We start from the raw sequence: 111,804 nt of genomic DNA, 5'->3' as shown, positions 1-111,804 counted from the left end.
GAAGCGACTTCCGGCGCCGCCATTTTCTGGTGCCCATAGAAGGGCAAAGTGCGTGACGCAACTTCCGGTCATGTGCACGCTGCCGATCCCGGATCTTTACGACCCAGACTTGGCAGCTATGGCCAGCCCCAACCCCCATACATGTAGATAACCCTGAAGCCTCCCAGAACCCCGGCTGGGGACTGGGAAGGATAACGCCCAATGCCTGAGCCAAGGTCTCCCTACATCTGTATCTTAATAAAGTTGTGGCCAATTTGAATCCCCATAGCACGTTGTTAAGACATACCCCGAAAATAAGGGAGGGAGGGAGACCATTCCACTGTCAAACAACCAATTCTTACTGTCAGAAAGTTCTTCTTATTTAGTTGGAATCTCCTTTCTTGTAACTTGAAGCCATTAGTTTGAGTCCTACCCTCCAGACCAGGAGAAAACAGGCATGTTTCATCTTCTATGTGACAGCCCTTGAGTTATCTGAAGATGGCTATCATACCTCCTTTCAGTCTTCTCTTTACCAATAAGTCTCTCTCTCTCTCTCTCTCTCTCTCTCTCTCTCTCTCTCTCTCTCTCTCTCTCTCTCTCTCTCTTTAGAGGAGGGATATAATAATATTTTTTTCAGCACTTCGTTTCCGTGGAAGAAGAAAAGTTCACAGAAAAACACGAAAGAAACCATTTTCTTGTTCTAACCTCACCAAGTTGAAGGTGCCATCCCAGACCATTATGATCTAACACTCCAAGGGAGAAAGAATGGCTTTGTGGCTTAATGTGCTAGAGCAGGTATCAAGAACAGCACATTGATTCTCTTAAAAAGCTCTCTCTCTCTCTCTCGCTTTAATCCAAGAGAGGCCAGAATAAACCCAGGAGGACCTCAGAACAAAAATGCAGTTTGTAGCTAACTAGCTGCAATTTGTGAAAAAGGTGTGCTTTCTCTCTCTGGAGACAGAGCATGTAGAGAGGGTAAAACAGTATTATGTAGTTTGAAGGGGGGATGGACAGTTATATAAAGTTACGAAATAGCTTTCACTTTTCCCCTCTTTGAAAACTGCTCTGCAGAAGAGCAGTCGTCAAAATCTGTCGCCTGAACTGGAGTCCAGACATGTTCCAATCACACTTCTCTTTTTTGAAGTTTTTATTTATGCTTTTCGAATTTACGGTATACATTTCGTTAATTTTACAATCATTTTAACATTTCAAAGTGTGATTTCCTCCCCGCTTTCTGCAGATCCTTAAATTTATTTTTAAATGTCTTCAGCATATCCAAATTCATTTAATTTGCTCATTTAATTATCTACTTTACATATACGGTATACTCTTATGAAACTGCAAGTTGTTACAACAATCCTGCCAATGTTTTTATCTGCTTGCAATTTATCTGTAAATATTCAATAAAGCATTTCCATTCTTGTATAAAAAGTTTGTTATCTCGATTTCTTATTCTTCCGGTAAGTTTTGCCATTTCTGCATGTTCCATGAGTTTTTGTACCCATTCTTCTTTCGCTGGGACTTCTTCTTTCCAATTTTGGGCAAGTAACATTCTTGCCGCTCTACCGTAGTTGCATACATGAAAAAAATTCTGTATAGTAGTTCTGTCCTTATAATTCCCAAAAGGAAATCTTCTGCCCCCCCCCAAAAAAAATTATTTTAAACATATTTTTCAATTCATTATATATTATTTCCCAGTAAGCTTTAACCTTACTACAAGACCACCACATAAGAAATCAAGATAACAATATTTTTTTTATAAAACAATGGAAATGGCTTATTGAATATTTACAAATAAACTGTAAACGTAAGAAAACTGGCAGGATTGTTGTAATAACCTGCAGTTTCATAAGAGTATATATTTAAAGTAGATGAATAAATGAGTAAATTAAGTTGATTTAGAATATGCAAAAAATATATATTTAAAAAATTAAGGAACTGCAGAAAGAGGGGGAAGGAAGTTGAGTTTCAAAATGTAAAAATGATTGTAAAATTCTTGAAATGTATGAAATTGAAAATCATAAGAAAGGTAGGTTGCTGTAGAACAGAGCTTTCCAAATTGTGTGTTGCAACACATTAGCGTGCTGGCTGCAATGGGTATCTGTGCCACCCAAATACTCCCCACGTTCCTTAACCTCCAGTTTGCTGGTAAACCTGAATTACTGTGTCGTGAAATGACGCGTGTCTACAATGTGTGTCACCCACACCAAAAGTCTGGAAAGCTCCATTGTAGAACCAGGCCCATATACTGGAAATGCGGAGATCTGATCGGAAATTCCTAACAGCCACACCGAAAATCAATCGATATTTCAAAATTAACAGTAATGGTATCACAAAGGAGTATAGTGAGATTTCTTTTAATGATATGTCCGAAATAAAGATTGGCAAGATTTTGCTGTTTTCTGGTAGCCGGGTTGTGTTTGTGGGGTGGGGTGTTCATTTCTGAAAATGTACCCGGTGCTGAAAAATGGAAGGGCTAAGTGTCGGAGCACCGTGACCCATTTGTACTGAAGCTGCACGAGAAAGTACATTCCAACTCTTCCAAAATAGCTTACATCATTGTTCTCATGTAGCGAAAGGCTGTAATACATTAGGAACGAATCTGGTCAGCGAGTTTTCCATTTACTTCGCTGGGGGGGGGGGAGGTGTGCATGTGTGAAGAGAGAACATGCTGTACAGACTGGGAAAAAGTTATGAAGGGATTGCTTATTTCTACACTGTAGTTTTTGGAGCATGGCATTTCAGAAATGGATTGGTACTTCGTTGAAAAACAGCATCTCGGTTAACTTTTGCCAGAACATGTGAACTGTCTTTAAAACCCGTGGTTACTGACCATGGGTTGTTTTCAGTCGTGCAGAGTGGCTGAGGCAACCCATTCAGGTGGGTGGGGTACAAATAATAAAGATATTATATAAATATAAATATAAAGAAGTTTATTTGGGTGTTCAGATTTACAAACAATCATAAAGAAAACAAATTAAACATCTCCTTTGACTTCCCTCCTTCCCTTTATTGGGTCCTCGTGTTAATGTGCGCCCCCCCCCCCGCAATTTCTCTGTTAAACCAATTCTATTAAATCTTCCGTGAAACCATTGTCCAACTTTTAACTACAGGCGTCATTCCAATCCTACTAACAATTTTAATCGAAACCAAAAAAAAAAAAATTCCTTCCAGTAGCACATTAGAGACCAACTAAGTTTGTCATTGGTATGAGCTTTTGTGCATGCACACGAAAGCTCATACCAATGACAAACTTAGTTGGTCTCTAAGGTGCTACTGGGGAGGGACGCGGGTGGCGCTGTGGTCTAAACCACAGAGCCTAGGGCTTGCTGATCAGAAGGTCAGCGGTTCAAATCCCCGCGATGGGGTGAGCTCCTGTTGCTCGGTCCCAGCTCCTGCCCACCTAGCAGTTCGAAAGCATGCCAAAGTGCAAATAAATAAATAGGTACCGCTCCAGCGGGAAGGTAAACGGCGTTTCCGTGCACTGCTTTGGTTCACCAGAAGCGGCTTAGTCATGCTGGTCACATGACCTGGAAGCTGTATGCCAGCTCCCTTGGCCTATATAGCAAGATGAGCGCCGCAACCACAGAGTCGTCCGCGACTGGACCTAACAGTCAGGGGTCCCTTTACCTTTACTTTTAAGGTGCTACTGGAAGGAATTTTTTTATTTTGTTTTGATTTTGTTATGACAGACCAACACAATACCTGTAACGAGAACAATTTTAATCGTTTGCAATGATGCTTAAAAATAAATTAACTGTAACTAGAACAATTTTAATCGTTTGCAATGGTGTTTAAAGGAGGGGTGTGATCCGATGCATGAGGCACTAAGAGGAAGCTCAACGCAACATGCAGCGGTCCCCCGGCTGCAAATTCTCTCAATCCCATTGGCCAGAATTACCCCAGCAACCAATGGACCCAATCGGGTTGTTGTGGCTATCCAAACGATCCCACCCACACAAACGGTGAGGTCAGTTTTAGTGATCTCACCGCAACATGTGCCCTCTGTGAAGAGGACATGATTTGACGCACTCAGAAAAGGGGAAAAAGCTTGAGCCATGTGCTCTTCAGCTGAGGAAAAAATGGCTTGCAAGGAAGAGCCAGAGGATGAGAGAAGAATTAAGTACCACCTCACTTCTCCCAGCAATCCCTAAGAGCTTTTTTTCAGTTGTGCTTTTTTAATCCCTGAATCTCAAGTCAAGTACCAACCAGCAGGACATCTCTCTCTCCCCCTTCCTCCTTCTCCCTGCCCCGAACTTTACATGCAGGATCTTGTGGTTTTGAATCTTCACATTTAAAACTAAGTCCGCATCAGCCCTCAAACATACACAGCTTTTCTCTCAGCCCATCTCAGGTCCTAGACAGGATGTCAGAGAATTTACGCGGTGGGTGCTAAGCACAGTTTGTACCACCAACTTTTGTTACGGGATTTTAACTGGGCAAAGTCAAGGACATTTTGGCAACCGAAGCATGAAATCCACACGGCGGGCGCTCCTCATTGTAAAAGAGTTATTAGTATAGTAAGTAATTGACAGCTTGCTGCCCTTTAATGTGCTGCCAAGCTTGCTGCTTTGAGGCAGATGCAAGTCGAATCCTGATTGTTAGGCCTACGTTTGTTGGAATGGAAAATGGAATCACCTTCTGCATGAAGAACATTTACTAATGATATAAAGAGCAGCTTTTAAGTGTCTCATACAAACGTATGAGTGCATATCATAGACAAAGGAAGACTACTCGGCCTGAAAGATTTTGTCAGAATTGCAAATGTATTCCCTCCATTTGCGCTCTAGTAGAATAATTACATATCAGAGATAAAAGTTCAGCTGATTGTTATAAAGCTGAAAAACAGCACCCAGCAGTTAAATTGCCCTTAACATCGTACTAAAAAACCCCACAAAATCACAAGAGGCTCCATCCAAAATGCCTTTCAAGAACTGGTAATTTCCAAGTGGCAATTTTACATACACAAACTGCTGCGGCTTGACATATAAAAAACCCAAAGTGCCATGCTGTAATCTCTTCTAATTTGCCTGCTGTTTGGCTGGCAAATGTATACCATTAAATTTGTATGCACTCCTCACTGCTAAATTTGACGGTGTTGGCTGGGACAGAGTTCTTCAACCTTGGGTCTCCAACCACCAGTGGACGATGACTGCAATTCTCTCTGACTGTTGGTTAAACTGGCTTTGGATGGTGGGAGGCGGTAATCCAACCATATTTGGGGACCCAAGGCCAACGGGTGAGGCATACTTTTAGGTGAAACGTTTTGACTGCGGTTCTTCCAGCAACACAGATTCAACGCCATGAGAATCAAGATTCGGCACAATTTCCTGTGATTCGGATCCGATTTAATATCCCTATCCCGTTTTAATGACAACAAACGTTGAGCTCAAAGCAACTCGCAATAATCGCAGTAGCGTGAGATAACAACAAGCATTGCAATCACTATGATATCAAACACAGCAGCATATAAATAAAACCAACAATGACAACAGATCCATTAAAAAAGAAGAAGATACAATTCCATAAAGTTATGAGTACTAGCTGCGTGCCAGATGACATCTTCTCCCTGGGAATGGGCTGCTTCTTGCTCAGTGCTGCAGGTAGAACCACCCCAGTCAGTGAGATGTTTTATAATATATATATATATATATATATATATATATATATATATATATATATATATATATATATCACCCTATATGGGTCCACAGGTGTGCCTTCAGGTGGCAGCCGGCATAGGTGAGTGTGTGGGTATAAAAACACAAGGATACAGACCATAATAACAGAATGAAAACAATAATACATTGGCTGACATGAGGCCTCTCAAACATTTTACCTCACTACACTCGTGGCCAAAATTGTGGAAACCTTTTGGAAAAAGTGTGTTTCTGAGGTTTGATGGCTCAAAACACCATTTTGGGGGGAGTAATACCATAAAATTATATATCAATGGAAAAATAATGTACTGAAGAATGTAATGCAACAATGTTTGTTCAATTATCTGTATTCTATCAAAAGTTATAGCCAGATAACCAGAAAAGGAGGCACAGCTTGCTTAGGTCGGTATGCAGTAGCTTTCCTTCATTTGAATGTAGCCAATGAGCATGAGTGTTTGGAGAGCCAATCAGGTGTTATGAGCCATTGAAGCTTGGAAATACTGTACACCTTTTCCAAAATATATCCACAATTTTGGCCACTAGTGTAGTTACTACAAAACACAAAAAGCAAAACTACCCTTCAGTTTGCTGTCACCCTATTGTCTCGTATATGACCTCCTTTTGTACAATGGAGTATGATTCATTAGCAGGACTCAGGTTGTCAGATGTTTGCAGCATATGTGAATTGTTTCAGGACTCTTCCTTCTACAAGATGAGGCAGAACATGCTCCGACAAGAACAAGTATTTTCTGCATGAAAATTCTTAAATATTCTCTACTGATCATCTTCTAGGAGGGTTGCCCCATTTCAAAAAGTAAATGCTAGTACATTTTACACAGATTAAACTGTTGCAGATGGGACGCGGGTGGCGCTGTGGTCTAAACCACTAAGCCTCTCGGGCTTGCTGATTGGAAGGTCGGTGGTTCGAATCCCTGCGACAGGGTGAGCTCCTGTTGCTCTGTCCCAGCTCCTGCCAACCTAGCAGTTTGAAAGCACGCAGAAAAGTGCAAGTAAATAAATAGGTACCGTTCCGGCGGGAAGGTAAAGGGTGTTTCCGTGCACTGCTCTGGTTTTGCAAGAAGTGGCTTAGTCATGCTGGCCACATGACCCAGAAAAACTGTCTGCGGACAAACACCAGCTGCCTCGGCCAGTAAAGCGAGATGAGCGCTGCAACCTCAGAGTCGTCTGCAACTGGCTTTAACTGTCAGGCGTCTTTTACCTTTACCTAAACTGTTGCAGACAGCAGCACAACACAACATACTTGCTGCTCTCATGGTTAAAACCCCAAAATTGTGGAGCCACCCCCCTGCCAATTTTTGATTGCCTTGCCTAAGATCCAGGATAAAGCACCAACTTTCGGTCGCCCCCCCCCCCCCGGATCCTGGTAACGTCTGGGGGAAATTTGGACGTGTGGCAGCCCTATGTGCCATAACTGAAATTACTGCCACAATTGCCTTATCGAAAGCTTGAAATCCCTCCTTTGAAATCCCAGGTATGGCAGCCCTAACTTCTAGTGTAGAGCTGTTATTTTCACTGCCTAAGTTTTATACCGTACTTATTTTTGGTTTCCTGCACATCATTCTGAGATACTATAATGCACATGCTTTATATATCCTTTTAAAAACAAAATGAAACAAGTCACTGCCGACCTATTTATCCAGGGGTTCCTTTAAAATGTAAACCTTCAACAAGAGGAACGTGATGTTTAGATTTATAACCAGTTTAAGTAATACTGTTTGCATTTAGGTTTTTTGGGGGGGAAATAAACACCCAGGTTTTCTAAAGTCTTAGGACTAATTTGCTTGTCACCCCTGCAGGTAGTGTGGGATCAAGCGATGTAGAGAAGGTCTGTTTGGATTATTTCATATTTTCTAAGGTGCTGAGCCTGTGCCGGACAGCAGAAGATATTGCATGGACATTATTGGATGTATCATTATCATTGGATGTATCATATATGGATGTGGCGCTAGGGAGGGGGTTGTCACCGCGGCACTCCTTGGTGTGTGGAGTCCCGCAAGGTGCAATCCTTTCCCCAATGCTTTTTAATATCTTCATGCACCCCCTTGCCCAGATTGTCCGGAGTTTTGGGCTGGGTTGTCATCAATATGCTGATGACACCCAGATTTATCTGTTGATGGATGACCGTCCTGCCTCGGCCCCGGACACATTGACCAAGTGCCTGGAAGCTGTTGCTGGATGGCTACGTGGGAGTCGGCTGAAGCTAAATCCTTCGAAGACAGAGGTCCTCTGGCTGGGTCGGGATGACATGGGGCGGGGGGGCCAACTTCCATCTTTCGCTGGGGCCCAATTAGTGTCAGCCCCTTCTGTCAAGAGCTTGGGGGTAACCTTGGATGCCTCCCTTTCCATGGAGGCACAGGTTGCAACCACAGCCAAGGTGGCATTTTTCCATCTCCGCCGCATTAAGCAGTTGGTCCCCTATCTCTCTCAACCTGATCTAGCCACAGTGATCCATGCGATGGTCACCTCTAGGCTTGATTATTGTAATTCGCTCTACGCGGGGCTGCCCTTGAAACTGACCCAGAAACTCCAGCGGGTGCAGAATGCCGCGGCGAGGCTCCTTACGGGGTCCCGGCTGCGGGATCATATTCATCCAGTGCTTTACCAACTGCACTGGCTCCCAGTGGAGTACAGGATCAGGTTCAAGGTGCTGGTTTTGACCTTTAAAGCCTTATGCGGCTTAGGACCCTCGTACCTACGGGACCGCCTCTCCCGGTATGACCCACAGAGGACATTACGGTCCACAAATAATAACATATTGGAGATCCCGAGTCACAAGGTGGCTAGGCTGGCCTCGACCAAGGTGGCTTAGGACCCTCGTACCTACGGGACCGCCTCTCCCGGTATGACCCACAGAGGACATTACGGTCCACAAATAATAACATATTGGAGATCCCGAGTCACAAGGTGGCTAGGCTGGCCTCGACCAGGACCAGGGCCTTCTCAGTACTGGCCCCGACCTGGTGGAACGCTCTGTCCCAGGAGACTAGGGCCCTGCGGGATTTGTCATCTTTTCGTAGGGCCTGCAAGACAGAGCTGTTTCGTTTGGCCTTCGGACTGACGCAGTCTGACCCCACGGTTACCCTCCCCTAAGGTTTTATTTATAATGGTTTTATCTTATTCATAGATTTTTAATTTTAAAATTGAATTTTAACATTGTATTATTCTGTTGTTTTAACTGAATTGTTTCTTTATATTTGTGTTGATATTATTTGTTGTTAGCCGCCCTGAGCCCGGTCTTGACTGGGAAGGGCGGGGTATAAATAAAAATTATTATTATTATTATTTTGTTTCTGAAGAGTTCTGCAAGTAAACTTTGAATAATATTTTTATGGGCCTGGACAATTATTTCTTCCAAAAGGAGTCAATTATTATGCTTCCAGACGCTTCAAACTGTGCAATATTAACATTTGCAACATGACTTTCATGTTAAGTAGCTTTTTGTATGCTTGGAGGTGGCTGGAGGGAAGCTCCATTCATTCGAGAGCTCAGTCCTGGTTGCACAGTGAGGAAAACTGACCTTTAGAAATATTGTGGGGGTTTCTGAGAACAAGCTAAGAAACCATTTGCTTGCGAGCAGACCGAAACATCTTCATTATTCCAAGTCTTGCCTCATTCATTTCTTCTAGAAAACATTTCCTCTTGCCATGCAATCAAACCGGGAGGCATTTAAGGTACTTCTTCAAAGTCGGCCAGTTTTTGGCTCATCTAAGAGAATGCCCAGGCAAAATCAACAACAGCAAAGCAGCAGGAAACATCACCAGAGGTTCACAAACAGGCAGAATGAAACTCACTTAAATTATTGAAGCACCAAGGTCTGACTCAAACCTGCGGTGTGCAATGGTTATTAATGCAAGATAGATGTTGGGATATCATGCACAGTGCTCCCCGGGGCAAAAAGCAGGACTCAGCCAAGTTAACGTGCAAACTGCTGCAGTGTTTTTGTAACACATGGAAATGGTGTGACTTGTATACTTCTGCTTGAACCCCTTTCTCAGTGCCATCGCCCCAGCTCAAACCCGATCAATATTGGCGTGGCCACCCTCTTCCTAGCCCCTCCCAATACCGGTTTTCTGCAGCCTGTGCTGTGCCTAGGGCCAACCGCTGTGCTGATTTGTAGCAATGGAAAGATGAAAGGGGTTAAATTCTGCACTGCTTTGGCTTGCAAGCCTGCAGCTAAAGACTCCGCCCTCGTATTCTTGGGCATCTGCTCCCCTGTTTGGTTCTGGGTTTGTGGCAGTGGGCTTACAACAGATTTATTGCCTTTCAAGCGAGAATCCAGACCCTGAGGCCTGGCAGTGCGCAAGTGAGTAAACTCAGTTTTCCTGCAAAGCAAGCAGCTCTCATCTTCCGGAGGGAGGGAAGCTGCAAGCTCATTACCGGGAGGGGAAAATTCCAGAAGATTAATGCAATATCAATAACAACAACATCAAAACAACAACAGCAACAATTATTATTATTATTATTATTATTATTATTATTATTATTATTATTATTATTATTATTTCCCCACCCAGCCACTCTGGGCGGCCTGCAGCAAAATATTAAAAATAATAAAATGTCAGACATTCAAAACTTGAACAGGGCTGCCTTTCTAAAAGTTGTGTAATTCTCTACCTCCCTGACATCTGATGGTCCCTGACATCTGATGGGAGGGCCTTCCGCAGGGAGGGCGCCATTGCCGAGATAATGCCTGTTATCTGCGGGGTGCTCAAATCACGTGATTCATTATTTGCTGCAAACTGATCCAGGATTCGAGTGTGCTGAACTTGCAGCGTTCAGGACACAACTGCTGCCGCTGCCGGCCCAAGACCTCTTTCAGTTTCATGTCTTGGTCCAAGAAGTGGGAATTACATACAGTAATTGCTCATTAAAGTGCAAACATAACGGAACACCCTCCCATCAGTTGCAACATGCGAGGGAAGACGGCTTTAGTATTGGCCAAGTCTATGTGATCTGGTGCCCAATGTGGTCTGTCCCCGTTGCCCCAGGGCTAACAATATACAGTGTGTGTGTGTGTGTGTGTGTGTGTGTGTGTGTATCCTGGACTGTCTCCTCTAAATCCTGGGTTAGTGGGGAAAATTTACACGTTAACAGGGTTACAGACAAGCAGACCCGCTGAACATACCTGCAACATAGGGGCAAAATGCATTTGTGGGTTGAGCATGCATATTTATATATATATGACGCTCCCATCCCAACTTTAAGAAATGATGCCTTAGCTTACTTCTCCCCATTGTGTGTCACCATGTCTTTTCGATTGTAAGCCTCGGGGCAAGGAGTGTCTTACAACTAAGACTGCTCCTTGAACAGAGTCCAGGCCTGAGAAAAAGGATTTTCAGCAGGTTTCCCTGCTGGGATTAGCCTCCAACGTCTCTTTTGAGAATCCCTTGCTGTTTGTGTGTGCGCTAGAACTGCCCAGTTTCCCTGCAGCAGTAAGTTCGGGGTGGGGGGGAAATAGGTCTCTGTGGCTCTGTGGGTTAAACCACTGAGCCTAGGGCTTTGCTGATCAGAAGGTCGGCGGTTCGAATCCCTGTGATGGGGTGAGCTCCCGTTGCTTGGTCCCAGCTTCTGCCAATCTAGCAGTTCGAAAGCACGTCAAAATGCAAGTAGATAAATAGGAACCGCTACAGCGGGAAGGTAAACGGTGTTTCCATGTGCTGCTCTGGTTTGCCAGAAGCGGCTTTGTCATGCTGGCCACATGACCTGGAAGCTATACGCCGGCTCCCTTGGCCAATAATGCGAGATGAGCGCGCAACCCCAGAGTCGGTCACAACTGGACCTAATGGTCAGGGGTCCCTTTACCTTTTTAGTGTGTGGATGGATTTATTAAGGGTAGAGCAATGAATGCAAATCTTACCCTGTGCACATTAAGCTGCGCAGCCCTGAAAAAGGCAGAGGTATCCCCTCTTCCCCATTTCTCCATGAAAAGCAAGTAAGATCCTGCTCTACCCTTAATATATCCATCCACATGGAACCACATCCACCCCTGTCCTGCAACAGCAGCAGCCACCACCAAGATCCCACTGGAAGGTTGCACACAAGGAAATGCAGTTTGGTGGTTCACTGGTTCAAATTCAAAATACTGTATACGTTTCACTCGGGGTGGGGGAGGGGTGAGCGCCAGGTAGGCCCAGCGAGAGATGTGGCCCTGAGAAGAGGGCAAGACTTGGGGAGAAAGATAGAAATCCCCCCCACCTCCTCCACCCTGAGGTTCCCCACCCTGTCCTGTGTTGTATCTTTCCACATCCCACTGGAGTATTATTGTATTTAATTTATTTTCTGAAGCCCAAAGGAACTTAGAATTGAGGTGGAACATTGATAAGTTGATAATTTTCAAATCATTGCAGATGAAATTATTGAACTGGAAATGAAAGCTGTTTTTAAACCTCCAGCTATTGCTTCCCTTCAGAGCTACCAACTGATATATTTTATTACCAAAATATTTTAAGACGCAGCACCCATCCTTGTTTTGCCAATCTTTGTTCTAACATGTAAATTCTACATTTTTTTTTTTTGCAACGGGAGTATTTTCTCTCTGCCCCCCACCCCCCAAAAAATGAAGTAAGGAATCGCTCTGGAAGCTTTCAACACCCTTGCTTAAGAGGAAACCCATTGCTTCTTCATGCTATTCTCTGACCCACCCCATCTCCTTCTTACTGGAGTATCACATTTTCAAGGCTTCATATTGGTTTGTTTTCTTTTTTGTCCCATAACTCAGGAGCACAGTGCCCTTTCACAGGTGAGGTGGAGCCACTGAACTTCGGGGGAAGAACGGAAGAACCGAGGTGGGTTCCAGTCTCTCCCTCCAGCCTTTGTGGCCGATGGTGTGCTCGGCTCGGATCCCTGTGGATAGGCAAGTAGAGCTGTTAGCTTAGCAGCCAAGCTGAGCCAAAAGCTACTCTGCCATCTTGGGTCGGTGGGCAGAAACAAGACTACGCAGGGCAGCAGAAGCACCTTGCCAAATTAACAACTCTGAGGGCCACAGGGGGAGCACCTTCTACTGGCGATCGCTGCGACAGAAGCAGCATTAATTTTCCGAGAGACGATGCTTTCTTGGAAGGCTCGTTGCATCTCTGCAGTTCTTTTTCTGAGCGGCTTGGGAGTTCTGCTTCTTCTGGATCGCCAGCTTCCCCTTCTCTCTAAACGACGGCGGCAGTCGGAGAAGTCTCGGGAAGGCGATTTCCTCCGGGATCATTGCCGGTCTTTGGCAGAGCAGGACAGAGCGTTTATCTGGGGGAAACATTTCAACACCTCTTTCGGGAAGTCGTCTTCCTGCAAAGATTACATCGCCAGCAGTCACTACCTCACGAAAACCCTGTCTGCGGAGGAAGCCGGCTTCCCCTTAGCGTACACCATCACCATCCACAAAGAATTTGGTACCTTTGAACGAGTCTTCCGAGCCATTTACGTGCCCCACAACGTTTACTGCATCCACGTGGATAAGAAGGCACCTGACAGGTACCAGCAAGATGTGAAGAAGCTGGTCGATTGCTTCCCCAACGCCTTCCTTGTGTCCAAAGCGGAGGTGGTCATTTACACGGGGATAAGCAGGCTCCAGGCTGACCTGAACTGCATGAAGGACCTCCTGAGGTCGACGGTTCGGTGGAAGTATCTCCTCAACCTCTGCGGCCAAGACTTCCCCTTGAAAACCAACAAGGAAATTGTCCAGCGGCTGAAAAGGTTCAACGGGAAAAACATCACACCTGGCATTCCCCTTGCAGATCCTCATACTGCGAGGACCAAATATTCTTTCCAAGTATGTCTTGGAAGTCAAGACACAGAATATCCGATTCGAATGCTGAGCAACATGGATTTGAAATCAGAAGTGCCCCACAATCTGACTCTTTACCGTGGCTCTTCGTACGTGGCCCTAACAAGGCCCTTTGTGGAGTTTCTTTTCTCCGATGAGCGGGCCCTCGATTTGCTAGAATGGTCCTGGGACACCTTTAGTCCAGACGAACAATACTGGGCGACACTCAGTAGAATACCAGGTACGTAGTCACAGACATCCAACCGGTTCTGATTTTGTTGGCTGGGGTTTGTTGTCGGATCTAAAGTTGCACAGGTTCTCAAGGAGCTGATCTGGTTAGAGCAGGCATCCCCAAACTGCGGCCCTCCAGATGTTTTGGCCTACAATTCCCATGATCCCTAGCTAACAGGACCAGTGGTCAGGGGAGATAGGAATTGTAGTGCAAAACATCTGGAGGGCCAAAGTTTGGGGATGCCTGGGTTAGAGCGTGGTGCTGGTCATGCCAAGGTTGCAGGTTCGATCCCCGTATGGGGCAGCTGCATATTCTTGCATCCTTTCAAGTGATGCCTTCACCACATCCTGACTCCAGTTGGTCAACGCTCCATGGCTGCCACAAACAGCCTTGTGCCTCCTGCTTTTCAGCCTGTTTTGACCAGTGCTTGCATGTTACACACTCCTGTTGTTCTCTCTTCCGGAGAGCTAAGTGAATAGGAGCCAAGGCCCATCCAATTGCTCAGGTATCAGTGCCCTCGCTTATTTCTCGTTCTGGCAACCTGGCTCACTCTTTGGGGATGTTGATGAGGACACTTAAGTGGCCAGCGAAGGCCACTATCTTAAAAAGAAACTGGTCTGACTAGTTCAGTAAACTCCTCTTATATAACATCAAAGGGGGCCAAGAATTGGAAGGGACTTGGGGCGCCATTCCTCAAACCTACGGTGATATCCTGGCAGTACATGCCCAATGGCCAGAGATGTTATTTCTTTCCGGTTCATTCTCTTACTGGGATGTTCCTGTTTGTTTAACAGCTGGATTCACAAGTCATTAGGACAAAACAGAAGCTGCTTGTACATACCCTCCAACATTTCTCTGATGCAAATAGGGACGTCCTAACCCATAGTAATAATTTCACTATTTATAGACACAGCCCAGAGTTTTCTCTGCCTACCATACCCTCCAGCATTTCTTTGATGAAAATAGGGACTTCCTAAGGAAAAGGGGGACATTCCGGGATCAAATCGTAAGTCGGGACAGCTTCTGTAAATCCGGGACCATCCCTGGAAAATAGGGGTGCTTAGAGAGTCTGCTTGTACACCTGGGAATTTAGGAAAATAATTTATATAATATTTTGTAAAACAGGTTTGTTCCTCCCCCCTCCCCCCCCCCGGGATGATGCAGACCAAATGGCAGGATTTCAAGTGAAGTCAATTACCTTGGGAGAAACTGAGATAAATAAGAACTCCCAAAGCATGACGAAATGTCCATGTTTTCAGTAGACCATCTGGCACTTTTAAGATTTATTGCTCTGCCCTCACAAGGCTCATCTTTTGGTTTTGCACTCTCTCCAAATAACAGATGTCCCTGGCTCCACGCCAAATGCTAGACGAGAGGGCAACCTGAGAGCTGTCAAATGGATCAACGGAACTGTTGGGAGATGTTACGGTAAACGCACAGTTTTGGCATTCTGCTGTCTAGCACTGAGAGCGGGCCCTTCTTGTATCCCATGACCTCTGCCTATGCTGGTCCTCTTTCCCCTTCGGTTAAATGAAGGCTTCAAAGAGGTTCGGAAACAAACTTGTGGCATTTCAGAACTTGCAGTGCCTAGGCTCAGAAACACCAGCACTGGGACAATCCTGTTTCTTTCCTGGGCAATGCACAGTTCCAGAAACTACTAGCTGGGTATTATTAATATCTATCCAGAGAATGACCACGCTTCCAGCCGAGGGCCTTCTGGCGGTTCCCTCATTGAGAGATGCGAAGTTACAGGGAACCAGGCAGAGGGCCTTCTTGGTAGTGGCGCCCGCCCTGTGAAACACCCTCCCATCAGATGTCAAAGAAATAAACAACTATCTGACCTTTAGAAGACATCTGAAGGCAGCCCTGTTTAGGGAAGTTTTTAATAACTGATGTTTCAATGTATTTTTAACCTTCTGTTGGAAGGGGGGGGGGTAGAATTATTATTATTATTATTATTATTATTATTATTATTATTATTATTATTATAAAATGCAGAGAGAAAGCTGAATGGCGCTCCTTTTGCATGGTTGTTCAAGGTTATGAATTTGCAGATTACACCAAATTTGCACCCAAATTTGTGCATTAAAGTGCATACAAACAATTCCTGCATGTAAGGGTGAAAGGTACAGCTGCGTTCATTTTTGGGCTGCCATACTTCTCTCATTGACTTTCATGGAATAGTGTTCCACAGTCGGGATCTTGAGAATTACCACCTTAGTGGCTTGGAGAACTCCCAGGTCAATGTAAATAAAGAGGGTAGTGAGATGCATCTTATATTATAAAGATAGTAATTAGCCAAGCCTTGTGGGAGAAGTGGTCCGATGACCTATTTTCATGAAGAAAAACGCTGCTCCTGAAAGGAGTGGTCAAGACCATATTTCAAAAAATAAAAACCAGGACACCACGAAAGCTGTTGATATGTTTTTAGGAAGACGCCAATTTTTTTAGGAAACCCCTTAAATCACCCCTACTTCACCTACCTGCATCATATATTTAGTCTGCAACTGCAAGTCCGCTGAATAAAAGTTATTTGTTTTTAAAAACTTTTAACAGGCAGTGTTTTGTGTGGACAATTCAGGTCATCTGCAAAACTCTGCTCGAGTTTAATTCCCACATAATACAGGGTTGCCACAACCAGGACTCCCAAAAAGTATTTTTTTGGGGAAGACCCCAAAATAGTTGAGCTTCTTTTAACCACCAGACATCAATTCTACCTTTAAAAACCCAATGATATACAAATAACGCAGGCCAAATAATTTTTATTATTTTCCATTTTTTAAAACAAATCAATACCAATTTACATAATATTTAATACAATTTCCCCATTAAGTTCACTTTGCACTCTTCATTCTTTTTATCTAATTACTTCTTTATATGACCTTCTTTATATCCGATGAAAGTACTTTTATCTCTTGACAGGTCACTATGTTAGAGAGATTTGTGTCTATGCAACTGGAGACCTCAAGTGGCTGCTGGCTGGTGCCCAGCTGTTTGCTAACAAAGTTGAACTTGAAACGTATCCACCTACTGTGGAATGCCTGGAACTGGCCGTTCGGGACAGAGCACTGAATGAGAGTGAAATACCTGTGGAACCAAGTTGGTACCTTTAGGGGAACGGATATGGTTTACTTTAAGACGATGAACAGAGCCGACATCCTGGGAGAGTCCGTTCAACTTGAAGCCATGCATGTTCCAATCTTGAACATCATCACACAGTCAAAATTCGGGGCAATCTATATATTGGTTGATATTTTTTGCTATTCGATATACTTGATTATTTTTAGGATTTTGCATCCTGTTTTGGAACAGAGTTACTATCGATTTCTCCCACCCACCAAAGAAATCGGGTGTTGTTTAATACTTTGGGAACTGGTTCTGACCAACAGGAAGAAAGACGGTGAATTCATATTTCAGGCTAGTTGAATTGGACTTTGATCATTGTTGCAAGTCAGGGTTCACTAAAACTGACTACATATCAATACAAGATTTACTACGGGGCCGCGTTATTTGCTGGAGGATTTGTGTCTGCGCACAAATATTGTACCTGTTTCTGAAGTGAGATCAAGGCCCGATATTCGGATATACGGGCTATCAGGGTTCTTGTTATCTCCCACGGAAAGAAAAAAGTATCCTCCCCCCCCTTTTTTTATAATGTACATGAGTATCCCTCTCCCTTTTTTATAATGGGAGCCTCATGCGCCCCCACAGGGTAATGTGGGAGCTCAAAATCGGCACAAAAGAGCAAAAAGTAAAATGCAAAAAAACCCAATTTCTCTTGAAAACGAAGAGAAGATCTTCGCACATAACATAAGGTGGTTTTTTTTTTTTAAGAGATGGTTTTTCAGGTGCAACCGAACCAGTTTCTTTAGAGCAGGCATCCCCAAACTGCGGCCCTCCAGATGTTTTGGCCTACAACTCCCATGATCCCTAGCTAACAGGACCAGTGGTCAGGGATGATGGGAATTATAGTCCAAAACATCTGGAGGGCCGAAATTTGGGGATACCTGCTTCAGAGGAACTGCTTAAGCTGATTAACGACAAATCACTTCCATATTTCTGTGCACCATCTAAATAATAATAATAATAATAATAATTATTATTATTATTTCTGTGCACCATCTAAATCTTCATTCATTCACCTCAGATGGTTTGAAAAGGTGATGGCAGTATGTCAGGGGTAGCCAACGAGGTGCCGTTCAGATGTTGTTGCACTAAAACCTCCACCATCCCTGAATGTTGGACATGCTTGCTGGGGCTGTTAGGAGCTGCAGTGCAGAATATCTGGTGGGCACCATGTTGACTATCCCTGTAATGTTTGCTAAAAGTCCAGAGGAGTAAAATTAAAAAGTGGCATTTTCTTCTTTCCCTGCTTTACAATTATTATTTTTTTAATAAGTGGAGACTGAAATTTTATACAGAAAGGTTTCATCCGTGCAGAAATGTCCGCCAGTTCTTTCTTGGCATCTACCGTAAGCATGAAAATGGGTCTGCTAAATACGAGCTTGAACTGGTATGTCAATGAATTATGGACATTTAACATAGCCCTCCATCTCATGACTCATTTCCATGTAGGCCCTTCCTGTTAAACATGTTGCCTATGTTTCAGTTTTGGTCTGTTGAGTGTTGTACTTTAAAGTGGAAGAGTATTTTTTCCTTACAAAAACAAACAGATTTGCAGATATTCATTGTAATTTTTTTTGTAACAATTCAATAGCAAATAAATAATTTGGTTTTTTTAAAACTAAAACTAACAGAAACTGAAGAATTTTCCTTTATTTCAGAATTGTATTGAGGGTATCTAATTTTTTATTAAGGATACCAGCTTTTCAATCGTATCTGCAGCTTTGCCCTTAACAGCAATCAAGTTTGCATTGGTCTGTCGGAGAAAGATAACTGCAAAGTTAGGTTAAATGCTGAACTCTTATAAAGGGATAAAACACCGGATGAGTTAGTATCCTATATGATAAAAACAATTATCATCTAGGATAATGCCAAAATATAAAAAAGGTTTGTATTATTTTTCTGTTTTTGTAATATGTCATCTTTGTTCATAGGTTTTGCAAGCTTTCTGTACTAAGAAATCTACTAATGTTGAGACACCTCTTTTTCCTTTAAAGAGGGGAAAAACCCCACAAAATGCAAAGGTCTACTGAACACAAAGCCCAAATTTCATTAAACTCTTGTGATTGTTGTTTAATAATCCATCACACTGAATAAGCAACAAAACAACCATTACATGCGAACTCAGCAGAAGGTGGAAAAGTTAACTGAATTGAATGAGGCATGTTCCCGCTAATGTTGACATGTGGTTTATTTTCAGCAAAGATATATGGCACTTCTCTTTAATGCTTTGGAATAAGAAGTGGATGCAAATCTAACACGTAAAACCTAAGCGAGCTGGTTTAATGTTAAGATTACCGACTTGTCAATCAGCCCATCACTTATCACCAGTCTGGGAGTTGTAGCCAAACAGCATCTGTAAAGTCAGAGGTTCCCCACCCTTACTTTAACCACAGCTTGGCGTGATGAATAAAAAGGTGGTTGTGCTTCTCTCCTGGCTGTAAATATGCTGATTTATGCACATCATGCTACGGTGCAACTCTAGGTGCCTCCAACAGCCCCAAAAACCTGAACCTTTGCACAACGGAATCCTCTTAGCAGAAATTGGCAACTGAACAGGGAATGTGTAGGGGAGAAGGGATGAATGTGTTTAGAAATGATGGTTGGAAAAGCTATTTTATTGGGAGCAGTAAAGGAGGGAGGGAAATAGAGGGGGCATCGGGGTGTGTGTGTGTCAGCTTTTCAATTTGTATTAATTTGATGACCATTGGTTAGAAATGATGGAAAATCAAAAAGAATTGGCAAAAAGGAACAAAGAAACCTCATGCAGGTAAAATTGTTTCCTGCAAATGGGACCTCCAAGTTTTGCCAGCTACAGGGGTTTTCCCCACAAGGGCATCTTTTACGGTTTGGGGGTTTACGGTCCTTGGTTAGCCTGGAGCAAGGCAAATGACAAGCCTAGGTAGAAGCAGCTTAGTCATGCTGGCCACATGACCTGGAAGCTGTACGCCGGCTCCCTCGGCCAATAAAGCGAGATGAGCGCCACAACCCCAGAGTCGGTCACGATTGGACCTAATGGTCAGGGGTGCCTTTAACTTTTAAGCCATGATCTCCTCTCCATTGTTTGGCTTAATCTTAAGTGCAAACCGCGTCATTGTCTTCGTTCTGTGATTGGAACAATTTCCCCCTTTTCAATTCTGGAAACCCCCAAATTCTACACATCCATCAGAAGGTGAGAAATAGCTTTTCCGTCTGAAGGTATGGCAGTGTGCCAGCAGTCACCAGCCTGCGTCTTCAAACAATTTTTGTTTTTTGTTTCATTATTTGTGCATACTGAATGCCTGATGGGCTATAGCAAATCCCTGGGCTTAACAGTCTAGCTATTTTAAAAATCGCAAAGAGATTTGCCATCACCGACAATCTGAGAGGCCCTTTATATAGGACTGAAAGATAGTCTATTAACATTTTAATCAATACATATGGGAAACGCTGCAGGTAACGTCCAACTCTTCTTTGCAAACTGTGGCTGCAAAAAAACCCCAACGTTGAGCAATCACTCTCCCAGAGATTCTGCAAGAAATATGTACTTGCTAGGGTTGCCCTATTTCAAAAACCCCCCACAAAAAACCATGATTTTCCGATTGACTTGCCTAAGATCCAGGACAAAAAAGCGCCACCTTTGGGAAATTCCCCCCGGATGTCAATTCCGCTGGTAAATAGATGTCAAATAATTTTTATTAGTTCCCCAAATTTTTAACAAACAAATAGCTTCAATGCAAAAGTGAACATGTCATTTGCCAGCCTTCCAACTCGCCAAAACTTGGATCTCCAAATAAAACATGCACTCTCTCACCCAAGTGTCGGCCAACACAACCAGTTTCCACCCCAGTTTCCCAGAAGAAGGCAAATATATTTAGCAAGCAATCACCAGTCTGCAATGTACATTTGTTGTTGTTTTAGGGTGTGGGAATTGTGCTTCTCTGATCTGCACTGACAGTAACCAGAGCGCTCCTTGTGCAGCGTGTGTGTTCTAAACGGAGGGAGATGATTGCTCCTTTCCTTAGTAGTGTAGTTCTTACAAATCTCTCTTAAATCAGAACATAAGGCAGTTATAAAGGTGCTTTCTCAAAGCACCTCATTGCTCCCCGAGAGATGGCGCAAATCGATAACCTGTGTAAAGCACCCCACCTGCTGAACCAATAAAGAATTGCAATTCCACCATTCTGAAATCATAATGCTCGAGGACCATCACAGTTAGTTTGTTTTTTAAAAGAAGAATTTCCCCTCCTGTTTCCAACTAAGCGGGGAGAGGGAGTAGCCTCAGCACTGTAGGTGAATAATACTTGTGCCTGATTTTCTTTTCTTTTTAACATAGTTGGAGGGGCAGACTGATCTCCTGAAACAGGTATTACGGCAACTAGTACAGTGGTACCTCGACTTACGAAGGCGATCCGTTCCGCGGTGCTCTTCGTAAGCCAAAACATTCGGATGTCGAAGCGTCCATTTTGCGCATGTGCAAAGCGCGATTTTGCACTTTGTGCAGGCTGCACGTGCGGCGAAAATACTTCCGGGTTTGCCGACTTCATAAGTCGAAACCTTCGGAAGTCGAGGTATTCGTAAGTCGAGGTACCACTGTATTTTGTGGGCAAGTCCCTGATGTCTTCCTCCAGACTTGCATGCAAAGGAAGGGTTCAGAGGTACAGTATGTGATTTCCACGAGAAATCCCCAAATTCAACCTCCAGCAAAGGCTGGGAAAGAGAGCCAATCTGGTTTAGGACCGCAAAACCTCAAGGATCACCTCTCCTCATTTGAACCAACCCAGACACTGCAACCATCATTGAAGGCCCTTCATGAGAAGTCTAAGACTACGTATCCATAACCACGCCTTGATTACAGAGATGACGCAGTGCTTTCAAGTTCTTCCAAGCTTCACGATAAACGCTGAACATCCATCTTAATGCGGCTGCTCTGTCTCTCTGTCTCCGACAATTGGAGAATCTTTGGACCCAAAGTTCCTAGAAGATGATGGATGGTGTATTTTTCAAATGTTAATGTATTTTTAATCTTTTGTTGGAAGCCGCCCAGAGTGGCTGGGGAAACCCAGCCAGATGGGCAGGGTATAAATAATAAATTATTATTATTATCGAATGCTCGGGAGATAATCATTCTCTCCAAGAAATATAATCTAGCAGTTGCAGAAGCGGGAAAAAAGCAGCAGGAGAAACTTCGCCTGGCGCTTAATCTGGAGTCGTTTTGACGTCAAGGAAAGATGCCAACTAGCCTTATCTGCCTGTTAAGACTGCGAGAGCAGCAGCTAGGCTTTTTATTTCCCCTTTTTTAAAAACATTAAAACCTCAGTGTTATTATTGGGTGTTTTTTTTGTAGTTGTAACATTTTGATGATAGTGAAAGCCACCCAGAGAATATTACTGGGCAGCCTATAAATGTGGTAAACAAATAAATTAATGACACAGGAGTAGCAACTTTTTTCTTTTAAAAATATTCTATAACATAAATAAGAGGCACTTACCCGTTGGCATCTTTTACACGTCTAAAATAAAACCGTACGTCTTCGCCACAAATAATAGCAGTTTACTGCCACACTTTGCAACCTGCCCTCAAAATATTTAGGTACGAAGCCTTGCCTCCTAGCATGAATGCTTAGGGTTCTAGAAAATAGAGGTGCCAAAAAACTTGAATGTGTCAGATGTGAACCAGTGCGGCAAAGATGATGGGATGTTACGCTTAAGACATTGGGTGACATTTGGATTTTAATCCTGTTCAACTGGGTGCCCTCTGACAATGTATTATTTCAGCCTAACCTACACCACAGGGCTGTTGTTCGCAGGGTAAAACAGGACCTCCTCATGAAAGCCAGGCCAAGATCCTTTGAAAAAGCGTGGGACAGAAATATGAAACTATGTTAAGTTATTCTAACGGGAACAGAGGCACACAGCCAGGATGGTCACCGCAGTATTTGAAGCAGTATTTTCGGTTACAGCTGACTGAGAAAATGAATTCAACTATGTTAAAGCAAAATCTCTTCCTCAAATGCTAGGCTGGCTCAGTCTGGAGACTCCTACAGCAATATAGGAAGGGCCATTTCCCAGTCATTTTTCTTCTTCTAGGCAAACCCAAAAGGCATCAACGCGAGGATCAATAGCAGCAGAAAATTGTGTTGAGAAAAAAAACAAAATAAAATGATCTGCGTGGAGATTATCACAAGCGCAACCCAACCTCATAAGAAATCCTCTGTCTGCTTCCAAACGGATCCCATGGCGCAGAGAGAGAAACTATTTCGGGTTTTTTTGCTTCAACTAATCATGCTGTTCCAGCGGGACAGGAATTTTCCAAGTACTCTAAATGAACTTCCAGGCTGCCATACGCCAGGCGGAGAATATCCAAGACCTTTTCTTGGATGAGCTGAACTTGTTCTGGGGGGCAGTAGTCATCCAAGCTAGATCTGTAAAAAAAGAGAGAGGAGGGATTGCATGGCACAATGTTGTAGTTTAATCATCCCATTCGCATCGGTCTCTTTTCCAAGCCAGAATTTCAACACTCATATCAACGTTCCTTGCTCCCCGACACACGCTTTTCTGGGTGCGCAGCCCAGTGAACTCTCTGGCCCGTACTTCTGGGTGGACATGCAGTAAGACTGCACTTTTGAGAACTGACGACCATTATTGTCAGGGGCTGGACTAAGGAGGAATGGTGGGGACTGCCAGTGTGGTGTAGTGGTTAAGAGCGGTAGACTCGTAATCTGGTGAACTGGGTTCGTGTCCCCGCTCCTCCACATGCAGCTGCTGGGTGACCTTGGGCTAGTCATACTTCTTTGAAGTCTCTCAGCCCCACTCACCTCACAGAGTGTTTGTTGTGGGTGAGGAAGGGAAAGGAGAATGTTAGCCGCTTTGAGACTCCTTCAGGTAGTGATATAGCGGGATATCAAATCCAAACTACTCCTCCTCCTCTTCTCCTGAACCCTCCCGAGAACAGGAGGACGGAATAGATTTAGAACAGTGCTTTGCTGAAGGACATAGTTCAGAGGCGGCAGAGGGGAGCTGGGAAATATTGGGAGAGGAACAGCAAGAAGCAGCAGCAGCAGCAGCAGCAGGGGAGAGACAACTGACAGACTCAGTGTCTTTGGAAAGCATTCCTGACCCCCTCCTCCCAGAACCAGGCAGACGTTGAGGGTGATAGAGCAGAAAGCTCAGCTTAGCTGATGCAGGGATGACGTAGAATAGAAGAGATGGAGGTGCTTTACTCAGAGCAACCAGCATTATTCAGGGAAGTCGACCTTCCTTCGTCTCTCTCTGTTAATAAATTATGTGGTAAGGACTTTTATTGTTTCCCTGCTTCTTGGTGGGATCAGATTCCCCGAAGCTTGACAATTACGGGACCTGACACAACTCATTCTAATAGCAAACTACTCCGGTGGGCGAGGGTCAACAGGATCCGGGCCAAAACAGCATCCCCACCATATCTTACCGGGCTATCGTCACAAGAGTGGGCTTCGGCAAGTTCCTCAAGAGACGTTCGACGGCCTGCATAAGACTCTCAATTTCTTGCTCTGTGCTGATGTGGTGAGGAAGTTCGGAGTAATCGCACGTGAGCCCAGCCTGGTGGACCTGAAAGGTGGATTACACAAAGTGGCTTGGTGCAGTTCTCTGAGCTGGTCTGTGGCACCAGTTCTGATACCAACGCAAATGGAAGACTTGGTTTGCTAATTCGGGCAAAGGGGCTGCATGCCCAGCCAGAGTGGTACAGTGGTTAGCGTGTCGGACTAGGACCTGGGAGACTAGGGTTCAAATCCTCACTTGGCCACGAAGCTCACTGGGCCAGTCACTGCCTCTTAGCTCAAGCTACCTCCCAGGGTTGGTGTGTGGGGTTAAATAAGGAGGAGGAGAACCATATATACTACCTTGAGCTCCTTGGCAAAAAGGGTGGGGTAAAAATGCAATAAATGAATGAATTAATCAAAAAGAGCCGAGAAAAGATTTTCAGGTTGTGGCCCCTATCTGGTTCCATGGGCCCAAAGTAAATTTGATAAAACAGACTTACCATTTCATAATCAGGCGTTTCCATTCGATTTTTCAAACTACGCACAAGCTGGACTAGAAGTTTCATCCTGTGGTAACAAAACACACATGCATCATATTCTGCAAATGTTATGAACGAGACTAGGAATGAGCCATTATGCAAATGAGGGTTGTTAGATTTCTGGGATATTTCCACCCCCAGAATCTGGATAACTATTGCTGAATTCATCCATATATCTGTGTCAAGAACCAGGCAACAGCACACACAAAAATCACTCAAGCACAATAATGTAATTTAAGTGGGCGCACAATTGTTGTTTAGAATTGCACATATGCTATGCCCACTAACGTCTTGCAGCTGAATATGTGAACTATTTCAACCAACAAAAGCATTGCATTTTCCAAGAATGTCAAGTCCAGGGCTTTCGAGGCTCATCTGGTCCAACCCCCTGCAAGGCAGGAATCTTTTGGCCAACGTGGGACTCGAACTCACAACCTCGAGATTACAAGTCTCCTGCTCTACCACCTTCTTTGTGTGCAATGAAACTTCCTCTTCCCCTCTAGCCCAACCTCCCAAGGTGCACCTGAAAGATCAGCTCTGGAGGTTTGGGGTTCCCTCTGGAGCAGCTTTTGTGGGGTGCGCCATGCTGAAGGCTTTACGATCTCCAGATCATAAATCACTGGATCCAGCAACACATTTGCCTGCGGTTGCTTTAAAACAGCTCAGAACACAGCTCCTTATCTTGGAAGCAAATTAGGGATCCGTGGCACACAAGAGGCAATAAGTACATTCCTGGAAGCAATAAATCTCAGCCAAGTAGTTGTTTAAGTCGGTCATAAAATGTGTAACAGTTACAATATATAGTATTTACCCCATTCCAAAAGAGTAAAAGCCCATGTAAGAGTCTCTGTGCCCTACATGTTGCCAGTAAGGACAGAAAAGCAAAACTGGTTTTAAACACCTCTCTGTGTCTCTTGTAGGAACTGTGCATGTCCAAAGATAAGTTCCCCCAGCAAGTTCCCACTATAATAGAATCAACGACCAGCCAAAACGGCTTCTTAACTCTTTGTTCTGTTCGTGCCGATTCTGGAAACGAATGCCTCTCAGTCATTCGCCCCCCCACCCGCCAGCAGAACGCCAACCCTGTCTGTACCTACTCAGAAGCAAGTCCCATTGAATTCAATGGGGTTTACTCACTGTTAAGTGTCATCGGGCCTTTGCTCACTGTGTGAGCTGACTTGCGGGACTGAAAGCTGAAAAGATGGGGTAGAAATGGGGGAATGAGCAGTACCTGCAAAGATCTGCTGCGGCACAAAGGGCATTTGATTCGTGGTGGCTGTTTGAAGCAAGCCGTCACGTTCTTTGTGCTAAACAACAGGAACTGAGCTCCCTCTGCACAGAGGAGAATGGCTGAGTGCTTGTGCAGGCCTGGTTTCATAATGGCTATTTAAGTCGTGTCCCAACGTCTTATCCCACTGGACGGCTATCCTGTTTTGTGGACAGACTGTCCTTTGAGCCTTTTCCAGACTGGCAACCCCATCTTTTACCTCTGTTCCGCGACGGGGGAGCCCTGGCGGCTTTTAAAAGTTCTTATTTAACCCTCTCCATTCATCTGCCAACCCGAAAGGAAGTGACTCTCTTAGCTGCCGCTCGAGATCCCTTACCCAGGACTCGAAGCCCATCTCTGCAGGTTCTCCTCCGTGTCATCGTCACACAGGTCAGCAAAAGCTGCTTCGAGGTCTTCCAGCTGGTGGACGCGATTCTCAACACAGTCTAGCAAGTCCTCCTTTAAATATAAAAACAGAGCATGCTTGGGGGACGGAGGCTCTTCCCTGGCGACTCAACTTCAGGGCCAGTTTGATGGTTCAGCAAAGTGTAATCTTGTTTGGAGCTGGTGTGAATTTATGCTGGCTTGCTTTCTGCCACCTTATGGGCAGGATTGCTCCCCTAATTACCAACCACTGGCCAGGGGTGAAGTGATAACTGGTTTCCCTGTTGAAACTAAATCAGAAATTAAATTATTGGGGGGGGGGGAGAGTGTCCAACAAATGCTCCTAAAATGGGAATGCCCTCAAACAAATGACTACCCGATTGAACATAAACCTTACATAAATAAATAAAAATGCCTCAAAATCCAAAGCAAGTCAGGAGAGAAATTGTCTTGCGTGTGCGGGAATTAAAAAGGCGTCTCTTTATCTCTGTTTCCCTTTGGCAAATGGACTTTGGCAGATTAAAGTCACAGCCATGGCAAAACTCTGTGAAAACTGAATAAACATTTTGCGAGGAAAACATTTCATAAGTCCCGCTTCACGGCTATCAGCTTGGCATAATCGCAGTCCAAGTTTGCCAAATATTTTCCCCTCCCGTCTCTTCCCCACTACGCAGCTTATAAACTGAGGTAGAACCACCCCTCCTCCTCCTTGAATGCATTGGATGGAACCATACATAGAATCACAGAATGATAAGAGCTGGAAGGGAACGCGAGGGCCATCTAGTCCACACCCCCAGCAAAGCAGGAATCTTGCTCGAACCCATGACCCTGGGATTCAGAGTCTCTACCCACTGAACTATTGCCGGCCCATACCTCTGACAAATTGCTGTTAGGCTTCTTAAAACTGTACAATTCTTGCAAGATCTTGTACTCCTCCTATTTAAAAAAGGAAAGAAAGCGGGGGGAAACAAGAGGGGGGGATTATTCATAGCACCATTGTGCTGTTATTGCTGTAATGTGAAGAGCGGTTCTGCCTTTAGCACCTTCCTTTCACATCTTAAACATTTCTACGTCCCGAAGAGAAACCACAACTGAGCAAGTGAAATTCTTTTTGCCGATGTCTGCTTCCCAGATACGAAGCAGATACAGTATTAAAATAGCGAGCCACTTAGGATTTCTTTACGCGGATGCCACTACAAGTCTCCACATACGGTACAAACGAAATGAGATCTTGTCTTTCAAACACCATTATCTATTTTCTGCTAGTTTTTCTTCCCGGCTGTATTTCGCCTGCCAGTTCACCCATGCTTTTCCAGCTGTGGTTTAAACCACCAAGCCTCTCGTGCTTGCCAATCAGAAGGTCAGCGGTTCGAATCCACAGGATGTTGTGGAGCTCCTGTTGCTCTGTCCCAGCTCCTGCCAACCTAGCAGTTCGAAAGCATGCTGGTGCAAGCAGATAAATAGGTATTCCTGTGGTGGGAAGGTAAACGGCGTTTCCGTGCGCCCTGGTTTCCGTCACAGTGTCCCATTGTACCAAAAGCGGTTTAGCCATGCTGGCTACTTGACCCAGAAAGCTGTCCGTGGACAAACGCTGGCTCACTCAGCCTAAAAAGCGAGATGAGTGCTGCACCCCTTAGTCAAATTCGACTGGACTTAACTGTCCAGGGGTCCTTTACCTTTTCCCAGGAGTCCTATCTGAGCATTCATGGAACCATGAGTTGGAAACGACCCTGAGGAGGATCTTGTCCAACTCCCTGCGGTGCAGGAATTGTTACAAGACTGTAAACTGTGAGGGAGGGAAGCACCTTTTGGTCTCATCCATACCATCCCACTGTCCTCGGCTTTTACCCCACCCACCCTGGGTTCTAAATTATATACAGTTGGTACTTTGGTTCTCGAACGCCTTGCGACTCGAACGTCTTGGCTCCCGAAGGCCACAAACCTGAAAGCAAGTGTTCCAGTTTGTGAACGTTTTTTGGAAGCCGAAAGTCTGACGCGGCTTCTGCTTAAGTGCAGGAAGCTCCTGCAGCCAATCGAAAGTTGTGCCTTGGTTTTTGAATGGTTTCGGGAGTCAAACGGACTCCCAGAACGGATTAAGTCTGAGAACGAAGGTACCACTGTACATGCAAAGATGGCTGAGGAGAGGAGCAAGCTGAACCACGCAATCTGGCGATACAGCACAATGTTGAAGCAAGCTGCCTTGGCCCCAGCCCTAGGGGTGTGGGGAGAAACTGCTGCAGCTCTCTCTCCCAAACCCCATCGGAGCGAGCCCTGTGTCTCCATTGAGGGGTAGGCACCTGCAGACCCCTGAACATGTAAGTTTAAAGGAGCCCCCCATCCCGCAAGCCAGAAGCGATTTGTGGGCTCCATTTCACTAGAGGCAGCCCTGCGAACGGAACCTGTGAGGCTTCATCCCAAGGGATCCCTCCATCTATCTTTTTTTTGGGGGGGGAGCGGGTGAGTGGGATGTCTCTCTCTCTCCAGGGAGAAAGAGGCAACTCGCCCACCCCACCCCCGTACTAGCGAAGGTGGAGGGGGCCCTGCAAACAGAGCCCCTCCAAAATACTCTACTGTTGCCCCCCTTCAGTAGGGTGTTTGGGGGGTTACCTTTCCCCCCTTCAGTTGGTGTTCAGGACTTCTGCAAACTCAGGCATCTCCCAGAGTTTTCCAACCCGCCCCTCGTGTGCTGCTTTGCCCCCAGAATGAGTTGCACCCGAGCAGCAAAAATAAGAGGGACCCTTAATTGAACACCGGATGCTTTTAAAGGTATTTCCTTCGTCGTTCTACAAGATTAATTGACCAAAGGCTGCAGCCTGGTAGTTTTACCTGTGTGTACATTTCTTTGAAAGGGTTCTTGACGGAAAAGAAATCCAAGTCAATATCGAGAACATAAGCAGAGCCCTTCTGTATCGCTTGGAGGATGTCTTCAAGGAGCTCTGGCACTGGGTGGCCATACTTTTGACCCCGGAGGCTGTCTGTTGTCTCCCGCACAGGGGTTCTGTTTTCGAATCCACCGGCCTCTTCGCACGCGCAGCTGTGGGCAAGGGGAGGAGCGTCCTTCGACGAAGAGGCCGCAGGGATATTTGCTGCATCGCCCTCGCTTAACTTGAGCTTCTTAGCAGGAGGCACAGCTCGGCTTTCCTCCCGGGTGCCAGCGGCTTCCGAAGGATCCACGAGGCAGACGCTGAGCTGCAAAGCCTTTTCGCCCTCTAGCTGGCCGGCAGGGACGTACAGACCGTCGGAAAGGAAGTAATCGTCTGGGCAAGTAACCCTGGAATAGTGACAACAGTGATTCTTAGCAAGGATGAGGACACAAGAAATACTTTGCTGGAACAGACCGAGGGCCCACATACAGAAGCATTCCCTTTCCCAAAGTAGCCAAAATACTGTGAAATTGCTTCAAGATGTTTCATAGGAAGCAATTCATAAATGGAACTCAATAAACAAGGGAAACAACAACAACAACAACAACAACAACAACAACAAAGTAGCCAACTGGCTCTGGAAAGCGCCCAAGCGGAGAATGACATTGTTATTGTACACAACCCTCCCAGTGGCGCAGCAATAAACTACTGGCACATTTGCAAAGCTAAGCAGGGTCCGGTATGGTTTCAAACTAGATTGGGGACCACGTCCTGAGATTCCTGCATTGCAAGGACCCTTAGGGTTCCTTCCAATTGTATAATTCTAGAATTCCATACCAGCAGTGGAGGCTGATCTGGTGGGGCAAATGGGGCACCGCCCCATCAAACTCAGTCGGCCCCCAGCCAGCTCCCAACTCCCTATCTTCTGACTTCCAAACTTCTTGCAACCAAAGCAGAGTGCGGATCTGCCTGTCACCATAGCTTCCAAGTTATCCCTTTTTTAAAGGGATTTTCCCTTATGCTGAATAGGCTTCCTCGTGAGAAAAGGGAAAACTTGGCAGCTATGGCCTGTCACTGGCTCTAACGCGAGACCATTAAGATGGAACCACACAACAACATCCCCTATATCTAACACAGCTTTAGAGAGGTGCCAGCAATAATTACCTTATGGTAGTGGTGGAGGTGTCTTTACCTACTAAGAAATGATGGGTGCCTTCTTCAATTTGCTGAGCCCAAGGCGGGTGCAGCCACATAACGTGTGAAATGTGCCCAGCATAGACGGCAGGCATAATCCAGTTTTCAATGCTTAGCTCACTGCAAGAGGGGGAGAAAGATGGATTGAGAAAGCTGTTGCTCTTTTGGAAGGTCAGGTACAAATGTCGTTGTAATAAAGGTGACACACAGCCTGTGTTAAGAAGTGAACATTACTTAGAATGCTTTCTTTTAAAAATATAATAAATTTTACTAAGCTTTCAATTTTTTGTTTCAAAATAAACATTTTACAAACTTTAAAATATCTAGTGACTTCCCTTCTTCCCCTCTCTCAGCTGCCATGCTCATGGGGTGAGCTTGTTCTCATGCTGTATTTCCTGCCCCACCAAGAGGAAAGCACCCCAAAGTTCAGGAAGCAGCTCGACAATACTCCGGCTCCCATGCAAAATGAAAACCGCATCTCCTCAAGGAGATGGATTGTGCGATCATACCTGAACAGAGATTCTTTATCGAACACTGTATCTGCAGGCATGTTCACCGGTATAAGGAGGTCTGGATGAGAATCCAAATGGACAAAGCAGATGTCACTGGCAGGAAGATGCTTCGAGCCGATGGCTCGGTAGATGAAAGGAAGAACCTGGAACAACAGCAATAGAAGCATCTGCGGGAAAGCAAGACTAGGGTGCAGAGTTATTGCAAAACACCCAGACGTTGTAGTTCAGCAAGCATGCAGAAAATGGGGGCTTCTATTTGGCTTTCATTTTTAAAAGAAAGGATAGCTAGAACTCGTGGCTAACTCATTTGCCTTTATCGCAACCACAGCGTTACTCAAAAGGCATTTTCCACAAGTTTAACAGCTCTTATTTCTAGGTAAGGTTGGCACTGCAGTAATAACAACCACAATAATTTTATTATTTACATGCCACCCATCTGACTGGCTCGCCCCAGCACCAGACCTGTCGACGAGTACCAATGGACCTAATGCTTAGGATTGCTATAGGGGCAGAAAGGGCTGCAATAGTCTCAGCATTAGAACCCTAACACATTTACAAAGCTAAGCAGGGTCAGGTATGTTTTCAAACTGTATGGGAACCCGTGCATCGAGATTTCCTGCCTTGGAGCGCACTGGACTCCGTGACCCTTGGGGTCCCTTCCAACTCTACCATCCTGTGATTTTATGGACTCCATAGTGAAGCATGTGCACTGCATGCAGGATTGTTCAACCCCAGACACGCAGGATTGTCTCCACGTAGAGCTTGCCTGTCAGTACAGATAGCTAGATGGACCAAAACCTTATACGCGGAACGCATAGGTGTAGCCAATGTTTTTGTTGGGGGGCAGGTCTTGGGGAGGGGCAGAACCTGTTATTTATTTTTCGGAGGCGCAGCTGGGGGGGGGAAGCTCCCTTGACTCCCCCCGATTAAGCACGCCTCTTCAGATCGCACCATCAGCAGTGAAAGCTACGCATCGGATTTCCCCTTTCGCTCGCCGACCGCTTACCTCGTGGTGATCCTCCACCACCCAGACAGGCAGCGCCGCGTACGCACGGACGAGTCCGGCGGTCCCGCCGTCGCTGCTCATTGCTTGAGCGGCACCGAACGTTCAGGCGCGGAGGATTCCGAAAGCGAACGCGGAGACTTTCGCAACGTTCGGGCCTCCGAACTCCGGCAGGCGCGACGTTCCAAAGGCCGAACTCCGGCGTCCGCGGCGTTCCAAAGCGAGAGGGAGAGCGCGCGCGCGGGGGGACACATCTCGACGTGACACGCGCGAGCATGGCGGGAAAGGGAGGAGGAGCAGAGTCCACCGGCGTCGTAAGCAACCCCGATAGCGAGAGCGTTAGCCGGCCGGGAAGAATCTCCGGGATGCTCTCGCCAGTCCGTGCACAGGACCACCCACCGCGTCGCCAACCAGCCGAGTTTCCTCCCCTGGTCGCCAGCAGGCAGCTCCGCGAAAGAGCCTTTCCGGCTTCGCTTTTGCTCCTCCTCTCAACTTTTCTCTTCCGGTGCGCGTGGTTTCCCACAATTCCCCCCCCCCTTGTCTAGATCTGGGCTGCTCAGCCGGTGCCTGAAGTCTCGGAGCGAGGAAGCGACTATTCCCAGGTAAGTTTCCCGCTTTTGTTTGCAAAGAAGGGACATGCATATCAGGGGCGGAGTCAAGCGGGGGGGCGGCGGCAGGTCGGGGCAGCTCCCCTAAATCAATAAAAACACACAAAAATACATAGCAAACGGGGGTTCTACCACCCCCCCGCATCAAAAGGCCGGTATCCCCCCCCCAAAACAAAAATCCTGGCTGCGCCCCTGATGGATATGCGTTGCTCTCGGATCTAGGCTGCGGTCTACCTGCTTTCTGCTTGGAAAGAAACGAGGCATGCATTTCAGAGAAGGGTTTCTTTTCTTGCTCCCTGCAATGCTTTAGGAATACAGTAGAACCGCTCAGTCAGCTCATAGCTAAGGATTTTGGTCCTGCTCATCCCCCTCCCCTGCTGCGGCTTGAGGCCAAAAGCACATTCAGACGTGCATGGGGGTTCCCTTGTGCATGGGGGTTCCCCCGTGGGCAAAGTTTATCTGAAATAACAGGCAATGAAAAGCCCTTCCCTATGAAGTTGACACGGAAAGAGGGCGCCGTGGCGACAATTCTTTGGGACATCTAGATCAAGGGAAGTAATAGTACCACTGTATTCTGCTCTGGTCAGACCTCACCTGGAGTACTGTGTCCAGTTCTGGGCACCACAGTTCAAGAAGGATACTGATAAGCTGGAACGTGTCCAGAAGAGGGCAACCAAAATGGTCAAAGGCCTGGAAACGATGCCTTATGAGGAACGGCTTAGGGAGCTGGGTATGTTTAGCCTGGAGAAGAGAAGGTTAAGGGGTGATATGATAACCATGTTCAAATATATAAAAGGATGTCATATAGAGGAGGGAGAAAAGTTGTTTTCTGCTGCTCCAGAGAAGCGGACACGGAGCAACGGATTCAAACTACAAGAAAGAAAATTCCACCTAAACATTAGGAAGAACTTCCTGACAGTAAGAGCTGTTCGGCAGTGGAATTTGCTGCCAAGGAGTGTGGTGGAGTCTCCTTCTTTGGAGGTCTTTAAGCAGAGGCTTGACAGCCATCTGTCAGGAATGCTTTGATGGAGTTTCCTGCTTGGCAGGGGGTTGGACTGGATGGCCCTTGTGGTCTCTTCCAACTCTGATTCTATGATTCTATGATTCTATCTGTGGTGCACAGCCTTTTATTTCCCTTTTCGGTTTCTTTTCAGAGATTGACAATGTCTTTCCATTCCGGGCGAGGGGGGTGCCCCCGAAGCCGAGGAGGAGCCACGGCGCGAACCCCGACTCCGACTTTCCGCCCCCAGAATTTGAGGCAGCTCCATCCTCAGCAGCCTTCATCTCAGTATCAGTATGACCAGCCGACGGTGACCACGGCGGCTTACGCAAGCCCTCCTGCCACGAGCTACATGCCTTCCAGGCCCGATTTTGTCCCGTACCCGCCGCCCATCCCCCCGTCGCCGCAGAGCGCCATCTCCCAGTGTCCCTTGAGGCCGCCTTTTGCGGGCCACCAGGTCAAGCAGACCTTCCCTCTCCCTCCTTGCTTCCCACCAACTCCGCCCCCCGCCCCGAATCCCGGAAACCCTTCCGTTTCGACCAGTGCGGCGGGACAAAACACGTTTCCTTACATGATGCCTCCTCCGTCAGTTCCACATCCTATGCCGCCTCCTGTCATGCCTCAGCCGATTAATTACCAGCCCATGTACTCCCCTTCCTACTCGCAGCAGTCGTTCCCCCCTCCTAATTTCAACAGCTACCCACACAATGCAAACTCTTACCAAGGTGGCGGCGGCAACAACGCCAACAGCGGCAGCAACAACAACAGTGGCAATTTCCGGAATGCTAGTCAGTATCCGATAGAGAAGTCCCAGGTTGAACGGAGGTCTCCGGAGAGGAGTAAACACTACGAGGAGCATCGCCACCGGGACCACGGGCACGGGGAGAGGCACCGCTCCGCCAATCACGGCGATCGACGGGATCGAGGGAGGAGCCCCGATAGGCGGCGGCAAGAAAGCAGTCGGCATCGATCGGACTACGTCAGAGGGCGGACGCCCCCCCGTCACAGAAGTTATGAATGGTACAGGTCAGCCAGTTTGAGGCCAGGTTTGGTAGGATGTGTTTGGCCATGGAGACAATTCTTTCGACGAGAAATGGTTGGCCCGCAGTTGCTTGCCAAGCTTTGTTGCTTAGCCGAAATTGCGCTCAAGGCTTCCCCGTCAAAGTCCCAACATTCACTTCTGGCACATCCCTCTTGTGTACATATAGAGAAGGTACATATAGAGAAGGGCCCAAAAAATTATTGTCATGAGTAAAAAGAGTTGTCTGTCTATAGCAGGGGTGCCCAAACTTTTTTTCAAAGAGGGCCAGATTTGATGAAGTGAATGTGTGTGAAGGCCAACCAAAGTTGTTGAGCTTTTTTGAGGATTGAAGTTGTTTGAGGTTTACTCATGGTTTGTATGTATTACACAACCCAACTGGTGTATTATTTGGTTGGAAATCAGAAGTCAAGAGATAGCCTCCTCTTTAGAAAAATAATAATAGTCATGCTTCCAGCCAGAGCTTTTTTCTAGAAAAAGAGGTGCGGGAACTCCCACTTTTTTGTGACAGACAACCCTAAGTTGTTGACCTTTTTTATGGGGGAACCAAAGTTGTTTTAGGGAGAAAACATCACTTTTTTTGGGGGGGGGAGAATGCTTCTCCGTCTGAATGGCATGTGGCTGCTATACGGCGGCTAGCCCACTACAAAGAGGTCCCGGAACGCATCAAAGAGATGATGGAACTCCATTTTGGTGAGTTCTGGCCTGCTTCCAGCTACCATGATTTTGGCTGTTGAATATAAAATGCTTAGCTGGAGTTTTGTGCTATATGTAGCATCACTTGACTATAATTGAGCTACATTGTTCTTTTGTTCTTAATATTTTTATTGAAAAGGTTTCAATTATAAAGAAAGAAAGCAGGCATCCCCAAACGTCGGCCCTCCAGATGTTTTGGACTACAATTCCCATCAACCCTGACCACTTGTCCTGTTAGCCAGGGATCATGGGAGTTGTAGGCCAAAACATCTGGAGGGCCGACGTTTGAGGATGCCTGAAATAAAGGGATGCAAAGATAAATATTTTTAAAAGAAAAATAAAAAGGCACAAAAATGTGTAGAAAGAAACAATATACGAGTATAGGCAATAGATTAAATATACTCTACCTCATACGTTCTTAGATAAATTTGATATTATTATCATAATACATATGTAAATACGAATAGTCTACTGCATTTTGTATAAACTCATTCAAAATATGGTTATATTTGTCCAAACAAAGTCTACGTCTGCAAGCAGTCCATAAGTTGCAAATGCTATCATATTGTTAATCTATTTATTAAAGGGGATCATATCTTTATTCTTCCCATTCATCAATAGAGCACATAGAATCCCATTTTTGTTGTCCTGTTGTTAACTTCCATACAATAGGTATATAGTTCAGAAGAATGTTCTCCGCTGAAAAATTTAGCTTTTTCAGGACGGTCATAACTGAGAATGAATAGTTCATTTCACGTGTTTGCCTTACGTCTCCTGCCTTCCTCTGTGGTCTCTTTCAAATGTGAGCACGTTTGAAGGAGCTCAGTTTACCTGTAGGAAATCCCTTGAGGATCCCTTGTGACTGCCTTGAGAAATAAAACCACTTTTCAGCTTGTTTCATTATAAACGTCACTTGTCCAGGGTCAAAAACTTTATTAAACAGACTGAGGAGGCCACCTCAACTTGCCCTTTGCCTCGGGCAACAAAATGCCTTGAACGGGCCTGCCCTTGTCTGAGTCAAATGCATTGATTGTTGCTTCTTGTAAAATTGTTTCATTGAATTTTTTAAAAACATGCTGAGTTGAGAGAAATAATTGAGAGCATTGTTTTCTGGAGAAAATGTACCAGGAGAGGAGGATGGGGTGCATGACATTTGCTGATGTACTTTCTATCTCCTGTTCTCCCTATCTCCTGGTATTGCTTGCCCCTATTATTATTACAGCGGGACCTCGACTTACGAGCTCCTCGACATCCGACGTTTTCGACTTACGAGCGGAAAAAGTGGCTGCGCGCTTACGATTTTTCCGACATCCGAACGGAAAACCCGTTCGCAGCTAGATGCGGTTTCCTTGACTTACGAATTGATTTACGAAAGCTGAGACTGAAAACCTAGGCCAGAGTCAGGTTTATAAGAGCAGATGGAACCCTATTGGCTAGGCAGGTCACCTGATTCCTTCGGGCTGGTAGGAGCAATATTGTCCTCTGATGGTAGAGAATATGGCGGCACTTCCTCTTCCATAATGACTCTCAGGGCTCTCGGCAGTTTATTAAGCTTTCTGGTTCTCTTATTGTTATGGAACTAGAATTTACTCTCATTGAGGACAGCGGCCTAAATCTTCTTTAATTCTTTAAAGGGAACGACAACGAGAAAGACACAGGCACCGCGACAGCCGGCGATCGCCATCCACTGAGAGATCTTACAGGAAGGATCACAAGAGGACAGGAAGGTAAGATGAGGGAGTTGATTATCGTTGGGTAGCTGCTGTTAGGCAGACTCTGGTTCCCAGCTGTTGTACTCCCATCATCCCTAGCTAGCAGGACCAGTGGTCAACGATGATGGGAGCTGTAGTTCAATGACAGCTGGAGACCCAAGTTTGAGAAACCCTCTTGTTAGACTGCGCCTTCCTACCTGGGGGATGGTATAGAGAGAAGGTAAGACAAGATTTGGCTGGATACAAAGCCAGTTTTCAGCAGACCTCATGCATGAATGCTGCAGCAAACTTTTGATGAGTATCTCTCCTCCTCGCGCACATGTACCGATTGAGCCCAGCCTCGCTGCCCAAGCTGAATGGTTTATTCCCTTGTCTTCTTGTGCAGTCAGTCTTCCAGTCAAGAGCGGAAGAGAACTCGCTGGGAAGATGACCGGGATAGGTGGTCGGAAAATGCCAGCAGGGAGAAGAGCTATACTTCCATCAAAGACAAAGAGCCGGATGAGGCCGTCATCGAAAAGAACGAGGAAGATGACGAGGACCTGCTGAAGCCTGTGTGGGTCCGCTGCACCCACTCGGAAAGCTACTACTCAAACGACCCCATGGATCAAGTGGTACGTTGAGGAACCGTTTAGAGTTGGAAGGGACCAGAAGGGCCATCTTTTGCCCAAGGTGGTGCTCAAACCCACAACGCTTGAGATTAAAAGTCTCATGCTCTACTGACTGAGCTACTCCAAGATCACTTAATAAAGTTCTCCTCCTCCCTCCTTTCGCCATGTAAGACCCTTCTAGGGGGAAGGGCTTGGCTTCCTGTATCATGTAGTGCTTGGAGAGAATTGCCCCAAATTGCGTAGGCATCTACCCAATTTAAGTTAACTTACCTTGGGACCCAATCTATTTTTTCCCCATCCTGAAACCTCCAGTCAACATTCTGTGTCCAATGTGTATGCTCATTTCTTAGTTAACTGGGTGGGGTGTGTGGTTTTTTTTGGGGGGGGGGGCATTATCTATGAATATTTTGGGTACTTCAAACCTTGTAGTTCCTCTAAACCTGTTGATGCCTCTCTGGTATATGGATGATACAGTGGAACCTCGGTTTATGAACACCTCTGTTTACGAATTTTCGGTTTACGAACGCCGCAGACCCATCTGGAACGGATTAATTCACTTTCCATTACTTTAAATGGGAAAGTTCGCTTCAGTTTATAAACGCTTCAGTTTATGAACAGACTTCCGGAACCAATTACACCCATGCTTCGGGTTAAGTACGCTTCAGGTTGAGTACTCCGTGGACCCGTCTGGAACGGATTAATCCACTTTCCATTACTTTCAATGGGAAAGTACACTTCAGTTTATGAACAGACTTCTGGAACCAATTGTGTTCATAAACCAAGGTACCACTGTACTGTTTTGGCTATGTAAGCACTGACACTTAAAGAATTAAGATCACTGTGTGATCTAGGTTTGTGTGTATCACACACTGTCTCATTTTCTGAATGTCCAGAAGAAACCACAGCTTGTTATAAAATCTCCGGTAAATCATCTCATGTGATTGACGTGTTGCATTTGTGAGTGTGTGTGTTGTGTGTGAAACACACTCCCGAGGGTCAGCATGACTGCAAATTGACCTTGCGAAATATTTTCAATTCAGAATATCCTTTTAACTTTCTTTTTTTTTTAAAAAAAAATTAAAACATTATTTGGTTTTTCAACTTAAAATTTTACAGAGATTTATCAAACATAGATAATAAAAACAAGATTCCAAGGAATCTCCTGGACTTTCACCCTCCTCTTTGTGGGTCCTAATTATTAATCATTTCCTCCCACATCTTTTATGATAATCCAAATCCTTTATCTCTTCCATTATGTCCGGAATTCAACCTTAAACTATAAGTGATATTCCAATCCTAACGATTTTAACTGTTTGCAATGGTCTTTAAGATAAGTTATAAATTCCTTGTTACAATGTTCATCTTCCTGATTTCTGGAATCCTTTTAACTTTCATTTGGTTGCAATTGCAAGGGCGATTCCACTGTCGTCGGAACGAGCCGGCTCCGAGATTTATATGAGAAGTTTGAGGAAGAGCTGGGCAAGCGGCAAGCCAAAGCCAAAGCTGCCAGGCCCCCCTGGGAGCCCCCCAAGACCAAACTGGACGAGGATGTCGGTAAGGACTGCTCACCCCAGAAATAAATGCTTGCCACTTTCTCGGAGGGATCGGTTACTGGAAGCCCAAAGGCCAAATCTGGTCCTCAAATGCCATTTGTCCCTTGAAAGATTGCCTGCCACTAACCCACTCTTCTAAGATGAGGCATAGGCAAAGTATCCTTTATCTGTTTCCCCTGTGGCCTAACCTTCCCTTTTTATGTGCCACCGTTGTTCTCTTTTCTGTGAAAGCCTCATCTGAGATGGAACTCGTGTGCCTGAAGAAAAAGCTTGATATCGGGGAAGCAGCGGGGTTAGTTAGAAAATTATATCTTGCATGCTAGTGACCAAGCACTCTGTACCCTTGAGGTGTTGCCAGGAATAAGTAGAGAAACTTTGCTCTTTGCCGTGCCCCTGGGGCATTCGCCGCTCCAGTCTCAGGTCAGGGGTGAAGCCTCCGGCCGATGCGCAGTTTTGTGGGAGAGGGAAAAGGGCAGGTTGGTGTCACTTTTTTTTCCGGGAACGCAGGGAGCTCCAGCGACTCTGAGTGCGACTCGGATGACGACAGCTGCTCCAGCAGTTCGGATTCGGAGGTTTTTGACGTCATCGCTGAAATTAAGCGGAAGAAGGCTCACCCAGACCGGCTGCACGAGGAGCTGTGGTACAACGACCCCGGACAGGTAGTACATGCCAAAAAAAGCTCAGTCTTAAACATTTGTGTCGCGGCTATGCAACTGGTCACTTAACGGCTCAGGACCGCTAAACCTCAAGGACTGCCTCTTCCCATATGAACCTACCCGGATCCCGAGATCATCTTCTGAGGCCCTCCTTTGTGTGCCTCCTCCTCGAGAGGTCCGGAGGGTGGCAACACAAGAACAGGGCCTTCTCTGCAGTGGCTCCCCATCTGTGGAATGCTCTCCCCAATGAAGTTTGCCCGGCACCTTCATTATACACCTTTAGGCGCCAGGCAAAAACGTTCCTTTTTAACCAGGCCTTTGTTTGATTTGATTGACACCCCATGCCCTTTTAGAATGTGGGATTTGGGGGGGGGGCGTTGTTATTTTGATTACATATTTTGTGGTTTTATATTTTGATTTTGTTCTGTGAACCACCTCGAGACCTCTGGTATAAGGTGGTATATAAATTCAATAAATAATAATAATTTGTTATTCCGTACTGGGGATCAAGTCACTTTGCCCAAACCAGTGACCACCACCCCTGTACTTTACACGGCTCAATCTTTTCTCAGTCCTGTTCTTGTCGCTGTGTATGCACACATCCGAAATTGCCAAGACACAACCACCAAAGTTCGGGAGAAAAAGTACATGCATATGTACTTTTTCACAAGCCCCGTTGAATTTGGTGGGGTTTACATATGAGTAGACACATAAAGGGCTGCACTGTACGTTTCAAAAAGTCTTGATGTATGGCTGGTGATAGGCTGGTGAAACCTAGGCAAAAATTATTTCTCTCGGCAGAATACTTTCCATGGGTAAATAATATTTGACTCGGGCAGCATTTCGAGACAGTCTTTTGAAGTACCGTGGTCTGTTAAGGTACTTCAGTCCATGTGCTTAATTTTTTTAAAAAAATTGACTCTTAACTTGTGCATGCTAATTTGCTTTTAAAGGCATTACGTTTTCAGGCACCGAACCAGACCGCCTCTTCCTGTTTTTAAGCATCTTGACTCAATATCCTCCTTTAACATTTTTGACAGATGAACGATGGACCTCTGTGCAAATGCAGTGCGAAAGCCAGACGGACGGGAATAAGACATGGAATTTATCCCGGGGAGGAGGTAATATTTCCTTAAAATGCGTTTAGGGTGGTTGAAGGGATATCAAAGCATCTCATCAGGTAAAATACTATACGGTGGGAAGGGGGGCACTTAATAATAAATAAGCATAGAAATAGACAATAAAACCATGTGCCCAAAAATATTAAAATACAACAACAAGCTATTATTTAAACCAGTGTTCAGAACTCCCATTTTGCAACAGTATTTCATTGGCGCAAGTGGTTTCTGAGTTCTGGCCGCAGTAGTGCGCCTAAATTTCAGATTAAAACTGCAGAGTGGAAGGAAAGGAGGACCTTTTTTCTGCCTCCCCACTTCCAGCTACTCTCCAAAGATGGGAATAGAGACCCTCTTAAGAATATTAGGAGGGTAAGCAGGGGAAGGACTAGACCATGTGAAAAATGTACATAAGATTTTAGCTGTGGTTCATTATCAGCTTTGTATAAAAAAGTGCACCTAGACATTCCGTTGTTGCGCCCATAACCTCGGTTTAAGGTGCCGTTTAGCTCCTAGCTTTCATATCTCGGTTTCTAATGCTGACTAAAACCTTAAGTCCAATAAAGCACACTTCAAGAAAACAGCAAGGAAAATAAGAGTTTTCTTAAGGTCTTCAATGAGGAGGGACACCGACCTTCCCTGGTGTCTGCAGGCAGTGTTTGGTCCAAAACATCAGGAAGACATTAGGTTGCTGAAGACAGCTTTATCTCCTTTTATTGGCACTCACTTTTCCTAATCACCTGCCCCTCCTCTCTCCCCTCTTGTTTCTTAAAGCCTATTAAACCCTGCCGACCCATGACCAACAATGCCGGGAAATTATTCCACTATCGCATTACAGTGTCACCGCCTACAAACTTTTTAGTAAGTATGATATGAAGCAGGGGAAGCAGCAGACCCGTCTGTTTTTATTTGAAGCTCTTGATTTTAAGCCCCTGCCCGGCAGGCATAGGTGGCAAGCAAGCTGGACATATTTATTTGTTGTGGCTGTTATTTATTGATTCCGTTTATATACTGCCCTTTACCCAAAGATCTCAGGGTAGTGTACTACATTAAAAATGTGATTTGTGTAGCATCATCATAATAAAAGCAATAAAGCGATCGCAGGAAATAGAATAACAGTCCCCACGCTTCTAAAAGGCTGTAAGGTTGTTCAATAGCTGAAGGCCTGGGTAGAGAGGAGTGTTTTTGCTTGACATGTAATGAAGGCGCCCGGCGAGCCTCTCTGGGGAGAGCATTGCACACATGGGGAGCCACCGCAGACAAGACCAGTTCTTCTGTTGCCATCCTCCAGACCTCTTGTGGAGGAGGAACTGAAGAAGAGTCTCAGATAATGATCGCAGGGTCCGGGTCAGTTCACATAGAGGGAGGTGGTCCTTGAGGTAATACCGTAGTTATTATTATTATTATTATTACAGTGGAACCTTGGTTTTCGAACCGTAATCCATTCCAGAGGACCGTTCGACTTCCAAAACGTTCAATAACCGAGGATCAATGGGTGGTCGGCAAAATCCATTGAAAAAAATGGAGAATTGCACCTTGGAAGCCATTCGAAAATGGAAGCTATTCCAGGTTTTTGGCATTTGGGTTCCGAATTGTTTGGCTTCCGAGACGTTCGAAAACCGAGGTTCCACCGTATTATTATCACCCTGCCCAACTGTTTGGGTTTCCCCAGCCACTCTGGGCAGCTTCCAATAAACATAAAAATAATAATATTGCAATCATGAGCCATTTAAGGCTTTATAGGTCAAAGCCAGCTCTTTGAATCGGGCCCGGAAACTAATTGGCAGCCAGAGCAGTTGAGCCAGGATCTGTGTAATATGCTCAGTGTGTCCTGCCCCGGTGAGCAACCTGGCTATCCAATTTTGCACCAGCTGAAGTTTCCGAACCATCCTCAAAGGCAGCCCCGCATATAAAGCATTACAGTAATCTAACCCAGAGGTTACCGATGCATAAGGGGCACGCCTGGGCCACTGGCCGAAATGGACGGAAGGCAGTCTGCGCCACTGAGGCCACCTGAGCCTCAAGAGACAACGATGGATTCAGCAGCACCTCCAAGCTGTATATTCAGAGAGACTGTGACTCCATCAAGAGCAGGCAATCTTCCACCCATCTGGTCTAGGGAGCTGCCCACTGACAGGGCCTCAGCGTTCTGTTTATTGGCTTCCAGCCAGTCCGTCACCAAGGCCAGACACTGGTCCACCCCTCCTCTGCCCCTAGCATGGAAACTATGGGCTACCAGGGGAGGGAAGCCCAGGAGCAGTCGCCAAGGTGCTTATACCTGACCTCCCAGCTGCATTTTGCCAGCAGCTCATTGTCTCCTTGCACACCCCACCTCGCAACCTCATGGTAAACCACGGCGACCCCTGTGTCGGCAGGTCTGTGCCGTCCCAACCTGCTGACCGCTATGGGCCCAGCCCCGTTGTCCAGGATAGAAATTCAACAAGCTATTGGAGGAGGAACAGAAGTTTGGGTTGCTGCTCTGCTAGTCGCTGGAACGCCGGCAAGCATTTCAGCAGGCTAACTTCTGTAGCCTTATTTGCAAGGCTAGTCTGACCTCTGGCTTTTGCCCTTATCTCTTTAGACAGACAGGCCGACTGTGATCGAGTACGATGACCACGAGTACATCTTCGAAGGCTTTTCCATGTTTGCCCACACTCCCCTCACCAATGTAAGTAGCCTTTCTTTCATGGCCCAGCTGGTTTTATGGATGGCTGCTAGGGCTTTTGTAATTTCTGCATATGCTAGTTTTCTTCTCCATAGTAAAAATCAAACCAATAGGAGCCCTCCCGTGAAATCTTTGTCCCTTTAAACATTTTTTTAAAAAAATCTGTTCATTGGAGGTGAGATTCTCCTGCCTTTTTTGCTTTAAAGGTAAAGGGACCCCTGACCATTAGGTCCAGTCGTGACCTACTCTGGGGTTGCGGCACTCATCTCGCATTGTTGGCCGTGGGAGCCGACGTATAGCTTCCAGGTCATGTGGCCAGCATGACAAAGCTGCTTCTGGCAAACCAGAGCAGTGCACAGAAATGCCGTTTACCTTCCCGCTGTAGCGGTTCCTATTTATCTACTTGCACTTTGATGTGCTTTCGAACTGCTAGGTTGGCAGGAGCTGGGACTGAGCAACGGGAGCTCACCCCATCGCAGGGATTCGAACCGCCGACCTTCTGATTGGCAAGCCCTAGGCTCTGTGGTTTAACCCACAATTGTTTCCTAACGCAAGGCAGATCCACCAGTGGCATAGCTGATCCCACTGGTGATCAGTCTCTGCATAGTCTTGTCTTGACAATAATTGACCTATTCAGATGGTCTGTCCCAGGGTGGATTTGATTTAAATCAAATTGATTTTAAATCACGATTTAAATCACTAGTCAGTAAAACTTGATTCAAATCATTTTTTTTACAGAAAGACTGGTGTAATCTTAATATTTACAGCCAGATGAAGGTTTCATTTTTGGAATAATAAATTTTCAGAGTAGTTTTTGCAGTTATATCAAAAATTGCCGATTTGGTTATGCTATTAGACAGATACATAGATAGATAATTATGAAATTATTGTGAGGTTTAATAAGTTACGGTAACTGTTTTTATTTGGACAAAATTTCTGCTGTACTTTATTGGAAGGAGAAAAATAATAATCATTTCCTTAATAACAATTTAAACAGTTTGTATAACTAAAACAATAGCATTATAGCATATGTGTCCATGTTTGTTAACTGATGTGGTTAAACAATTTCTTTTTTTAAAAAAAACACCTTAAGACTGCGTTTAGCGCACATGAAAAACTTAAAACAAATCCTTATTTACTGATGAATAGCCTTAGGGCCATAATGTAACTTAAATAGAAAACTATCTTTAGAAAGATTTTTCCTCCAAAAGCTTTTTATTTTAAAACTCCAAGTTAAATCAAAAAGATCCGATCCGATGGGGGGGATTTTTTAAAAACACCATTGATTTTTATCCACCCTGGTCTGTCCCAAAGAGGTTTAAGCCTTCCCATTGTAGCCATTGATGCACTACTTTTTTTGTGAAATCTGTGCTCGGTGCAGTCCGGCCTCCAGCAGATGGCAGTCTCTACTAACAGGTGTCATATGTGCCTTGCTTGTCATGCTGTTTCCCAGCTGGCTGCCTCAAGGTTTATGCATTTCAACCTCCCTTTTAATTTTGGATCAGAAGAAAGCAAGAGAATGCAGCGAGGGTGCTGCCTGCATCGCTCTTTGAGACTGAACCTCTCTCTCTCGCGTGTTTCTTCTCGTCTCTCCAGATTCCTCTGTGCAAAGTAATCCGATTTAACATCGATTATACAATTCATTTCATCGAGGAGATGATACCCGAAGTAAGTTATGGGAACGATGATTCACGACATGTGTTTGCTTTGTGGCGCATCGAGAAAGTTTAGCGCTTTGGTTCATGCATATTCTGAGAGCAGTACATGTGAAAAGGATCTAGGAGTCTTGGTAGACCACAAACTTGACATGAGTCAACAGTGTGATGCAGCAGCTAAAAAAGCCAATGCAATTCTGGGCTGCATCAATAGGAGTATAGCATCTAGATCAAGGGAAGTAATAGTACCACTGTATTCTGCTCTGGTCAGACCTCACCTGGAGTACTGTGTCCAGTTCTGGGCACCACAGTTCAAGAAGGATACTGATAAGCTGGAACGTGTCCAGAAGAGGGCAACCAAAATGGTCAAAGGCCTGGAAACGATGCCTTATGAGGAACGGCTTAGGGAGCTGGGTATGTTTAGCCTGGAGAAGAGAAGGTTAAGGGGTGATATGATAACCATGTTCAAATATATAAAAGGATGTCATATAGAGGAGGGAGAAAGGTTGTTTTCTGCTGCTCCAGAGAAGCGGACACGGAGCAACGGATTCAAACTACAAGAAAGAAAATTCCACCTAAACATTAGGAAGAACTTCCTGACAGTAAGAGCTGTTCGGCAGTGGAATTTGCTGCCAAGGAGTGTGGTGGAGTCTCCTTCTTTGGAGGTCTTTAAGCAGAGGCTTGACAGCCATCTGTCAGGAATGCTTTGATGGTGTTTCCTGCTTGGCAGGGGGTTGGACTGGATGGCCCTTGTGGTCTCTTCCAACTCTATGATTCTATGATTCTATTCTATTCTATGATTCTATGAAGAAGATCGTACTGTATGGCTGGTTGAGCACTACTGATTAAAGGTGTACAGTCCTGGAATATTGATATGAAAACATACTAATGAAAGGTGTAAAACAAGTTAAGCAAATGTTCTCGTGAAAGTAAACTCTATTGCCATTTGTCTATTAGCACCACCAAGTGAATATTGCTGCGAGGGAGAGTAGCATTTTGTCAAAACTGTCCAACAATATTATTATTATTATTATTATTATTATTATTATTATTATTATTATTATTATTATTTAGCATTAGCATTTATATACTGCTCTATACCCGGGGGTCTCAGGGCAGTTCACAGAATAAAATCAAGATATAAAACCACAAAATACATAATAAAAACAAAAACAACCCAACCCCCCCAACACATTTTAAAAGGACATAGGATTTCTTCCTCTTCTTCTTCTTCTTCTTCTTCTTCTTCTTCTTCTTCTTCTTCTTCTTCTTCTTCTTCTTCTTCTTCTCACCCTCGCAAAAAGGTCTCAGGGAGCGTTACAACAATGTAAAAAAATACTTAACCCAGGGAATAGGAGTAGGATTTGAATTTTTTCATCTCCTTGATTGTCCCCTGGACTTCATTAGCACAGAGCCATGATTATTTTTCTTTATTATTATTATTATTATTATTATTATTATTATTATTATTATTGTAAACCACATCTGCCAGCGATATAAGTGAAGATGAGAAGGGTTTCTAACTTTCCCTGTATAAATAGCTGTCTTTAGCAGAACTAGCATGGGGTGAACTGATGGGGTGAGCTCAGGAAATCTACCTTAACACCTAGCCCTTCACGGCAACGGTGCTTGCCGAAGCCCTGTGTGTGGTTTTTCTCCAGAGCCTTCTGTGACATCACAGCAGCTTACGATCAGGCACGTTTCAAGCCATATCCAGCGCTAGGGGGTCTTGAATACAGTGGTACCTCGGTTTAAGTACACAATTGATTCCAGAAGTCTGTACTGTACTTAACCTTAAGCGTACTTAAATTGAAGCGAACTTTCCCATTGAAAGTAATGGAAAGTGGATTAATCGGTTCCAGACGGGTCCACGGAGTATTCAAACTGAAGCGTACTTAATCCGAAATATGAGTGTAATTGGTTCTGGAAGTCCATACTTAACCTGAAGCGTACTTAACCTGAAGCAAACTTTCCCATTGAAAGTAATGGAAAGTGGATAAATCCATTCCAGATGGGTCCACGGAGTACTTAAACTGAAAGTACTCAAACCAAAGCGTACTTAAACCGAGGTATGACTGTAATAGAATTGGGTGTGGCCTTTGCTTGAAGGCGAAATTTCACGGTTGGGAACTGTGGTTGATGGCCGCCTGCCAGCCACTCTCAGTCCCTCGTGCCATCCGAGGGAGGGGAATTCCCGACTTAACGCAGAGTGTATCCCTCTGCTGAGCCCACCCTTCCCGCTGAAAGAACAGCTGCCACCGTTTAAGGGGTTAATTATTTCCACAAGGCCAAGTCCCCTAGAGTAGCTCCGAAGCCTGTTAAATGTAGCCGTTTCCCCCCATTTGCCTGAGAAACATGCCTAGGAATCTAATTAAGTAGGGTGGAAAGAGAGATGGGGAGAATTCAGGAGAGGGGTCGAACCCTCTCTTCCTTGCCATGTTTCCCCGCTGCTGGTTTTTACAAATGCAGCAGCAAACCCCAGGTTGGGGGTCTTTGTGGCTGCCTCTGAACGAGCAGTTCCCACCTTGCGATGTCAGAGAGTGGCCGTGAAGGATGGAGAGGGGTTCGAGGAACGAGACTGTAGGCCCAAATTGAAATTTACATGCATGGCTCCATCCACTTTGGCTTCTGCCTCCACCCGCCACTGGCACGCGGCCCCTGGCAGGTAGCCCAGAAGGAAATGTGGCCCTCGAGCTCTAAATCATGTGCGTACTCTCTGAGGCCGCCTCTTCTCCAAACTTTCAGGACAGCGGCCTTTGGATATGTGCGCATTATCTGTAACCCTCCCTTTGTTCGTATTTTTGCTTCGGAGCGGCACGCCCATCGCATCTGGAGGGGAAAGAGCCCGTTTTAATGAAGAACGCTTTCTTTCCAGATTGGCACGTGGGTTTTTGCTTTTATTTATTTCCTTCCCCGGCCCATTCATAAGGACAATCACCCCCAGTTTGTGAGGTGCTGATTTGTGACCACGAAAACGCCTTGTTACGACGCCAGCGGTGATTTATCAGCTTTTTAGCTAGAACGCGGCAGCCTCCCAGAATGATGGGAGGGGTTCTCCTTTCCACATATATCATCTCTTCTGCTTATTCAAGTGAAAGGCTTTTGACAGTCCGTAAGTTATGGCGTAGCCCTGAGCTCGTAATTTTTGCCTCCGGTCTAGATTTAGGCTTTTAATAAGGAACACCCACACCCACACACTGGGTGCATAACAACAACAACAACAACAACAACAACAACAACAACAACAACAACAACAACTTATTATTTATACCCCACCCATCTGGCTGGGTTCCCCCAACCACCCTGGGCGGCTCCCAATCAAATATTAAAAACACAGTACAGCACTAAACATTAAAAAAAACTTCCCCAAACAGGGCTGCCTTCAGATGTCTTTTAAAAGTAGGATAATTGCTTATTTCCTTGACATCTGGTGGGAGGGCGTTCCACAGGGCAGGTGCCACTACCGAGAAGGCCCTCTGCCTGGTTCCCTGTAACCTCACTTCTCGCAGCGAGGGAACCGCCAGAAGGCCCTTGCTGCTGGATCTCAATGTCCGGGCTGAACAGTGGGGGTGGAGACACTCCTTCAGGTATACATTGTATTGGCAGTGGGGTTTTTCTTCCTGGAAAATTTGCCCTTTTGCAGCAGATTCCATTGCCAGCGACTTCAAAATGTACTCGCCTGTTGGTGGCCGACTGCTGGGAAAACAGGTGGCCACTGAAAAGCCCTCGGCTGTACTGCTCACTCGCCTACGGCGAGTCATGCTGGAATTGTGCAGTGCTAACATGGCATTTCTGTGGCAACGGCTAACACTGGCATACAAACGCAACATAGGAAGCAGCCTTGCGGCAAGTCAAACTGTCGGTCTGACTCAATATTGTTGACACCAGAGACCGCTAAGGGGTGTCCTCAAGATTATGTCGACTGCAGCTCCCCTATGACCCAGTCGCATTGCCGGCAGTCAAGGGTCATGGGTGTTGTAGTCGCAACAGGTTATATACATAAGTTAAGTTACACATTAAAATCCTGTGCTTTAGATTCTTTCCACCTTAATGGGGAGTTGTGGGTCCCCCCACCCTGGCCCATGTTTTTTTCTACTAGTGTATGTGCTATAATTTACGTACAGTATTATAATAATACACGATAACATCCCGCCATCCGAACACAGTGCGTTCCCTCGTCTATTAGCGAGCGTCAAGCATAACAAACCAACAATTTCCATTGAGTCCTCCGCGGAAATTTCTAACGCATTCCCAACCATGGTATTTGGAGCCCAGAAAGCAAGAAAACCTTCTGCAAACCTCAGCCAACCAGCAAAAGGCAAAGCAGGAAGTTTTTTTTTTTTTAAAAGCTCTCTGTTACAGATACCTGAATCTGTAGTTTGCATAGCGAGGTTTGGGTACTAATTCGTCGCGTTTGGATAAATGAGTTTCTGCATAACGAGCTTCCAGAACGCAGGACCTGCCTGTGTTTTTTGAACCTCATTGGTATTAACTTGCCAAGTATGCCTAAAGCAGCAACTGTAGGAACTATTGCCAAATTATATCCTGTAATCTCGCCAACCATGTTGTCGGGGTTTAGGTATGTTGCTCATACATTGATCATTGAGTTTAATATTGGCTCCTTTTCCTTTTCCAGAATTTTTGCGTACGAGGACTAGAGGTGTTCTCTTCCTACCTGTTTAAAGATATCCTGGAACTCTACGACTGGAATCTTACCGGTAACTTTTGAGTTTCAGAATGTGTTTGTGGATGAGAGCAGGGGATAAAATGAAAACCCAAAAGGTATTTCAGAGCGTCCTTTCAGTACTTGTCCCGGTGGTTAGAATCTCGCACACCATTGGGTGTGACTGAGAGACACACAAATCTCATTGCCCATATTTACCGAAACATACGCCAGGACATGTCTTTGGTGTACGAGAGGATGTCGTCCTTAACGAGCTGGGCTTATGAAGTTAAAAAGCAACAATGGCCGCCTCTCTTTTGTAAATCATCATATGTCCTGATAGTGAACTCAAGTGATGAGTTAGGATGGCTTTGTTGCCAAATCGGAGCTACCGAGAGACTGCATGGAGGTACAGGCATGTTTGGTAGATTCTGAAGGCTTGCAGAAGCAGGAAAAAAAGACAGGCGTCTCTCCAAAGGAAAAGTCATCTTAATGGAAACTGGGCATGTTTAGCAGCCAACAAATGCCGAGTGTTTCTTTGGGGTTGGAGTATGAAATGGCATAACCTGAGAGAAGTGACGGGTTGGCTGGAGCACTGAGCATCCCAACAAATTTATTGTAAATTTCGCTTGTTCTCTGAGACTTTGTTTCTTGGGGGATGCGTGCCTCTGAGATTTTAATTACCGCAAGGTGTGCACAATGAGTTGTGATCGTAGCGCCCGGCAAAAGCGTTGGCACCGTGCAGCTTATAGGAGACAGGAGCATGTGGCTGTGGCACGATGCAATAAAAATTGTAGCAAACTTCGTAAGTGGCATGCTGGATTTTTCTTTTTTTGGTTGGAAATCTTCCTTGGAAGATCAAAATGAAAGCACCCATGCTGTCTCCCCCCCCCCCCATTGAGCCTTGAGGAAGAATTTGTTTTTAAAAGCCAAGGGCTTCTCAGAGGAATCTTGAGCTGAGATATATAGGCTTATTGTAGAGTTTGATATACCTCTGAAGACTTGTGTAAGGGGGTGGGCTTACAGGGAACAGCCACCCCTCATCAAATCCAGCTCTTCGAATGGCTCGGACAACAGCGGAGGGACAGGAGACAGGAAGGAAGAAGTGAACGGAGCGGGCCCGGGCTCAGGCAGCATTCAAAAGCCCTACCTGCAGCCTGTGATATCAGCAAGGAAGGAGGGGCCAGCAGAGAGTTCCAGCGGGGAAACAGCAGAGGGGCATCCTTTCAAATTTACCCCGGAACTAAGGCGATCAGCGGTTCACAAACGCAGGGGGAGGAGATTTGGGGTCCCCAAACTACTCTGCTGGAGGAGGAGCCGAAAAGCGCCATTGGGAGAATCTGATAGTACTGAGTAGACATGTTTTCATGAAGCTCTTGCCTTGTAAATAGCTTTCACAATAAAAGTACTAAAGACAAGATGGTTTGGAGTGTCGTTGCTCGAGAGTAGCCAGCAACCGCCCTGACAACTTGGTTTAAGGAAATGCAGGCTTTGTGATGTGTGCTTCTTCTGCTTTTCTAAAATGCGTTCCCTAGCTCCGAGTGAGAACGAATGATGAGATTTATTTCCTTCCTTCCTTTCTTTTTACAAAATTGGAAAGGCACATTCCGACGGTGCTATCTTGTACACTCATTATAATAGCGTAATATCATGAAACGCTGCCAGTGGCATCCAATCTGGGGCTGCTGGTGATATGCCACCAAAAGGAAGTCTGTGAACACATAATATTCTTGACTCTAGTCGGTTCTAGCCTTCCCACCAGTGCGTCTTCCTTGCCACAAGGCTCCTCTGCTGTATTTCAGGTGTTTTGTTGGTGTATCTGTCATTGCAGATTTGCAGTAGAGGATTGTGCCTTGCATGTCCTGGGGGTGGTGTAGGAGGATGGAGATTTTAACGAGAATTATAACATAGGGAGACAGCAGGTATATGCCTTGCATTGTATGTACTGCACCAGGGCAGCCAATTGGGCACCGAGAAGAATCTTCCTGACCTGCAGAAATTAAGCAAAGTTGAATGCATTTGCCTAAATTAAATATGGGAAGGAGCCTGTATACCATGGCCTCAGAAAATACCACTGAGCCATGTGCTGGATTTTAAGGCAAACAGGAATCCCACCCACTTTTAATCCTATCATTACCTATGAGACCTAGAAGTTTGCCTTTTTTTAAAAATGAACTGTCCACCCTAAATACCAAACTTGCTTTTGCACTGCAGTCATGTAATATGCCCAGCTCTGTATAAACTTTTATGTTTTATTACAGGTATCCCCAAACTGCAGCCCTCCAGATGTTTTGGCCTACAACTCCCATGATCCCTAGCTAACAGGACCAGTGGTCAGTGATGATGGGAATTGTAGTCCAAAACATCTGGAGGGCCGAAGTTTGGGGATGCCTGTTTTATTAGAATACCAAAGATGGAGACTTGTGAAATGCGTGGCTTGTGTTTTGAATTGCTTCCACTTTCTCGTTGAAGGTCCTTCGTTAGAAAACAACGATCCTTCCTGCCCCCGGTTTCATTTCATGCCTCGTTTTGTCAGGTTTCTTCCAGGTAAGTTTTTTTGTTGTTACTGGTACGTCAGCCCGGTACCGGCCCAGCTCTTGCTGAGATGGTCAGACCTGTGTACCTGGACTCGTATCATGCCATCAGACTGCAGGCAGGAAATTGGCACAATTGAATGTTCCTTCATACCAACAAATAAAAAGGAAATGTCTTCACTTAGGTCCTTTGATTGTTTTGATACCACTCTCAGTATGACCAATGTTGCACATTCCCAATACAGTCCTACTTTGGAAGTCGAATGGAATCTGTTCCGGAAGTCCGTTTGACTTCCAAAACGTTCGGAAACCAAACCACAGCTTCTGATTGGCTGCAGGAAGCTCCTGCAGCCAATCGGAAGCAGTGGAACCCCATAGGATGTTCGGGTTCCAAAGAACGTTCATAAACTGGAACACTCACTTCTGGGTTTGCAGTGTTCGGGAGCCAAAATGTCCGAGTACCAAGGCATTCTGGATCCAAGGTACGACTGTAATCAAGTTTTGTTTCCATCCTTAGATGTTGCCTTCAAAGATTGGGTAGACCACTGTTTTCTTTTTAAATGGAGCTGCCTTCAGTTTGCCTTTAGTTTCTCCCAACGTGTGCTCATGCCGTAGTGAGAAAGTACTCTTGAAATTGGGCTGATTTAACACAGTAACTCCTTGACCCTTGGTTTTGTGAACTAGGGTGTCGGTGACGTGTCACAAAGTGATACCGCCAACCTTGAAAGCAGAGTTTCAAGCTGGCAGCCGACACATTTCTCTTTGTACTTCCTCCACATTTTAAATCGAAAGTGGTCCTCTGTGCCACGACCTGCTGAGCAGTGTGAAAGAATTCGCACCAAACTTGTAATAATGCATGGTGGTCAGATTTACAGTCTCACCTAAGGTTCAAACTGTTGGTAGCCCCCACAAAATGGCATTTGGGAGCATGCAAGGACTCTGGTAAGTTTGTGAGTCTGCTGAAATCTAGAAAACAAAAAGTCAGATCAGAGCCTCCAATTAATTCCCACCAATTTCTAAACGTGCCGGTGGCCTTTACGGTCTGCACTCATAACCCTGCTAACCTTGGAGTAAATCCCAATGAATAGGAAATGTTTGGGATCTCAGCCATTGTCTTTCGTTGTAGCCATTTGCGGCCCTGACTGCTGTTGCTTCCTTTGGACGCCTACTTCTGCTTCCTCTAGAAACATTTTATAAACAGTGTTTGGGATCATATGCCCTTTTTCTTTTCTTTTTCTTTGAAGATGGAGGGAAAGAAGTTCTGTCCATGCACCAGATTCTGCTGTATTTGTTACGCTGTAATAAGCCATTGGTGCCGGAAGAGGAGATTGCCAATATGCTACAATGGGAGGAGCTGGAGTGGCAGAAATATGCCGAGGAATGCAAGGGGATGATCGTTACCAGCCCTGGCATGGTACTGCAAATGTTCTCAGACTGAGTTTTCTTGTGCTGTGCCCAAACCCCGAAACACAATCAATTCCATCTCTCCCAATCTAGTCATTTATTTTGTTGGTGGCCTAAGACAGCTGCCCAAAAGTAGTGCATGGTTTGGCCATCTTAGGGACAACAAAACATTAAGATGCAATGATGATTGCAGGACAATAAAAGGTAGTAATCTAGGGCCGTAAGCCAACATGGCATCTGTGGGTGCAAATAATAATAATAATAATAATGTATTTATTTATACCCCGTCCATCTGGCTGGGTTTCCCCAGCCACTCTGTACAGCTCCCAACAGAATACAGTGGTGCCTCGCTAGACGAATTTAATTCGTTCCATGGGTCTTTTCTTATAACGAAAAATTCGTCTAGCGAATCCCATAGGAATGCATTGAAATTTTTTTGAAATTTTTTTTTGCCCATAGGAACGTATTAATTGAATTTCAATGCATTCCTATGGGAAACCGCGATTTGCTAGACGAATTTTTCGTAAAACGAATTCGTCTAGCGAGGCAACCTTCGCTAGAAAAGACCTTTCGTTAAGCGGAAATTTCGTTAAGCAGGGCATTCGTTAAGCGAGGCACCACTGTATTAAAAACACGATAAAACATCAAATATTAAAAACTTCCCTAAACAGGGTTGCCTTCAGATGTCTTCTACCGTGTTTCTCATATTATAAGACATGTCTTATATTTATTTTTTCCTCAAAAAAACACACTATGGCTTATTTTCGAGGGATGTCTTAATTTTTTCCTCCTCCTCCTGCCGCGGCCGGCATTGCTGCTGCGCCTATCACTATGTCTTATTTTCGGGGTATGGCTTATATTCCTTGAATGCTTAAAAATCCTGCTATGGCTTATTTTATGGGTATGTCTTAAAATATGAGAAACAGGGTAAAAGTCAAATGGTTGTTTATTTCTTTGACATCTGACGGGAGGGCGTTCCACAGGGCGGGTGCCACTACCGAGAAGGCCCTCTGCCTGGTTCCCTGTAACCTCACTTATCACAGTGAGGGAACCACCAGAAGGCCCTCGGAGCTGGACCTCGGTGTCCCGGGTGAAGGATGGGGGTGGAGACACTCCTTCAGGAATACTGGGCCAAGGCCATCTAGAGCTTTAAAGGTCAGCACCAGCACTTTGAATTGTGCACGGAAACGTAGTGGGAGCCAATGTAGGTCTTTCAGGACTGGTGTTTTATGGTCTCGGCGGCCGTTCACCAGTCACCAGTCAAGCTGCCGCATTCTGGATCAGCACAGGAAGACTTCCCTGGTGCTCCCAGAGGGCTGTGTCCTTGGCTGTGGGCCTGGCACATGGTATCCTTGAGGATTTCGGTACCACTCTCAGTACCAGTGTTGCACATTCTCAATACAGTCCTACCTTGGAAGTTGAACAGAATCTGTTCCAGAAGTCCATTTGACTTCCAAAATGTTGGGAAACCAAAGCACGGCTTCTGATTGGCTGCAGGAAGCTCCTGCAGCCAATCGGAAGCCACACCGAACGTTCGGCTTTTGCTTCCAAAAATTGTTCGAAAACCGGAAAATCAAAATATAAAACCACAAAATATATAACCTAAATAAAAACAACAACCCGATAACCCCACCCCCACCCCCCAAAACCCTCACATTTTAAAAGGGCATAGGATGTCAATCAAATCAACCAAAGGCCTGGTTATAAAGCAACCTTTTGGCCTGGTGCCTAAAGTTTTAGTGTCGGGTGTCACTAGAATAAAGTTGTCCACACTGTTCCCCCACCACCACCTTTCTCCTTCTCCAACAACACTTCATAGGAATCCCACAAGTCTTCTAAGTATCAGATGTATACACAATTCTGCTCACTTTATTCTATGGAGATTGGGCTTAGTGTCCATTGTAACGCTGCACAATAGCCGCATCTTCTTCTTCTTTTTTGAATGATAGGAACGTCCTGGCTTTTGCCGCCGAACGTTTCGCCTTGCGATTGTCGAGCTCAGCAATAAAGTTCTCATTCGGCACAATAGGGAAAGATCAGGAGAGGCTTATGAGAGAGCTGTTTTATTGGCGTGTTTTGTAGTTATAGCTTTCTTTGTCAGTAATAAGTCAAGGAGGAAGGAGAAGAATAGTCACTGTTTGTTTGTTTGTCCTCTTTCTCGTTCCTTCCGTGACAAGGTCACATTTTAATTCCTACCAATAATAAATAGCAAGAGAGATATTTGTGTGGGGGGTTCTCTGTTTCTTTATATCCGAGCGAAGGCTAAACAAGCTCGGGAAGGAGAAGGGACGTCTTGCAGTACCTAACCTTTTAAATGTTTTTAGAATACCTTTAAATTCTGTGAAGTCCTTCACACACTTCAAGCAGTGCTTCTGCACACGCCCCTTTCATTGCCTACCTTGTCGCTCTAGAGTTTGGGTTGGTAGTGCAAGGAAAAGCTGAACGGAGTGTGGTATTTTTGTGTGACGGATTTATTTCCTCAGTTATATTCCTCCTTTTAGCTGTAACGAACCCTTAGCAATTCACTCTCGCTGTAAACACTTAGATGTGCAGCGTAAACAGTGGGATCAATCATTGGTAGATGGTTTTCCTGTTGTCTCTTGACTTTGCTTTTAACTCCAGGGAAGTTCTAAGTGGGAAAATCGTTGTCTGTGGTGTGTCTTATTGTATCCCATGCAGAGCTAGATAATCTTCCAACTTGCACACCCGTACTCTTCAGTGCCCTGGAGCAGATTTGGGAAGGATGTAGTACATATGGGGCGGGAGGAGGCAGGGAAAGCATTGGCGTAGCTTGGGGAGGGGCAGAGTGACAGTTGCCTCGGACGCAAAATTTTTAGAGGGCGCAAAATTCCAACCCCCAGTGCTGCCTCGATACAGTTGCGCACTTCCGTCTCTGGGCTCCCTTGAAAACGGCTTCTCCCTGAGAACCAGGGAGTGACCTCTCTAGACAACGGAATGACTCTTCTTATCTCTGCGGCTGTGATCTCCCAGGTGACGTGGTCATCATTAGGCGGTTGAATGGGCATGCGTAATCCATTCCCCTCCCTCCCACCACCCCGCTCTGTGCAGCCCCGGGCTCCGGCAACCCACGCTATGCCACTGGGGAAAGTCCTGTTGCATGCACAGAAATCCTTCAGCTGGCAAGGTGGCTGCATTTCATACAAGCCTAGGTGTGGTCATTCAACTCTCTCTTCCCCGCTAGTCCATAACAGGTCCGTTCAGGGGCTGTTAGTAGTGGTTAACGAATCAGGAGCCAGTCTCTGCAACATGTGCTCCCTCCTCCCTTACCCGCAGCTGGCTTGACTTCTCGTTTTACGAGGATTTGAAACTACGGTTGGGTTTCAGATTCGTTTCCCGAGCGGAAACGAGCCAGTGGAAGATGGAATGTGCCCCACTGTCTTCAGGGCCAGCTCTTCCTCTGCGTAGAGGCCGTTTTCGTAAAGTTACTGTATATATGCCTGCGATAGAGCCATTGTTACCTAAATTTAATTGTTTGATCTTTTCCCTCTGCTTGCTCCAGAAACCCAGCTCGGTTCGCATTGACCAATTGGATCGTGAGCAGTTCAACCCTGATGTGATTACTTTCCCCATTATTGTCCACTTTGGAATACGACCTGCTCAACTCAGTTATGCTGGAGACCCACAGTAAGCAATTATTGTCAAGCCTGGGGTTGAATGCAGTCTTAACAGCCTTGCTCTTGATGGGCAGGTGCAGAAGCAAATGCTTCTGCTAAAGCAGTTACGAACACCCACTGCGATAGTACTCTGGGGAATAGATGGAAAGGGTGGGGGAGGAAAAATCAGTAATTGTTCTGCGCTGCACAGTGAAATTCTGGACTCTGAAATGCTTTCTTTCCCCCCTTCTCTTAAGTGAAAACGTTTTGCTTTCTGCATTCCTTTAATTTTGTTTCAAAAGCATGCATGCCTTTTAAAATGAAATCCTTATATTGTAAACCGTAGACCATTTATCTTGAACCAGCACCAATTTCCCCTCTTAATTTCTGTGGGTTCCCTAAAGACTCAATTCCCTTATGTTTTGTGCATTGCATGATGGGTCATTAACATTGTTTTGTTCCCTGGGGAGTAATCTGCAAAATGTTTGGCTGTCAATTCACTGTTATCGTCTTAAGAACCATTTCCTTCTGCTCTCACATGGGCCAAGCAGTTGCCTTTGGCATGTCCATGACTGGGACATGAGCACTCTCCTTGTGTTCCCCAGTTGGGCTGGTCAAGATTTGGTTTTCAACTTTGCGGTTTATCACCAGCTAAACATTACGACACACTGATATATCACAATGTCTGAAATAATGATGGAACAACGTACAGTGGTACCTCGAGTTAAGAACTTAATTCGTTCTGGAGGTCCATTCTTAACCTGGGCAGCTGTCTATCAGCTCCACCTGCTAAGCAGGCTGAGACCCTACCTGCCTGCAGATTGTCTCGCCAGAGTGGTGCATGCTCTAGTTATCGCCCGCTTGGACTACTGCAATGCGCTCTACGTGGGGCTACCTTTGAAGGTGACCCGGAAACTACAACTAATCCAGAATACTGCAGCTAGACTAGTGACTGGGAGCGGCCGCCGAGACCACATAACGCCGGTCTTGAAAGACCTACATTGGCTCCCAGTACGTTTCCGAGCACAGTTCAAAATGTTGGTGCTGACCTTTAAAGCTCTAAATGGCCTTGGTCCAGTATACCTAAAGGAGCGTCTCCACCCCCATTGTTCTGCCCGGACACTGAGGTCCAGTACCAAGGGCCTTCTGGCGGTTCCCTCATTGCGAGAAGCCAAGTTGCAGGGAACCAGGCAGAGGGCCTTCTCGGTGGTGGCGCCCGCCCTGTGGAGCATCCTCCCATCAGGTGTCAAAGAGAAAAACAGCTACCAGATTTTTAGAAGACATCTGAAGGCAGCCCTGTTTAGGGAGGCTTTTAATGATTAATAGATTATTTTATTTCATTTTTCTGTTGGAAGCCGCCCAGAGTGGCTGGGGAAACCCAACCAGATGAGCGGGGTATAAATAATAAATTATTATTATTATTATTAACCTGAAACTGTTCTTAACCTGAGACACCACTTTAGCTAATAGGGGCCTCCCGCTGCCTCTGTGCCATTTCTGTTCTCATTGTGAAGCAAAGTTCTTAACCCGAGGTACTATTTCTGGGTTAGCGGAGTCTGTAACCTGAAGTGCCTGTAACCCAAGGTACCACTGTAGAGGTGAAGTGTAGGGCTAGACAATATCTGGTTTTCAGCTGTGAGATATCACCAGCTAAACATCATGATATGCTGATATATCACAATATCTGAAATAAGGATGGAGCTGGTTTTCAACTTCGTGACATATCCCCAGCTAAACATTGTGATATACAGATATATTACAATATCTAAAATTAGGATGGAGCTATGTAGATGCACTGGCTGGCTTCACCTTTCCCCCCACATTGCAATTTTTGCATAGTGCACACACATCCTGATTCACAATATATTGCCAGGTCAAAAACTACGAAACTGATATCATAATAGGGACTTCAACCCAGTTTGAGGCGATATATTGATATATCGCCCAGTCTTAATACTGAGGCCATCCTGGTAGCCAGTGATAGCCTTATCTTATCCTCTGTTAATTTTTCTAATGGCTGCCCAAGTTTCCCTCCATTACCATTCAAGCTTTTGCCCATCACTGCTGCATTTTGTTATAGCAAATCTCCCACCACCTTCCTTGATTCTTCCTGCAGCTCCTTGTAGTTCGCCTCACGTAGACACTGTCTCTTGTAAAGGGGGAAAAAAACCTGGTCTTGGGAACAGTCCAAATGCCCGAGTCCATGGGCTGTGATCCAAGCAATGATGTGTTCTTCCTTTTGTAAAGAAACAAGGCCTGTCAACCTTTGTTGAGCTGGAAGCGGAGCTGGGAAATGGTTGGCTATGCTCTCTTTTCAAGATAATGCCAGTTTCCATATAAGGATAGGAAAGGATTTCTTTCCAGTATGGACCTGAGAATTACTAGGCAGCCGTCTTAACTAAAAACAAAAAGGAAACGGATCAAGAGTGATTTATCTCCCATCCAACTTTTTATTATTATTATTATTATTTTTAATTCTCAGGTACCAAAAACTCTGGAAGAGTTATGTGAAATTGCGCCATCTGCTGGCTAACAGCCCCAAAGTGAAACAAGCGGATAAGCAGAAACTTGTGCAAAGAGAAGTATGCAGCTACTTTATTTCATTTTATTTTATTTCTGTCCTAATTTCTCTGTGTGTCTGTATACCATGTTTTGTTCCTTACATTGCTGTTGCCTTTGCTCAAACTTGAACCCTGAACCTTAGGCTGAAGAGGGTGTTGGAAAATATCGCCACGGTCCTTTGCAAATAGCACAGCGTCAATGCATCATTGCTTTGTTTCCAAAGCAATTTAGACCGTTGGCGTTTTAATTTATTCCTTTGCTCTGCCTCATGCTCTCTGCCACAGATTTTCAGATATAGGTTTTCCTTTTTTTCAACAACAGACCCAAGAGACAGGAGACGAGGGCTGGGCGATAATCTGGTTTTTGACATTGTGATATATCAGCAGCTTAATAGTGTGATATGCCGATATATCACGGTATCTGGAATGCATCCTGGCTGCCTCTTCTTCCACACTTTAGGGGAGCAAGAAGCAGCTGAAATACATGACCCAGCCCTACGAAGCCCCGATATTGCTCTGGCTCATGCAAACTGGAGGGGCGTATCTGCTCAGCTGGGGGTGGGGAGCAGTCTTCAGCTGAGCAACCCCCATTACTGCTCCATCTCATGCAAGGGGCAGGGGGCTTCCTCAAAGGTCCAGACGGTGTCTGCAGGCAATTTGAGCTGGCACAATGCATTGTCAGCTCAAATGGTCCGAAATGGGTATCGCGATCTGAACGCCAATTTATCAATATATCGGCCAGCTCTACAGAGGGCTGAGCTTCTGGAACGATGAATTTTTGGTGGATAGCCCTGGATCTGAGAGAAGCAAAAGAAGAGGCCTGCTGGATCAGGCCAAAGCCCATCAGATTCAGCATCCGGTTATCGCAGTGGCTAAACAGATACCTCTGGCAAACTTGCAGGCAGCACACGAGAGTGTCAGATTCTGGGATTCTTAAAGCATGCCGGACTTAGTGAAACTTGATCTGACACACCATGGCACTTTCTGTGTTGGTATGATCTTAAGCCTTTGAGGTGCTCTGCGTGGCTCCTGTCCACACCTCCAGTGTGTTATTTGCACAAACCTGGTAGTCATTTTCCCGGAACGTGGGAATGTGCCTTATATCAAGCTGGATTGTCGGTCCATCTTAGCACCATCTACAGTGGTACCTCTACTTACGAATAACTCTACTTACGAATGTTTCTACTTACGAATGGAGCTCCGTTCGCCATCTTGGATGCGGTTTAGATAGGATTTTTTCTACTTACGAATTTTTAGATAGGGTTGCTTCTCCTTACAATTTTTTTCTCCCAATGCATTCCTATGGGATTCGACTTACAATTTTTTTCGACTTACGAATTTGCGTTCGGAACGCATTAAATTTGCAAGTAGAGGTACCACTGTACATTGATCAGCAGCAGCTCTCTAGGTTTTCAAGACAGGAAACACTCAAGTTTGATACAAGCCAGGTTGGGAGGGGAAGAGCAGACCAGTATGGTATTGTTTTCACATGAGAAAGGTGTTTGAACTCGTTCCCAAGCACTAGGGCCCAAATGCCATTAGACTTCATGCATGGGAGTGGGCAGGTATTCTTGTTTTTCCCCCCAGCGTTTTTTGCTCCAATGTCCCAAGCAGCAAGCAAGAGAAGCCCCATTGACCCAAGACTCTCTTTTCTGAATGCACTTAGGGGCAATTTAGGTTGCTCTGCTGAGCTATCCCAGGTCAGGTCCTGCAGAGATAATCCCCCCTTTTTTTGCTTTAAAGGAAGCGCTGCAGAAGATTAGGCAGAAGAACACCATGCGTCGCGAAGTGACCGTCGAGCTGAGCAGCCAAGGATTCTGGAAAACGGGCATCCGCTCTGATGTCTGTCAGGTGAGTGGATACCCTTCTGTATTCCTAGTGAACGAAGTGTATGCATTTTATTTATTTGTGTAAAATCTGAGGTGTGTGGATGAGGTGGCTGGGCTAGGGGTGGCGAATGAGCGGATGTAACATGAAGTATGACTCTACTTGAAAAAACATAGGGCTAAAAGTTCCAGGTAAATAAATAATGGCAATTCTTTCTCCTAGCATGCCATGATGCTTCCTGTCTTGACTCATCACATTCGCTACCATCAATGTCTAATGCATCTGGATAAACTGATAGGATACATTTTTAAAGATCGCTGTTTATTGCAGGTAAGCAAATGCTGAAGGTCCCATGTGTTTGAAGTTGCATTGTGGTGGGGGGAAAGGGAGCAGGGAATAGATGCACTGGTAAGTTTGCATTAGCTTGTGGACGGCAGAGCCAGAGAACTGACCAGGCCAACCTGGAGATGGGGGCTGATGGAGGCAGCCAATCAGGGAGCCAAAGAATGAGTCGGAAGCACCGGCTGTTGGCATCATATTGTGCACAGAGGACCTTGTCAGGGTTGGAGCAGAGAGAGGGGCTGGATCTACACTGATCTGTAGAAACGCTTTAAAAAAAACAAAACCATATAGTGCTCAATGCCATTTCCCATTGCTCTACAGTGCCCTCTGGTGTCACATGTTTATAATGTATTTTTAACGTTTTAACTGACCCATGTAGATGAGTCTAGGTTGGAGGGGGGTCAATGAAAGGATGGAGAGGGGTGGAATATAAGGAGAAGGACGCAGGAGCTGTTTATGTTTATAAGGTGGAGGTAACCCAAGTATTCTAGATCTAGTCTACCTGCATTCCTGTGAATACGAAACAAAGGTATCAGACAATATGCCATTAAAGAGCAAAGATTTTATCATGCCTGATATTTTTGCATGGTTATTGGCTGCAGCAATTAGATCCTCACGTGCAATTTTCTGTTGTTTTTTTCTTATTACTGAGAGTCTTTCAAGTGAACAAATAGAGCAAAAATGGAAGTGTTGAAAAGTCTATGCCTTTTCCTTTCCCCCACAATATGCAGTTTCAATCTGAAATTTCAGAGCTCAGAAACTGCTTGCGCTCATGGAATTCTCTGTCATAAAACGTGCCCGGAACAATGGGAGTTTCGAACTCTGCCTCTTATCGTGACGGTTCCTGGACTATAAGTTGTCTTTGGAACTGAGTTGCAACGTTTAGCTATTGGCGCTTACTGACGTGGAGGACTTGAACAACTCAGGGTGGGGTAGTCCTGCGCTCCTACAATTTCACGGCAGCTGTCCGTTTTAAAGCTCTGCAGTGATTGGAATGAGCAGCGGACACTTACAGGACTTTTTTGTCTTTGCTTTGGGATTCTGCCGCGTTTACAGCTGGCCATGACTCACCCAAGCCATCACTTAAACTTCGGGATGAATCCAGACCACGCCAGAAATTCTTTGTCCAATTGCGGCATCCGCCAGCCCAAATATGGAGATAGGAAAGTTCACCATATGCATATGAGGAAAAAAGGTACGTTTTGCTGGTGTCGTGATTTTCCCCTCTCACTTCTTTCTCCTCGTCTATTTTACTTCCTTTCCTCTACTGTATATATCACCTTTCTTCCCTTGAGGAACCCATGGCATAATAATAATAATAATAATAATAATAATAATAATAATAATAATAATAATAATAATATTATATTACTTATACCCCACCCATCTAGCCGGGTTTCCCAAGCCACTTCCAACAGAATATAAAAAACATGATAAAACATTAAAAACTTCCCTAAACAGGGCTGTCTTCTAAAAGTCAGGTAGTTGTTTATTTCCTTGACATCTAATGGGAGGGCATTCCACAGGGTTGGCGCCACTACCAAGAAGGCCCTCTGCCTGGTTCCCTGTAGCTTCGCTTCTCGCAGTGAGGGAACAGCCAGAAGGCCCTCAGAGCTGGACCTCAGTGTCCGGGCTGAACGATGGGGGTGGAGATGCTCCTTCAGGTATACAATGGTACCTCGCAAGACGAAAATAATTCGTTCCGCGGGTCGAGCCATCTAACGAAAATTTTCGTCTTGCGGAAACAAATGGCAGACAGCAAAAAAAAAAATCGTCTAAAGAAAAATCCTCTTGCGAGACGCGGCCATAGAAAGCTTCACCTTGCGAGGCAACAAAGAACTGCTAGACGCTTTCCTCTAGCAAGTTTTTCACTGCGCGAGGCATTTGTCTTGCGAGGTACCACTGTACTTATGTGTCATGCATCCTGGTGCCAACAGGAGCCAGATCTGCTTAGTGAGCTTCAGCAAGGTGGCAGCCTTGCATGCCTTCACATGAGTCAGTTTCGCATGCTGCGTTCTCATCGCCCTAATGTCAATTGCTGTTCTACCACGAGGTGGCAAAAGGAGGCAGAGTTCTTGTGTTGCTTGCATGTAGAAATCTAGCCCAACAAGCCCAAGGGTTGGTGTTTTTTTTGTTGTTGTTGTTGTTGTTTTTTGCATAGTTCAGTCCCCATTATTTTACTGGGTGCAGGGTGGTTGTGTAAAGTAAATCCCATTGAATTCAATGGGGCATATTCCCAAGTTTGTGGAGTTAAGATGGTCATCTGAGTTGAATGGATAGTTTGCTTTAAAAAAAAGAGAGAGTGGAGACTTTCCAGACTAAAGTGTGGGCAGGATGGACTTTACACATAGTGAATGCCCAAAGCCAAAAAAGGTTGGGCAATAGCCAAACAGGGTTGGAACTGGAGAAATTGCAGCTGGATTTTGATTCTACAGAGGTACTTGGCTATTGGGATACAGCGGTAGCTATTGGGATACAAACCTATGTTATAAGCTTTTTTTTCCCTTTAAATTTTATTTATGCTTTTCAGGTTTATACATTTCACTAATTTCACAATCATTTTAACAATTCAAAATGACTTCCTTCCCCCTATTTCTCTAGTTCCTTAAATTTATTTTTAATATCTTCTGCATATCCAAATTAACTTAGTTTGCTCATTTATTAATCTCCTTTAAATACAAGGAGCAGGTTATACAAGTGCAGGTTATTACAATAATCCTACCAATGTTCTTATCTGTTTACAATTTATCTGCAAATACTCAATAAGCCATTTCCATTCTTTTATTAAAAGGTCCATAAGTTTTTGTATCCATTCTTCCTTTGCTGGGACTTATTCTTCTTTCCATTTTTGTGCGAGTAACATTCTTGCCGCTGTAGTAGCATACATGAATAAGTTTCTATACAGTTTAGGTAGCTCTGTCCCTATCATTCCCAAAAGAAAAGCTTCTGAGTTTGTTAGTTTTTACAAACGTTATTTTAAACATCCTTTTCAATTCATTATGTATCATTTCTCAGTAAGCTTTAACCTTGCTACAAACCTATGTCATAAGCTTGATCATTTACTGTTCAGATGACAATAAATAATTCACATTATTGGAGGGGTACTTTTGTGCTGAACCCTTAAAAGAAAACGTGCCTGTTTACACGGGGGTTACCTTTTAAATAACACCTGGTTTGTATTCCCCCCAGGCATAAACACCTTGATCAATATCATGTCACGTCTTGGACAAGATGATCCTACTCCTTCCAGGTACGCAAACAACATAATTTCTGGGTGGTACTTGTTGCAATTACAAGCTCGCTGTTCTACTGCAGCAAGTGGGATCGGAACAGAACTGCTAATGACAACAACAATAATAAATTTATTATTTATACCTCGCCCATCTGGCTGGGTTTCCCCAGCCGTTCTGGGCAGCTTTCAGATAGGAAGAACTGTGCATTACCAGCAACAGGATACATAGCTGCCAAGTACCCCGTTTTCCCCGGGAAACCCCCGTTTTTACTTACCTTTTCCCGGTGGTCCCCCGTATCACTTCGTCTCCCGTTTTTCTCCATTATTTTCTCCTGCCGGCAGCCTTTTTTTCTGATTTGCCCTTCTATGGGCACAAAAATGGCTGCCGCCGGCTTCAAAAGTAGCTTCTACGCATGACTGGAAGTGCATCGACACAACTTCCGGTGTCGCCCCGCCCATCTATGGGCACCAAAAATGGCCGACACCGGAAGTCGCGTTGACACACTTCCGGTCATGCGTAGAAGCTACTTTTGAAGCCGGCAGCGGCCATTTTTGGTGCCCATAGAAGGGCAAAGCGACACTGGAAGTTACGTCGACGCAACTTCCGGTGTCACACGGCTGCCGGTCCCGGATTCTGCAGTCCGGGACTTGGAAGGTAAGACAGGATATTGCAGTGGTGCATGGTCAGAACTGCTACCAGTCAACCTATTTGTGGCCTCTGCACCTTTCGCCTCGTTGCAGTAACGCAGGTGGCACTGCGGTCTAAACCACTGAGCCTCTTGGGCTTGCCGATCGGAAGGTTGGTGGCTCGAATCCCTGCGACGGGGTGAGCTCCCATTGCTTTGCCCCAGCTCCTGCCAGCCTAGCAGTTTGAAACCATACCAGTGCAAGTAGATAAATAGGCACTGCTGTAGTGGGAAGGTAAACGGCATTTCTGTGCGCTCTGGTTTCCTTCACTGTGTTCCATTGCGCCAGAAGCGGTTTAGCCATTACCGAGAAGGCCCTCTGCCTGGTTCCCTGTAACTTGGCTTCTCGCAGCGAGGGAACCGCCAAAAGGCCCTCGGTACTGGACCTCAGTGTCCGGGCAGAACGATGGGGGTGGAGACGCTCCTTCAGGTATACTGGTCATCTGGCTGGGTTTCCCCAGCTTTCAGTTGGGGGAAACTGTGCCTTTCCAGCAACAGGCTATTTATTGCAGTGTCGCACGGTTGGAACTGCTCCCAGTAAACCTCTCTGTGGCCTCTGCACTTTTTGCCTCTTTGCAGTAACCACCTGGAAGTCTGCTGATTTGTTAGTGATTTCTTTCTCACCTTAAGAACACACTCGGCTTGCCTGCTTTCCCGCAAATGCCCAAGCGCTCCCGGCAAGCCTCTTTCCGTGCCAGTGCCGAAAGAGCGTGCAGGATCAGGAGGGGGCACAATGCCGTAACAGAGGATGCAAACTCTCTGCGAGATGCTTTCTTTTTTCTTCTTGCAAGGCACTGTGCCAAAATCCTGTAGATGGCCTAGGAGGAGGCCTCTCTTTAAATCATCCAGGGTGATGGCAGGGCACGCGAATGCTGGTCTCAGCTTGCCATTGCACATCATTATCTTTTCCTTTGGTTAATAAGTTGACACAGAATTACGATCGGCCTTATTACCTTTCTGGCTGCCTGTGGTTTTTTGTGCCGCACAGAAGAAACCCAAATCTTCACTGTTGGGCATCGGAGGGTGGCGTGTTGAAGACCGAAAGCAGTGGGAGCCTAACTCTTTTTGCTTTACCGCCCCAAGGAATTGACCGGCTCTTGTTTATCCATCGCTAATTGCTCATATGGGTCACGTGTAACGATCCTTGCATTTTTTCTGTTTGCAGGATCAACCACAACGAACGCCTGGAATTTTTGGGAGATGCCGTGGTTGAATTTTTAACTAGGTGAGTATTGGGTTCACTCCCAATGCACCTTCTGCTATAAAATCATACCTTCCTCATTAAAAGAACATTTTTTTAAAAAAAAAAATCCCTGGTGGTTTGGGGCTATCATGCAGTTGAAAGGGTATTCTGCCAATTAAAACTCTGATGCCATTTATTTATTTTTGTTCTGAAACACCAAAGACCTCTGCTTTTTTAATAAAAAAAGTAGACATTCATGTGTCACTTCCAGTGTGCTAAACATGCCAAAAATCTGTATTTCTTCCATCTTCCTCGTATTCTTGCAAGCTAAATTGGCGTCATTACTGCTTTCTAGATGCGGAAGTGAGGCCCTTAGGGAATCAAGTCTTTTTTCTTTTCTTCCTTCCTTCCTTCCTTTCTTTTTCTTTTTTATAAAAAAATACTAATTTATTGGTTCTAGTTACAGGTAGGTAGCCGTGTTGGTCTGACGTAGTCGAAACAAAATAAAAAAAATTCCTTCCAGCAGCACCTTAAAGACCAACTAAGTTTTTTTATTTTGGTATGAGCTTTCGTGTGCATGCACACTTTTGGCTTTGTTGTTGTTCAAATAGGCCACACAAAAGTCTTTTTTTTAAAAAAGAAAAGAAACAAGAAGTAATTTAAATAGTGCTCAAAATGCTTCAAGCACGTTCCTGTCTGTATCTCAGTTCACTCAGGACTAAGCACAGAATTGAACCCAAATCCAATTCTAGATATTTTGTCATCAACTGGTACCTTTTACTCTCTAGTTGTTCAGCAGCCCCAAAAGGAGGTGGGGAAATGACTGGACTTTATCCTGTTAATGTGCCTCCTGGCAATTTTGTATGTCCAGGAGGAAGCTGACCTCACGCTGCATGCTCAGAATTCAAAGAGGTGACTGCTGGTGTTGAGAGCTGACTCTCCCAGTGATTTGCCTTCCACTTGTACCAATTTAGCAGGGCTTTTGCTAAAGCTGCTTCTCTTGCCTCGCCTTTGAGGCTGCTGAGGAAACGTAGGTGAGTCGATACTCCTCTTCCAGGTTGCGCTCTGATTTTTTTAAATTGAACAAAATTAATATACCGCTTGATAACAACAACAGCCCGTAAGCTTCCCCCCCCCAAAAATCTAAAACATTATCGGCTTTTAAAAAAACTAAAACAGCTAGAAACAAAGTAGTCAGATGATGAGTAAATGGCTGAAAAGAAATAAACCACATGTAACTTCTTGCGTAGCATACTTGCCTAAACAAAAATGTTTTAAGCAGGCACCAAAAGGAATACAGTGGAGGTGCCTGCCTGGTGTCAATAGAATTATAGAATTGTAGAGTTGGAAGGGACCCCAAGGGTCATCTAGTCCAACCCCATGCAATGCAGGAATCTCGGCTAAAGCATCCAAGACAGATGGCCATCCAACCTCTGCTTAAAAGCCTCCAAGAAGGAGAGTCCACAAGCTCCCAAGGGAGATTGTTCTACTGTTGACCAGCTCTTACCATCAGAAAATTCTTCCTAATGTTTAGTCAGAATCTCCTTTCTTGCAAATTGAAGCCATTGGTTCAAGTTCTACCCTCCAGAGCAGGAGAAAACAAGCTTGTCCCCTCTTCCATGTGGCAGCCCTTGAGAAATTTGAAGATGCCTATCGGACCATAGGTGGGGAATGCCAAAGCGTAGGTGCCGGCAGGCTTAAAGATGGATTTATTTCAAGTATTCACAGCGCCTTCCATTTCCGAACGCGCCTCGGAGGTCGGACAGCTTCCGCTGCGTGTTTTTCAATTTTCTGAGTTGAATTTGCAGACGGCCCTTTGCGCCTCGGTTTTCGAACGTTTCGGAAGTCTTCCGGAACGGATTATGTTCGAAAACCAAGGTTACACCGTAGATGCAAAAGGTTTTTGGTCTGCCAAATTCACATCCCCGCTGCAGCTCAGGAAGCTGCCTACGCCTCGTTTCTTCATTTTAAGTTTCATTCCCAGCCGAGGGCCTAAAGTGTAATACTCTGAGATGAAAAGCTGATGACTGTGTCCTGTCAGATGTAATTGAGAGTTGCTCATAACAGCTCTGGAGAATGGCTAGTCTAGGACCAAATGCTTCAAAGTTTATAGCCGGCAAATAAAAGGAATACATCATTTTGGAACGTGTCATCTTCCTGTCACGGAGCTCCTTCATCTTTCCGACTGTAATCTCAAGCAAAAAGTGTGTTTGCAAATAAACTTTGAATTCTCTCTCCCAAGTGTGGGGTTATTACTCATTAATCCCGACTTCATAATGGCGCACTTGGCGTTTTGCCTTTTGGTAGTTTGCAGTTTCGTGCTCGTGTATTTGGAATAAATCACTAACATATTCCCGGTTAATGAAAGGTGGCTTTCATTTTTCCTGCATAGGCTCTTCTCAGAAAGAAACAAAACAAAACAAAAAACCCGACAAAAATAATGTAAATTGACTTTTTATAGCCTAGCGAAAACAGCAGCCATTTCCTTGGTAAGTGTCATTTGTGACAGCAGGTAGCACCCAAAACTCCAGGGTGGGAGATTTGAAGCTCATTTCCAGATCTCAGGTGTGTCCGTTTGTAATGGGGAAAGTGGTCTACTTATTTAGAAAGAGGCTGCAAAAGTGTTAAGATGTTACAGAAGAAGAAAAGACAAAATGCCATCGGTGCCTTCTAACAACTACTTTGGGATGAGCGGCTTTTTGCTTTGTTTGGTTTGCATAAAACCCTATGTGGGCTTTTATCTCCGAAAATAGCAGGAGCTGAAGGAGGACAGATTTATTTAATGCTCAAAAACAAGCTCTCTGAGTACTTATATTTACGTAAACCTCCGCAGTGCATTTTTACACGTAATCTTTCTGAGGCTCGAAAATTGGCACTGTGAGCATAGAACTTTCCCGGATGCGATTTCTTCGTAGGGGCAGTTCTGGCAGCCAAAACGCCTCGGTCTTTGTACGAGTTTGCACAAAAGAAATAGTCTGCCACGTTGAAGTCAGTGGGGCCTGTATAGGATTGTGCCATGTGGCTGCAATCCTTTGCACAGTTATCTAGGAGGAAGTCTCATTGTTCTTAGCTGGATTTACTTCTGGGTGGCGCTGTGGTCTAAACCACTGAGCCTTGGGCTTGCTGATCGGAAGGTCAGCGGTTCAAATCCCTGCGACGGAGTGAGCTCCCATTGCTCCTGCCAACCTAGCAGTTCGAAAGCATGTCAAAGTGCAAGTAGATAAATAGGTACCGCTCCGGCGGGAAGGTGAACGGCGTTTCCGTGTGCTGCTCTGGTTTCACCAGAAGCAGCTTAGTCATGCTTGCCACATGACCCAGAAAAACTGTCTGCCAGTAAAGCGAGACGAGCGCTGTAACCCCAGAGTCGTTTGCGACCGAACTTAACTGTCAGGGGTCCTTTACCATTTTTTTAAAAAAAATCTAGGATGAACTCAGTGGAACTTGCTTTCCAGTGCTTCCACAGAAGTGTGGCCAAGATAACCAACTTAAAGGATGAACACAAAAAGGAGGCCGTCGACCTAGCTTTGTATTCAACTACACCTCACTCAAGAGTAGACCTGTTGAAATTAATGAAGCTAAATTAATCATGTCTCTTAATTTCACTGAGTCTGCTCTAATGACCGATACGACCCATAACTTAATTATCCTCCACATCAGATGTGGGGAAGCTATTGCCTTTCAGATATTGCTGAACTATAAATCCCACATTCCCTGCCTATCACCCTTGCTTGCGGGAGCTGATGGGAGTTGTAGTTCAGCAACAACTGGAGGACCACAGCTTCCCCCACTCCTGTGTCATATTAAGGACCAAAGTAAATGAATTTTTTTTGCCTCGTGGTGGTTTCTTGTGGGGAGAGGCAGTTGCTGAAATAACCTGTTAAGTGAGAGATCTCTGCCGTCGAGAGATTTACGGATTTTGATGTGCCTTTTCTCCTTTCTTCCCAGTGTTCATTTATACTACCTGTTTCCAAGTCTAGAGGAAGGAGGCTTAGCCACATATCGCACTGCCATCGTTCAGAACCAACATCTTGCCATGCTGGCCAAGGTAACTTAACAAAAAAAATATATATCACAGTTTGAATTGGCTTTGAATTGCCAATATGGATTCATTAAGTGAAGGTGGCCAATCCACACTTGTGTTTTTCTTGGGGTTGCACTGCAAACTCCTTGTAGACAGCAGAGCTTCCGAAGTTTTATACCTTATTAGAAACGGGACCCAACTGGGTGCACCTTGGAGTCAAGATATTTTGAGAAGCAGCCTCCAAATGAGTGGCCATAATTTGGGTTGGGGGCAGAAAATGCCGCTTTGTGCTTCTGAGGCCTTGCAGTGTACTACAACGACCCGTCTGGGTGGTGACCAATGTGCTTTAGATTTTATTTTATTTTAAAAATAGGAACTTAAACTAGGAGTTTAATCAGGAGCTTTCAGTGGGAGACGACTCGTACCAGCTATACTTCAGAATATACACAGAGCGTTTTCTTTTAGGCACAATTCACTTTACGTATGTCCCCTTTCAAACCCAACTTACGAAAGGGGCATCAACAACTCAATTGTTCCATCTATGTAACGTGGTAGAGAAAGTGGACCGGAGCAAATAGACAATGGAGGGGAAAAACAATAACAAAGCATTTGGCCCAGCATTATGGGTTTGTTTATTATTTATATAATTAAATAACGCCCCCCCCCCCCCGGCCCTGGTCTTCAGCCTAAAGACACGGGCTGACATAGTAATATATTTTAAAATGTCGTTTAAATATTGCGAGAGTTCTTGGAAAAAAATGAACTCATGCGGTCAGTTGGTCTTCCATTGGGAAAACTATTTATTTATACAATATGCCACATATATAGCCACCCAGAGTGGCTGAGGAAACCCAGCCAGATGGGCAGGATGATATTATTATTATTATTATTATTATTATTATTATTATTATTATTATTATATTATGTCATAGAACTGCAGAGTTGGAAGGAACCAGTAGGATTGTCTAATCCAGGCATAGGCAACCTTGGCTCTCCAGATGTTTTAGAACAGACATCCCCAAACTTCGGCCCTCCAGATGTTTTGGACTACAGTTCCCATCTTCCCCAACCACTGGTCCTGTTAACTAGGGATCATGGGAATTGTAGGCCAAAACATCTGGAGGGCCGCAGTTTGGGGATGCCTGTTTTAGAACTACAACTCCCATGATCCCTAGCTAACAGGGCCTGTGGTCAGGGGTCATAGGAGTTGTAGTTCCAAAACATCTGGAGCGCCAAGGTTGCCAAGCCTGGTCTAATCCAACCCCCTGCAATGCAGAAATTTTTTGCCCAACGTGGGGCTCGAACCCACGACCCTGAAATTAAGAGTGCCTCGTCCTCTGCCAACTCAGCTATGCCAAAATGGGATGCGTAACTCAGTCTGAGTTGATAGTTTAAAGAGGCTTGTAATTAAAAAAAATGGAGAGTGAAGAAAGTGGGAGAAAGACAAAAACGGTCATTGCACAGTAAAAGGATGCCAATGTGGCTTAAGGTTAAGGGTGGGCCTTTGTTCTGAAAAAGGCAACCTGCTTTTATCACAGGCTCGTGAAAGGAAACAATGGTTTTAAAGAACCTTGCAAAGCATTGCAGTCATGGCACGTTGGAAGGGAAGACCTGTTCGAAGCAGATCAGGTTGAGAAGGTCAGAACCGCCGCAATGGGTTTTGGCAATAGGAAAGTCATCCCTATTGGTGACAATGACTAATATTTCAGGCTTCAGAGGAAGCATACAAAGAGACTTCTCTTACCAATTAGCTGCCACAAGTTGACTGTTTTGCTGGTTTCGCACAGTTTAGTTGGTGGCATAATAATTTAGCCAATGCTTTCTGTCTTTCTTCCATGCTTCTCAATTTTAGATCTTTCTTTCTTTTTAAAAAAATAGAATCCAGACCTCTGTTTGTAACCCTCTCTTTTGTATGCTTAAAAATTGTTCCTCGCCAGTGCTGCTTCTGAACACAGCCATAAAGCAGAGCCTGCCTCGTATTTAAAACTACTGAAAGATTTAGGGATGTGCTGGATGCTGCTGAAAACATAGCAGTGACTTAGTTACTGCCCCAAGGGCTTACAATTGATCTTTCAATTTACTTTCCTTTAACCAGTGCCACTTAACGCTCCCAGAGATGCATAGTTCATGGACTCCCCTCCCTTTTATTTCTTGGGGACCTCAAAAGTCCCTCTCCTTCCATTTTAATTGTCCAATTGCTCACACTTGGTTGTTCTTTGCCCCAACAATGCCCATCCAAGCTTCACGTTTGCGGCATCATTCTCTGGACGTCTCTCGAGCCGTTAATATAAAGCAGGCAGGTTTGCATTTCCTCATGGTCTGGTCATCTCTATTTCTCTTTAACCTTCGGATTTATACGCCTCCAATTCAGCTACAAAAAGCTCTCGAGATAGAGGTGTCCCCCAAATCTTGTGGTCCGAAGTGGCACACCTTATTGAATTGCTTTTGCAGTCCAGAGAGTCTTGTTGTTGTTGTTGTTGTTGTTGTTGTTGTTAGTTTGCCTCCTGTTTGTTGCTTTAGCCGTGCAGAGAGAAGGCACAGGTATCTCCCTGGCTTTTTATAGAATTTGTGGGTCCGTCTTTCTGGCTTGTTTGAAAGCCGCTCAAGAAGAAGAAGAGTTTGGATTTGATATCCTGCTTTATCACTACCTGTCAGAGGGTCGTCGTGGCTACTCTAGAGCAACTCTGCTTGAGTCCAGTTTGTCTTTAAAGACTTTTATTGTGCAAAGTATTTACAGTGCAGAGACAGCTTAAAACATGACCTCTCAGTCCGAATCAGAATCCGGCAATGGCGTACGTCTGTTCTTACGCCAGCAAGGTAGTCGGGGCACCCCAAAACGCCTCCCCCTTGACCTGCGTCGCAGTGCTCTCCTTAACTCTTGCGCCGGAAGGAGCGATGCCCTCTCAGCCTCCTCCCTGTTAGGGCAGTGGAAGGGCTCTCCAGCATCCTTGAGCCCTTGCCCACATCTCTCCTCCCCTGAGCCTTCCCATCATTCCGCATGCTGGTTTCTCTCTTTCTCCGAGTCCTTCCCTTCCCCCCTGTCTGCTTCAGACCCACTGCTGCTCCCTGTGCTTGGAGAGGTGGACGTTAGGATGATGGGGGCTGGCTCCCTTTGGAGAGTCATCCTTACACTACCCGAAGGAGTCTCAAAGCGGCTAACATTCTCCTTTCCCTTCCTCCCCCACAACAAACACTCTGTGAGGTGAGTGGGGCTGAGAGACTTCAGAGAAGTGTGACTAGCCCAAGGTCACCCAGCAGCTGCATGTGGAGGAGATGCGAACCCGGTTCCCCAGATTACAAGTCTACCGCTTTTAACCACTACACACTGGCTCTCAAGGTTGATTCAGGATGTGGAAAGGGAAACCTTGTTTGTGAGTTGGACTTGATAACCCAGCTACCATTCCTAGCAATGTTCCTGTTAATTTGCCACTCTGTGCGTGAAGCCTTGGAGAGGAAGGTCCAATATATCCCTTGGCCTCTCATGGGCTGTGGAATTGGCAGAAATCTTAAATTAAACGTGAAACACACATAATTCTGGACACGGATGATTCCCTGAGATCCTTAGCTTCCATCTGTAATTAACTAAATAGGCGAATGTATTTATGCTGCACACAGTGTACAGGCGTTTCAACAAAGGTCTCCTTCAGGATTCATTGCTGTTTTTCAAATCTGGGGGAACGGATGGGGAAATAAATGAGAGATTGGTCAGTAGACGCCTCCATGGGTGGAGAACGGGTTTTTCTGATGAGCCCCGGAAACAAGCAGGGGTTTATGGAAATCTCCCTTGTCCCTTCTTCTTCAACCCACCTTGCTTTTAAAATTCCTCAGCTGCTTTCTGCCAAGCAGAATGAATGCATTAAAAGGAGAAGTCTAATAACTCTGGAATGTATTGCCACCCCAGAATTAGCATCATTACAGAACGCCTCTGATTTTAAGACTTGAAGGAGATTAGCAGATGATTTGATGTGAAGACATTCACATGTCGGAAAAGCTAGGTGGAGCTGTGTAGTAACAAACCAGTCTCTCTCTCTCCCTCTCCCTCTCTCTCTTTATTCTCTTGTGCTCAGAGGCATGTTTGAATTTGCTGTGTGTTGTTAGGGCAGAGGGAAATAAAATCATTAGGGACAATTTACAGGCACAATAGGGCGTTGTTTAGATTTTGCTGATTTCCCTCTTTTCCTTATTCCTCTGTTGTGGTGTATATTCTGTTTCTTATTCTTCAGGAGTTAAAGCAAAACGAAAACCTGCACTCAGGAGACATTGTTCTAACTAAGCTTGCTCCTTCCTTCTCCTGTTAAAAGGCCATTTTCTCTCTCCTCCTCCTTAAGCGTACGGGGCCTTGTGCAGCTACATCACTGGCTCCCTGCAAACTTTGCTTTGCAAATCTGAACGAGCCTCTCCTCATTCCTTGTTCCTTTTTTGAGCGAGGTTCCTTCTCATTTCCCAGGACCAAACCATGGTGCGATGAGGCCAAAGGAGACATTAACCTGTGCCTCCATGGACAGCTGTGAGTCCAGAATGAATCCCAGGCTGCGCACCTGGTCCTTCAGGGGCACAGTTACCCCATTCAGGACCAGGGAGTCCTCCACACCTGTCCACCTCCTGTCCCCCACAAACAGTACTTCTGTCTTGTCAGGATTCAACCTCAATTCAACAAGGAGTGGGGCGGGGAGGGGGGAAGGACATGGGGCATGCCAAAGAAAGATCATGAGGACAGTTTGAGGTTGCAGAGCAGGGAAAGCTGACCTGTATGTTTCCTGATGGTGAGCTGGGCATTTTAGGTCAAAGAACAGCTCTCAGCCTGCAGAGGACTGAGAAAACCCTGCGGCCCTGCGAAGAATATCACACATGGTTTCACATTACATCCCTATCGCTGCAAGCCCTGGCTTCCCCCCAAGGCTGTTTTCTTCATAACCATGGGGTGCAAATCCATTCAATGCCATGGACACAGTGCTTTTTGTAAGCAGCCAGTCTGCACTAAACCTGGGAGCATGGACATGTTTTCTGCTCCTTTATAATTTTTCATTTATGATTTTCAATTTTATACATTCCGATAGCCATTTTAACATTTCAAAGCTCAACTTCCTTCCCCCTCTTCCTACGGTTCCTTAAATTATTTATATATATATATTTCCTGCCTATTACAAATTAACTGAATCATTTATTCATCTCCTTTAAATGTGTACTCTTTTATTACAGTAAACCTGCCAATGTTCTTATCTGTTTACAGTTTGTTTGTAAATATTCAGTAAACCATTTCCCTTCTTTTATATATAAAAAAGTCATCTTGATTTTTCCAGTAAGTTTAACTATTTCTGTGTATTCCATAAGTTTTTGTATCCATTCTTCTTTCGTCGGGACTTCTTCTTTTTTCCATTAATAATAATAATTATTATAATCATAATTATAATTTATTATTTATACCCCGCCCATCTGGCTGGGTTTCCCCAGCCACTCTGGGCGGCTTACAACAGAAAAATGAAATAAAATAACCTATTAAACATTAAAAGCCTCCCTAAACAGGGCTGCCTTCAGATGTCTTCTAAAAATCTGGTAGCTGTTTTTTTCTTTGACATCTGATGGGAGGGCGTTCCACATTCTTGCCACTGTAGTCACATACATGAATAAATTTCTACACAGTTTGGGTATTTCTGTGGACACATTTTCTTCAGACTTGTTTTCTTTCACTGACTCTTGTCTGAATTGTTGTGGTAAAATTCGCTATAAGTGGAACTTTAATGAAAAATACAGGGGTTTTTTATTTTATTTTAAAAAGGGGTGTTAGTTTAAACTCAATAACAGTTGAATGCATATTCTTTCTAGTGCCAAATCGCTACGGAAGCAGTGTGTTGTTTTCTAAATGCGTGCCTTGGCGCTGAAATAGACCAACATAAATTTGACTGTTCTGAAGTTAAACGTGACCCATCCCAACTGAAATGGCCCTGAGAGCAAAGCTGTAAAAAAAACAAAAAACCTTGGGAAAAGATCTTCACTTTCTTTTCTCCTTCGGATAAGTGAAAGGATTTTGATTCCAAAGCTTTCTAAAGTCCTTAGCAGGTATTCAGTGTCGGCAGAGGCCGAGGAAAAAGACTCATGCCAGCTCAGCTTCAAATATGAGCTTCAATATTAGTTGTATTTAACTAATTTTCACTCAGAATAGACCAACTGATGTTTCAGTGGGTCTGCACTCAGTAGGACTGACTTTGTATACAACACTATAAATTGGATCTGTGCAGTTCTTACCCATAAGAATTTGTTCTGTGAACTGCCCTGAGACCTCCGGGTATAGGGCGATATAGAAATTCAATTAATAATAAATAAATAAATAAATTTTGGTGAATGTGCAAATAGTGATGTAGATACTGGGCTCTGGGATACTGGATTCTATTGTACGTAGCATCCAAAGTATGGGTTTTAAGAGGGTCTGGGAACAGGGTGGGTATGCTGGGAGTGTGACTGGGGCAGAATGGTGTGATCCTGATTCTCTACCTGCATAGAGAATATCTGCATAGGGTTAACATCAGAACCCAGGAGGCAACTTCAAAATACGTTTATATGAAATACATTTCAACTTACAATTTCTGTATCCTGTTCTAAAGACCAGCATTTGAAACTCCCATTGTTCCAGGCGCATTTTGCAACAGGGAATTTCATCGATGTGAGTGGTTTCTGAGCTCTGGGCGCAGTACTAAGCCTAAAATGTCAGATTAATACTGCAGAGTGGAAGGAAAGGAGGACCTTTTTCTGCCTCCCCACTTCCAGCTACTTTTTGAAGACTGGAGAAGAGACCCTCTTAAGAATATTAGGGGGGTGGGCAGGGGAAGGACTAGACCAGGCTTCCCCAAACTTCAGCCCTCCAGATGTTTTGGACTACAATTCCCATCTTCCCCGACCACTGGTCCTGTTAGCTAGGGATCATGGGAGTTGTAGGCCAAAACATCTGGAGGGCCGCAGTTTGGGGATGCCTGGACTAGACCATGAGAAGAACGAACATCATATTTTAGCTGCAGTTCATTCATTTTTCAGCTTTGTATTCTTGTTATTAAAAAAGCACGCCTAGAAATTTCGTTGTTGTGCCCATAACCCCGGTTTAAGGTTCCTTTTAGCTCCTAGCTTTCATATCTCAGTTTCTAACACTGCTAAAGACATTTTAAAAGGCAAGACATAATTTTCACTCTTGAGGATACCGTTCTACAGAGCATGGGTACTGTGGGATTAATGCAACATTTCCATCAACTATAATTTGGCATCTACTACATTCATCAAAATGTCATGCAAATTATAATAATTATGTGCAAGTAAATTTGCCAACCCATTGTGTGTTTCCAATTTGACCTTCAGCACTAAACAAGTTGTCCGAAGATGCCCTAATGTTTACATATCCATGTGTTTCTCCACAGTGTGCTTGGTCTGCAGTTTGGGGCCTCTTTCATCTTACAGAAACTGTCTTGGTCTTTTGTAGAAGCTGGAGCTGGATCGATTTATGCTTTATGCTCACGGGCCCGATCTTTGTCGAGAATCAGATCTGCGTCATGCAATGGCCAACTGCTTTGAAGCGTTGATAGGTGAGATACCTGCGCTGCGGCTTTTGTCATGCTAATTGTGCGTTTTGTCCAGCGTTAATTCTCCGTATCTGTATGAATTTCCACTTTGGAAATAAGTCCGCAAAAGGCTCTTTGACGTGGTAGCAAAATGGAATTCCCCTCTTCAGAGGGGAGCGTCGTTCTGAATATCAGATTCTCGGGACAACAGACAATATACCATCTTTGAACCCTGTTTGTGTGGTTACCAGGACCTGCGACTTGCTTCCCTTGGACTCTGAAGTCCGCTTCAAACAAGCCACAGTTTATGAAGCCAGGAATGAGCATTGGGCCAAGTGCTTCTCACTTCCTGCAACAGAATCACATCACGTCTTATCAGCCTAGTTTGTTGATTGACATTAAGTCAATTTCCCAGTTTGAACATAACAGGGTCTTAATACATCCCAGGGATGAATAATATAATAATAATTTATTATTTATACCCTGCCCATCTGGCTGGGTTTCCCCAGCCACTGTGGATGGCTCCCAACAGAATATTAAAACACAATACAGTGGTACCTCGGTTTACAAACACAGTTAGTTCTGGAAGTCTGTACTTAACCTGAAGCGAACTTTCCCATAGAAAGTAATGGAAAGTGGATTAATCTGTTCCAGACGGTCCATGGAGTACTTAAAACTGAAGCGTACTTAACCTGAAGCGAACTTTCCCATTGAAAGTAATGGAAAGTGGATTAATCTGTTCCAGACGGGTCCGCGGAGTACTCAACCTGAAGCGTACTTAACCCGAGTTATGAGTGCAATTGGTTCCGAAAGTCTGTACTTAACCTGAAGCATACTTAGCCTGAAGCGAACTTTCCCATTGAAAGAAATGGTCTGCGGAGTACTTAAACTGAAAATACTCAAACTGAGGCGTACTTAAACCAAGGTATGACTGTAAAACATCAAACATTAAAAACTTCCCTAAACAGGACTGCCTTCAGATGTCTTCTAAAAAGATTTCCTTGACATCTGATGGGAGGGCATTTCACAGGGTGGGTGCCACTACTGAGAAGGCCCTCTGCCTGGTTCCCTATAACCTCACCTCGCAGTGAGGGAACTGCTAGAAGGCCCTCGGAGCTGGACCTCAGTGTCCGGGCTGAACGATGGGGGTGGAGATGCTCCTTCAGGTATACTGGGCCTTTGAGGCTGTTTAGGGCTTTAAAGGTCAGCACCAGCACTTTGAATTGTACTCGGAGACGTACTGGAGCCAATGTAGGTCTTTCAGGACTGGTGTTATATTTTCTTGACGGCCACTTCCAGTCAGAAGTGTTGAAGTCGGTGCCTGTCTGGAAAAGAGAAGGGATGAGATGAAGGAGGAGCAATCAGCCGTGGTGCTCATTCCCAGCTACATAAATCGTGGTTTATGAAGCCAGGAAAGAAAGTCCAACCTGAGACAGAATATGGACCAGTATGACTGTGGTGTGATCCATCAAGTCAGTTCTCCGGTTCCTACTGTGAGAAATTGCACCTGACTTCTGGCATAAGTACAAATACTAGGTCATCAAAACATTTATGAGCTAAACTGAACGAAATTAAGCTAAATTATGCTGGTGGAATTTAAGGTTACAAGCCCAATGCATGTTTATTTGGATTTGGGCTCTACTGACCTCTGTTTAAGCTCTTGTTACAGTATTCTGAGTAGCAGTAATGGAATGGTTTCTAAACCGGTTTTAAAGCGAAGTGCTGTTCGGTATACGGAATTAAGTAGGCCTTGTCTGCAGGCTTGCAGTCTCTTGGACAGTATAGAAGGAGGAACATAATAGGAAGGGAAACTTTGACAGGGGGGGGGATTAACTAATGGATAAAGACCAGAGGTTAGCACACCTGACTCAAAAAGCTATTTTAAAAAATGGCATCTGATGGAGATGTTCTAGCAACAAGAGGGATGGCATTGCAACGATCTGGAATAACGAGAAAAACAGCGTAGGTGAGGAGAAACTGCTGAGATTTTGGGTTTGATGAGGAGCAAAGTGCCTTTAGAACATAAAGAACAAGGAAGAATATAGAGGAATGAGAAGCAGGAAGATGAGAAGGAGCCATAGCATGGAAACATCCACAAAAAGAAGTTTAAATTGGCTTCCATTTCCCTATAGGCCTTACGATAGACCAGGAAAAAGAGGAAAACCCTTGGTAAAAACCAAAGGAGCTGCAGGATTTAAAATAAATGAGAGTGACCAGAGTTTTGAGAAAGGGTGACCAAGTGTTTTCCGGTAACCTAGTTTACATAAGAGAAGTAAGCAAAGTATTTGCAGTAGCAGTGGAAATAAAGGAATGCTGGGAGATGCTTAAATGTTGGGACCAGTGAGAATTAGCTCTAGCAAAAAGACAAGGAAGATCAGTCGAAAAGAACCCTCCAATGCATACTTCTTCAGGAGAAATAGAGACAGAACCAATAAAGAGAAAAGATGAAGGGGCAGAGACAGAACTCAAAAGCGTAAATCAAAAATTCAGTTTTAAATGAATTCAGTTTCAGAAAAGGAGCAGGCATCGTTCATTAAGAAACAGCTGAAAGGCAGGCAGAGATCTTAAACTGGGAAAGAGAAGCTGGGAGTGGAAAAATACAGTTGCAGGCTACCAGCTTGAAAAAGGAACACTAAAGGAACGAGTAAGGGAGTCCGACAGAAGTAAATACATAGCCAGGAGTTAAGAACAAAATCTTCTGGAACACCAGCAGAAAAAAAAAGGAAATTGAACTTTCAGTGGGGAGCGATAGCCATCTTCAAATATCTAAAGGGCTGTCATGTGGAGGGTGGAGCTAGGTTGTTTTCTGCTGCTCCAGAGGGTAGGACTCGAACCAATGGCTTCAAGTTGCAAGAAGGGAGATTCGGACTAGACATCAGGAAGAACTTTCTGATGGCAAGTGTTCAACAGTGGAACAGACTCCTGCGAGAGAGAGAGATGGTGGGCTTTCCTTCCTTGGAGTTTCTCAAATCTTCCATTCTTGGGCAAGGTGATTGAGTGAGTGTTTGCTGAACAACTCCAGACATGCCTGGAAGAAACGGACCATTTGGATCCCTTCCATCATAGGACTGAAACTGCCGTGGTCGCACTGGTTGATTATCTCCGGCGGGCTAGGGACAAAGGTGAGAGCTGTTTCCTAGTCCTGCTGGCTCTCTCAGCGGCTTTTGACACCATCGACCATAACATCCTTCTGGACCGTCTAGAGGGGTTGGGAGCTGGGGGCACTGTCATACAGTAGTTCCGCTCCTTCCTCCTGGGCCGCGTTCAGAAAGTGGTGGTGGGGGGATGAGTGTTCGGACCCCTGGGCTCTCACTTGTGGGGTACCTCAGGGCTCTGTCCTCTCCTCCATGCTCTTTAACATCTACATGCAGCCGCTGGGAGAGATCATCAGGGGGTTTGGGCTGGGTGTTCATCAGTATGCGGATGATACCCAGCTCTACCTCTCTTTCAAATCAGAACCAGTGAAGGCGGTGAAGGTCCTGGAGGCGGTTGGAGGATGGATGGCAGCTAACAGATTGAGGTTGAATCCTGACAAGACAGAAGTACTGTTTGTGGGGGACAGGAGGCAGGCAGGTGTGGAGGACTCCCTGGTCCTGAATGGGGTAACTGTGCCCCTGAAGGACCAGGTGTGCAGCCTGGGAGTCATTCTGGACTCACAGCTGTCCATGGAGGCACAGGTTAATTCTGTGTCCAGGGCAGCTGTCTATCAGCTCCATCTGGTACGCAGGCTGAGACCCTACCTGCCTGCAGACTGTCTCGCCAGAGTGGTGCATGCTCTGGTTATCTCCCGCTTCGACTACTGCAATGCGCTCTACGTGGGGCTACCTTTGAAGGTGACCCGGAAACTACAATTAATCCAGAATGCGGTAGCTAGACTGGTGACTGGGAGCGGCCACCGAGACCACATAACACCGGTCTTGAAAGATCTACATTGGCTCCCAGTACGTTTCCGAGCACAGTTCAAAGTGTTGGTGCTGACCTTTAAAGCCCTAAATGGCCTCGGTCCAGTATACCTGAAGGAGTGTCTCCACCCCCATCGTTCTCTCCGGACATTGAGGTCCAGTACCTAGGGCCTTCTGACGGTTCCCTCGTTGCGAGAAGCCAAGTTGCAGGGAACCAGGCAGAGGGCCTTCTCAGTGGTGGCGCCTGCCCTGTGGAATGCCCTCCCATCAGATGTCAAAGAGAAAAACAGCTACCAGATTTTTAGAAGACATCTGAAGGCAGCCCTGTTTAGGGAGGCTTTTAATGTTTAATTATTTTATTTCATTTTTCTGTTGTAAGCCGCCCAGAGTGGCTGGGGAAACCCAGCCAGATGGGCGGGGTATAAATAATATATTATTATTATTATTATTATTATTATTATTATTATTATTATTATTTAAAGCAGGGGTGGGGTAACGTCCGTCATGTATGATCTTGTTGAGATTCCTCCACTGCAGAGGGTTGGGCTAGATGACCCTCGGGGTCCCTTCCAATTCCACAATTCTGTGATTCTGCAAGAATCAAGGGTATTGAAGATAAGAGAAAGAGAGGCAGCAGCAGATGGGGAAGAAGAAGCAGGGCTAGAACAGACAGCATGGGGCATCTAAGTAGAGATTGAAAGGGGGAATGCCTAATTGTGTTTTGTTATAAAAAAATCAAAAGTACAAGTATAGAAGAAACAGACAAATGGGAGGGGAGAAATAAAAAACCCTATCATATCTGCTGCTGAAAACCAATTGGTTAAGCCGAGTGGGAAAATAAAGAAGGAATTGGATGAAGGAACCACAGGAGTAGCATCATCTAATGGGGAAATCCATGTTTCAATAAGAGCAAAACAAGAAAAACGATAAGAGATAGCAAAATCATTAAGTACGACAGCTTTATTAACTGCGGGACGACGGTTTAATAAAGCGCAAGGAAGGAAAGATGCCACACAAGGAGGGGGAGGTAGATTAGCATAGCAACGTTGTTGAGAAATGGGAGGACTCTGGTCACAGGCAAAGGAAAGGAGAAACGGAATGGATAAATTACTCCTAAAATAGTGAAAGGGGGGGCGACACCCCGGGATTCCAAAGCGGTCAGAATAATGAAGGGGGTGGGGGCGGAGAAATGCTCATTGATAAACGGTGAATGCTAATTGATAAATGATACTTTGGCTTCCTGAAGGGGCTCGTTGTATCCGATATGTTCTCTAGGATGGTGTTCTCCAAGGAAGTGTCTGATTTTTAAATTTTATTTTATATTTATTCATTGAATTTATATACCGCCCTATACCCGGAGGTCTCGGGGCGGTTCGCAGAATAAAATCAAAATGTAAAACTTCAAAATGCGTAATCAAAATAAAAACAACAACCCGGTAACCCTCCCCCCTCAGAAAAGCCACATAGGATGTAAACCAAATCAACCAAAGGCCTGGTTGTTGAAGACTAACGTTTTTGCCTGGCGCCTAAAGGTGTACAATGAAGGTGCCAGGCAAACCTCCCTGGGGAGAGCATTACACAGATGGGGAGCCACTGCAGAGAAGACCCTGTTCTCATGTTGCCACCCTCTTCCAGACCTCTCAAGGAGGAGGCACACGAAGAAGGGCCTCAGAAGATGATCTCAGGGTCCGGGTAGGTTCCCATCAGCCCCAACCAAGGTAGCCCAGTGGTCAGGTATGATGAGAGTTTTAGCCCAATGACCTCCAGAGGCCACCCCAACAGCTATCCCCGTGCCTGCTGCTGTACCCCCACTCTGTCTTGGAAGGGGCTGTACCCATCACACCTTGCCCCTGCAAGTAATAATGGCAGCAGCAGCTGGATCCACTCGGTCCTCGTCTTCTGGTTTTGGCCTCCCAGTTTGATACTCTATTGGCTTCTTGTTAGTCTAAATCCCTTTTTTCCTCAATAATAATAATATTTTTATTATTATTATTATTTATACCCCCAACCATCTGGCTGGGTTTCCCCAGCCACTCTGGGCGGCTTCCAACAGAAATATTAAAATACAATAATTTATTAAACATTAAAAGCTTCCCTAAACAGGGCTGCCTTCAGATGTCCTCTAAAAGTCTGGTAGTTGTTTTTCTGTTTGACATCTGGTGGGAGGGCGTTCCACAGGGCGGGTGCCACTACTGAGAAGGCCCTCTGTCTGGTTCCCTGTAACTTGGCTTCTCGCAGCGAGGGAACCGCCAGAAGGCCCTTGGCACTGGACCTCAGTGTCTGGGCAGAACGATGGAGGTGGAGATGCTCCTTCAGGTATACTGGAGGTATACCCAAGGGAATGGGTAGTCAGCAGAGCTAGAGGGAACTGGCGGAAAAGGGAGACGAGGAGAAAGAGGGATGGAAACGAAAAGAGAACTCACAAGAGATGGGATGACACATAGCAGAACAGCCTGAATCTCATCCTTATGCGTTTTGCCTTGCCTTAGAAAATAGATTCTAGCTCTTTGGGCTCTGCCTTGGGCTGTATTGCATTTCGTCAGATCAAGGGTTGTGGGTGGGGGGAGCTGTGCTTTCCAACTCTGCTTCGCTTCTCACACGCGCTTTGGTGTTCAGCGTTTAAAAAAACAAACGGGGCGGGGAGAGAGCGGTATGATTCCAGCACTTTTGGGACAAGGAAGGGCAGGGCCGTCTCTCCTAGGAGCTAGCTGCCATTTATTGGGCAAAGGGAAGCCAGGGCATCTTGTGTGTGTGTGTGTGGTTTATTAATTTTTATTTTGGTCATCTGTATGCACCGTGCTACGAGGGGGTCCGGGGGAGCATAGGCCCAGACATGGCAAAGGGAAGCTTGGATTTTGTTTGGCATTTGTTGGGGTTGTTGCAAAGCAGCAGACTTTCACAAACCCGGACCGAATAATAAGGAAGTCCCACTCGGGTGCGTTCTTGTGTGTGTGTCTGTGTCAGTCTAAATCCCTTTGTTCCTTAAGGGGGACAGTTAGTTAGCAGGGAGGTGAGACAGAGGGAATAGCAGATAGAGATGAGATAGAGGGGATCTGCTAAAAATGGTTAGTCTTTGGTTATTTTTCAAGCTGTTTAAATATTCCCTTTGCAGCAGGTATGAAGAACTTTTTTTTCCCCTGTAGAGGGGTAATCCCTTGGAGGTAATTCTGTCAGGGTTTGTATGATGGCTGTGGACAAGGCTCAAGCCAGCAGTGGATCCTGCCAGAGAGAGAGAGAGAGAGAAGAAAACTCTCCCTATACCTCTGGGTATAGGGCGGTATATAAATTCAAGAAATTATAATTATAATCTCATTCTGTCCTCCTGCTCTCACCAGAGCATCTAGGCATTTGCTTTCTTCCTGGCTCAGGCTCACAGCTTGCATCCCCGGGCAATCTCTTGAATTGTTAATGTTAATGCGTACCTCACGGCTAATGCGTATCTCACGGCAAATTCTGTCACGCAGGGGCGGTTTACTTGGAGGGCAGCCTGGAGGAAGCCAAGCAGCTCTTTGGACGCTTGCTCTTTAACGGCAAGGTATGACTTTATCCGTAGCCTCGTCGCGCCTTGCGACACGTCTCTTGCTTACAGAATCAATTTGAGTTATGCTGTGGTTCATTAAAGGGAGTGTTTCAAAGGAAAACGGAAAGGCTTCCTGCTTTTCAGAACGTCCTGGATTCTATAGCAACAACATTTCTTTATTTTTATTGTCATTAAGTGTGCTCTGCTGCAAAACAGGGATGTGCGGGGGGTGATTTTCAGAAGCAGCGCAGGGAGTGTTTGTCCCCCCCCCCCCCGGGCACTACTTTTCTTTTACAATCCCTCTTTCCCCCGCTTGCCGCAGCAAACACCCATTCAGTCATTCGTTCAGTTGGTTAGAGCAGGGTTTCCCAAACTTGGGTTCCCAGCTGCTGTCGGACTACAAACCCCATCATCCTTAGCTCCCAGAAATGATGGGAGTTGTAGTCCCAAAACAGCTGGGAACCCAAGTTTGGAAAACCCTGAAGACTATCTAAACGCCACCCTATAATGCAGTTATCAGCTGCGGGGGGTTGGGATCACAACCAGAAATAAAGCTATTTAATATTCAGCGACAATAAAAACTACACAAATACAGCATAGGAACCCATGTTGCAGAGGCTAAAAACAGGCTAAAGGGCCTGGGAGAATAAAAAGGCCTTTGTGTGGCACCCGAATGACACCAAGGCAGGCACAAAGTGAGTGTCTCTGGGGAAGGCATTCCACAGCTGGGGAGCCCACACTGAAAAAGGCCCTGCCCCCTAACTCAGTGGGAATGCTCGGAGAAAGGGTTCCAGAGAAGATCTAAAACATCAAACAGATATAAGTGAAGGGGGAGAAATATTCTGGTCCCAAACTATGAAGGACCTTAAACGTTATTTGGGGTAGGAAAGTGTCTAGGAGTGGGGGAAGTCGAGGAGGTGATGGGGATTGTAAGTGAAAAGCAAAAGGCACGGGGAAAGAGAAGGATCAGCTGAGACAAGACTCTTCAGGTAGCCGGCCTTCCTGAGCTTCCTCACCACACACATGCAGTTCTTCTTCTCTACCCCAGTGGTGTAGCGTGGGTTGCCAGAGCCCGGGGCCGAGGGGATGGGAGGGAGGGAAGCGGACAGAGCACTCATGCGCCACCCAAGAGATTGCACACACGAATATAAGAAAAGAAGAGTCATTCCGTTGCCTGGAAAGGTCACTTCCTGGTTCACACGCAGAAGACGTTTTCAGCAGATCCAAGTGTCAGAAGCACACAGCTGTATTGAAGCAGCACCGGGTGTTGAAATTTGGCGATCCCTAACCATTTTGTTCTCGAAATTTGTGTTCTCGAAGCTACAAACATGAGTTTGACCAAACTGCGGGAGGCAGTGGAAGACAGGAGTGCCTGGCGTGCTCTGGTCCATGGGGTCACAAAGAGTCGGACATGACTAAACAACAACAACAATTTTGTGCCGGGGTGACTACCCTTTTGCCTTCCCCCCCCCAAAAAAATCACCACTGCTCTACTCTGGCTCTGATCCTGCCAGGGCTCACAGCTTCTGCTGTTCACTGACTCATCTGCCTGCATCTCAGCCCTGAAACAGGTGTTAAAATGTAATTGGTTTTGTGCATACATCTGCCTTCGAGTATAGTAGAATCCTATTATGTGGTTGCGTTTTCTGGGTTTGTGTTGAGGTTCCCCCTCTCTTTGAGATGTCAGGTGTCCTTTTTCAGGCTGGGGTGCTTAACCTGTTTACTAAACTTTTAAGCAAAAAAAGGGGGAGGGAGAGAATTGAATTGTGTGTGTGTTTGTTTCAAGAATTGTGTGTGTGTTTGTTTTCTTCTTCCACCTAACGGATACGCACTAAATGGATGTGCTATCGGCAGTTTAAGCCGAGAGGGCCCGCTTTCAAAAAATTAGCTTGCCGGCACTATTGAAATCGCAAAAAAGCAGAGTCGGCATCTGAGCCCATTTCAGTATTTCGCAGAATGACATTTTATTTAGCAATGTGGAATTTGTTAAACGGCTCCCGTGAGCTTTAAAAGCGTCTCTCGATGTTTGCAGGACCTGCGGGAAGTATGGCTTAATTATCCGCTGCACCCTCTCCAAGTAAGTGTCTCCCTTTTCCTTAAGGAATTTCAGAGTGCTTTTCTTCTTCTTCTTCTTTATTTCTCACCCCCCCCCCGTTCCCAAGGATGCCTTTTTAGCGGCATTCAGCTGCGCTGACATCTCTGAACAGCTAGCAAGCATGTGGCCTTTGTGAATTCCTTTTGTGGCTAATAACTGCCGAGAGCTCCGGCTCAAGGGTGGGCAAGGACTTCAGAGTACCTCAGGCAACAGGCAGGCAGTAATTTGGCAGGTGGGTGGCACACTCAGGACCAGGTGAGCGGCAGATTTATAGTCTAGTGGCAAAAGGGGGGAAATAACCCAGCCCTCTTCCTTGCTAGAAAACCTCCCCAAGTGGAAGAGTGCAACAAAAATGGGAGCTTTGTAGCAGACAGCATTACGTGGTCGGCCTCTTACTTCCTGATTCCTCTCAGCATCAGGACCGTTCTAGGCTGTGGAGTGACTCTCCCAGGTGAACCAGGGATCCAGTTCTCTCCCTGGACAGCAGCCCTGGTAGTGAGTGATCCACAGGCCTTCTTAGTTTGAAGTCATCCTTGCTTTTGACAGTAAGCTTCCTGGGAATAATGCCTATTCATTGAGAACAATGGCAAGGGTGACAACACCATTAAATTTATCAACACCATTAAATAATAAGTGTGTCTGGAGTTTATATTTTTTGAACGCCTCAAACCCCTTCACGTACATTATGGAGATCACCAGCAAATCTGGCAGTGGTTTCTCTTCCTCCAACCCCAAATAGTATCAGAAACAAATACTACTTTCAGTATTTTTGTGAGAATTGAGTGGCATAACAAAGCACAGTAGGTGATTCATGCTGAAATCCCACCGTTCTGAACTACCTGTGTAGGTGGTCCGCATGTGACTTTCTCAATGTTGTGAAAGGGCCACAAAGAAGTTGAAATCCCCTACCTTTTCCCGTTGCGAAAACTCAATCTAAAAGATGGCTGAAATAATTCTCTACTCGGGATCTGCCCTTGGAAAAGCTACTTCTCAGCAAAAGGGGACAAAACCCTTTTGAAAAATGTTAACTATGCTCCTGCAAAACCCCAAAGTATGAGCATTGTATTGTCATTGCTAGCTTCTTGCTGAAATAATTTAATTTGAAAATACTAAATTAGAGAAAGAAGGCGGAGGAGTTGATAGTGAAATACTGAAGTTACTTGCTATACACACACACAGAGAGAGAGAGAGAGAGAAGAGAGAGAGAGAGAGAGACAGTCGTACCTTGGAACTCAAACAGAATATGTTCTGGAAGCCCGTTCGACTTCCTAAACATTTGGAAACCAAAGCACGGCTTTTGACTGGCTGCAGGAACACTCACTTTGGGGTTTCGAACGTTCGGGAGCTGATTTGTTCGGGAGCCAAGGCATTCGAGATCCAAGGTACGACTGTATATAAAGGAAACATTTGAACCAAGACTTTTTCTTTTTAAAAAATATTATTTATCTTTATATCCTTCTAATCCTCAGCATACAGCCACTGTCAGGACAGTGGAACAACAGAAACTATGAATAGGGCCAGTTTTTTAAAATAAAAAAATCACTAAAATAGCAAAAGGTGTAATCAATCGAGAAAAGCTAATAAAAAATAACACTGTTGAATGTATGCAGGAAAGGCCAGAGAGCTCAAAGGCCCTAGTGACTTTGATCTTTTTGCTTCAGAATTATCTGCTGCTTTTCAACCTGTTTTTTTAAAAAAGAAGTGGTCCAGGCTTTATTAAAGTACAGTGGTACCTCGGGTTAAGAACTTAATTTGTTCTGGAGGTACGTTCTTAACCTGAAGTGCCACTTTAACTAATGGGGCCCGCCGCGCCGCCGCTGCACGATTTCTGTTCTCATCCTGAAGCAAAGTTCTTAACCCGAGGTATTGCTTCCAGGTTAGCAGAGTCTATAACCTGAAGCGTCTGTAACCCGAGGTGCCACTATAATGTGCAGTAGCCGCTGAAAATCTGCTTTGTTGTGTTTCGGCCCCATGTCTCCTCGGTAATATGCAAAGTAAATATCACAGTGTTCATTATTTTGTCAGCTCCAGCTTCCTAAATTGGGCCTTAAATCTTTCTTCTAAGCTCACGCTGTTTTCTACGTTTGTATTTCTTTACAGCTGCAAGAGTCCACTACTGACCGACAGCTGATTGAAACATCCCCTGTCCTCCAGAAATTGACTGAGTTCGAGGAAGCCATCGGAGTAATTTTCACACACGTTCGGCTTCTGGCCCGGGCTTTCACTTTGAGAACTGTCGGATTTAACCACCTGACCCTGTGAGTTTGTTGGGCATTTCTTTCTCTCCCCCCCCCCGTAAAGTTTATGATTATTTCATTTTAGAACGTACCGTATTTACACGAATCTAAGGCGCCATTGAATCTAAGGCGCACCTCAATTTTCAAAACATTGAAACCCAAAAAAGTATTGGCTGGCGCCATCAAATCTCATGCGCGCTCTAATTTCCGCAGTGTAATTTGGCTCCCCAAAAGGTGTGCATTGCATCCGAATAAATACGGTGTATGAAACAGAGCAAGTGGCAAAAAATAAAATGCGAAAAACTCAACTGTAAAATAGGCTTGGAGAATGCGTTGAAAAGTTTGCTGGTGGTTTTAAAACGGATCTCAGACGTTCTCTTCCGAAAGGGCATCTTTGTCCGGTTTGCCAGCTGTAGATGCTCCTGGATAGAGATCGCCTGACCATGGTAGACCAACCTCATGACTGGATCACTGTAACACATTGCCCGGAAGCAGCAGCCGGTGCAGAACGAGGCGGTCAGAGTGCCGAGAAAGGAGCTGTGCCAACAAATGGACCTGTTCTCCCTCTCCCCTCAAGTTTTCATTCTTGTCACCCTCTATGAGTTGGGGGGGGGGGTGGCTTCCTGAAGGGGGGAGACTCCAGTTCTTGTGGCGACGGGAAGGGCAGAGTTCTAATAAAATGCAAGGCAAACCAACATGAGACCATGGTTCCACTCACAAGTCATGCTGGGCGATAGGAATGATGATCTAAGACAGGCATCCCCAAACTGCCGCCCTCCAGGTGTTTTGGCCTACAACTCCCATGATCCCTAGCTAACAGGACCAGTGGTCGGGGAAGATGGGAATTGTAGTCCAAAACACATCTGGAGGGCCGAAGTTTGGGGATGCCTGATCTAAGAGGACAAAAATATTGTAGAAATATTTGAAACCTATTTGAAATGAATCGCCTGTTTAGCACTTTTTTGGGCGGGGGGTGGGAGCACATGCGGTTATTTTTATGTATGTATATATATATATTGTATATGTATATACAGTGGTACCTCTACTTACGAATTTAATGTGTTCCGAACGCACATTTGTAAGTCGAAAAAAATTGTAAGTTGAATCCCATAGGAATGCATTGGGAGAAAAAATTCGTAAGTCGAAGCAACCCTATCTAAAAATTCGTAAGTAGAAAAAAATCCTATCTAAACAGCATCCAAGATGGCGGACGGAGCTCCGTTCGTAAGTAGAAACATTCGTAAGTAGAGTTATTCGTAAGTAGAGGTACCACTGTATATATTATAATATAGTCGTACCTTGAATCCCAAACGCCTTGCGAGTCAAACGTTTTGGCTCCCGAATGCTGCAAACCCAGAAGTGAGTGTTCCGGTTTGCAAAAGTTCTTTGGAACCTGAACGTTTGACGCGACTTCTGCGGCTTCCAGTTCGTTGCAGGAGCTTCCTGCAGCCAATCAGAAGTCGCACCTTAGTTTCCTAACGTTTTGGAAGTCGAACAGACTTCCAGAACGGATTCCGTTTCACTTCCAAGGTACGACTATAATATTATAATATTAATATAGATAAATACATTATACTGTATTGTTATATGTAATATAATATATAATTATTATATTATTAAATGTAGTATAATTATAATTATAATAATTATGTATACTTTTATATTTTATATATTAATATATTTTTATTACATTTTCAAATTTTATATCACAAATTAAACTTTTTTTATTTTACCATACATTTATTGGCTTCCCTCCTCTTTCAAGGTTCATTTAACTTCCGCGCCATTCCTGCACATTTTGATATATCCATCTAATTCTCTTCTCCTATCTTCAGTATTTATTATACTGTCAAATTTACTTTAATGCTGCCAGCGTTTCCAACTGGACAAAAAAATTCTGCTCCTCCTTAAATGCCTTGCGCAGGAGCCATGCTAAATCGTTCCAATTATAGCTTACGTGCTGCCAAAGCGAGTCCAATGCACAAGCATTTCTATAGCGAGGAAAGACTTGTTTTTTTCTACCTTATCAACTTTATTGCTTTCTACCTCTTTCTGTTTCAGGGGCCACAATCAGAGGATGGAATTCTTGGGGGATTCCATAATGCAGCTGGTGGCCACAGAGTATTTATTCATACATTTCCCGGATCATCATGAAGGCCACCTAACGGTGAGATTGCCACCTGTCACTCTTCTCTGGGAGTAGAACTTGACAAGTCGGAGGGGGCAGGAGAGACAGAGGGCAGGGGAAAAGAGAGAATGAATTGTAGAAGCAGCGAGGGAATTATTCTGGGCCTAATGAATCCCCGCAGCCTCAGTGCTCTGCCTGCTCTTAATAAGGTTTTGTTAATTTGAAGATGTGGATTCAGCCGCTATCAACAAAGTTTTGATTCATGCCACTCAGGCGTGATGTCTTCTCTTCCTTAAAGCAGATCAATAGCTTTAATAACCGCCGCGATTAACTTGTTCCACCTCAAAACTAGAAGTAGCGCTTGTTTCATTAGCAAGTGTGTGAAAACACTTGGAGTAGACAGATACTATGAACATGGGGTCTGTAGGAATGCTTTTTTTGGGGGGGGGAGTTGTTCAGGGCTAATAGGTAGCTCAAAGCAACGATCAAATCAAGTTTGCCTTTCTTTTTAAGAATATCTGCTTCATTTCAGTAAGTGTCGGGTGGTCTCTCGACCGTTCTACTAGACATTTATTGCTGCTTGCTTACCTTGCCCCATAGAACTTAATGGGAGCCCTTTAGAATCAATCCCTCTCCCCTAGCCGAATAGCCCCACCATAGAAAGGCTTTTCTATTCATGCTTCTGTCCCTCCCTTTATCACACGTGGTTCCAGGGCACGGCACGATAAGCCGCTTAAAACCACGACAAACCAATCTTTAAATAAGTACCATTGTTATTAAACGAGAGCAAATCAAAGAGATAGGCCGTGGTTGCAGTGTTCGAAATTCGCCAGGCGCATTTTGCACCTGGATATCGGCCACTTGCAACCAATGCCCGGGGGCCAGGAGGGCACCAGACGTCTACACCATCTGGAGATGCGTGCTCAGGGATCCTTGAATCTTGACTGTTTTCACACACTGATGCCCCACCCTGTAGAATACTATCCGTTATATGTTATCTGTGCAATCAGGATGACTTTAAGGAACCCTAAGGTTGTCTTGGAAGATATGACTTTTGAGCTGCCTGGCCCCAAAATGGCAACCAAGCATTTTGTTTGGACAACTGTAACCCCAGTTTAAGGAGTCATTTGGCGCCAAACTTATACATCTGAGTTTCTTCATAGTTAGGGCACCGTTTTGCTACACTAACTGGAGTGTGACTACAATCCAGGAAACTCTCGTTTATTTACCCAGATATTGATGTTATATCATTCGCCTTTGTGCTAGCCAGAAGTTGAAGTCTCTCCTAGAAATTTCTTTCTGAATGCAACCGAATATTTTTGTAAAGAGTTCTGCGGCACAAAGAAGATCCAGTTTTGACTTTATGCTGTCCATCCCTTCCAGTCCCCCTCTCCTTTGCTCTCTTCTGCATATTTCCACTCGGCCAGTAGCTCCGAGGAAGGCTAACCCCTGATTTCAAAGATCCGAGCGCTCTTTGAACTTGCAGCTGATGTGGCAGGGCATTTTAATGTTTAACCAAAGTTACGTTTTAAGCAGCGAGCGCATTTTCCCTCCCCACCACTTTTTCCCTCGGTCCCCTTCCTCTGCCTTCTGCCCGAGACCTTCTTCTCTTAAGCATAATTGGAGCCTATCTCCATTCTGTCTTCTGATGAATAAATATGACATGTTAAATTTCCTTATCAGCAGGCCTGCCCCCTCTCCTGAGCTCCCTTTCATCTGATCGGACTGAAAGAAGCTTTCAAAAGTTGCTTTTATGTTTCGGGCGTGCGTTAACGTTCCGTTTCGCGCCCCTCTCGTGCTTTGCCAGCCCCCGCCCATATCGTCCCATCTATCACAAAAACTTCACCTCCTCTGCTGTTCACCCAGCCTTTGCATCCTATGCAAATTTCAGCGTGCCATTAGGTTCTGCTTTCCGAGCCGCTGGTTCGCTGCGGACGTTGCCCTAACAATAAGTTGCATGCTTGTTCTTTTGGAAAGTGGCTGCTGTTAATTAAAGTGCTGGGCTCCTCTCTTCCTGTCAACCAGTTCTCGCTTCTCATAGTACTTAATTCTTTGCCACCACAGGTGGCTGCGTTTTTTGACAATTGAGACTGCAGTCCTCCTACGATGGACACACCGGGGACCAGCTCTCTTTGCCCGGTGTGAGAGGATTATATGCTGCCAAGTCTATTTACGTTAAATTGGCTGAAGCCGTAATAATATTCACGGATCCGGGATGAGAGCAGTAAATCGACCGCCTGTTACCGGGGCTCTTGCAACATCCTTTAGACAATTGGAGAGGATTATATGTAAGCAGCACCTTAGGCACCGCCATCATTAGCGAGTTACACAGGAGCGCTCTCTGCTTTGTATGCACAGTGGAAGCAAGAGCACACTTCTGTCTGCAAGAGAAATTGAGCTTGGCATATTTTCTGCCCATTAGCTTGCTTCAACAGAAAGCTGGACACGAGTCGGGTGCTTCTGACCTAAGACAAATTGTAGTATAATCTTAGGTTAAGCGGAAACCGTGGTTTTCCAGTTTGGACCAAATGATAAACTACATATTGCCTCAAGCTAGGAAAGGAGGGAGAGGATAGTTGTGTGCTGTGGGCAGGAAGGAGCACCCAACATTTCTGGGATGCGGGTGGCGCTGTGGTCTAAACCACCAAGCCTCTTGGGCTTGCCGATCAGAAGGTCGGCGGTTCGAATCCCCGCGACGGGGTGAGCTCCCGTTGCTCTGTCCCAGCTCCTGCCAACCTAGCAGTTCGAAAGCACACCAGTGCGAGTAGATAAATAGGTACCGCTGTGGCAGGAAGGTAAACGGCATTTCTGTGCGCTCTGGCATTTGTCACGGTGGACCGTTGCGCCAGAAGCAGTTTAGTCATTCTGGCCACATGACCTGGAAAGCTTTCTGCAGACAAATGCCAGCTCCCTTGGCCTGAAAGCTGAGTGCCACCCCCATAGTCCGGGGGCCTTTACCTTTTTACCTTATACAACAGGTACAACAGGAGGGTTATGTAACCCTAAACCATGTTTTGGTGTTACATCTGAACCACTTTGGTGTGTTTTGCCTGCCTCTTTCTTATTATTTTTATTAGAGGTTTTTGTGTGTGTGTTACAAAGGAAACAGATCAACAGGGAAAGGTACATCTATTGTCTCCACTTTCAATTCATAGTCATTTTCTCAGTTCGTTTACGCTTGGCGAGAGACACTTTTGTCATAGACATCTTTCTGAGACTCCTTCCGGCGCTCCTGCTCTGTAGGGGGAACTGTAGAATCACGAGAAGCTGCATTAGGGCAAGCCAGGTCCCTCCATCTCAGCATTGCCAACTTTGATTGGCGGCTTCAGTCTGTGTTTTCCGACATGGGATTTCCCAGCCCTACTGGGGATTGAACCTGGAACCTTCTGCATGCAAAGCGGGCAGCTGTGCTTCAACCCCTCTTCCCCAAAACGAGGCGGTAGTGGGTCACTTTTGGATCCCCACCCCACAAAACATCAATCTGGTTTCCATACAGCCCTCCCTCTAAGAAGCTCAGAACAACATGGTTGTCCCTCCTCTGTCTCCCAGCAACTCTGTGAGGTAGGCTAGACTGAAAGACAGTGTGTGACTCAAGGTGAGCTTCGTGGCTAAATAGGGAATTAAACCTAATTCTCCATGCAAGAAATTGAACACTCAGACCACACTGGCGCTTCTCTCTCACCTGTGTTCTTAGTCCTGTTCTAGTAAGTTCCTCACCAGGTGTCTTCCTTATAGGTGCCCAGGTGAGAACCCTCTTTTGACACCCATCTACTCTTCCCACCGACAATGCCTTTGTTGAGCTCTTCCCCTGACTTCCCAGCCACCCAGGTTTTCTGAATCAGGGCTGCAACAAGTCTTGTTTACCTACTAATCTTGCCCGGTGCTCCAGTGATCTCCAGATTCCTGTAGCAGGACGTGCCGAAAAGGATTAGAGGGACATGCGCCCCTCCCTCCCATTTGAAAGCAGACATTCGATTGGCAGGAATGTGGCGCAGCCGGGAGGGGGAGAGATGGAGAAACTCTTCTCCCGCGTCACTTTGGGGCTGAAGGACCGAGCATACAGATTAGCATCAGGAGAAGGTGCCCGGTATTAAGTGGTTAGCATGAGCGGCAACTTGGTGTAGGAACAAAATCTAGCAGAGGTGACTCGGTTTCTCCTGTTTTGCCAAGCAACGGCTGGGGAAATGGTTCCTCCCAAGAATTTTGGGGGTGTGCTTATCTGAGCCCTCTCTGTTGTGTCGGTAGCTGTTGCGGAGCTCCCTGGTCAACAACAGAACGCAGGCCAAAGTCGCCGAAGAACTGGGCATGCAGGAGTTCGCCATTACAAACGACAAGACCAAGCGCCCCGTGGCCTTACGGACGAAGACGCTGGCGGATCTTTTAGAATGTGAGTGCCCCCATCTTCTGTTTCCTCCCAAAGCAAATTAGGGGCGACGTTTAAGGTGACAGCAGATAGCAGAAGCGAGAAAGTCCTTAAGCAAGTTTCTGTGCTATAAGGTAAAGTTGCTATAAGGTAAAGGGACCCCTGACCATTAGGTCCAGTCGTGACTCTGGGGTTGCGGCGCTCATCTTGCGTTATTGGCCGAGGGAGCCGGCGTACAGCTTCCAGGTCATGTGGCCAGCATGACAAAGCCACTTCTGGCGAACCAGAGCAGCACACGGAAACGCCGTTTACCTTACTACTTGGAGCGGTACCTATTTATCTACTTGCACTTTGACGTGCTTTCGAACTGGTAGGTGGGCGGGAACAGGGACCGAGCAATGGGAGCTCACCCTGTCGCGGGGATTTGAACCGCCGACCTTCTGATCAGCCAGCCCTAGGCTCTGTGGTTTGACCCACAGCGCCACCTGTGTCCTGTGTGTATTTAGGTATTGGCGTGTACACTTGTTTACATTTGTTTACATTTGTACACTTATTTACATTTAATCTATTCATAAAGTTACGGCACCCGTCGATTTATGTTGGTGCCTACATTGGCTCACAGTACATTTCCCAGCACAATTCAAAGTGTTGGTGCGGACCTTGAAAACCCTAAATGGCCTCGGCCCAGTATACCTGAAGGAGCGTCACCACCCCCATCGTTCTGCCCGGACACTGAGGTCCAGCGCCGAGGGCCTTCTGGCGGTTCCCTTACTGCGAGAAGTGAGGTTACAGGGAACCAGGCAGAGGGCCTTCTCGGTAGTGGCTCCCCCCCCCCCCCGAGTGGAACACCCTCCCATCAGATGTCAAGGAAATAAACAACTACCTGACTTTTAGAAGACATCTGAAGGCAAGCCTGTTTATAGAGGTTTTTAATGTGTGATGTTTTATTGTGCTTTTAATATTTTGTTGGGAGCTGCCCAGAGTGGCTGGGGATACCCAGCCAGATGGACAGGGTATAAAGAATAAATTATTATTATTATTATTATTATTATTATTATTATTATTATTATTATTATTATTATTATTAACTTTGGCCATAGTGAACCACATTGGGGTAGGGCTGTGCAGGAGTTTACACCAGAGGGAAGGAGGATTGGAGAGGGGGAATATGTGATTCTGCAGCCTGTTCTTGGTCTCTTAAGATGGACAACCAACATGGTTGCCCCCCAGATGATGTTGGACTAGAATTCCCATTAGTCTTAGCCAGAATTTCCAATGGTTGGGGCGCTGGAAATTGTAGTTCAACACCTGGAGGACAGGCACCATGTTGGCTTATCTCCATCTTAAAGAGATAATGAGCATTGCATAGCATGCGGCAGGAAAGCAAACATTCAGTATTACCTGCTTTTACATGCCCCTTTGCAACTACAGAAATAAAGGGGAAATAGTTCTTTCTTATTTTATTTTTAAATACAGTCAATTTGCAGTTTCATGAATGGCATTGCTTCCGAAGGTACGATAGCGTAAACCCCCCTAATGAAGTTTAAATCCCCTTTCAGCTATTTTTTTTAAAAAAAAGGTTATTATTTTTTTAAGGTTCTCCTTCCAGTGCAAGTGAAGTGGCAATAAATAATGGGCCAAGGAAGTTAATCTCCATCCAGAGCATTTTAATACATTTTGTGAGTTGAGCAGGTCCCGTGTCTCTTGCCAAATCCTTTTAGTAAATGGAAGTTGTTCACAAACAATCGTGATTGATATCCGAAGCACTGAGAGTGTATACTTTGCAGAGATTTATTTCTTAGAAGTTATAGTCTGCTGGCTAAACCACAGGATTTAGAAGTCCAGACTCTGTCCCAAGCTCTTCAGAATGCTTCATTAATTTGTGCAGATGTTGACAACTCAGTGACTCAGTTTTCAGCTCTTGTCAAGGAGAGGTTACTGGCAGAGCTCAGGATTTGCTCTTCGGTGACCTTGTACTAGAGAAGGGATTGCCAACCTGGCGTCCTCCACATTTTCTAGAATACAACACCAATCAGCTTCTGCCGGGATTAGCAATGGCCATGGATGATGGGTTTTGTAGTCCTGCAACATCTGGGGGGCACCAGATTGTCTATTATATCATCATCATCATCATCATCTTATTATTATTATTATTATTATTATTATTATTATTATTATTATTATTATTATACCAACTGTGGTGAACTGCATGGCTGGAGGGAGGGAAGGAAGGAATTGCTTAGAGGAGCAATTGCTTTTAAGGAGCAATCAGGATCTGTCCGGTTAAAACATTTAGTGGGTCTGGGATTAAGGAAGAGAGTGAATGGGGTTCTTAGGAGTAAGTCGAGGAGATGAGGTCTCCTGTTTCATAAAAAAGAGGGCATTGTTGTTGTTGTTATTGTTATTATTGGTTTCTATTGATTTATTGGTCCTGTTTTGTTGCCTGTATATGATATTCTGTTTTTTTAATGTTGTATTTTTATATATCCCGTAAGGTGCCCAGAGTGCCTGGGGAAACCCAGCCAGATGGGTGGGAAATAAATAAAAAAATAGATAAACAACAACAACAACAACAACAACAACAACAACAACAACGAACAAAAAGAAGTTCATACCATAATGCTTCATTAACCAAGAAACGTAGCTTGATATTTATTTGCTTTCCATTTTTCATGAATGAAACTCACGACATGGTTAATTCTAGTCTGGTCTCGCAGGGGATTTATGTTTTGAGAGCTTGAAGCAAAGGGGGGCAGAGTGGACACATGTAAATCGGGGGACAATGTTGTTCTTGGTGAGACCATGCAACGACCATCTTCTCAATTGTACGAAGGACGCCCTTAGCGTAATGCAACTTTAAAGGGTCTTAAGGAGGGAGAGGCTGTTGGGACTGTGACCTCCTTCACATAACCAATTCCTGATTTAGCAAGCCAGCATGTGGAGGGGGTGCATCCTGCTCTGAGCGTCAGATGTGCTTATTCGTCGACCGCAGACTTATCAACGTGGCCGCGTGTCTTCATCCCACATTAAATGGAAGCTGTACGTTTGCAGATTAGACACTGCTATGAGATTGCTCCACAATGACCAGCCCACACCTCCCACTTTGGAATTAAAAGCAAGAGACACTTTTGTGGAGCTATAACCCTTAGGAACCTTTCCCCCAAATGAGGTCAATTGACCCTCGCAGCCGTGGAAGTGGCTAGAAGAAGCACACCCTCTGCAACATGACCTCCCTAAGCCTTTTATGTGCTTCTGGACTGGGCTGAGTTCCTTCCGCTCGTCCCCAAACATGCAATTTCACAGACTGAATTCCATTCCACCTGCGTTATTTGATGATACAGACGATCGGTGGTCCCACCCCTCTGTTATTTCATTTTCTTTTCCCTTTTTGAGACACTCACCTTTCGGGTGCCCTCTGTGCTTGGGACCTTATCACACCTCCTAACTCTTTGTTAAATTTTTCACCTTGTTTCCAAGGCGGTCAAAAACTGTGTTCGCCAAGCCACCTTTCCCCCCCTTAAGATGCATTCAATCAGCTGAGCCACCCGGTTCCTTAGCTCAGAGATATTTGCCGCGAGAGACCTCGAGAGCACCAGAGATTCTCTGCAAGTGTAAACTCTTTTTACCCAGCGAATAACATTACTCGTATGTTTGGTTTTTCTCCCCTCCAGCCTTTATCGCTGCTCTGTACATAGACAAGGACTTAGAATACGTCCACACCTTTATGAACGTCTGCTTTTTTCCACGACTAAAGGTAGGAGTTTTGCACGCTACGCAGCAACAAATCTGGATTTGCCACCGAGTCCCATCTTTATGATAATTAAAACCTCTGTTCTGTTGCATGCACGTACTTTGGTATAAACTTAAAAACAACACTAACTTCGGACAAAACTCCTGTTTTTAATCCTGTTTCCAGCCTGTCCCTGCTCCTCTCATAGGAGCCTGCTGTTATTTCTCTACATTATAGGAATTCATTTTAAACCAGGACTGGAACGATCCCAAATCCCAGCTCCAACAATGCTGCTTAACTCTCCGAACTGAAGGGAAGGAGCCGGACATCCCTCTCTATAAGTAAGAAGCCTTTCTCCTCCTTCCTGGCGTAAACTAATTATAACTTCGTGAGCCGGTCTCTCATTTTCAGCTCCACGCTTGGCATTCATTTTTGTCTCCATTTCCATATGACTCGGATTAAGCACCCTCTGCCTTTTGTTTAAAGAAGGGATTAGTTTGCCGTTTCCCCTTTTCGATCTCGAACTCGGCTTCAAGCGCCGCAAATGTAGTCAAGAGACCCGCTGCGTGTGGAAGATGGGATGGCTCTAAATTCAGTGGGTGGCTGATAATTTGATCCTCGCCGATAAGTTCGCATTCGCCCACCCACAAAATAGTTTCAGTGCCTCAGTTCGCAAGTCAGGGGGTGGGAACTGCAACTTTAAGCAGACTCTGTCACTCCTGCAAGTGTTACTCTCCGGAGTCATTTGGGATCGGTAGCAGAGTTGCTGCTTGTCTGCAAAGAGCATGATGTTTGATGGAGTGGGCAGACTTCAGGCTTGCAGGATCGGCTTTGTTGGGTGTTGTTGTTTTTTAACTCAGTCCCTGAGATCCTTCAACTAGAAGTTGTGCAAAAGACATACACTTCATATTAAAGAATTCAGAGCCCAGGAATAGAGATGTCTGAGAGAGAGAGAGAGAGAGAGAGAGAGAGAGAGAGAGAGAGAGAGAGAGAGAGAGAGAGAGAGAGAGAGAGAATGATCATAGAATCGTAGAGTTGGAAGGGACCCTTGCAGATCATCTAGTCCAGTGTTGGCCAAACGTGGCCCTCCAGCTGTTTTTGGACTACAACTCCCATCATCCCCAGCTAATAGGACCAGTGGTCAGGGATGATGGGAATTGTAGTCCCAAAACAGCTGGAGGGCCACGTTTGGCCAACACTGGACTAGATGATCTGCAAGGGTCCCTTCCAACTCTACGATTCTATGGCCAACACTGATCTAGCCCAACCCCCTGCAATGCAGGAATATGCAGGGATCGAACCTGCAACCTTGGCATTATTGCGCCACGCTCTAACCAACGGAGCTCTCCAGCTTAATGGAAGAAAGCACACAGGCCTCTCCAAAGATCCACTCACGGCCACCTCCATCTTTCTTCATTTCGACAGTTTAATTTAGTGGGGTGCAAGGAGCTATTTTGCTGCTGTTTAGTTGTCGGAATCCGCAGGGATCTCCAGATCTACCTTCTGCCTGCTGCTGGTGCAGAGCGCCCGTAGTGGTGGGCAAGAGGAATATTCTGGCACAGGGCAAAGAGGGCCAGAGTGCAGCAGGTATTCATCTCTCGGTGGACTCAGGGAGGCAGTGTGAACCCTCCCCTTTTCCAGCTCGTTCTCCGTTTCTGCCGTTCTTGAGCTGAAGCAGGATGAGAATGGAGAAGCTCCTGATGCCAGAGCATTCGCACAGAGGCAGGGAGGACGTGCTTGCCAGGGTGGGCCACTCAGAAAGATGCATTGCAATGTGCACATCCCTTACAGAAGGATTCCTGACAGGGAGGACCAGGGCATTCAGAGCTTTTGCCTTCACTTCTTGTGCCTTGACTTCTTCCCACAGATGTGAATGATCTACAGACCTTCACCTGGGGGGGGGGCAGAACAACCTTCCCAAAATCTGGTGTCCTCCAGACATTTTGGACCACAACCTCCATTATCTCCAGGCAGCATGGCCCATAGCCAGAGATGTAATCATAAATATCTGGGGAGCCCCATGTTGGAAAAGGCTGGGGGGTGGGGAAGGGAGCCTTCGAGGACAGCATTAGAGTGTGCCCTAAGCTGCTCTGAGCCCCTGCCTATGTTGGTTAAAAGAATGGATTACATTGGATAATGCAGACATCCTGGACCTAGAAGGCCATGATTTAAAATTTTACTGGTATGCATGTCTGTGGTATGGGAAGGCGACAATTTAGAAAAGTTTTACAAACCATATTTGAAGGAAGAATTTGTACAGAGTTTGGGAGGAACATACAAATCTGCTGGAAAGGAAGACACCTTTGTGGCTATCTCCTACTGAGGCTATTACAGTAAAGAGAATTAATATGGACAGACAGTGGGCAACTTACAGGGAATTGCTATACTTTACAGAGGGGGAACCTAAACTGGAATTAATGGAAAGTGTAAGGAGCCATGTTACAGACTGGCTACAATATCATCAGTTCCATGAAATATTTAAAATAGACTGGAAAACTGGGTTTTTTGGAGCAAAGCTCACAATTTGAAAAAGAACTCTTACAAATTAAAGAAAAACTTCCATCTAAAATGTTATTAGACTGGGAAGCAAAAGACGAGCTTGTCGAAGTCTCCATGACACACTGGGCAATAGATATAGGACACATAGAATCATAGAGTTGGAAGAGACCACAAGGGCAATCCAGTCCAACCCCCTGCCAAGCAGGAAACACCATCAAAGCATTCCTCCAAAGACCTCCAAAGAAGGAGACTCCACCACACTCCTTGGCAGCAAATTCCACTGCCGATCAGCTCTTACTGTCAGGAAGTTCTTCCTAATGTTTAGGTGGAATCTTCTTTCTTGTAGTTTGAATCCATTGCTCTGTGTCTGCTTCTCTAGAGCAACCTTTCTCCCTCCTCTATATGACATCCTTTTATATATTTGAATAAAATATAGATTTTAATCTCTGGGGGGGTGGGGGGGGGCGGGCTTCAGAAAAGTGATCTGAAATTTTTACAGCATGTTATTCCTTGAAGGAGAACTACCTGAAAATGATTTACAGATGCAGATGGCCTCTAACTCCGAGTAGACTTGCTAAGATGTATAAGACTGAATCAGATAAGTGTTGGAGATGCAATGAGATGGGTGATTCCATCTTTTGACGATCCATCTGAGAACTGTCCCACCCTTTAAGTTGTATCATTTCCTCCTGGACTCTGTTTTGTGGCCACAGGAAAGAGACAGAAAATTGGGAACTGGCATGGATGGAAGGATTATTGCGAACTGTTTTTAATGTGTAGCTCAGTAATGAAACTTTGACATTCAAATGGTCTAGCGCCTCTCTTGCAACGGATCGTCTTGTTTTTTGGCAGGTGGAAAGAATTTAGAGATCCATAGGCAATTTGGGATGGGCTGTTTGGTTGACTTGAAACCACCATTTGTCTGTTTTCGCTGTAAAGCATTTCCTAAACGTACCTTAACCACTGATACCGCGTAGAACCAATACTCAGTGTGACATTGGAGATGGATCAGAGGGAGAGACGGGAAAGAGAAGCAAATTTATCGTTTGTTTGAGAACTCGTTTCTCATCTTAAAATGGCTGCAGATTTATATCAAACTCTTCTTCCAAAGGGAAAGCTGCCCAGTTAGTAGTGACAGATCCTGCAACTTTCCGTTACTGATGGGGCAATTTGCAGTAGTTGCCATTTAGAGCAACAGCATTTGTCACAGTACCTTATATTTCTATCCCGAAGATCTGAATTTGCCAAAAAGTGTAAATGCCTATAATTCTACACCAAGCATACATAAATACTTCACTTTTAAAGCAATGACGTGTTTGCAGTGCCTTGTAAAATAATCCATAAAGCGCTGTTCGTCTGCAATCCTGCGATTAATCTTTGCAAACATGGGACGTTTCTGTTAAGAGCCCTTAGTAAGTCCTGCTTTCAAAAGTGTGACCTTTTTGTTGTTGTTGTTACTGTCTTTCCTGGGACTTAGGACTCTGCAAACAGTTGGACCCTCTCATGCCAGGACATACACCGTAGCTGTTTATTTTAAAGGCGAACGAATAGGATGCGGTAAAGGACCAAGGTATGGTGAATTTTTGAATACACATTTATTTAAACAGGTGTTTTGAGAGCTGCAGGAAATCCCTTGGTGATGTAGATGGTGCTCCTTAAGAAAGTGAATGCTAGAATTCCCACTACTCCCATTTAAGTCTGTATGTGGCCAAAATAAGATGTTGCAGAGACCCTCTGTAGCTCCATGGCTAGAGTCCCAGATACAGAAGGCCTGGGTTCGAATTCTAGTTCAGCCATGGCCTTTCTGAGCAACCTTCAGACAGATTAGTCTCTCCCAGCCTGCGATTCCATTAATGGAAGAATAACAACACACTTTGTAGGTTTGTATTGAAGATGAATGAGAAAAGCATCTTAGAGACTGCACAGCGAGGGGGCCAGCTGCATGATAAATAAAATTTAAAGAGTTTCTCCCTCTCCATTGATCACCTCCTTGTCTGGACTGCACTGATTCTAAGAATAAGATAAAAATAATTCCTAATAAAATATTAGCGGGAAAGTGTTCTGTTTGCTGTAATACTGCCATCCATTTTTCTAGAGCTTGCCTGTTGGTTGGTTGGTTGGTTTTAAATTTAATATTTTCATTAAAACAATTCGCCGAAGAATTATGAAAGGGGAAGATCTTAGTGGTATTGATCTGAAGTTTTAAAAACAGCTTGCTGGAACGGGTTTGTGTGTGTGCCTGTGCATGAAGGGTTTTTATGGGAACAAGTGCCCAATGATTATTTGAAGAATTAGTCTCAGCAGAGCCATCAGAGTGTTGCTTCTCGGAAGCTGTAGTTTACCCCATAAATACATTTGCCATGATTTCTCCCCCTTTTCTCTCCTTTATTTTATTTTCTTTTTTTAAAAAAACAGCATTCAGCAAGCCGAGATGTGCGCAGCAATGGATGCCTTGGAAAAATGTAAGAGGCTTTCTTGGATTATTTCGTTCCGGGGGTTGGGGCAGGGAATGTGCAAGCGTTGCCTATGGTTGAGAGGGGGGGTGTACAGATAAAACAAGCAAATGAGAGTGGGGTCAGTACAAGCATCCCCATCAACCTCCCCCCCCCCAATTTCTTTTAGACGATTTTGAATTGAAAATTAGCTTACATAACACACACATTTGGATTAAATCAGAAGTGCTCCCCTCCCCACTGAGGCAGAGCCATTACACAAGTTTCCTGGCAAGTGGGTCTCAACAAGCTAGCCGTGGGAAATACTTTATTATTATTATAATGGCCAGGGCTTTTAAATTGCTCTACCATTAGACCACAGCGACAAGATTTTCTGGGCTAGAAGCAGATAGGGCTATGTGGCACCGTGTGAAATGAGAGATCGCATTTCCAGGTAGAGAATAAACCAGACTCTGTTATGACCCAACTTGGATAGCCAAGAAAGCATTGCAATCCTTTCTGTTGGGAATAATTCAGGCTGAAATTCCCAGGTGTCAAAAAAAGGTTATGTATGCTACTACTGCGGCCCGTGTTTTGTTAGCACAGAAATGGAAAACGAGCGAGGTCCCAACCAAAGAAGAATGGCAACTTAAGTTGGCAGAATATGCGCAGCTTGCAGACTTAACATATAGAATAAGAGAACAAGAAGAACATACGTTTAGAGAAGATTGGAAAACGTTTATTGGACATATGGGAAATAACTGTGTACAGCTGAAAACGCTGGCACCATTAGGATAAATTCAACAGTGTAAATAAATCTTGATGGATGTAATAATGGAATACTGAATGGTATAGTTTTTGGAAAATATGCAGGGATTTATGATATGCAAAATGAACCACGGAAAGAGAAGGGAAGTCATTGATATTGTAAGGATGTAAAAATGAGTACTTTAAATTATAAAACAGAAAATTGAATTAGATAGATGATAGATAGATAGATAGATAGATAGATAGATAGATAGATAGATAGATATAGATAGATAGATGATAGCATTGCAATCTGTAAATCAGCTCTGTTTTTTTTAATGTGCACCTCAGACAGTCCAGATGTTCAAATATCCTGTTCCCTTACCTGGTCAATTGGACAAGAAAAAATGATAGGACATAAGAATAGACTGCTGGATCAGGCCAATGGCCCCTCCATCTAGTCCAGCATCTTGTTCTCACAGTGGCCAAACCAGATGTGTCCAAAAGCAGGACCCAAGTGCAAAAACAATCTGGCCACTTGTGATTCCCAGCAACTGACTTGCAGAGGCAGACTGCCTCAGACAGTAAGGTAAAAGATGAAGAAGGTAAAGGACCCCTGGGTGGTTAAGTCCAGTCAAAGGCAACTATGAGGTGCGGCGCTCATTTCACTTCATGCCAAGGGAGCCAGCATTTGTCCGCAGAAAGCTTTCCAGGTCATGTGGCCAGCATGACTAAACCGCTTCTGGCACAACAGAACACTGTGATGGAAACCAAAGCACATGGAAACACCATTTACCTTCCCACCACAGTGGTACCTATTTATCTACTTGCACTGGCGTGCTTTCGAACTGCTAGGTTGGCAGGAGCTGGGACAGAGCAACAGGAGCTCACCCCGTCATGGGGATTCAAACTGCCAACCTTCCGATCAGCAAGCCCAAGAGGCCCGGTGGTTTCCCTTGCTGACCCCCCCCCTTTTTTTTTGGTCTGCCAAGAAGCTGCTAAAGAGTATTTTCACCCTCCATTAATTTGTCTAGTCCTCTTTTAAGGCCATCACAAGTTTGCAGCCATCGCTTCTTGTGGGAGCAAAATCCATTGTTTCACTATGCACTTTGCGAAGAGGTACTTTCTTTCGCCTGTCCTGAATTGTCTAATGTTGAGCTTCACCTGACGATGCCCAAGTTATAATGTTAGGAGAGAGAGAGGGGGGGGGAACACTTCTCCCAACGCACGCCACACAAAAATTTGCACACCCTCTGCCATGCCTCCTTTTGCCTGCCTTTCCTCTAAACTGAAAAGCCGCAATTGCTGAAAGCTTTCATCACGGAGGAGTTGCTGCGGCCCCTTGATCGTCTTGTTTGCCCTTTCCCAAACCTTTTCCTATATCCTTTTTGAAGCGAGGTGACCAGAACTGTACACATTATTCCAGATGTGGTCACACCGTGGAGTTGTATAATAGTGTTAAGAAACTTAGAGGGAGATGCCTTCTCGGCCACATGGAACGTCCTCCCATCAGATGTCAAGGAGATGGGTGGGGTAATAATAATAATGATAATAATAATAATAATAATATAATCATCTAGGCTATTCAAAAACCTATAATTAAACATATAGGAAATCTGTGTGGGTCACTTTTATTTTTCAAAATGCAGAGACGGTTCTTGCTTTCCCTCTCTGATATGGACATAAATTGAAAGGTTATTTGTGGTAAGGGGACCTTTAAGTCATGTAGTTTGGGTCTGAGCACATTGTGCTTTACACTCTTGGCCTTAAACAAATGTGGTGTCAGTTGCATGGGCTCAAGAAGAGATGTGGCAGTAAGCAAGTAAGCACAAAACTGGCCTTCAAGCGTTTGCTTTGAGCATATTTGCTCAAGGTAAAGTGATTTAGCGTGCAGTTTCAGCCTTGGAAATTCAGCAAAGTGATGGCAGCTTTTCCATTCTGTGTTCCTTTCTGTGTCTAGCCCTCTCTCCCTCTGTAAGCATAATCCCTCCGAAAAGTCACAATATTTCAGGCCTAGTTGGCGGGGAGTTGGTCAAGTGAAGTGCTGAGCTCTCTGGCCTTGGTCCAGCGAAGCACTTAAGCCCATGCTTAAATTCAGGCACACGAGTCATTCCACTGACATTCATGATCTAGGCATTGTGATTAAAATAAAGTCAGCGCTTTGCTAGATGGGGGCCAGAGCGCTCACCTTGCAGGATTGATTGCAAAACCCACAAGCTGCTGCCAAACAGGGGCTTAAATCTTTATGCTACAACCCCAGATAACTCTTAATCTCGTTGAAATCTCTGGCAAAAGTCACTGTACTTTTATCTATCAAGAGTTGAGCTCATCTGCTTACATCAGCCAAACAGTCAGTAGCCTTCAGCCGCTGTCTTGGAAGGATTAATATAATTTTTTTTTAAAAAAAAAAACAGGTGCATTTAAAACGTGCGCTCTTGAGAGAGGTCCGTTTTTACGGTATGATTTCTTTCCATTATTTCCTTTTTTGTACGAATACGGAGGACAACAGTGGCATGTGGGGTCTCGCCTCTCTGCCCCACGTGCAAGATTTTCACTTTCTGTGCTCCCCTGAATTATTTTGAGAGCCTCTGAAATATGGAAAGGAAGATGACAAAATAGCAGAAGGAGTGTTCCCTCCCCCATAGCAGAAGACCTCTGTCTAAAACCATCAGAGGTTCTTAAACCCACCGTGTGTGTCAGGACGGCTCAGATCTTACGAGGACGAGGGCTTTCAAGCGATTCTGGGGAAAACACAAGCGGGAGACTTCACCGAACTTTTGTCATCCATAAGTGGCACTTAGTCTGGTACATCAGATCTGCAAGAAGAGTACAAAAGGACCACACTTTGCACAAGAGTACCAAAGACTTAGCAGCTGGCGGCATCTTCCAGTCTTTTGAGGAGAGAGACCTGGGGAGGGGAGGGGAATGGAACCGCTTCTGCAAGAGGAGGTTGTTTGTTTATGGAGATGGCCTTGGGTTCAGAAGTGGCCGAGCCCTTCATTCAAGCCTCCTCCTCAGCCTCTTGCATCAGCTGTGTTTCCTATACAGTCCCCGAAAGCCTCATCTTCCCAAGGACACCAGCTGTTTCTGCGTCAGCACTAGCGAGTCAGTCACAAAGAGCAATTTCTCATCTGGCACCACATCGCTTTCGTCGGCGACCTTCCACCTGGCATCGCCACTACGGATGATGTGTTTGTCTACCTTATTCCGCACCGCTCTTGCCGAGCAGTATATATTAACTCCCGTTGGCTTCTCGATTGTATATATTGGTTTTTAAGAGCTCAACAGCTTTTTTTCCCGCCCCTCCCTGATGCCCATTATGGTGGTAATGGGGGAGATTATCTTGATTAGCACCAGATAGAGTCCTTCTTGTCCTTGATGAAAAATGATAGCTTCCCAAAGTACGGAGACTTTCCCAGCATAGTTCTGATCTCTTACAAATTTTTCATAAGGATACTCCATTTCCCCCCCCACTCGCCCCCCGCTAAAATGTTTCATGGTAGAGCCTCACAAATTGCTCAACAAGTACATTTGGGTAGCATATTCAAATGGAGGAATAAATAGCCAGTTTCTAATTGTTGATATTAAGTTTAAAATCTATATATGGAATTTGCCGTTAGCTCACCAGCGCCATCTAGGGGCACATTTGTATAATGCACTTAAAACGTTTACCGTACCGCTGTATGCTGAGTCCCTAGGCAAAGTCCTGTGTTTGTTAGGCCACTGGCTCCCAACCATTTTGGCACAACCAGCACACTTCTTTTAAATTTTTTATATATGGATGTTTGATGGTGGCCTATACAGTCATACCTTGGTTTCCGAACAGCTTAGTTCTTGAACGTTTTGGCTCCCGAACGCCGCAAACCCAGAAGTGAGTTTTCCGGTTTGCAAACTATTTTTGGAAGTTCGACGGGGCTTCCGCAGCTTCCAATTGGCTGCAGGAGCTTCCTGCAGTCAATCAAAAGCCACGCTCTAGTTTTTGAACATTTTGGAACTCAAATGGACTTCTGGAACAGATTCTGTTCGACTTCCAAGGTATTTGTAATGCTTAATAAAGGTTTGGCAAAGTACAATCTGTACTAGGCTGGGGAGAATGTTCCTAGCACCCTATTCATTCATTAAACTCTCTGGGAAGCCTTGGGTGAAGTCTCCTATTTCCACATCCCTGACAGAAATTTTGACCATGAGTGCGATAAGTAAACTTATTACCTGACCGTAGCTGGAAATGTTCCTTATCCTGCCTCGTGTAATAGAATAATGAACCCTTGGAATGCCTGGCCTTTATTGAAACATTTCTTCTCGTCTCAGATAACTTTCCTCAGATGGCCCATCAGAAACGATTCATTGAGCGGAAGTACAGGCAAGAGCTTAAAGAAATGAGGTGGGAAAGAGAGCATCAGGAAAGAGAGCTGGAGGAAGCGGACGACATCCGGAAATAAGTAAAGGCCATGGAAGCAAACGGTGGATTTGCCTGCTTAATAACTTTGATGTGGGCCTGTGGAGACGTAGCCTAGTTTCGCTTAAAGGATGAACGAAGTCTGCTCATTAAATCATGTTTAATGTTAATTGTTACTTTTTATATATAAAAAAGAAGAATGTGTTTTATTCCATTTTTAGCTAGTAAAGTTTTATTCACGAGGCTTAACGAAACAATTTCTTTTAACATTCTTTCTGAAGAATTGTGCTTTTATTTTCCATCTTGAGTTTGCGGAATAATAAAGTGTTTTATTTCAAAACGGGGAACCGTCTCCGAAAAAGGAAAAGCTTTGTGTTTGTCGTAGTCTTTAATCCTGGGAAATAATAAGGCAGAAATGAGATGCTGCTTCCCCCATCTCGCCTTGATCTCTGCCTGGGTTGTGGTACCACTGGAAAGACGTGGGTTAATCTGTGCTGGGGTTGGATCCAGGGAGATGAGATGATCTAGCTCAGAAATGTTTCCTCGGTACAGCTCCTGACAGCAGGATAAATGAGGAAAAGCGTCATTCACAAGAGATGAACCAAAACGCTGGGTTCCATAAACAGCGTCATCCATAAGTGAAATCTGAAAAAGAACAGTTTCTTATAATGTGCACAGTGTGCAGATTCTGCATCCTCTGTTCTGTATTTTCTTTAAGGTATTTCCACAATATATATACAGTTGTACCTTGAAAGTTGAAGGGATTCTGTTCCGGAAGTCCGTTTTACTTCCAAAACATTCAGAAACCAAAGCA

General features: G+C 45.0%; 3 protein-coding genes across 4 annotated transcripts; 2 read left to right on the top strand and 1 right to left on the bottom strand.

The window, feature by feature from the left end:
- Positions 1 to 12,378: 12,378 nt before the first annotated feature.
- On the top strand, positions 12,379 to 16,755 carry LOC118090127 (N-acetyllactosaminide beta-1,6-N-acetylglucosaminyl-transferase-like). The gene is made up of 3 exons (XM_035125488.3): positions 12,379 to 13,651; positions 14,984 to 15,070; positions 16,565 to 16,755. The coding sequence occupies exons 1-3, from the start codon at positions 12,706 to 12,708 to the stop codon at positions 16,753 to 16,755; spliced, it is 1,224 nt and encodes a 407-aa protein (XP_034981379.3). The 5' UTR covers positions 12,379 to 12,705.
- A 2,068-nt stretch (positions 16,756 to 18,823) lies between these two features.
- On the bottom strand, positions 18,824 to 32,402 carry C8H5orf22 (chromosome 8 C5orf22 homolog). The gene is made up of 9 exons (XM_035125816.3): positions 32,030 to 32,402; positions 31,021 to 31,166; positions 30,482 to 30,631; positions 29,280 to 29,724; positions 27,327 to 27,389; positions 26,407 to 26,528; positions 24,764 to 24,830; positions 24,191 to 24,330; positions 18,824 to 23,168 (listed from the first exon to the last, which is right to left on the bottom strand). Exons 1-9 carry the CDS (start codon positions 32,108 to 32,110, stop codon positions 23,027 to 23,029), a joined length of 1,356 nt encoding a protein of 451 aa, XP_034981707.1. The 5' UTR covers positions 32,111 to 32,402; the 3' UTR covers positions 18,824 to 23,026.
- Positions 32,403 to 32,490: 88 nt separating this feature from the next.
- On the top strand, positions 32,491 to 111,357 carry DROSHA (drosha ribonuclease III). 2 transcript variants are annotated; one of them, XM_035125178.3, is made up of 32 exons: positions 32,491 to 32,628; positions 33,789 to 34,654; positions 37,004 to 37,096; positions 37,467 to 37,692; positions 39,102 to 39,243; positions 39,750 to 39,901; positions 40,939 to 41,019; positions 41,788 to 41,874; positions 43,595 to 43,681; positions 45,275 to 45,346; positions 49,970 to 50,051; positions 52,469 to 52,543; positions 53,775 to 53,944; positions 57,455 to 57,579; positions 60,031 to 60,130; positions 61,853 to 61,960; positions 62,159 to 62,266; positions 63,335 to 63,473; positions 65,468 to 65,528; positions 67,362 to 67,421; positions 71,325 to 71,424; positions 78,863 to 78,965; positions 86,308 to 86,378; positions 88,396 to 88,440; positions 90,559 to 90,716; positions 92,757 to 92,862; positions 97,069 to 97,210; positions 100,858 to 100,940; positions 101,154 to 101,257; positions 104,893 to 104,985; positions 105,831 to 105,877; positions 110,903 to 111,357. In XM_035125178.3, the coding sequence occupies exons 2-32, from the start codon at positions 33,798 to 33,800 to the stop codon at positions 111,031 to 111,033; spliced, it is 4,008 nt and encodes a 1,335-aa protein (XP_034981069.3). In that variant the 5' UTR covers positions 32,491 to 32,628; positions 33,789 to 33,797; the 3' UTR covers positions 111,034 to 111,357. The 2 variants fall into 2 exon arrangements, with proteins under 2 accessions (XP_034981069.3, XP_034981067.3); XM_035125176.3 differs by having other exon boundaries at positions 33,789 to 34,660.
- Positions 111,358 to 111,804: the final 447 nt, after the last annotated feature.

This window comes from Zootoca vivipara, chromosome 8 (assembly GCF_965207765.1).
Source record: "Zootoca vivipara chromosome 8, rZooViv2.hap1.1, whole genome shotgun sequence".
Lineage (NCBI taxonomy): Eukaryota > Metazoa > Chordata > Lepidosauria > Squamata > Lacertidae > Zootoca > Zootoca vivipara.
The sequence above is the reverse complement of the archived record's forward strand: the minus strand, read 5'-3'. Positions and strand labels throughout refer to the sequence as shown.

Coding starts and splice junctions, on each gene's coding strand:
- LOC118090127 (XM_035125488.3), top strand. CDS start 12,706: ATGCTTTCTTGGAAGGCTCGTTGCATCTCTGCAGTTCTTTTTCTGAGC. Junction 13,652..14,983: donor GACACTCAGTAGAATACCAG/GTACGTAGTCAC, acceptor TCCAAATAACAG/ATGTCCCTGGCTCCACGCCA. Junction 15,071..16,564: donor AACTGTTGGGAGATGTTACG/GTAAACGCACAG, acceptor ATCTCTTGACAG/GTCACTATGTTAGAGAGATT.
- C8H5orf22 (XM_035125816.3), bottom strand. CDS start 32,110: ATGAGCAGCGACGGCGGGACCGCCGGACTCGTCCGTGCGTACGCGGCG. Junction 26,529..27,326: donor CTAACAGCAATTTGTCAGAG/GTATGGGCCGGC, acceptor TTATATTTAAAG/GAGGACTTGCTAGACTGTGT. Junction 23,169..24,190: donor ACTCTTGTGACGATAGCCCG/GTAAGATATGGT, acceptor CTTTTTTTACAG/ATCTAGCTTGGATGACTACT.
- DROSHA (XM_035125176.3), top strand. CDS start 33,798: ATGTCTTTCCATTCCGGGCGAGGGGGGTGCCCCCGAAGCCGAGGAGGA. Junction 100,941..101,153: donor GCTTTTTTCCACGACTAAAG/GTAGGAGTTTTG, acceptor TCTACATTATAG/GAATTCATTTTAAACCAGGA. Junction 105,878..110,902: donor AATGGATGCCTTGGAAAAAT/GTAAGAGGCTTT, acceptor TTCTCGTCTCAG/ATAACTTTCCTCAGATGGCC.